General features: G+C 43.7%; 1 protein-coding gene across 1 annotated transcript; it reads left to right on the top strand.

The window, feature by feature from the left end:
* Window positions 1–35,920: 35,920 nt before the first annotated feature.
* On the top strand, window positions 35,921–138,327 carry LOC147663867 (embryonic protein UVS.2-like; the record flags this gene model as incomplete). Its single annotated transcript, XM_086950138.1, has 12 exons — window positions 35,921–36,004; window positions 66,123–66,147; window positions 66,955–67,014; window positions 68,711–68,851; window positions 68,955–69,072; window positions 103,579–103,754; window positions 106,360–106,441; window positions 110,311–110,438; window positions 125,699–125,820; window positions 135,543–135,768; window positions 137,393–137,511; window positions 138,105–138,327. Coding segments are annotated over exons 1-12 (1,489 nt in total), but the record flags the coding sequence as incomplete, so codon positions are not given.
* Window positions 138,328–144,179: the final 5,852 nt, after the last annotated feature.

Below are 144,179 nucleotides of genomic sequence, written 5' to 3'. Positions count from 1 at the left end.
TGGAACACCCTTTGAAAGGGTAGGGATGGACATTGTGGGGCCACTGGATCCCAAGACAGCCATAGGCAACAGGTACATCCTGGTCTTGGTAGACCATGCCACCCGGTACCCGGAGGCAATACCTCTCAGGACAACGACGGTGCAGTGGTGGGCGTGCGTTAATGGGGATCTTTTCCTGCATTTTATGTTATGTTATGTTATTGTAGATTTATAGAGCGCATTATCACCCAGAGGTCTCTAAGCGCTGTCAGTGGAAGCCCGGCACCAGGTGAGATGAAAGTGGCCTGCTCAGAGAGGCCTTCAACCCTCTAAGAAAAGCACAGTCTTCAGTTTCTTTCTGAATGGAAGGAGATTAGTTTCCTTGCATAGATTTCCTGGGAGGCTGTTCAATGCCTGAGGAACTGTGGTCGAGAAACCTCTTCCACCCATGGACGAGAGATTAAACCGGGGGCAAACCAAGCGACATGCATCAGCTGACCGTAGCATCCTGCTCGAAGTGTAGTGGGATTCTCCAGAGAGGTGCTTTCTGACAGAGGGACCAATTTCAAATCCAAGTATATGACATCCCTGAGGAAGGAGTGTGGTGTAACCTACAAGTTTACCACTCCTTACCACCCCAAGGAAACGGACTTGTGGAGAGATTCAACCAGACCTTGAATGGCATGATCTAGGGTCTAACAGAACCTATGAGGCGTAAGTGGGATGTCCTCTTGCGATGCCTTCTCTTTGCATACAGGGAGATGCCTCAGAAGTCTCTTGGGTTCAGTCCTTTTGAGCTCCTGTACGGCCACCTTATCAGAGGACCTCTGAGCTTGGTGAAGGAAGGCTGGGAGGCAGCTCCCAGGAAAACTCCCCAGGATGTATTTAGTTAAATGCTGGCCTTCAGAAACCAAACTGCCTGCTTCAGGAAACTCCCTCATGTGCACCTAGAAGCAAGTCAGGAAAAAATGAAGAAGTGGTATGACCAGAATGCCACTCTGGTTGAATTTAAAACTGGGCAAAAAGTGTGGGCAATTGCCCCAGTGGAACTTTGTGCCTTGCAGGACAAGTGGACTGGGCTATATGAGGTGGTGGAGACCAAAAGTGACGTCACCTATCTGGTGGATTTGCGGGCTCCAAGGAACCCTTTGAGGGTCCTCCACATGAACCGCCTCAAGCCACAGTACGAGAGGTCTGAAGTGAGTATGCTCTTGGCAACAGATGATGGGGTGGAAGAGGAGAGTGAGCCTCTCCCTGACCATCTGTCACCAAGGAGCATGATGGATCAGTCAAAGGTGTGATGCTCTCACCTACACTGACTCCAGAGCAGCAGGGGGACTGTTGCCAGTTGTTGGGTCAGTTCGCCCCACTGTTCTCTCCAACCCCAGGTGTTACTCACTGGTGTACCCATGGCATGGACATGGGTGACAGCCCTCCTGTAAAGCACAAGATTTACAGGTTGACTGACAGGGTCAGGCCCAGCATCAAGGAGGAGGTCTCTAAGATGTTGGCGTTAGGGTTTTGTGAGCCCAGGTATCACCCATGCAGTCTATCAATGAAACTGTCACTCTCCGTCCACTCCTCTAATCATCCAGCCAGTACCATGTCCTTATATAATCATTGCGCCAAAACCCAAGCACTTATAAATTAACCATGCTGTCAACTTGCAGCACACTAAGTATGTACTCACTATCCATGTACTTGTACAATACCTCAGGCATTAACAAATGCTGTGCCTCAATCAAAGGCAGTCCCCTAACCAGCTCCACTATATTGATTTACTCCACCAATTACCCAGGTTGTACCCCTGCAGTTCAGCTATCACACTGTCACTCTCCATGCACTCCTCTAATCATCCAGCCAGTACCATGCCGTTATCAAATTACTGCGCCAAAACCAAAGTACTTATAAATTCACCTTGCTGTGAAATTGCAGCACTCTAAGGGGCTTATTAGGATGGCAGGTGGATTGCCCCCGCTGGCCCGGCGGTAGCCACAGCCGGCCCAGCGGTGGCGATCCACCCGCCATCCATGCCCGAAAGACACCCCGCCATATTATGATGGATGGGGTGTCCACGGTGGACGGGAAGATCGTCTGCCGCTTTTCCGGCGGTCGACGAGTCGACCGGGCGGAAAAGGGGCATATAATGTTGGCGGTGTCTGCAAGGCACCACTATCCATATTATGATGCATGCAGAGGAGAACCTTTCCATGGCGGTGTTGATGCCATGGGAAGGCATGCTGTTTTTGCTGTTGGGGGCCCATAGTAGGCCCCCAGGATGTTGATGGATATGGGTATGCACATGGGGAGTACCTATGGTACCCCCCCTGCATTGCCATGGACATGGTGGCAGGCACCACGCGGAGCCTGTCACCTTGTGCATGCCAATGCGCAACGTGTATTCTCAGAATTGTGGTGGATGGTGCAGTGAGCACCGCCTGCCACAATACTGGGAATTAGGGATGCCACGGCCAAAGTGGCTGTGGCATCCTAATTGCAGGTGCGGGACCGCCGTACCCCTGGCGAACGGTCCTGCATTCCGTTACAGTGGCCGGCGGACTTTGTGGGCCCGCCATCATAATGGACCCCAAAGTATCCAGTCACTATCCCTGTACTTGTACAATGACTCAGGCATGAACAGATGTAGTGCTACAATCAAATGTGCACTATCCATGCAGTCCTCTAACCATCTCCACACTACTGATTCACTCCTCCAATTACCCAGGTAGTACCCATTCAGTCCGGCAATCACACTGTCACTCTCCGTGGACTCCTGCGATCATCCAGCCAGTACCATGTCGTTATCCAATCACTGCGCCAAAACCCAAGCACTTATAAATTCACCATGCTGTCAACTTGCAGCACTCTTAGTATCCAGTCACTGTCCATGTACTTGTATAATGACTCAGGCATTAACACATGCAGTGCTACAATCAAATGTGAACTATCCATGCAATCCTCTAACCACATCCACACTATTGATTAACTCTTCTAATTATCCAGGTACTAGCCATGCAGTCCAGCAATCATACAGTCACTCTCCGTCCACTCCTCTATTTATTTATTTATTTATTTAGCTTATAAGGCGCACAGCTACCCGCAGTGGGTTTCCCGGCACCAAGGGACAGATTACAAGAGGGGAAGAGAGAGCAACCTTAAATCATTGCTGAAAGAGCGACGTTTTGATTCCTTTGCTGAAACGAAGAAGATTGGTTTCAGTTTTTAAAACAGCGAGAAAAGCATTCCAGAACTTTGGACCCAGGTGGGAGAATGGAAAGGGGCGACCACTCGGTCCCCCCGAACGTATGGCAGAGTGCCTCGATCCCCCCGGGAAGACATTTTTGGGCGGGAGGCGCGTCTCGGCTGGTATGCCCAAAGCGGCGTAGCCGGGGCGCGCTTTTTCCCGCCCTTGAGTGGGCTGGCCTAGACACGGACGCCGCCGGCCACGCCCTCGGGGCAGGCAGGGGCGGGTTTACGCCCGCCCTGAAGATGGATAAAAAGAGACGCAAGACCAGAAGACATCCTATTGTTCCTGTGCTCTGAAGCTGCACCTCCCCGCTGCACGTGAGCTCGAGACGGAACGAAGAGCCAATTTTGAGCGTTTTAATCGTTCTTGTTTGTTTTTCAGTTATTTTGTTGGAGAATGCCGAAGAAGGTTGGAAAGCGCATGAATACCGACCAGATGCTGCGTGCTCTCATGAAGGAGATGTCCGAGCTAAGGAAGCGGGTGGACATGAATGAGGAAAGGGGTCCAAAACGTCCTTTGGCGGGAGCAGCCCCGGGAGGGAAAAACAAGAGGCCCAGGAGGGGGGCAGCGGGAGAGGAGATCCCCGGTCCCAGTGCCCCGCTCGAGGCTCCAACGCCCGTGCCAGAGGAGGGGAATCCGATCACCCCCGTGTCCGAGGATGATATGCCGCCCGAGTTGGCAGCACAATTGGCAGCGTGGTTGGGAAAAGGTAACGAGGGCGCCACGGCTGTCGAAGCGCAGGAGCTGGTTAAGCAATTGCGTGAGAAGCGGGAAGCAGCCAAGGTGCCCGTGCCGGCTGCAGTGGGGGACAAGACACCAGGGACGGTTGCGACCACAGAGGCAGCGTCAGGTGCAGGTAAGCGGCCATTGCCGATTGCGAGGGATGAGTCAACACCCTCTCGGAGAGAAAAGTTGGGGCAACATGTTCCTTTGGCAATTAAGGAAAAGATTTGGGCGGGGGAGTATGTGAACATTTTTTCGTTACTTGTTGATCACTATGAGGTGGAGCATGTAAAGAGTCAGAAGGACTTAATGCATCTGAGTGTTTGGCGCGCAAAAATGGCCGCCTTTAAAGTGAATGAGAATATCGCCAATTGGGGCAATGCCTGGGGAATCTTTACATCAATCCTGGGCGAACGTAGGCCTGAGTTGCTTTCCGAGTTCCCAATCTACCAATCACGAATCATGGGGTACTCGACATCGCATCAGGGGAATCATTGGTTTTGTTACGATAATATGTTCAGAAAAGAAAAGGAGCATAATAAAAGTTTAACCTGGGATTGTTATGATGCCTTGACCTGGGATAAAATGAAGGAGTCAGGGATGTTAAAAATGCCATTGGTGGGAAGTAATGTGGGTGAATCCTCCCGACAATATGCGGGGACGCCCTTTCGGTCAGGTTCGGGGGCCGACGATCACTCGAAACCTACCGGCAATACCGGAAGAAAGGGTTTCTGTTTTAATTACAACAGAGGAAAATGTACGAGACCGCAGGGATCGTGTAAATTCAAACATGAATGTAGTGGTTGTGGGTCGTCCCATCCTGAGGCCTCGTGCAGAGCCAGAACGGGTGATAACGGGGGGAGAGGAGGTGCCAAACAGGTCTAATATAGTCCGAGGGGCGCCTTTACCCACTCCCATTGATACCCTGGCAATGATCCCTTGGCTCAGTGATTACCCGGATCGTACTTCTGCTGGGGTGCTGCGAAACGGTTTTTCGTATGGTTTCCGCATCCCGGTAGGGGACTTTCAGGGTGTGGATAAGTGTAAAAACCAACTTTCCGTCCTGCAGCATACAACCGTAGTACAGGAAAAGATCCGAAAAGAGGTGACTCGAGGTCGGGTCGCTGGCCCGTTTAGTGTACCCCCAGTCCAGAATTTTGTTTGTTCTCCCTTAGGGGTAGTCCCCAAGAAAGACCCTGGAGAGTTCCGACTAATTCATAACTTATCAGCTCCACGAGGTCTTTCCGTAAATGAGGCAATCGATCCAGAAGTGTGTTCGGTGCGGTACGCATCCTTCGATGAGGCCGTAGCCATTTTGAATCGCCTGGGGCCCGGGGCGCTGATGGCGAAGTCAGATATCGAGTCAGCGTTCCGTTTGCTCCCGGTACACCCAGACGACCAGCGTCTCCTAGGTTTCATGTTTCAGGGTTGTTATTACATGGATAGGTGTATGCCAATGGGGTGTTCTATATCCTGTGCTTATTTCGAGAAATTCAGTTGTTTTCTACAATGGGTTTTCACAAAGAAAACGGGTTTCCAAGATGTAATGCACTACCTTGATGATTTCTTATTTCTTGGGGCAGCCGGGGGTCTTGAATGTGGCCGGGCCTTGGCCGACTTTTGTGTGTTGATGGAACAGTTAGGCGTGCCATTGGCGCCGGGTAAAACAGTGGGTCCTACGACTTGCCTCGAGTTTCTGGGGATCGAGTTGGACTCCATTGAGGGGTGTTTCCGTTTGCCAGCCGAGAAAGTGTTGAAGTTCAGGGCTACGCTGCAACTGTGTATAAATGCATCAAAAGTTACGCTGCAACAATTACAGCAAGTGGTGGGACAGTTGAATTTTGCCCTGAGGGTGATACCAATGGCCCGCCCCTTTTCCCGTTCAATTGCCCAAGCGATGGTCGGCCTTAAAGAAGGCCATCATCGCACGAGACTATCGGCCGAGATCCGCCAGGACATGCGTATTTGGTTAGCATTCTTGGCGGATTTCAATGGTAGAATCGTCTGGAACAAACCAGCCGTGTCTTCTGAGGAGCTGGGGCTATGGACAGATTCGGCGGGAAGCATAGGTTTTGGCGCCATTTTCGGCACAAAATGGTCGGCACAAAGATGGCCGACTTGGTGGCATGAGAAGGGTCTGACGAGTAATATTGCTTTCCTCGAACTGTTTCCCATCCTGGTGGCCTTGAGAACATGGCCCGATGGGTTCAAAAATCACTCGGTCATATTTTGGTCGGACAATATGACTGTGGTCGAGTGCATCAATAGTCAGGCAGCACGTTGTAAACTGATCTTAAGACTGCTTAAAGAAATTGTTTTACTATGTATGCAATTGAACGTGCTATTCAGAGCAAAACACGTGCCAGGGGTGATGAATCAGGCAGCTGACGCACTGTCTCGTTTTCAAATGCAGGCTTTTTCGGGTTTCCTTCCCTCAGCGGACCCGGAGCCGGCACCCTTTACCGAAGCTCTCTGGTCTCTCGGTGCCCCGAACTTCGTCACCTCGTGGGAGAGAGTCTAGCACCAAGGACGAGGAAGGCATATGAAGGGGCGTTTCGGGCCTATTTAGCCTTTTTTGGGGAGTGATAGAGAGCGACTTTGGGGTCATGAGGAATGGGTGGTGAATTTCCTGATGTCCTTACGTAGGGCTGGGAAATCGGTGGCTACGGCCCAGGGGCATCGTGCTGCCATTTCCTTTGTTGCCAGAGCACACGCTATCCAGGACCCAACAGCGTCCTTCGTTGTACAGAAAGCGCTGCGTGGGTGGCAACGCCTTGAGGGTCGCAGAATAGATGAAAGGCGCCCGATAGGTTTGGATAGATTGTCCCAGTTGTTGGCTACACTTCCTGCCACATGTTCATCTCAGTTTGAGGCAGTACTGTTCCGAGCCGCATTTACGCTAGCATTTCACGGAGCAATGCGGGTAGGCGAACTAGTTGCAAGGAACAAACTGGATGTGGCGGGGGGGTTGTGCCGGGAACACGTTCAGATCAGGGGAGAAACAATGACTGTCTCCTTTGTGAGGTCTAAGACTGACCAGGATGGGATGGGTGACTGCGTCATCATACGCAGGATTCCTGGGTCCTCCATATGTCCGGTAAAGTGTTTAGAGGATTACCTAGCACGAAGGGTGGCATCATGGGGGGGGACTTTGTTAAGACACGCGGACGCCACCCCACTGACGAAATTTCAGTTTCAGCGGGTGCTTGCGATGTCAGTTGCCGCTGCGGGCTTGAACCCGGGCGAATTTGGGACCCATTCCTTTCGGATAGGGGCTGCTACGGAAGCTACAGCCAGGGGTCTTAATGTTGAGCAAGTGAAACGAATGGGGCGTTGGTCCTCCAATTGTTATAAAAGATATGTGCGGTTGCACATGTTGTGAAGCTGTAATTATGTACTCTGTACTCACGCTTCTTGTTTTTGTTTGGTTTCAGTTACGCAAGCCTACGAGGCGGGGCGGACTATGCAGTCGACCTTACACCGGGCCAGCGGTCAGACATCACCGGCTGTGAAAAAGGAGGTGTGGGTCGTGGGCCACTCATACGTGAGGCGTGCCGCAGACGTATTCAAAGCAGGTGACATGATTCACGTAGCTGGGGAATACGGGTACAGGATGTCCTTCTACGGAAGGGGCGGTCTCTGTATTGACCAGTTTCAAACATTTTTTGAGGGTTTGTTAGGGCGGACAAGGTCACCGCCGTCTATAGTTATAGTGCATGTTGGGGGCAATGATTTGGTCACCATCGGTAGACGACTACTCCTGGAGGCAATGCTTTCCACTGTAAGTTGGTTGGCGAGGAGAGTTCCGGGGTGCACGATTGCATGGTCCCATTTGATTCCACGAAAGGTGTGGCGGGGGGCTATCTCTATACCTGCTTTGAATCACTCTGTTAGGAAGCTTAACAATAAAGTGAGTAGGTTGTTCCGTTCCAGGACATTGCATTCTATTTCTCATAGCTGTATTAATGATGACAGGATGTGTTCGGGGGATGGTGTGCATTTGTCTTGGGAGGGGAATGAGTTGTTCTTAGGAGACTTCTTAGCATGGTTGAAATCTTTGAAACATGACCTTTAGGTAGGAGTGTTGTGGGGGGTCCGGATAGCCGGTCAACTATCCGGCCTGTGGCGGTAAGGTCATGATCGGTGAGCACTAATTGGAAGATCCCTATGAGTGGGCGTCACCCAACACGGATGGGAGCGCTCGGGGGAGGTGGCCTTTGGCCCCTCAACGGGGAGGCGGTCCCTTCTAAGGATGGGTCGCCGGAAGAAGAGGAAAGGCGGTCAATGCCCCTTCCTGTGTAGGAGGGGTTACAGCCCCCTCCTGGGGAATTTCCCGGGGCCAGTGACATCTGCGACGGCAGATGCGGTAAGTTGTGTGGGGTTGGGGGGAGGTCTACGATACCTTCTAGATACCTCACACGAGTCTTCGAACGACCTTTAACTGGCGTCGAGTTGATAAGTGCCCCCGTCAAGACAAGGGAAATTGTAGTAGTTGCACGTGAGTACGCCTCAGTGCTGTCGCCCCTCCCAAGTGGGGGGGGTATGTCTGGTTAGGGATCTTGACACCGGTTACGACCTTGCCGTTGGCCCTTAAACGTTAGGATGTACAATTTCAATATTTCAAGTAAATGTTTTGTAGGATGTTAGATCGGCTAGGAGAACCTCTGTATTAGAGAATCTGTTAAGGTTAGCCAAACATCGCAGTATGGTATGAAATTGTACATTAATGTTTAAATGTTCTAATTTTTTGTTTTTAATAAATACGGCCGGGAGGGTCACTCCCTCCCACTTCCAAAAACTTCAAGAACCGTTTCCGGTTTCCCTCATTTGGGGATTGTGTTGAGAGGGGGTGGCAGGTATCTCAGCCATATGGAAAGGGGCGACCACTCGGTCCCCCCGAACGTATGGCAGAGTGCCTCGATCCCCCCGGGAAGACATTTTTGGGCGGGAGGCGCGTCTCGGCTGGTATGCCCAAAGCGGCGTAGCCGGGGCGCGCTTTTTCCCGCCCTTGAGTGGGCTGGCCTAGACACGGACGCCGCCGGCCACGCCCTCGGGGCAGGCAGGGGCGGGTTTACGCCCGCCCTGAAGATGGATAAAAAGAGACGCAAGACCAGAAGACATCCTATTGTTCCTGTGCTCTGAAGCTGCACCTCCCCGCTGCACGTGAGCTCGAGACGGAACGAAGAGCCAATTTTGACCCACCCACCAGCCCCTGAGGACAGCTAGTTGTTTTAATAAAGTTGATCAGTTATTCTATTTTCGTTTTCAGGTTGTTTTGGTGTTATGTTGATATTTAATGTGTAATAAAGATTGGTATAATGTACAAGTTGGTGATTGAAAAATGTCGGATTTAAGGTCCATTTAGACACAGGTTTTTTCGGTCATAGTGGCCAATGTAGTTTCGTTAGTTAGCACTTGTCGTATTTATTTCGGTCAGGCGGTAGGCGGTAAGGTCATGATCGGTGAGCACTAATTGGAAGATCCCTATGAGTGGGCGTCACCCAACACGGATGGGAGCGCTCGGGGGAGGTGGCCTTTGGCCCCTCAACGGGGAGGCGGTCCCTTCTAAGGATGGGTCGCCGGAAGAAGAGGAAAGGCGGTCAAGGCCCCTTCCTGTGTAGGAGGGGTTACAGCCCCCTCCTGGGGAATTTCCCGGGGCCAGTGACATCTGCGACGGCAGATGCGGTAAGTTGTGTGGGGTTGGGGGGAGGTCTACGATACCTTCTAGATACCTCACACGAGTCTTCGAACGACCTTTAACTGGCGTCGAGTTGATAAGTGCCCCCGTCAAGACAAGGGAAATTGTAGTAGTTGCACGTGAGTACGCCTCAGTGCTGTCGCCCCTCCCAAGTGGGGGGGGTATGTCTGGTTAGGGATCTTGACACCGGTTACGACCTTGCCGTTGGCCCTTAAACGTTAGGATGTACAATTTCAATATTTCAAGTAAATGTTTTGTAGGATGTTAGATCGGCTAGGAGAACCTCTGTATTAGAGAATCTGTTAAGGTTAGCCAAACATCGCAGTATGGTATGAAATTGTACATTAATGTTTAAATGTTCTAATTTTTTGTTTTTAATAAATACGGCCGGGAGGGTCACTCCCTCCCACTTCCAAAAACTTCAAGAACCGTTTCCGGTTTCCCTCATTTGGGGATTGTGTTGAGAGGGGTGGCAGGTATCTCAGCCATATGAGCGGCCGACCATCTTCACCAACCTGAATCTCGGAATCACAAAATCGCGTTTCCCGGAAGATCTCAAGGAACGACTAGGATGATAGGCTTGGATGAAGTCATGTAAATATGCAGGGGCCGTGCCTTGTTTAATCTTAACAATGTAGCAAAGAGTCTTGAACTTAGTTCGACTGGCCATCTTAAGCCAGTGAAGATCATAGAGTGCATGGGAGACAGAGGCTCTCCGTGGAACATGACATAGGAGTCGTGCAGCCTTATTCTGTACAACCTGAAGTTTGTTTAAAGTTGCTTTATCGGCTCCCAAATAAAGGACATTACCATAGTCCAGGCAGGAGACAACTAACGCCTAGACCACCGTCCTCTGTGTGGAGACAGGGAGCATCCAGAGGATTTTTTGGAGCCATCTTAAAATAAAAAGCAGATGGAAGCCACTTTTACTACCTGCTGGCGCATCGTGAGTTTCTCATCAATGAGAAATCTGAGGTTGCGAACCTGGGCGACAGGTTTGGGAGTAAAACCCATTTCATTGGGCCAATGTTGAGGGCCCCATAAGTCCCTCCCTTTGCCCAGGATGATAACCTCGGTCTTATCTCCATTAAGTTTTAGAAAGTTTCTGCGCATCCACTCAGAAACCTTGGTCAGTCCTTGTTTAAGAACAGAGATGTTGTCACCTTCCACATTGGAAAGGGAAAAAATAATTTGCGTATCGTCAGTGTACGAGAATAAAGTAAGGCCAGCTTCCTCCACTATGGTGGCCAGGAGTCTAACGTAGATATTAATCAATATGGGACTCAGGATAGACCCCTGTGGTACACCGTACGCCGACGAGCAAATTTTGAAAGCGGCCTTTGCAGAAAAGACCTGGAAAGTGTGGCCACTTAAAAAGGAAGCCACCCAAGCTAAAGCAGGACCCTCAACTCCAAGAGACCGAAGTGATGCGAGAAGGATGGAATGTGACACCGTATCGAAGACCGCACTCAAATCGAGTAGTATGAGTGCAGATGTTTCTCCGCGATCGATACAGTGATGCAATCTCTCGGCAACTCCTAAAAGCATTGTTTCAGTGGAGTGATTTTTCCTGAAGCCTGATTGGGATGGATGTAAGAAGCCTGAGCTTTCCGCAAAATGGGTAAGCTGTGTGTTAATATGCCTTTCTAAAATCTTGGAAAGGATAGGCAGCAGTGAGATAGGCCTATAGTTAGATAAATTGGAGGGGTCAGCTCCGGCCTTCTTTAGGAGAGGAATAATCATTGCATGTTTCCACTCCTGTGGAACAAGAGCCTCTCTCAGAGAAGAGTTCAGAAGCTCCTTCAGAACACAAAGAGAGTCAAGACCAAGTTGTTTCAGGAACTTAACCGGCAGAGGGTCGCGCGGGGAGCCTGATTTAATACTTTCCAAACAAAGAGCAAAGGAAGTATCATCAAACGGTAACCAAGCAGCAAGTTTGGTTACGGAGCTAGACATGCTATTATGAGTGGGTTCAGGAAGCAAAGAAGGTTCCCCAGGGGGAACAAGGGGGCCCAAGGAGTCATAGATAAGCTCGAACTTTGCTATTAAAAAATTCCGCAATAGAGTTGCATTGTTCCTCATCTAAAACCGGGGGAGTAGGGACGGTATCAGAACCTGTCAGCTTTTTTACCACTGAAAAAAGCGTCCGGGAACAGTTTTGGGCATTTGTCGCAGTGTAGGCGGTGTAGGTGGCTCTTGCCAGTTTACACTGTTTATGGTATTCTCTAAGGGCGCCTTTGTAGTCCACTTTACAGGCATGCGAATAAGAGCGCCTCCATTTCCTCTCAAGTGCCTTACATTGAGACTTCATAGCCTTTAGGTTTTCTGATAAACCACGGTGCAGGAGGACGATATGACAAAGAGTGTTTATGCACCAGAGAGGGAAGTTTATTGACAGCAACATTCAACCAGTTTGAAACAGCAGAGTCAAAGATGGGTAATGACAAACTGGTGTCCGGCAGATTCTTAGATAAGAGGGCGTTAAGCTCTTCCACGCCAAGTTTACCCCAACGCCGAAAGCTCTCATCCGTGTTTCCGCCGCCTTTATCGACAACCTCTGGAGATGTCAAAAGGAATGGGACTGCAAAGGGGTCAGACCACTCCAAGGGAAGAGCAGGAAGCTTACAATTAAATGGGAGGTTGGAAAGAATAGGATCATATAGGCGCCCTGCCATGTATGTAGGTCCTGAGTTACATAGAAGAATATTAAGGGCTTCTAAGTCAGATAGAAAAGATTTACTGATGTTACATTGCGGATCATCTAAATGCAGATTAAGGTCACCAAGAATGGTGAAGTTGGCAGCCTTTAGCAAAAGGGGGGCAATTGCATCAGAAAAGGAAGTTGTCCTTGAATTAGAATTTCCAAGGGGACGGTATATCAGGAGACCAGACAAAGTCAACTGAGGATTAACTGCGAGTTTAAACTGAGCGGCCATGCATCCCTGGAGGAGAAAAGCTTCAAATTTACAGCTGTAAATTGATTTACCAGTGTCTCTATCCTTTCTGACCATAGCATAGTCAGAGGGAAGGACCACAGCAACATCAGGCCCAGAACTGGCATGCAGCCAGGTTTCGGTAAGAAACACAGCATCAGGTTTTTCAGCATCAAGGAAATCAAAGATGTGATTGTTATGTTTAAGGAGAGACCTGCAATTTATGCTCCAAACCCGGAAGTCATGGCAGACAGGGGACGTTTTTTTAAGGCTAGTTTTTATATGACTACGAGATTTCCTCACTAACTTACTATTGGTCATCCTACCCATCGAAAAACCACAGTAAGGGCATTTAAAGCCATGCATAGGAAGAGCACAAGTTTTGCATTGGGAGGATGGCCGGTGCCTAAGTGAGTTTATGTTCATAGCAGTATAACTAAGACCAATACTTTTACTTGTGGGGTTTACCTGATTACGAACAGAGTTACTGGCCGCTGGACACGGCCAGTAACTAATTATCCAGCCAGTATAGTGTCCTTATATAATCACTGCGCCATAACCAAAGCACTTATAAATTCACCATGCTGTCAACTTGCAGCACTCTATTCAGTCACTATTCATGTACTTGTACAATGACTCAGTGTAGGAGAGTATGATCTTCTTACTATGGTTACCCACACTTTTTGCTGGTGTTTCACTGTTTTTCGACTGTAGTCTGGCTGGGCCCTGCTATCCAGGACCCCAGCCTAGCTGCTTCTTCTCTAAATTGATTGCATGTACTTTAGGTATATTCCAGTTTGGCTACTGGTGTACCCTTGTGAGTCCCTAGCATATGGTACACTAGGTACTAAGGGCATAGGTACCCCAGTGGCCTACCAGGGAATGAAGCATGTATTATGCCACCCCTGGGAAGCCTCCAAAATGGCACGACAGGACTGCTACTGTAGCCTTGGTAAGGTGGTACTGGCACCCCTTACTAAGATATAGGTTACCTATATCTACCTTTAATCACTGACACAAATAAGCCTATCAGTCACTCCTATGAGAGGCCTTATCAAACCTGAAGGCAGAGTGTTTGGTTTTGTGTAGAGGGTGCCCATGCATGAGCAGGACCCCTCTGCAGCTTTTGGAATATTTTCTCTGAGGGTGTTCTGTGCTGCAGCCTTCCCTGAGTGAGGTACTCTTCAGTACATTATAACCTCACTGTAAATGCTAACTTTGGATTGGCTGCATGGAAAAATGTTGTGTTTGCTGTAAAACACCTTGTAATCCTACCCCCCCCCCCCACCCCCTGCCAGTCCTGGCAGCGGGGGTAGAATTCTACCCTTCTAGAGGGAGAGACATGTTCACACTGGTCTAACCGGTAATAGTTTAAAAGAGCCCTGGCATCACAAAATGGATGCTGCAGCCACAGACACAGGTTTGGACTCCTGCTGCTGGACAAAACTCCAGCAGGGGCGGCCTGGAAAATAGGTTTCCTGTCACAGGGAGGGGTAACCACCTCCCAGACAGGCTTTAGTATATTGGGGCTAGGTGGAGGCACTACCTCACTGCTTCGAAAGTCTGCACTGGGGGCACACTTGGTGTCCCTGTTGTGAGAAGTTGGCCTGGCATATGCTGTCCACTATTCTAGTGGGCACCTTGCACCAGTCCAAACAACCCTTATTGATGGTAGGTTAAAGACAACCTTAATAGAAAGCTATCCTAGTGGTAGCTGTGGAGAGTTGCCTTCAGGCTAAGTCTTTAAGGAATGTAAAGCAGCTTGTTTTACCAGTCTATAATCTCGTGCATGATCAAATGAAAGGAGAACCACACCAGGTATATTTATAAAATATATGTATTTATTCTAAACACATCCCTCTAGTCCTTTTAGGAGGCTAGAGGCAAAAGTACAATCAGTAAACCTAATAACACACAGTAAATTAGCACAATATACATTGAGCCCTAGGGGCGTACCAAACCATATATTAAGAAAGTGGTATAAGAACCACGACTGGCATAGAGACAGGGCCTAAAGCTGTAGAACCGATGGGGCCACCAGGAACCACCCAAGGTAGTGACACAGGGAACCTACGGGGGACGCGTACAGTGTCAAAACACAGCCGCAAATCACCATTAACTTCTATGGGGAAAGTCGCAGTTGAAATTATAAAGATAATGGACACTTACAAGAGGACTTGGAGCAAACCCTTTTAGAACTAGGCAGTTCTAGAGAGAACACCCGTAGGAGCATCGGAGTACTCGAGTTACCTCACCCAGGGAATCCAGGTGCATTGGTGGCTTTTCGTGTCGGGTTTCGTCGTCGTTTTCAATGATGATCTGCTGCAAAGTGCTGCTGGCGTCCAAGTGGAAAGTGTCCGGTGTGATCCAAGCCTGGATCAAAGATGAGAAGAACCTGGGTCACTTGCCAGTGACCAGGAAGACAATAGGCAGATGCCAACCGATGTTGGGTGCTTGCAGGTGAAGAAGGTGAAGCTTGACTCTTCAGCCACGAGGACCAGGAGGTGTCGACGACAACCAGGTTCTGGTATCAGGCTGTCCCACAAAGGATGTTGAGTGCTGCGGTGTCGATTTCCGAATTGGACCCAACAAGCCTTGGCAACAGGTATCCATGCAGAAAGAAGAGATTGGCTTCAGTGCAGACCAGCAAAGACTGAGGGACTCACCACTTGGTAGAGAGTCAGGACACATCTGGAGCAACCAGGGAAGCCCAACGAAAAGTAGAGTTACCTTTAAGGGGACCCACCAGTCGATGGACCAGAGATCGCAAAGGAGCCATAAGGCGGAAATGCAAGAAGCGGGCTCATGGAACACTCGTAAAGTGAAGGCCCACAATCTTCGGTGCAGATGGTGCTCCGGGCTTGTGCTACCAGTAACCCAATGCACAGGTTTGGGAAAGCTCGGGAAGTCAACGCACTGACAAATGTGCAATATGTCCATGGGTTCCGGTTCCATGTCACTGGTGAGGGCTGCGGGTCTTAGCTTTACAGGAGACTCGTGTCGGCCTCTGAGAAGGCTGGAAATCCTTGTCCTGTGTTGCAGATACTTTGGAGTCCGTCAGAAGCTTCGGAAATGCAGACCAGGAAGATGCTTTGTTGGTGCCTGTTTGAACAGGGGAGTCACTCCTTGACCCCAAGGGAGATTCTGCCATCCTCTAGTCTTTAGTAGAGCATTGAAGTTCCAGAATTCAGTGTCAGAGTTTTGTCCAGGTGTAATTAAAGTCCTGTTGCCAGGGGTCCCTTATTTATACGAAGAAAAGGAGTTGGATATACTCTGGGGACCCACCTATGGGAGGGTCTGGAAAGAGGATCGGCTACACCCATTTCCTTTGTCCAGTTTTGCACCAGAGCAGGGGCTGGTAGCCCCTGCAACCGGTTTGAACTGGGCTATGCACATGGACATCAAATTTGACCCAAGTGCTGACTTCAAAACACTCTCAGAGTGCCCCCACCTAGCCACAATACACAAATGCCTTTCTGGGAGGTGGTTACACCTCCCTGTGACAGGTTACCTATTGTCCAGGCCTCCCCTTCTGGAGTATGGTCCAGCAGCAGGAGGCCAGACTCGTGTCTGTGGCTGCAGCATCTATTTTGTGATGCCAGGACTCTTTTAAACTATTACCGGTTACCCTAGTGTGTACATGTCTCTCCCTCCAGAAGAGTGAAAGTCTACCCCCGCCACCAGGACTGGCGAGGGGGGTAGGATTCCAAAGTGTTTGACACTGCGAGGTTATAATGCACTTAAGAGTATATAGTCTGGCTGTATCACAGAACAGCCTCAGAGAATAGGCTCCGGAAGCTGCAGAGCGGCCCAGCTCATGCATGGGCAACCTCTCACACAATACCAAGCACTCTGCCTTCAGGATTGATAAGGCCTGCCAGAGGAGTGACTGATAGGCTTATATGTGTCAGTGATTAAAGGTAGACATAGGCAACCTATATCTTAGTAAGGGGTGCATGCACCACCTTACCTGGGCTGCAGTAGCAGTCCTGTGGTGTCATTTTGGAAGGCTTCCCAGGGGTGGCATAATACATGCTGCAGCTCCTTGTAGGCCTCTGTGGTACCTATGCCCTTAGTACCTGGTGTACCATATACTAGGGACTCACAAGGGTACCCCAGTAACCAAACTGGGGTGTACCTAAAGTACATGCAATCATTTTAGAGAGGAAGCAGCTAGACTGAGGTCCTGTATAGCAGGGCCGTAGCCAGACTAAAGTTGAAAAAGATTGAAACTCCAGCAAAAAGGGGGCGGAACCATAGTAAGCAGATCCTACTCTCCTACAGAGCCTAAACAGGTATGTTGCTTTCCACAGATTTACAGAGAGGATTAAAAGGAAGAGTTGTGTCTTTACCCTTAGATTTAAAGAAAAATATTGAAACTCTTGGTGTAGAGAAAGAGGAAACTGAACCGTTAATTTTTCTAGTTAATGGTGTACCTACGAAGAGTCTGAAAATATGGCAAGAATTAGTAGATGTCAGTAAAGTGAAAAAGTCAACATTATATCTCATAAAAACAATGATTAGTACAAAAATGTGTATGTGGACGAAGAAGAAATACTTTTAGGAGATGATAGCGAAATTTCAAGTGGCCAAATTGAAAAAGTTGACATGTCCAAAAGTGAAGAAATTTATGAACATTATAGTGTACATCCTTAACATTAGGAAGTGATAGGAAATACTATTGACTTATTCCAAACGAAGAAAGCAAAGGAGAATCACATGAGTGTTTGGGAAAAAAGTTTTGAAGCTCATTGTTTTCCACAGCTCTTCCCCACTGGAAAAGGTGGATGACATGATGAGCGACCAGTACAGATTCCCACATCAGAATATCAGGCATCCAGATTGTACTCAAAAGATCAAAGATTTCGTCAATGTATCTCATATATATTTCATCTTTTGTTTGAAAATGACTTGTCTGGACTTTCATATGCAGTCAACCACATACTAAAAACAGGAGTTCATCTTCAAAATGTTTCTGCAAAGGAACTCATGGATAATGACATGAGAGAGATAATCAATTAGAATCTCAATTGATTAATTTGATGGTGTGTCAGAGTGGTACTAATGAATATTGGTATCATCGTCATGAAGAACTTAAATGCATATTAAGGAACTTAGGAACTCCTACATGGTATGTTACATTAAGGTGTGCTGAATACGCATGGGACGATTTACTTGAATTTCTGCGAGAAGTAAATTCAAATATTAAAAACATTGAATTTAAGACACCTGGAGGACTGTTTTCCTTGGATTCTGTAAATTAATGCAGATATTTTAATCATAGGTTTCAAGATATGATGTCTTTTATCTGCAATAAAAACAAACCTTCTCTTGGAGAAGTTATTGATTTCTTCTGAAGAAAGGAGTATCAACTAGAGCTCCTCCTCATATACATATGCTTGTATGGATCAAGGATGCAACCAAATTTGGAACTGTTTCAGATGAGACTGTTTTATCTTTTATTGAAAACTATGTTACATGTGCCTTACCAAAAACAAGAGAAGAAAACACCTTAAGGCAATAAGTGTTACGGTTTCAAAATCATCGATGTGTAACATACTGTCGACGCAAATACAAGTTGAAGGAAAAGTTTTATACCAAATGTAATTTTGGTTTTCCACGTCCAATAATATCCAAAGGAAGAGTAAACAGTTTTATGTCAGCAGTGAGACATACCATCACTAGAAAATCTCAGAAAAATACTTACAATTTAAAAAGAAGTGATCAATCAAAGTATATTAATGATTATAATCCAGTTATTTTGTCAATGTGGAATGCTAATAGGGATATCCAGTATGTTGTGGATAATTGAATTTCTGTTGCTCGGTATGTAACGTCATACATAACAAAATCAGAAAAGACGGAGTTGAAAGAAATGTGGGAAGAAATTTCCTATGAGAAGAGTCTTAGTAAGAAATTGTACAGCTGTAGTTTGAAGATGCTGTCGCATCGAGAGATTGGATTCTATGAATGCTCAGATCGGTTGTCCTCTGTAAATTTATTTTCAAAGTCAAGAGGAATATTTTGTGTTAGTCTAGTCTAGGTCTTGATGCAACACAAAATTAAGTACTTAAATCTATACAACAAATCAGATATTTAGCATTAAATGAACCTGAAAGCACAGATATTGTTAAAACAAACATGTTGGATACGTACAATATTTACAAATGGTAGTGGTGGTCCTATTGGTAGCACATCACTCTGTGCATTAGATATTGATTCACAGTATTGGTGCCCCTCGAGGTTATGGATTCACACCCCACTACCTAAGGTATTATCCGCTGTGGCTCAAAGGAGCCCAATTGTATTGTCAAAGACTATAGATGAACCTCGGCACTCAAGTCAGTTCAATTTTGATTCATACAAAAAGATTTTTTATTTAATATATCAACAAACAGTAAGTTTCATAGAGCAATTCAAAGTTTTATTGCTTGATGTTCAATAGAGTAAACATATCAATCAAACGCATTTAGACCATATGTTTGGAATCAGATAACATTATGTTTCAACAATGGAAAGCTTGATAAAGTGATCCTTCCACGTAGCGTTGGACCGGCAGCCGCCAAGTGTTTCGTTTCAAGAGAAACTTTTTCAAGGTTGCTATAAATGCTATGAAAAGAAATCCAATATTTAAAAACATTAAGACGGAAAGCAACAGAAGAAAACAAGAACTTTTATTGTTCTCAAATATAATGAGAACAACAATAATATAATTATATATAAGAAATATACTGTTTCTCACAACCATAATGATATGATAGTGCAGAGAGATAGTTATTTAGAAGGCCAGTCAGTAATCAACCAAAACCAACCAAAAGTGAGCTCACATGGTGTGCTTAGTGCTCATATATCAAGATAAAAGTGATTGATAGCAGAGACCCAAAGTAACCAAAAGTGAGTTAATAGTATAAATGCTATACTTGTGCAGGAAAAGTGAAAATTATTGAAAATTAGTCATAGAACCAATAGATTTAAGAAATTAAGAAGAAAGCTATAAAAAGCAGATCAATATATAGTACCTTCAGAAAATAGTAAATAACTTCTAAAAGTGTTCCATATGAAATTCAACTCTTCCAGCGAAGACATTTAGTCCTTAACAAGTGTTAAATAAGAAAAAAGTACATGGTAATATTATAAATTAGTCCATATTCAAGAGTAAGTAGTTGGTCTGTTATAATTGACCAAACGTAATTAGGAATGAAAGGAATAGTATTTGTGTACCTATTAGAAAAGGTATTTTCATCCACAACAAAAGTAGCACCCCTTTAAATAAATAAATTAAACATGCAGACAAGACTTGGCCTTTGCTATCAATCACTTTTATCTTGACATATGAGCAATAAGCACACCATGTGTGCTCACTTTTGGTTGGTTTTGGTTGATTACTGACTGGCTTTCTAAATAACTATCTCTCTGCACTATCATATCATTATGGTTGTGAAATACAGTATATTTCTCTTATATAATTATATTATTGTTGGTCTCATTATATTTGAGAACAATAACATTTCCTGTTTTCTTTTTATTGCTTTCCGTCTTAAAGTTTTTAAATATTGAATTTCTTTTCATAGCATTTATTGCAAACTTGAAAAAGTTTCTCTTGAAACGAAACACGTGTCGGCTGCGGGTCCAACGTTATGTGAAAGGATCACTGTATCAAGCTTTCCATCATTGAAACATAATGTTATCTCTTTCCAAACATATGGTCTAAATGTGTTTAATTGATATGTTTACTCTATTGAACAGCAAGCAACGAAACTTTGAATTGCTCTATGAAACTGTTTGTTGATACATTAAATAAACATTTTTTATGTATGAATCAAAATTGAACTGACTTGAGTGCCGAGGTTTATCTATAGTCTTTGATATGTTGGATCTATACTATCCAAATAGAAGTCCTCATCTTGAAAACATATGTCTCTATGAAGTGCTGCAATATTACAGTTTTAAGAGAAATATTACAGAGAACATATTTGAAGAAATATATGCAGTGATTGGTTCAGAAGGATGTTTGGTGAAACATAGTAAAGGTTATCTGATTAATCATAGGAAACTGAATTGTGATACTCCTGATAAAAGAAAATGTTACTATTTAGCACTTCTGCAACTCTTCAAGCTTTGGCGTACCTAACTAGAATTACTTGGAGATTGTCAGTGCTATGAATATTCTTTTAATGCATGTAAAGATAGCATTGAATGCACAGTTTGTCCAAATTATCTCAAAATGGTGAATGAATAAATTGATCAAGAAGCTACTATTGCAGCTGAGATAACTAGACACAGTTCTCAAGACAGTCAAAGTTCTGCACCACTGAGTCAAGATCCACTAGGACAACCAATTCTTGAAAATGAAGCAGCAATCACCATGAGTGAAATGGAAACAGCAATGCATCAAGCTCAAGAAGATATTATGGACCTAGGAAACTTGGAAGAACAACTAAATAGTGAACGGAAAGAAATATATCAGCAAGTGAGTGAACAGATCGGCCATGGTTTTCTTCATGGAAAGAAAGAATGCACATGCACATCATTTGAACCTATCCGAATGTATGTCAGTGGTCAAGCTGGTACAGGAAAACGTTTTTTAATTAAAGTTTAGCCCAGTTATTTACAGAAAACCACTGAATCACAATTATCTTGTGTTGTAGCTGCTCCAACTGGGTTGGCAGCACACACCATTAAAGGTATTACATTACAACGCTTACTAATGCTACCTGTAGAGCATGAAAACAAATTGGAATATCACAAGCTATCTTGAGAAGCTTGTTATGAAGTTTCAAGAATGCTAAAGAAAATGAATCTTCTGATTATTGATGAGGTGAGCATGGTCTCAAACTTAATGCTTGTCTTTGTGCATTGAAGAATGCAGCAAATTTTAAAAACAGAATACAATGTCTTATTTGGATAAAAACATGTGATCGTTTTTGGCGATCTACTGCAGCTTACTCCTGTAAAAGGGCAACCAGTATTTAAAACACTTGTGCATGAAAACACCAGAAAGTCTTTGGGAAGTATTGGAAATGTCAACATTTGGTCATATTTTGAATACAAAGAACGTATTAAAAATATGCGACAGGCAAGTGATGAAGACTATCAAAGTATTCTTCAAGATATAAGATTGGTGTATTGACAGAGCATGGTAAAGAAGCTTTGCAAAGTCGTCTACTTACAAACTTGTTTCCAAATGGAGATGTTGCTCCAGAAATAATGTACAAAAAAATGGAGAACATAAATCTATAATCTGCCTAATGCCAACACTGCAAGAGTGTTCTATATTCAATGAAGAACTTTTAAAGCTGTAAAAACAACAACTAATAAAAAATGGAAGATATTGATAAAATAGAGCACAAAGGTATTACTATTATTTTGACAGAAAAAAATAAAAACTAAATAGGATTCATTGGAAAAATCTATAACTAAAACTGGTGGTTTAGAAAAGAATTTATATGTATGTGAAAACTGTCAGGAATGTTACTGTGTAATTTGGATGTAGAAACAGTTTTAGTAAATGGAGCATTGGGAAAAGTTGTTGATTTTGTTAATTATCAAAATAGTGATGGAATTGAATTTTTAAAGATTAAATTTGATCAGATTGAAGAAGTAAAACAGATTGGACGTTGTTCTGTTTGTTTATTACTTGTTAAAGATTTGCATGTTCGTAGAAAACAATTACCTCTTTCTTTAGCCTATGCAGTGACCATTTATAAACCTCATGGTTTAAGTGTAGGCAGTGCTTTGGTAAACATTGTAAATATCATGTTTAAAGAGGGAATGGTGTATGTTGCATTGTCCCGAGTCATAACTTTATCTGGATTGTATTTGGTTGATTTTGATGAGAGAAAGATTAGTGCAGATGCAAATTGTGTAAGAGAGTATAATCGGTTAAGAAGACTGTATGCTCCCAATTTAGGTGAATATCCTATATATGAAAAGCGTTTAGTAGGTCAAAAACGAAGATATGTGAATCTCTGTCATGAAGTTGGAAAAAGAAAAAAAATCAAGACAATGTTGAGATTCCAAACACAAAGAAAAGGGACAGTGTTAAAGAGATTGTTGGATATCAGTCAGAAAATAGTTCAGGTATCAACCGCTATGCTAATGTAGTGGTGAACGTAGTATTTTTTCTAAAAAATCTCCAACAGCAAATTCTGGAGAATCGAGAAAAAAGCTTTTTTCCTTGGTGCATCCTATTTTTATAAAATTGAGAATAGATAAAACTGAAATCCAAAGTGTTTCTGGTATTCGGAATCGTCTGGATATATGTTCGGGTTCTTCACAATTTACACAGAATGTGCAACAAGATGCTCAGGAATTTCTTATATATATGCTTAAAGTATTGGAAGATGAAGGAATACAGATTCATAATCTGTTTGGACTTTGTTATGCACGAAAAATGAATGTGAAATTGTACATTTACTTCTACCACTAAGATAGACACTGAAAGATTCATTTATAAGACAATGCCAGATTGTAAAACAATGTCTTTTAACAAATTAGGTAAACCAGCTAATCAAAATATGGAGTGTAGCCAGTGCAAATCAGAAATGTTATCATCATTATTTATTCAAAGATTTGGACTATATCATTTTAATGATTCAACGTTGTAGAGCAGATGAAAGAAAATTGAAAACGTTAATTACAATTTTTGTACCAAGTCAACGATCAATATCAGGGAGAACTTTTGTAGCAGTACCAATTATTTTCCAGGATGGACCTTCCATGACATCTGGACACTACACTGTCTATTTCAAGTGCAATAAAGGATGGACATATTGTAATGATGCCAATTTGGTTTTCAAATATCGTTTGCCTAACGAATTACCAAATTCAAAACTAATATTCTTAATGCCAAAATTCTGAGAACATAATTCAGTATATTGGGAATATGTCAATATTAATTAATGAGATTATTTTTGATAATTTCAATATAAAGGATTTCAGGAATATCATTCGGCCTAGTTGGAAGATATCAATATGAATTAGAAGTTTATTTTGGATATTCTCACTGCAAAGGTTTTAAAGGACATCATTTAGACTATAGGGAAGTTATGGAGAATTGCTGATTCAATTATCGTTTCTGTTCTTTGATATTGTATTTCGAAATTTCTCTTAGAAAGAAGCATTTTATATACTTGATATTTGTATTATATGCAATGTTATTGAGGATGTTTATTTTAGCAAATGTGAACAGATAGTTGACTTTGTTGTAAATATTTGGGACACAGATTTGTATTTTTTAACAATCTTATTGATTGTTTTTTTTTGCCCGCTGTTATATGATGAGTAACATTAAAATCACTGTATATGGTGAAACCCAATAGATTCTGAGAATAGCAAAAAAGGCAAACTGAATATTTTATGTAATAGTAAAATTATGTTGTGTTGTTTATAATATTATATTTTATAACTGTATTTTTTTTTCTCTTTTACAGACCCTGATTCTAAAGTTTGAAAGTTTTTAAAATTTAAATTATAAAAAACAACTGCAAAAATGATTTTGAATACTTTGATATCTCCTATTGTAGTGGTAAGATTAAGTGACCCAAACACTATCCACACACTACTGCATTCACCTCTGCACTATCCATACAGTCCTCTAATCACCTAGACACTGCGCATTAACATATTAAATCCCCCAGGTAGTATCCATGCAGTCCAGCAATCACTCTGTCACTCCCAATGCACTTCTTGAGTCACCCAGCCAGTACCATGTACTAATCCATTCCCTCTGCCAATATCCAAGCACTTGTAAATTCACTCAGGCGCTCTCCATACAACACTCTAATCATTCAGTCACTACCCATGTAGTCATGCAATGATGCAGTTCCAAACACATGCACTGCTGCAATCCTTTGAGTGCTACCTATACAGTTTAGTAATCTTCCTGTTACTATGTATGCACTCCTCCAATCACCTAGCCAGTCCCATTTCCTTATCCAATCACTCTGCCAAAACCCAAGCACTTATAAATCCACCATGCTGTCAACTTGCAGCACTCTAAGTATCCAGTCACTATCTGTGTACTTGTATGGACTTGTACAGGCATTAACACATGCAGTGCTACATCAAATGTGCACAGTCCATGCAGTCCTCTAACCACCTCCACTCTACTGATTTACTCCAACAATTACCCATGTAGTATCCATGCAGTCCAGAAATCACACTGTCACTCTACGTGCACTCCTGCAATCAGCCAGCCAGTACCAAGTCCTTATCTAATCCCTGCGCCCAAACCCAAGGACTTATAAATTCACCTTGCTGTCAACTTGTAGCACTCTAAGTATCCAGTCAATGTCCATGTACGTGTACAATGACTCAGGCATTAACACATGGAGTGCTACAATCAAATCTGAACTATCCATGAAGTCCTCTAACCACCTCCACACTACTGATTCACTCTTCCAATTACCCAGCTACTACCCATGCAGTCCAGCATTCACACTGTCACTCTCTGTGCACTCCTCCAATCATCTAGCCAGTACCATGTTTTTATCTACTTACTGTGCCGAAACCCAGGCACCATGCTGTCAACTTGCAGCACACTAAATATCTAATCACTATCCATGCACTCACATTGTAGGACTCTAATCATCCAGTCAGTACCCATGTACTCATGCAAAGATTCAGGCACTAAGACATGCACTTCTACATTCGTTTGACTGCTACCTATATAGTTTACTAATCTCCCTGTTACTACCAATGCACTCCTCCAGTTACTCAGCCAGTCCCATGTCCTTATCCCATCCCTCTGCCAAGACCCAATCACGTATGATACTTATAACATGCCATGCACTCTCCTAGCAGTAGTGTAATCATCTAGTCAGGACCCATGTACTCCTATAATAAACATAACATAACATAACATAACATGTACACTTGTAAAGCGCACTTATCACCCAAAGGTCTTAAGGCGCTGAATAACAGATGTTCAATAACACAGACGCTAACACATGTAAACCTACAATTACCTGTAAATTACTCATGCAGTCCAACCATCTCCCTGTCACTAAGCATGCCCTCTTAGAATCAATCATGCTCTACACATGTACTCTACCAATCACCTAGATGTTATCATGCAGTTATTTCTCTTTTTTAACCAAATAAGGTAGTTCTGAGGAGAACTGTTTTTTTCTTCTTTTTTGTTTTACATTTCTTTTGTGTTGTTTAAACAATTTTGAGATTTTTTTTGAAAAACAAAAAAACAAACTTTCAACTTTTAGAATCAAAATGTCATTCCAACAGATTTTTTTTAGCAGCGATGATTTCTAGCTGCCGAGCATACAGCATCAACTGATTGCTCCCCACAGCATAAAATTGCGTGATGCAGAGGTTGAGCCTCCAGAAGAGCTGGGACCATCTCCCTGGTAAGTTTGTGTGGCCTCTTAAGCACATCGCAGTTGTTCTCGTGCAAGTTGTCGTCGCGGATGTATAGTCTGTAGATGCTTATACATACTGGAAGTGTCACACGAGTAGTTATTCTCGCTGCCTCTTGATAGAACTCTGGGACAGAGCGTGCAGCTCACCTTCCTTGCATTTAATTTTCTTTCTCCGGATTGGTAAAGAATTTCCAAACAATAGGCTCTGGTCTTGTGTTGGGAGGTGGTCCCAAATCTTCATCATCAGATGGATGGTCTATTGGTGGATTAGAAGATTAGAAGAAGCCATTGCAGACGTTTTTCAAGTAAACACCCAAAAAACTCTCACTATTGCTCCTAAAAACACAGAAGGTGTCTCTCCTTTGATACAGCAGAGAGAATGACTAAAATGTGTGGGGCCCTCCAAGTTCTATCATGGAAAACCTTCTCAAACAATCAAATAGTTTCTTTCAAAGTCACATGGGAGTCGCGCACCCAGCGCACAACTCGAGCACACCCAAAGCGATGTCGCGAAAGTATATTTAACAATAGTACAAGTTTATTACAAGTACAAAGATATTATTTTTATAAATAGCTTAGATAATCTCTTGTTCTAATCTGTACATTAAAGTTATATACATATTGTTTTAAAACATAATTTGTTTTTATGGGAGTCGCGCACCTAGCACGACCCAGCACGCATATGGCATCACGCGGGTCCCGGCACCATGCACACATCACATACGAAGCGTGCACATGGTGCAAACCCATATGTACATGACGTTAAGCCGGGCCATGCACCGCGCACCCGTCGCTTACTATTCGCGTACTTGACACAATCCCATAAGTATATGAAGTTACGCGGGGCCACGCACTGCACTGATTTCAGATACTGCTTTCAAATTTATTTTAGTTGCAGATGATTGTTGGTTGAGGCTCCTCTGGGTTTGGCCACAGAGCTTAGTTGATGCTCGAAGTGTTATTAAAGACATGCAAGTCTTTATCCCAACGCATACATGCTGTGCACTTCACTTGGACCAGGGCCCGGCCTTTGCTTCCAAAGCTTATCGGGATTCCATGGCTTCCATAGATGTACAGGTGCATTAGTCTTCTCTATACCGGCCTGAGGGCAATTCATTTGTGGAAAGGATGTACAGTGATTTAAAGCAATCCTCAACAGTAGTATTAGGCACAGGGCGTAATTGGATCCATCACCGTTAAGGGATTCAGAGGGGATCGAATAATCTCTCGAAAAGATCTGTGGGTGGCCAGACCTCACACAAAGTCCTCTTTGGTATCAAAATGTATATTCCAGACCTAGACGATCCAGACATTGTGGCGGCAGCCATGCTCATTGACATCGATAATCGTTGTGCCGTCTTACAGCATCTAGAAGCATCTACAAGACTTCTGTAACACCAATTCCAACAAGCAGTTGAAAATATCTGTCTCTGCAAGCATTGAGAAGAAACCAGCACCTTCTGAATGGATTCCAAAAATTGGTGATCTCATTCAAGTGAATGTGGCAGTGTAAAAGGAGTTTGGTTCTTCATACCGAGTGTTGGTGCCCATCCTTGGAATTCAAGACTGTTATCCTGCCTCCACTTCCTGGTTCTAAGGATGATCAATTTGTCTCCATTGATCAAGTCAAACTGCACCATGTGGCCGATCCTCAATAATAAGGAAATTCCTCTGCAACAAGTGACTCATACAAAGCTGTTTCTCTTCAGCTGGGGAGGGAGTGGGGTGCAGAATACACTATACTCAACTCTGCATCAGCATCCCGCAAAGCGACTGAAGTGACTACTGCCATTACCACTGCGTCTTCCATAGCAGAAGTTGTGTATACAGATACACATGCTTTGGATTTACCTCTTCTGGATTCCTCTAGTCTGGTTCCAGTACCTGAACCACCAGTTTTCGAATAACGATTCTGGGTATTGCATCGAGATGATTTTTATTCTGATAGTTCTTGTGCTGTTGACCCTCCTCCTTTAAGGATCTGTGGGCCTGATTCACAAAGGCAAACTGAGATGAAAGTCTAATCTTACGACTTTTGGTATCCACAAAAGGCATTTATGCTGAGTAAAGATAGACTTTTGTCTCAATTTAATTTGAGACAAAAACGTAAGTTATTCTAAACATATGATAGGTTGGTGCCCACTATCATGTAAGTGAGTTCCTAGGATACAAAATCCAAAAATACAATTTCATTTTCTATGTGTTATACTGTATTCACTATTTGCCAGAAATAATTTAGACAAACAGCTGACACGTGTTTCGCCCGTACTGCCAGCAGAGACTGTCCTTGCCCGAACACTACTTGTGTCTCCATTCAGAACCACTAACTTCTCTTACAAGACCTACTGAGTAAATCACTATGAGACTTTTTGCCTTGAGAAAGTCCTTGGCCTGCTGGCCATATGGCGAACTATGTGTCTAATTTATTTCTGGCAACAATAAATACAGTGTACTACATCGAAAATAACATTTTGGGATTTTGTATCCCAGGAATTCATGTAAATAATATTGGGTACCAACCTATCATACGTTTCAAATAATCCATTTCAGTTGGGTGGGCTCTGGGTGCAGCCACCTGATAGGCACATACCACATCCAGAATTGGGTCCTGATCCCATTGTGTGTGAACCTAGGCAGCACCCACTCCCATATCTAGTTAAAAATTAAAGTTAGAATGAGACAAAAGTCTAACTTTACTACTCATAAATGCCCTTTGTGAATAATGAAAGTTATAAAGTTAGACTTTCATTTCAGATTACCTCAGTGAATAGTGTTCTGTCCTTTTATTTCATGGCCGGAAAGCACTTATCTGGTCTCACCGTGGATAGATGTTTGGACTACACTTTACTCAGTTTTCTTATTTCTGTGGATTGGATTTGTGATTGTTTGGTTTAATTGATTAAGGGCCATTATCTACCAGAACGCTCTGATACGGAATTGGTCTATGGGATGTTGGTACCACATTCCTCTTCACATAAACTAAAAAGAGACTTGTCCCTCGTGAACATTTCAGCTATTCCAGTGACTAATGAAATTGTTTTAAGCAAAGTTCCTTTTGATATTTTTAGTCCTACGGAGATCCTGCAGATATTACCTCTGTTTCTAAGGGTGATGTGATAGTACTTTGTTCACTTTCAAATGATTGGGATGTTGTAACTGTAAACTCTATGCTCTTGGAGCTGGAATGATATACTGTTTTTGAGTCAGAGGATTTGTAGATGAATTCTGCAAATTATGGGGAAATATTCTGTGATAATTTCTGACAATTATTTTCTGCATCAAGCTACAGTCCAGCGCCACATTTTCAATTACACTCAATAGGAACATTACCCCACTCCCCCACAGGGGAGTTCTAAAGTCCATAAAAACAAATGTACCTATTTTACAGGATACCTCAGACGCGACATCGCATTACTTTGTTAGTTTCTACTCCTCCAAATAAATATATGCTTACACAAACCGAGCACATATATATTGATTCATTTGGCATACAATTAGCAGTTAAAGGTTATGATTATTATAACGACACAATTGAAATGAAATCAGGATTTAAAGCAAGCAAGTTTGATCCCGTTTACTCCCACTCCCAACTTTCAGGGGTTGTTCCCATCTATTCTGTGGGGAAATTTTGTCAACAATGATTGGAACATTACACACTGTCTGTGGTTAAACAACATCTTCCTCCCCTGCGCGAAGATATGGATTTGTCTGATTTTTCATTAGGCCCTAAGTCCCCATGTTCTAAAAGATTTATTTATATTACTTATAATGAAATTTGGCATTAGTCACAATTAGAAGATGCTGCATATTTGAGACAAATTGATCAAGACAATTTAGATAAAGTGCTTGCTGTTGTTGATAAAAGTATTAATAAAACGTCTTCTCATATTTACAATTTGACTAACACTGTGTCTTCTGTATTGATATTATGCAAAGTGGCATGTTGACATTGTATCATAGGCAAAGACTGCTCAGATCTCCTATGCAATTCAGCAGGACATTACCAACCCTCAAAAATGGGTGTGTACCCCGGTGTTATCTAAATTCCAGTCACCTGTTTCTGCCCTTCAATTTGACATGAAAACAACATTGGTGGGAAAAAGGAGGCCACTTATACAATGTTGCATCTAGAGAAGTTAGCTTTGCTACCATTTACAACAGCTGAAACACCTATTGCTGTCTGGTTAATACAGGGAGTAATATATTTGCTAAATTCAACATATATATAAACCCCTAGGAGGCAGCTTTATTCATGAATTAAAGTCACTCCCATTTACATATCGTGGTGAACGTGCCAATAAGTAAATCTTAGTCACTGGACAGGAATGCAACTCTTCTGTCAAACAATCAACTGTTTGCAAACATGTGACCACTCACGTTGTATGCAATGCATCATTCGCGAATTTGGCCAGCTACCTAAAAGGAATACCAGACCCGGCAATACTCCCACTTGATACCGCCCTGATGTTAGTGATCAGGACTGCTGTGGAATGCGAGCTGGAATCCCCTACATTTTGTCTATTTTCCAGCTCGCCACCTGTTGCAATAAAGTCCTGTTTCCCCCAACACAAGGAGTCATAGATAGCTTGTTTTGGTTTTCTTTTCCTTCTTTGAAGGCATATTTAAATAAGCTGAGCAGACTCAAAGCACTATTGTTTCAGTAATAAGTAGCTAACCCATCTGCTTGAGAAACTTTTGAATTAAAAGTTGCAAGGGCATCCAGTGAGATGCATTCCTTGTTAAACACAAACCTCCCATTACATTTTTGTGAATTGGTGCACCATATTTTGAATGCATCTAATACAGCTGGCCTTGCCTATTTTTTTAAGTTTGTGGTTCTGGCTGGGTCAGTGCATTCCAAACCATCTTTAGAATAATACCGGGTTTTAACCATTCATTTTTCTTCTGCGTGTTTGGAGGATTTCTGCTGCTATTATTCCTAATCTGCAGCATTGTGGTCCTATTTTTGCTCCTCTACGGTGCATGGTTTTTTTTGCATGCACACTGGGCCTACCACCACTCTATTTTTGCCATGAGTGCATTATACAATTGTTGGGAATTCACATGCTTCAGGAATTGGACCTTGATTGGTCATTCCAACCTGTTTGGTATTTGACTAGCTCTGCCAACGCCAGCTCCCATGGACATAGACATAGACCTGTTGATAAGTACATTAGTTACCCATTTTCAAAGTTGTCCCTTGGGCCTACAGCTTCTTCAGAATGCCAGCTATGAGCCACTTCTGCCTGAGTAGACCAGTGCAATCGCACATGGAATACTGAGGGATGGCTCAAAAAAATTGGATGCAGGTTGCCTGGCTACTTTCTCAGCATTGGCTGAGGCTGAGGATGATGTCTGTTTAATGCAAATTGAGAATTGGGCTGTGAACCTATGATCGTCTGTGGAGATGAATCCATTTTGGAATTACTCACCTATGATTGTGATTGTAACATCATGCATACCTCTCACACTTTTGCATAACTTGACATGATGAATCATTTCTTATTTTTATAGCATTTAAATTCAATACCCATTGAACAATGCTTCACGTCAGCTTATGTTATGGTTTTCATTTTTCATTATTTAGTTAGCTGTAGTATTATTTGGCTGACCAAAGGGATGGTGTCTTGAGTCCCCTATAGGGTCCACTGTAGTTTTGCCTTATGTTAGCCCAAGTATATACATAATAGGCGCTTTGCTATGCACTTGTTATGCAGTAACCGCTGGTTTTTGTGCCACGCTGTTATTTTCGTAATAAAATGCATATGTTTTATTATTCCGTTCTTCTGCTGGGATTTAGTTTGTACATCTTGCAAGGCCAAACAACATTCTACCCTGTATTTTTCAGCTGCTGCTTGTTTAACGGAGCAAGTCTTATTGTATAAGCCAACTCTTGCAATTCTAAAAACAGAGCACACAAGGCGTGCAGACAAAAGGTTCTGAGACCAATGTGTCCCGAGATGTAGACCAATTGATTCTGGCCCTCAGGTATGGGGCCCGGTAATAATCCCAGATATCCGTAGTATAATATACTATATACAAAGCAAGAGTAGGCGTAGGCTGATTTGTCATTCACTATGACAGGACTTTTCGTTGTGTGTAGTGTATTAGTTCGGCTGATCACATGATTGACTTGCTTATGTCCCCTAATTGTAGCATACTTTTTCCATGATAGAGCATGCTAGTTTGAATAAATATTGTAATCTTTCCACGTGTTTCTTTCCCTTTATTGTGGACATTTGTAAGTGAGATAAAAAAGTGAGGGCTTGTTTCTGCGACTTCTGAGGTAGTTCAGCGTGTTTGTGTTCTGGGGTGCTAGGTAACCTCTCTCTCTGGCAGATTAGGAGAGGAGGTAGAGCACTAAGAGTTAGTCTGGATTTGGGGCCGTAGGTACTGATGTGGTAAGGTGACTGTGTCCCTCCATGGTGATGTCCCGTGATCCCCGGCATAGTTCTGATTTTTAGTGAAATCCTTGCAACAGGGCACATAATTGCCAGAGTGATCTACTAACGTCCCAGTGACCAAAGCATATCCGCCCTGTTCTTCCATGATGGATTGTGTGTGGGGGAATAAATCGTTTTTATAAATTAGGATGCAAACCTCTGGAATAAATGCTGTAACAGGAAAAATAGTGTTGTGAGCCCCAGACAGGAGCTACCATTCTTGCAGAAAGGTAATCTGTGCACCATGACGTGCCAGGTACTGCAGAACTTTACTGCCTTTGTGTGGATTATTGAGGCTTCTGATGTTCCAAGACATACTGGACTTTTTATCGACCCTGGCTCAAGGGGACGGGTGCAAATCATGTACAAATACCTGTAAGTGAATTGAAGTGTTCAAGGCATATGACTTGTGGTAGCATTGGGATTTCGAGGAAAACTGAACATGAAAGAAAACGATTGAATTAACCCCCTCCATGCACCCACACCAGGCATTCATGGGCCCGGCGAATCCCAGAACAAGAAATATTAATAAGACATAGAAAGAAAACAGTGATCATAGGTGTTTATACCACTGGTTGGCTGGCAAAGCGACAGCAGGTACCCAGTCACAATCTATTCCCTGTGGATATGTAGAGGTATGAGTTCTGAAAAAAATGGAAGGCATGAAATCAAGAGTTTAAGCGGTCTTGCCCGTCTGATTGAAATGAACAGAAAGTGATGGCGCCATGTGCCACAAGACATAGGTAGGTAATAGCTTGCAAGCATCAGCCAGTATGAAGAAATCCCCACTGGCGCTGGTATGTAAGTCTAGAGGAGACCAATCAGGGGTGGAACACTGTGATGGTCGCACGGTCTCCAGAGTGTTGTTTTGCAGTTGGGGTATCGAAGAAGTGGGCTTTACCATCCACATCAACCCTGAGGCATGGAGGGTACAGCATTCCATAGCAGAATCCCAGCATTCCGCAGTGTTGACTTGACTTCTGCAAATGTTTTATGTACTTCTTGCACCACTATGTTGAAGTCAAAAAAGAGGGAAATTGTGGAGCCCTGCCATTGTAATGGACCAGTTTCTCATGACAGCCAAAGGGCCACGTCCTGATCACTGAAGTTAAGCAGTCTTGCAATAATCGCCTATAAATATCTTAGCTTTGGCTCCTCAAAGGCGATCCCCAGGATTCGGGCGGGGCATAATGAATGGTGTGCCCACTCCACCACAAACGTCTCTCAACAGACACATCTAATCGTACCGTGTTAGTGGACTCTGCAATACCTATGATGTGTAGGTCATTGTGCCTACCTTGTGCCTCCAAGTCTTCCTTTTTAATGGCCAAAGATTTCAGCAGTTTTTCCATTCTCTCCAAGCGATTTGTGGTCTGCACAGCCCCGTCCGCCTGATCCGAAACCTGCCCCTCCGCAGCAGCCAGTCTTTTCTCTTGGCGGTCAAGTCGTCCGCCCATGGTATCCAGTCATCGGGCCAGGGCAGAAAATCTATGATCAATAGCACAAAAGCTTAAGTTTGGCCTTTATGATGTTCGTGCCCACCAGCTGTTCTGTACCAGGACCTCCCATTGCCTCACCCTCCGACATGGGTGCATGTTTTGCATGTCAGTGCTGAGGTGCACTAGCAGAGCTATGTGTATGTCCAGTACTGGAGCAGCTGGAGGTTGTGCTTATCAGTGGTCAGTGGTGAGGTGCACTGGCAGAGGCCTGTATGACTCCCTATGCAGCAAAAGATTGGGGAATAAACTAGCCACAAACTAGCACACGATGCTTCTAAGGAAACAGAGAAAGGCCAGGAGTCAAAGCACCTGCAAAAAGAAGCAAAAAGACTCTATGCACCATTTAGGACAACACAAAATACAAAATCATGTATTATGAAAGAAAACAGAAGATATTTTACATTATGGGAGAAAATATAGTAGACCAGAAAAAAACTGAAAACAGAAACCGCAATTATCTATGAAAAGTAAAGAGAACATATCATACACCATGAAAAAACAAGGCCTGGGCAACATTTTTTTTAGCCTAGCGTAATTGGAGCAATTTAAATAATTACACATCACTATTGTGATGCAGAATTGCTGAAATTATGCAATTTCTCCACATTGACTAAGAATAATGTTGGGCAAAAGTCCTCCTGCAGGAGCAGAGGGAGAAGGATCTAGGAGAGAGTGAGGGGCTGCGGGGCGAGTCCTGTAGCATGTAGTGTTATTGTCGTTTTGGACACAATGGTGCATTTTGCATTAAGATAACAGCTTTTCATGTAATGATGCATAATTCCCAGTAATATTGCAGTGGTTACTAGTTATTACGCTAGTTATAATGACACCCGTTACACCTACCCGTAAAAAACACAAAAGACAGCATGCTCTATCCAGGAAAACAAATGACTGGAGGTTAAAGACGGTGCTTATTGGTGGACAGCTGGCAGGCAGTGGGTGGGCTCTCATGCACTGAGTGGGAATGTCTTTATTAGGGAGAGGTTGAGCTGAGATTGAGGTATGCAATTCAGGAAGGGGCACCGTATTCCCTTCGTGAGGGTGGAAGGTTGTATGTCCCTGGTGAAACCATCCTTACAACCTTGCTTACAAAATTTCCCTCTTTCTTCTACCCTTCCTTCCGTCTGTCCACAGCAGTGTACCTTTTTATGTCCATATATAGCCTTCAGACCTTTTTTTCCTCACTCCACCCATCCTATCTTTCAGCCTCCTCCTATGATTTTCAGCGACCTTTCCACCTTTCTTTGATCCTCCCACTCTGCCTTTCATCCTCCCACCCTGCATTTCATCCCACTACTCTGCCTTTCGTTCCCTCAGTCTTCCTATCATCCTCTCACTTTGCCTTTCATCCTCCTACTCCGCTTTCGTCCTAAAATTCAGCCTTGACAGTGCAGGAGTCAACTCTGCCTTTCGTGTCTACACTCTTCCTTTCATCCTCCTACTCTGCCTTTCATCCTCCTACTCTGCCTTTCATCCTCCTGCCCTGCCTTCAATTTACAACGGTTTACTTCTGATCCATGTACAAAGCTACTTAACTTTGCTTGAAAAATTAAATGTACTCTTCAGACGCAAGTCCAGCTCATCAGATGCACTTTTTGTGTCTCCAGTGATCTTCTCCAATCCTGGTCTTTCGGTGCCTCGAGGACTTTTGTTGTTGTTTGAGGAGCCAAACCCATGAAGGTGCGTCTGTGTCCAATCACAAATTCACCCTCTTACAGAAAAGAAAACAGAGTAAAAGATTTTTAAACAAGAATATATCACGGTGCAGGGTCTGTCACAAACCAAATTTACCACACTTAAAAGGTGCTTATTATCTTGGTTTTGACACCTCAAAGGCGATCCCAGGGCATCCTCTCCAGGACAGACACACCTTGTGACCTGTGCAGAAAGAGGTGTCATCCTTGAGGCTGAACGCTGATTGGAGGATGCTCAGCCTCTTATGGGTGTATAAAGGACTGGGTCTGGGGTCAAAAAAGCATCTCCCAGAAGGAAGAAACATTGTCTGCTGGTGACCTGAGCACTGCCCAGAACCCGAGGATGGACAGCAGAGGATGGGCCCTGGTCGCAGTGTGTCTGCTGAGCACCTGCTGGTGCTTACCTGTACAGGTGAGACCCCTTTTAACGATGGTATATAGAGCTGAGAGCAGATGCAGGTGAGAGCCGCAGTAACAGTGTTATATATGGTCCTGTGCAGGTGTAGACTCTCAGGTGTGTATCACTGTACGTATACCTGTGCAGGTGAGAGCTGCAGTAATTGGGTTAAATGTATGCTTCGGTTTAGGTGTGGACTCTCAGGTGTGTACACCTGTGTAGATGAGAGCCACATTATCAGGTTATTATGGTTCTGTGTAGGTGTAGGCCCTCAGGTGTGCATCACTTTAAGTGCACTTCACTTGTGTACATGAAAGCTGCATTATTAGTATTATATGGCTGGTGTAACAGTGCTATCTATGGTTATGTGCAGTTGTAGATTCTCAGATGGGCATCACTGTAAGTACACCTGGGATGGTGAGAGCCGTAGTAACAGTGTCATATGTGGTTCTGTGCAGGTGTAGACTCAGGTGTGTACAACTGTGCAGATAAGAGCTGCAGTAACAGTGTGAGATATGGTTCTGTGTAGATGCAGACTGTCAGGTGTGCATCACTATAAGTACACCTGCGCAAGTGAAAGCCACAGTAACAGTGTTATATATGGGTCTGTGAAAGTGCTGATGTAACAGTGTGGTTTTTTTTGGTTGAATATTTGTTATCTATTTTCTAAATGATAAAGCCTGTCTCTCAGATCAGGGGAATGTATACATTTACACCTTGAGTGTTCACAATACAATGGTTTCATGAAGCAAAAGATAGAGGGGTATAAATATAGTAACCAATCCTAGGTTGGGGAATGAATTGCAATCCACATCTTTAGAGACATTTACATTTACATTTATTTCACTTGTAAAGCGCGTAGTTCACCCGAAGGTCTCAGAGCGCTAGGAGCAGACAAGATCCTTGGATTCAGCAGATTCAGAGGAGTTTGAGGGTTGGGATACTAAGGGTTAAAAAGGTAAGTTTTGAGCAGTTTCCGAAATCTGACGTGATCTGGCTCTTTTCTCAAAAGTGTGGGGAGGGAGTTCCATGCTTCTGGGGCGGTTTTGCTGAAGGCTCGGTCCCCGTTCCTAACCGTTCGGACTCTGGGAACGGATAAGAGGGCTTTAGTAGAGGAGCGTAGTGTCCTAAGTGGGATGTGGGCCTTAAGTTTCCTTTCTAGGTAAACTGGTCCATGTCCATTTACTGCCTTATGAACCAGACAGCAGAGTTTGAATTTTATGCGTTTTTTAACGGGGAGCCAGTGCAACGTTCTGAGACAAGCTGCTGACGGGGTTCGCGGAGGAAGGTCTAGTACTAGCCTTGCAGCCATGTTTTGAAGAACCTGAAGTCGGTTTAGTAGTGACTGATTGATGGCTGAGAACAGTGCGTTTCCATAGTCCATCCTGTTTATAACCAGCCCTTGAACTAGGGGCATGCGTGCTGAGAGCGGGATCCATTTAAAGATCTTCCTCAGACTGCGTATCTGGCCATAGCTACTTCCAACTATTTTTTTTATATTCTATTTAGTGGGGGATACCAACCTATTGTGGGTGCACTACCATAACTTCAGGGTACAAAATTATAATTTTTAACAGTAATCAAAAGGTGCTTCTAGAGGAGTGATGCGTATCCTACATCAATGGCTTCTTATGAAGCGGCAATATGTACAATGACCTCTGAGCACACCCACAGTTCACTCATACAATTCGAACGTATATATGGCAAGCAACTCCAATCCTCAGGAGTCGGATCAATGAATATAGTTTCCAAGGTCAATGCACAAAAGAGTCCACTTTCTGTATATGAAGTCCTTGTCATTTATTTCGAATGTTGATTACACCAGCCAACACGTGTTTCGTCGTGCATTAAATAATACCTCGACTTCTTCAGGGCTGTAATCAAACAAAACATTTCCCATGATCAGTATAAATATTTTTCATATAGCTAGATATAGATGTGGGATAGTACCAACCACCATCTAGTAAAATATAAGCCTGCAGAGTGAAGAGTTTGAAATAAGAAAATAAATAGTCGAAAAACCATTCCAGTCCTAATATCCACCATGTATGTGATAAAAAGAAGAAGACCCTACCACCAAGATATATAAACAAGGTATGGGTAAATTATCACCTCTGTATCTTTCAGTATTCTCTCATTCTAATATGGTCCTCACAACGTAAACAACTAATCAATCTGAAAAAACAGAGGCATATCAGAATAATGTATACCTAGAGTACTGTCACTAATATCAAAAAGTAACTGAGTATTCCACAGTGGGATCTTAACAGAAATTATTTGCCAGCTAAAAGTTTAGCGTTCACCCCCTATGTTACTAATAAATTGGGTTTACCTTCGTATTCTCATCACAAATTCATCCAGCAATTTGCCAACAATGTTTATCTCTCCATTCACCTATAATTTCCACTGGAGTCAAAATAAATATATTACAATCAGAATTTACTGCTGGTTAGAATTAATACAAAAACGTGTATCCTATAACACTCACCCAGTAAGTATCGTCTGGTTTGTACTAATAAATAATCTCTTTGACTTCACTTGTCCTCTGTATTCTAAACAACAAAATTAGCACATGTTACTCCCCAATTTACGGTCCATGTACCATAAATAATATAGTTAACCATCGGGTGGGTATAAGAGTCTAACTCAGTACATACTCCTAATCAAAACTGTAAGTACAAATGCAAATATTTTACATAATTATATGCATAAGGTTCCCCTTATCTTCTACACTACTATTATAAAGATCGCCTCTATTAGTAAGCGGAAAATGTCCTCTTGTCTGTAAATAAGCAAAAAGTAGGAAGGCTAATCATATACACACTCCCGAAGTTAATCCTGTGAGACTACATATACTCACCAACGGTAAGTATTCAAATATATTGTACACAGGGTCGTTGTCTTCTCTTGGTTCTGTATACGGCTATCTGTGTCAAAATAATGGCTTTAATGAAATAGCCCATATAAATATTACTGCCACTTAAAGTAAACAAAGTATTTCAACACTCACCAAATATTGGTTTCTTCAAATATCACGACTACCTAGAATATATATATAAGGAAATGGCATTCAATATCTTGTACCGTTCCAATAATCAAAGTCTCAATATGACCCAAGCCAACGTTGCTACAAGTTTACCTGTGTTCAGCTAATTCGCAGCATATCTTCTATCGTCCGACGATTCCAGGCATTGGCGTCTAGCATGGGCGCCATCTTGGAATGTCCTTAAGTACGCTTGTATGCGCGTGCCATCTTGTAGTATGTTCGTACTGATCCTAGATGTATAAGCACGCTGCTACCCATGTGTGCGGGCAAAACAAATACCAGTAATCCGATATCAAGCATCTTTATATAAGTGATGCATATAGTATAAAGCACGTTAACTGTACTCAAATTCAATGAAGTTATTTATTATATCTACTCAATTACCCGATTTCGATCGGGTTTCCGTAATTATTCCTAGTTCCACATCTGACCCTGCGCTCCACCATAAATCCTGGGATAATGCACTAATCTGTTTATGTATACTTATATAAACAGATCACATAATAAAACCAATGTGTGTATGCATATTCTACCATAGGAATGGGTGAGTAGAGTTCATGAAGGGTAAATGTTAGTCAGTTAGCCAGAAGAAAGGCAACCGAGGGTGCAAAATTATCTTAACTGTTCAGTATCATTCCATCTTCAAACATATGATAATTAGATGGGAAGCGAAATCAAATCCTAGGGAACATGTGTCCCTGTACAGTCTAGTACCAGAAAGCCGCTAGATGTCAACAACAGGCATATGGTATGTATACAATCAAAATACAATAGTGAACCTGATATTGGTCAAAGATCAGCACGATTATTACTCATTGCCCAAGAAGTACTGATACTCATTGTCAATATTAAGTCCCTGTTGGACCGATTTCAATTTCATTATCCACAGTACTTCCCTACGTCTGAGTTTCAGAGTTCTGTTACCTCCCCTGGGATCCTGAGGTACATGTTCTATTGCATGATAACAAAATTGGTGATCTCCCTGATTATCAATGTTCTGTACAAAATGAGCAGCAATTGGGTATCTGGTGTCCCCATTTTTCCATGCCCTAATATGCTCCATCATCCTGTCCCTAAGTCTTCTTATCGTGCTGCCCACGTAAATCTGTCCGCATGTGCCGGATATGATATATACAACAAAGGAGGTTTCACAGTTAATGAAGGTATCTATTTCAAACATTGCTGAGTTATTGTAACTGAAACTCACAATCTTTTTACAAGCCCATCTACAGCAATTACATCGCCCACATTTGTGGAATCCTTTAGTTAAGTTCCTGGGCCAGATTTCTCTATTCCTGATAGGATAGCTCTGGCTCAAGTCACTCGCCAAGGTTCTCCCTTTCCTAAAGGTCACAGCCGGTCTCTGTCCAATATGTGCTGATAGATCCTTATCAGCAGACAACAGGTGCCAGTGTCGATTCAAAATGGAGTATAATTTATTAGACTCTGTATTATAATTGGTCACTAGGCGAACCTCTCGTTCTTTCTTCTCTTTAGTCTCCTTATCTTTTAATGTATGTGATCGTTCAAGTTTGTACACACGTCTTTCCGCCTTCTCAATAACTGCCCGTTGGTAACCCCTAGCTAGAAATCTGGAAGACATATCCTGTACTGTATCCTTAAATTCATCATTCTCCGAACAGTTTCTCCTAGCCCGGACCATCTCTCCATATGGGATGGATTTTATCTGAAAATTAGGGTGGCAACTCTTAGCATGTAATAGTGAGTTACAACTAGTATCCTTTCTGTACATCTTGGAACACAACTTATTTCCCTTAGTATAAAGCTCAACATCGAGAAAATAAATTTTCTCCTTATCATATTGCGTTGTGAACCTCAGGTTAACATCATTGCTGTTAAGGTATTAAAAAAAACACAGAAGGTCCTCAAGGCTGCCAGTCCAGATCATGAGACAGTCGTCTATGAAACGACCCCAATATTGAATATATTCAATCCACCTGACCCCACGACGACCCCAGATCCACTCCGCCTCGAACCATCCCATGAACAGGTTGGCAAAAGACGGAGCAAACCTGGAGCCCATCGCGGTCCCAAGGCGCTGTCTATACCAGTTGCGATTGAACACAAATACATTGTTATTGAGTACTATCTGTGTCATATCAAGTATCATCTTTGTGTGCTCAAAATATTCAGCCGGTCTCCTGCTGAAAAAGGTCTCTACTGCATGAATTCCCAATGTGTGGTCTATATTCGAATACAATGAAACCACATCTAGTGTTACAAGATACATATCACTTTGCCAGGTCACATCTGACATCATGTTTAAGACATGCTTAGTGTCCCGAATATAGGAGGGCAAGTTCTCGACAAACGGTCTCATAAATATGTCAATGTACTCAGATATCTTTTCAGTCGGACCACCAATACCAGAGATAATTGGCCGTCCGGGTGGGTTCTCTCTATTCTTATGTACCTTAGGTAAGGTGTATAAACAGGGAGCTTTAGGTGCTGAAATTGTCATATAATTATATTCATCCAAGTCCAATAGTGACAGGTCATACCAATTTTTAAGTTTCTCATTAATCAGTGTAGTTAGGGATGGTAGTGGATTGCTAGATAAGGACTCATAATATTTACGATCCTCTAACTGTGACATAATTTCTGCATTATATTTAGTGGTATCCATTACAACCACATTACCACCCTTATCAGCCATTCGAATTGTAATGTCATCATTGGATTTGAGGAGTTTAAGTGCTTTCCTTTCTCCCTGTGTAAGGTTGTCTGGTTCTTTATAGAAGCCACCTTTTGACCGTTTATCAATGAGTTTATCAATTTCAAATTCCACAGACTTGTGGAAAGCATCTATAGTGTTGCCTGTACCCAATTGCGGTGTCCACTTAGATTTTAATTTTAGACCGCTGCTTTGACTGAGATACCTGTTGATCTCTAAGTCTTCCAGAACTCTAGACAGTGTAATAGGGTCTTCCTCATTCTCTGTTAGAGAAAGTAGTAATTTTGTAGCATTAGCCCCTTCTATAGTCAAGTCACTCAATTGGTTGTGTAAAGTGGTGCTTTTGTCTTTCAAAGGTGCATGAACAAAAAAATTTTTAATTTTCAAAAGTCTCACAAATTTATATACATCAATCTTGGTCATGTACCAGTCCGAGATAACACTAGGACAAAATCCTAATCCCTTTTTCAACAGTTTAATCATATCATTAGTCAATACAAGTTCAGATATATTAATGATCTCAATCTCATTCCCAGTACTACTCTGTGTATTATTTAGTCCTTCCATGACCTCAGCCTCATTCCCCTTCTTGCTCCTTGTTGACCCCCTGCCCCTGGATCCTCTCCTTGTCTTGTATTTCCGCCACCTCTGCCCCTGATCGTAGAGTCCTGATTCCCAATTCTGTGACGCTTCACCTCTTCTAAAAAAGCATTCTCTCGTGTGCCTGGCTCGGCCACCGCCCCTCCATTCACCTCCTCATTCTCACTACTGACAATAGATGAGGCATCAGTTTCACTAGCTGCAACGCTAGGTGTGGCAGTTGTTTTCTGTTTGGAACCACGGGGTTGTCTAACCAAATAATCAAAGCGCTTAGCAAAGGTGAAAACGCGACCTGCTTTATAATCATTCTCATCTCTTTGCAGCTTCCTTGCCTTCCTACGCTTTATATCCGCCTGGAGGTCTGTTAGAAAATTATCTAAAATAGTGTAGTTTCTAATGGTCACTTCTGGTTGATTGAGTTCTTTAATCTCCTCTTCTAGTTTATGTATTTCGTCAAGCAATTTCTTAATCTTCCTCTCTGCATTCTCAATAAGAATGTTAATAAGATTCCTAGAGGAATTGGTGAGCTCCTGCTCCCAATTTGCTAACAGATCAGGTTCCAGGTCTTCGTATGTGGGCATGATCTGAGATCTCAAGCCCCTAGGTATTCTATTAAGAGAGAGATACTACTTCAATGTAGCTGCGTCCCACCACTTGTTAAGCTCTTGTCTTTTCAAATTCTCCAATCTTTTAAATTTCTCCTTCAAACCCTCCGTCTTAGCAGGTATAGGTGCATTGACTGTCTTGCCTTGTTTATTCCCTGTCTTGAGGTTATTAAATAACTCTTGTGCTTCCTGATCTCTATTCATCATAAAGTCAGGTCTAACGTACCCTCCAGGTGGCAGCTCCAAGTTGCAAAAAACTCTATTTAGTGGGGGATACCAACCTATTGTGGGCGCACTACCATAACTTCAGGGTACAAAATTATAATTTTTAACAGTAATCAAAAGGTGCTTCTAGAGGAGTGATGCGTATCCTACATCAATGGCTTCTTATGAGTAGATATAATAAGTAACTTCATTGAATTTGAGTACAGTTAACGTGCTTTATACTATATGCATCACTTATATAAAGATGCTTGATATCGGATTACTGGTATTTGTTTTGCCCGCACACATGGGTAGCAGCGTGCTTATACATCTAGGATCAGTACGAACATACTACAAGATGGCGCGCGCATACAAGCGTACTTAAGGACATTCCAAGATGGCGCCCATGCTAGACGCCAATGCTTGGAATCGTCGGACGATAGAAGATATGCTGCGAATTAGCTGAACACAGGTAAACTTGTAGCAACGTTGGCTTGGGTCATATTGAGACTTTGATTATTGGAACGGTACAAGATATTGAATGCCGTTTCCTTATATATATATTCTAGGTAGTCGTGATATTTGAAGAAACCAATATTTGGTGAGTGTTGAAATACTTTGTTTACTTTAAGTGGCAGTAATATTTATATGGGCTATTTCATTAAAGCCATTATTTTGACACAGATAGCCGTATACAGAACCAAGAGAAGACAACGACCCTGTGTACAATATATTTGAATACTTACCGTTGGTGAGTATATGTAGTCTCACAGGATTAACTTCGGGAGTGTGTATATGATTAGCCTTCCTACTTTTTGCTTATTTACAGACAAGAGGACATTTTCCGCTTACTAATAGAGGCGATCTTTATAATAGTAGTGTAGAAGATAAGGGGAACCTTATGCATATAATTATGTAAAATATTTGCATTTGTACTTACAGTTTTGATTAGGAGTATGTACTAAGTTAGACTCTTATACCCACCCGATGGTTAACTATATTATTTATGGTACATGGACCGTAAATTGGGGAGTAACATGTGCTAATTTTGTTGTTTAGAATTCAGAGGACAAGTGAAGTCAAAGAGATTATTTATTAGTACAAACCAGACGATACTTACTGGGTGAGTGTTATAGGATACACGTTTTTGTATTAATTCTAACCAGCAGTAAATTCTGATTGTAATATATTTATTTTGACTCCAGTGGAAATTATAGGTGAATGGAGAGATAAACATTGTTGGCAAATTGCTGGATGAATTTGTGATGAGAATACGAAGGTAAACCCAATTTATTAGTAACATAGGGGGTGAACGCTAAACTTTTAGCTGGCAAATAATTTCTGTTAAGATCCCACTGTGGAATACTCAGTTACTTTTTGATATTAGTGACAGTACTCTAGGTATACATTATTCTGATATGCCTCTGTTTTTTCAGATTGATTAGTTGTTTACGTTGTGAGGACCATATTAGAATGAGAGAATACTGAAAGATACAGAGGTGATAATTTACCCATACCTTGTTTATATATCTTGGTGGTAGGGTCTTCTTCTTTTTATCACATACATGGTGGATATTAGGACTGGAATGGTTTTTCGACTATTTATTTTCTTATTTCAAACTCTTCACTCTGCAGGCTTATATTTTACTAGATGGTGGTTGGTACTATCCCACATCTATATCTAGCTATATGAAAAATATTTATACTGATCATGGGAAATGTTTTGTTTGATTACAGCCCTGAAGAAGTCGAGGTATTATTTAATGCACGACGAAACACGTGTTGGCTGGTGTAATCAACATTCGAAATAAATTACAAGGACTTCATATACAGAAAGTGGACTCTTTTGTGCATTGACCTTGGAAACTATATTCATTGATCCGACTCCTGAGGATTGGAGTTGCTTGCCATATATACGTTCGAATTGTATGAGTGAACTGTGGGTGTGCTCAGAGGTCATTGTACATATTGCCGCTTCATCAGAAGCCATTGATGTAGGATACGCATCACTCCTCTAGAAGCACCTTTTGATTACTGTTAAAAATTATAATTTTGTACCCTGAAGTTATGGTAGTGCGCCCACAATAGGTTGGTATCCCCCACTAAATAGAGTTTTTTGCAACTTGGAGCTGCCACCTGGAGGGTACGTTAGACCTGTCTTTATGATGAATAGAGATCAGGAAGCACAAGAGTTATTTAATAACCTCAAGACAGGGAATAAACAAGGCAAGACAGTCAATGCACCTATACCTGCTAAGACGGAGGGTTTGAAGGAGAAATTTAAAAGATTGGAGAATTTGAAAAGACAAGAGCTTAACAAGTGGTGGGACGCAGCTACATTGAAGCAGTATCTCTCTCTTAATAGAATACCTAGGGGCTTGAGATCTCAGATCATGCCCACATACGAAGACCTGGAACCTGATCTGTTAGCAAATTGGGAGCAGGAGCTCACCAATTCCTCTAGGAATCTTATTAACATTCTTATTGAGAATGCAGAGAGGAAGATTAAGAAATTGCTTGAAGAAATACATAAACTAGAAGAGGAGATTAAAGAACTCAATCAACCAGAAGTGACCATTAGAAACTACACTATTTTAGATAATTTTCTAACAGACCTCCAGGCGGATATAAAGCGTAGGAAGGCAAGGAAGCTGCAAAGAGATGAGAATGATTATAAAGCAGGTCGCGTTTTCACCTTTGCTAAGCGCTTTGATTATTTGGTTAGACAACCCCGTGGTTCCAAACAGAAAACAACTGCCACACCTAGCGTTGCAGCTAGTGAAACTGATGCCTCATCTATTGTCAGTAGTGAGAATGAGGAGGTGAATGGAGGGGCGGTGGCCGAGCCAGGCACACGAGAGAATGCTTTTTTAGAAGAGGTGAAGTGTCACAGAATTGGGAATCGGGACTCTACGATCAGGGGCAGAGGTGGCGGAAATACAAGACAAGGAGAGGATCCAGGGGCAGGGGGTCAACAAGGAGCAAGAAGGGGAATGAGGCTGAGGTCATGGAAGGACTAAATAATACACAGAGTAGTACTGGGAATGAGATTGAGATCATTAATATATCTGAACTTGTATTGACTAATGATATGATTAAACTGTTGAAAAAGGGATTAGGATTTTGTCCTAGTGTTATCTCGGACTGGTACATGACCAAGATTGATGTATATAAATTTGTGAGACTTTTGAAAATTAAAATTTTTTTTGTTCATGCACCTTTGAAAGACAAAAGCACCACTTTACACAACCAATTGAGTGACTTGACTATAGAAGGGGCTAATGCTACAAAATTACTACTTTCTCTAACAGAGAATGAGGAAGACCCTATTACACTGTCTAGAGTTCTGGAAGACTTAGAGATCAACAGGTATCTCAGTCAAAGCAGCGGTCTAAAATTAAAATCTAAGTGGACACCGCAATTGGGTACAGGCAACACTATAGATGCTTTCCACAAGTCTGTGGAATTTGAAATTGATAAACTCATTGATAAACGGTCAAAAGGTGGCTTCTATAAAGAACCAGACAACCTTACACAGGGAGAAAGGAAAGCACTTAAACTCCTCAAATCCAATGATGACATTACAATTCGAATGGCTGATAAGGGTGGTAATGTGGTTGTAATGGATACCACTAAATATAATGCAGAAATTATGTCACAGTTAGAGGATCGTAAATATTATGAGTCCTTATCTAGCAATCCACTACCATCCCTAACTACACTGATTAATGAGAAACTTAAAAATTGGTATGACCTGTCACTATTGGACTTGGATGAATATAATTATATGACAATTTCAGCACCTAAAGCTCCCTGTTTATACACCTTACCTAAGGTACATAAGAATAGAGAGAACCCACCCGGACGGCCAATTATCTCTGGTATTGGTGGTCCGACTGAAAAGATATCTGAGTACATTGACATATTTATGAGACCGTTTGTCGAGAACTTGCCCTCCTATATTCGGGACACTAAGCATGTCTTAAACATGATGTCAGATGTGACCTGGCAAAGTGATATGTATCTTGTAACACTAGATGTGGTTTCATTGTATTCGAATATAGACCACACATTGGGAATTCATGCAGTAGAGACCTTTTTCAGCAGGAGACCGGCTGAATATTTTGAGCACACAAAGATGATACTTGATATGACACAGATAGTACTCAATAACAATGTATTTGTGTTCAATCGCAACTGGTATAGACAGCGCCTTGGGACCGCGATGGGCTCCAGGTTTGCTCCGTCTTTTGCCAACCTGTTCATGGGATGGTTCGAGGCGGAGTGGATCTGGGGTCGTCGTGGGGTCAGGTGGATTGAATATATTCAATATTGGGGTCGTTTCATAGACGACTGTCTCATGATCTGGACTGGCAGCCTTGAGGACCTTCTGTGTTTTTTTGAATACCTTAACAGCAATGATGTTAACCTGAGGTTCACAACGCAATATGATAAGGAGAAAATTTATTTTCTCGATGTTGAGCTTTATACTAAGGGAAATAAGTTGTGTTCCAAGATGTACAGAAAGGAGACTAGTTGTAACTCACTATTACATGCTAAGAGTTGCCACCCTAATTTTCAGATAAAATCCATCCCATATGGAGAGATGGTCCGGGCTAGGAGAAACTGTTCGGAGAATGATGAATTTAAGGATACAGTACAGGATATGTCTTCCAGATTTCTAGCTAGGGGTTACCAACGGGCAGTTATTGAGAATGCGAAAAGACGTGTGTACAAACTTGAACGATCACATACATTAAAAGATAAGGAGACTAAAGAGAAGAAAGAACGAGAGGTTCGCCTAGTGACCAATTATAATACAGAGTCTAATAAATTATACTCCATTTTGAATCGACACTGGCACCTGTTGTCTGCTGATAAGGATCTATCAGCACATATTGGACAGAGACCGGCTGTGACCTTTAGGAAAGGGAGAACCTTGGCGAGTGACTTGAGCCCAAGCTATCCTATCAGGAATAGAGAAATCTGGCCCAGGAACTTAACTAAAGGATTCCACAAATGTGGGCGATGTAATTGCTGTAGATGGGCTTGTAAAAAGATTGTGAGTTTCAGTTACAATAACTCAGCAATGTTTGAAATAGATACCTTCATTAACTGTGAAACCTCCTTTGTTGTATATATCATAGCCTGCACATGCGGACAGATTTACGTGGGCAGCACGATAAGAAGACTTAGGGACAGGATGATGGAGCATATTAGGGCATGGAAAATTGGGGACACCAGATACCCAATTGCTGCTCATTTTGTACAGAACATTGATAATCAGGGAGATCACCAATTTTGTTATCATGCAATAGAACATGTACCTCAGGATCCCAGGGGAGGTAACAGAACTCTGAAACTCAGACGTAGGGAAGTACTGTGGATAATGAAATTGAAATCGGTCCAACAGGGACTTAATATTGACAATGAGTATCAGTACTTCTTGGGCAATGAGTAATAATCGTGCTGATCTTTGACCAATATCAGGTTCACTATTGTATTTTGATTGTATACATACCATATGCCTGTTGTTGACATCTAGCGGCTTTCTGGTACTAGACTGTACAGGGACACATGTTCCCTAGGATTTGATTTCGCTTCCCATCTAATTATCATATGTTTGAAGATGGAATGATACTGAACAGTTAAGATAATTTTGCACCCTCGGTTGCCTTTCTTCTGGCTAACTGACTAACATTTACCCTTCATGAACTCTACTCACCCATTCCTATGGTAGAATATGCATACACACATTGGTTTTATTATGTGATCTGTTTATATAAGTATACATAAACAGATTAGTGCATTATCCCAGGATTTATGGTGGAGCGCAGGGTCAGATGTGGAACTAGGAATAATTACGGAAACCCGATCGAAATCGGGTAATTGAGTAGATATAATAAGTAACTTCATTGAATTTGAGTACAGTTAACGTGCTTTATACTATATGCATCACTTATATAAAGATGCTTGATATCGGATTACTGGTATTTGTTTTGCCCGCACACATGGGTAGCAGCGTGCTTATACATCTAGGATCAGTACGAACATACTACAAGATGGCGCGCGCATACAAGCGTACTTAAGGACATTCCAAGATGGCGCCCATGCTAGACGCCGATGCTTGGAATCGTCGGACGATAGAAAATATGCTGCGAATTAGCTGAACACAGGTAAACTTGTAGCAACGTTGGCTTGGGTCATATTGAGACTTTGATTATTGGAACGGTACAAGATATTGAATGCCGTTTCCTTATATATATATTCTAGGTAGTCGTGATATTTGAAGAAACCAATATTTGGTGAGTGTTGAAATACTTTGTTTACTTTAAGTGGCAGTAATATTTATATGGGCTATTTCATTAAAGCCATTATTTTGACACAGATAGCCGTATACAGAACCAAGAGAAGACAACGACCCTGTGTACAATATATTTGAATACTTACCGTTGGTGAGTATATGTAGTCTCACAGGATTAACTTCGGGAGTGTGTATATGATTAGCCTTCCTACTTTTTGCTTATTTACAGACAAGAGGACATTTTCCGCTTACTAATAGAGGCGATCTTTATAATAGTAGTGTAGAAGATAAGGGGAACCTTATGCATATAATTATGTAAAATATTTGCATTTGTACTTACAGTTTTGATTAGGAGTATGTACTGAGTTAGACTCTTATACCCACCCGATGGTTAACTATATTATTTATGGTACATGGACCGTAAATTGGGGAGTAACATGTGCTAATTTTGTTGTTTAGAATACAGAGGACAAGTGAAGTCAAAGAGATTATTTATTAGTACAAACCAGACGATACTTACTGGGTGAGTGTTATAGGATACACGTTTTTGTATTAATTCTAACCAGCAGTAAATTCTGATTGTAATATATTTATTTTGACTCCAGTGGAAATTATAGGTGAATGGAGAGATAAACATTGTTGGCAAATTGCTGGATGAATTTGTGATGAGAATACGAAGGTAAACCCAATTTATTAGTAACATAGGGGGTGAACGCTAAACTTTTAGCTGGCAAATAATTTCTGTTAAGATCCCACTGTGGAATACTCAGTTACTTTTTGATATTAGTGACAGTACTCTAGGTATACATTATTCTGATATGCCTCTGTTTTTTCAGATTGATTAGTTGTTTACGTTGTGAGGACCATATTAGAATGAGAGAATACTGAAAGATACAGAGGTGATAATTTACCCATACCTTGTTTATATATCTTGGTGGTAGGGTCTTCTTCTTTTTATCACATACATGGTGGATATTAGGACTGGAATGGTTTTTCGACTATTTATTTTCTTATTTCAAACTCTTCACTCTGCAGGCTTATATTTTACTAGATGGTGGTTGGTACTATCCCACATCTATATCTAGCTATATGAAAAATATTTATACTGATCATGGGAAATGTTTTGTTTGATTACAGCCCTGAAGAAGTCGAGGTATTATTTAATGCACGACGAAACACGTGTTGGCTGGTGTAATCAACATTCGAAATAAATTACAAGGACTTCATATACAGAAAGTGGACTCTTTTGTGCATTGACCTTGGAAACTATATTCATTGATCCGACTCCTGAGGATTGGAGTTGCTTGCCATATATACGTTCGAATTGTATGAGTGAACTGTGGGTGTGCTCAGAGGTCATTGTACATATTTTTTTTATATGTTCGGACATAGTGAGCTTGTTATCTAGGATTACACCCAGGTTCCTGACGTAAGGTTTGGGGGCAGGGCACATGCCCAGGGCGTCAGGCCACCAGTCCGGTGACCAGATTTGGTCAGCTTTGCCAAAGAGCATGACTTCGGTCTTCCCTGCGTTCATCATGAGGTAGTTTCTAGTCATCCACTCTTGTATATTAATCATACAGTTTTTGAACCTAAATTTAGCATTGTCATTGTTTTGGCTAATGGTGACGAGAATTTGGGTATCGTCAGCATAAGATATTGTCCCAAAACCGCATTCTCTGATGATCTTGGCCAAAGGGGAAACATAAATATTGAAAAGGGTCGGGCTTAAAATAGATCCCTGTGGGACTCCTTTGTCATTTTTATAGGAGATAGAGGTGTGGTCACCGATTTGGACCCTTGATCGTCTATTTTCAAGATAGCTTGATATCCATTTAAGAGCGTTTCCTTCGACACCAATCTCGACAAGGCGCTCCAACAGTATGCGATGCGAGATGGTGTCGAAGGCCGCAGATAAATCCAGTAATATCAGGATGGCTGATTTTTTTGAGTCTAGGGATAGCCTGATATTATCTACTACCTCCAGCAGGGCTGTTTCGGTGCTGTGGAATGCCCTGAAACCGGATTGGGATGGATCAAGGAGTTTATTTGATTCCAGGTGGGCAACAAGTTGTTTATTTATTAGGGTCTCCATGACTTTCCCAAAGAGTGGCAGAAGGGAGATAGGCCTATAGTTTGTAAATTGATCAGGATCAGCGTTTGGTTTCTTCAGAATGGGCCTGATTATAGCTTTTTTCCAATGGTCAGGGACAGCACAATGTTGTATTGACTGATTAAAAATATTTGTCAAGGTAGGGATCAAAACTGGGGAGATTTTATGTAAGACTTGTGGCGAAGCAGGGTCGCCCGGTGCTCCAGATTTCATTTTCAGCAGTGCGTGATTTACGTCCTGCTCAGTCAAGGGCAAGAACAGTTTCAACGTGTTATTGTGGCTGTCATGGGAGGTTTGCCTTTCAATGGGAGGAGTGCTGGCCTCAACCTCAGTTGTTTGCTTAGGAAATCGTTCATGAATTTCGGTTATTTTATCATGAAAGTAGGAGGCCACAGAATCGACCCATGTTTTGGAGTCAGGAAGCGCCTGTTGAGCACCTGGGGGTGTGGTAAACTCCTTCACAATATTGAATAGTTCTCGTTGCGAATTTGCTGCTAGGGCGATCCTGTTACCCAAATAGACTTTTTTAGCCTCAGCAATGTCCTGCATATACTGTCTATGAGCCGCTTTGTATAAGTGTCTATCTTGAGCGCTTTTTGTCTGTCTCCATTTTCGCTCTGCCAGCCTAGTAGCGCATTTTCTTTGTTTGAGTTCCGGTGTAAACCATAGAGAGTTATTTCTTGGAGGTTTAGAAGTGCGCATAGGCGCTATCTCATCAAGTGCAGTGGTAATGGCTGATTCAAATTCCACGGCGGTTTGGCTAAGATTGGTACATTGGGCAGTAGAGGGCGGGGAAAAGGATTCGCTAAAGGCAGGTATGGTGATTTTATTCCATGGCCTGGTTTTTTTCATTTTTGTTGGGCGGGTCATCGGAATCTGAGATCCGCTTATAGCGAAATTTATGATGTAATGATCTGTCCAAAAGACTAAGTCACTTTGAGTAATCGTGACTTTAGGGGAATTTGTACAAATGAGATCAAGAGTGTGTCCAGCTATGTGAGTTGGACCTGTGGGGAGTTGACAGAGTTGTAGGGCTTCTAAATTGGTGGTTAGATCTATAGTGCAAGGATCAGTGGTAAATTCAAGGTGGTAATTTACGTCTCCCAGAAGGATGAAATTCTTTGTAGTTAGAGCATAAGGTGCTATGGCTTCTACTAACTTCTCAGAGAAGTTAGTTTTAGAGCCGGGAGGTCTGTAAATGAGAGCCACCTTCCATGCTTCTTTGTTGTTCACTGTTATCGTGGCTATAAGCAGCTCTCCCCAGCATTCGAGATGAGAGTCGTTCATATGAATTTTTATGGCTGAATCATAGATTATTGCTGTTCCTCCTCCTTTTTTGTTACCAGGGCGGTCGAGTCTGTGTATTTTATAGGCCGGGGGTAGGGCAATGGCAATGTCTGGTGTGGACGACTCCTGGAGCCAAGTTTCAGTGACAAACAATATGTCAGGTTTCACAGAGTCTAAGAGTGCCCAAATTTGTAATGCGTGTTTGGCCATTGACCTAGCGTTGCAGTAGAGGCATACTAGTTTAGGTGGGGGCTTTAAAGTGCAGATGGTTTTCCCAGGTTTAGGAGCAGAGTTAGATAGGGAGTTAAAAGAGCGGGGGTCTAGGACCAAAGGTTTGGCTGGGTTGAGATTGCGAAGTTCCGTAGCAGTATACCTGATAATGCCCATTTCTTCAGTACAGCGTGCGCAGGGGGTCGTGAAAGTTTTGGGCAGGGTCCCTGGCGTCTGGAGTCGGCCGGGAGCGGACGGGCGCAGACGGGCTTGCCTTTGGCGCGCCTTCGGCGCGCCGCCGGCGCGCCGCTGCGCGCGTCCGCTCTGCGCGCTGTGATTAGTAAGGCCAGTGGGCGGGGCCGTTAACAGGCTTGGAGCGCTGACCCTGCTGGTTCCAGGGAGGAATGCCGCTTCCAAGATGGTGTAGACCCCTCCGCTCAAACGGCACAAGCCGCGGCGGACCAGGGGGCACCTCAAGTCAACAGGTGAGAGCAAACTGTGAAGAGCGACAGTTTAAAAGGCTAGTGCACGTTTAAAAAACAGTCCGTAATTCATCTACGTTTTAAAAAGTGCCAGTGCAAATATAGCAAGAGTAGCAGCAGGCGCTGCGATTTCTACACAGCGTTATTTCAATTTATAAAAAGTTCAACACAGTTCAACACATTTTCAAGCAGTAGCGGGAGCAGCCTGTGACCTGAAGAGATCGTCAGGGTTCTTGTCTGCCAGACAGACAGAGATTCAACTTTTCAAGTGTTACAATACATTCTTTGAAATATTTTGGTTGCCTAACAAATAAAAAGAAGAAAAACTAGAGGCACAATTTGTAAAATGAATTTATCCCTTTGTGGTTTTTTTTGCCAGGTTCCTGTTTATTGTGTGAGTACTGTGCTTCGTCTTTAGCAGTGGGTGAGTTGGGGTTCCAGTTGCAGGGAGCAGTGTATGAATTATAGTACGTCTATAAGATGTGGATTGTGGTCTACATCATATCATAGGCTTCTTTATCTGTTGTTTGATCCTGAAGTGTCGCATACTCCTGCGGGTCCCCTAGACAATTTTGCTTCACTACTGTTAGCTAAGCTTGCCAGTCGGGAGTATATTGTCTCGTGATATCTCGAGCTCAGAAACCAGGGCTTTGCGCGGCCATACTCGAATGGATGGGGCCATGGACATAGCTGGTCTACTTTTGCCTAATCCTGAAGAGAGGTCCAGGAATTTGTTTAAGGTTTGGCATTTGGATGATCATCTAGTGATACCTAGGAGAAAATGTCTGGCATCTAAAGCTATCCCTTTTCCCCTGCCTCTGTGAGTGTATCCGCTACCAACTTCCAGTATCCTACCAATTCTGGACAGTCCCATACCATGTGTATGTAGGTGGCTCCTTCACTGGGACACAGATCTGTGGATGTCAGGTACATCCGTGCTAGTCAGTGGGGGGTGAGATACGTGTAATTTAGGTAATTAAATTGAGTGCACTTTAGTCTTGCATTTGTTGAGATTATTTTAGGTACTGCCAGGCATTGTTACCATTGTTTGTCTGTCAATGGTGTTGAAAGTGCTGTGTCTTAGTAGATATGGAGTGAGGTTAACGGGATTGCAGTGCCTTGTTTTATAAAAATGTATAACATTGTGATGGCCCGGCTACCAGAGCCATGGGTGGGTAATGGTTGGAGCAATTTAGATGTCTCTGATTCCTCATGTTTTCTGTCCCATGTCTTAATTAGTTGTCGTATGAGGGAAGCTTATCATAGAAAGGAACCAGGAGGTACCCCATAATCATCTACCAGTTCCGCAAAAGAACTAAGAACTGTGTAAGTGAGCAGGTAGACCCATGTGGTTATACCTGCTCCTTCCCAGTCCACCCTCTCTGCTCGGCATGCCATTCTCATTTGTCCAGGTAGTACCCAGAGGTTTGGGCATCTGGTGGAAAATTCTGTCTCTTCTGCACGTAGTGAGCCCAACAATAGCAAGCTGTGTTCATGAAAGTATTCCCAGTTCCTTTTTTTGGGATGGGGTCTCTGAGCCGATCAACCAGTCTAATACTGTGTGTTTGTGTAATCCTGCTGCTGCGTGTCCTAGTTCTGTCTGATTGTAGCCCACCAACAAGCCGCAACATATTGTAAGGGAAACTCAGGCCCTATTTTTGCCCCATACCAGTAATGTCAACATTGAGGTAGTATCGCGAAAACAATTTACTGGCAGAATGAAGGGGAGAGATGCAAAATAATATAACAATATGGGCAGAGGTAGAATTGGGGATACTGCTATGCGCCCCAAGGGAGAGAGCAAAAGTTCTGTTCAGAACGTCTCGGAGGACCGAGTGTTAGTAAGTACTCTGCCTATGTTGCCTTCCAGCAGATCCGATGGCTCGTGATATATTTGAACTCCTAGGTATTTAAAAGTGTTGCAGGACATGGGGAGTGGAGTCTGAGATAGCTGCCTTTGTTGCTCCAGACTTAGAGGTGTCATAGGAAATAGTAGTGATTTGTCCCAGTTAACCCTCAGACCTGATACCTGCCAAAACCTTTCCAGCAGCTGCATGAACTCGTTGGTCACTGCTGGATCACTACACAAATATATTAGTGCATCATCCAAATATAGGTACATCACATGCCATTGGTTGTATGCCCTAATACCCCAGTCCGCAGCATGTGTATGTTGTATTCTTAGTATTGTACAAAAAGTTCAATATCCGCGAATGATTCGGACAACCATCACGAAGCAATAGCTACACACAGAATCGAAGATCAAACGCAGCGCACGGTGTGCATCGTGTTTTCTACTTTTCCAAATTGTCCCATTTTCCTGATGAAGGGTTCAAAACCCGAAATGCATTGGAATAATGAAATGGGCCAAACAAACAAAAGATGAAGAAATTAATGATTATGGATAAGTGAAGTAAACTTGTTAACAATAAAATCAACTAAACGTTTATGAAGTCTATTCATTGAACACCCATATGCCTTAAATTTAAGTAGCAAACTTGGACATAAACTGTAAAATTGGAACTTTGGTCTAACGACCCAGATTGTGCCCAGGGAGACACACTCACGGGAGTGAGGTGCAGCCTTCACATTATACGGAACGTACCGGACCGGTACACGTTACCTTAGGAGGACATCTTACACAGTTTTCACCTTTTCGAACATCAACAGAATATGGCGTGTACTACCACAAATTTGTTTTTAGACATACATTTTACACCCAACCTCAGAGAAGTGACAACACTATAGACCAGTTTGTAACAAGGTTATGTGAATTATCACTTAAATGCCAATTTGGTGGGATGAGAGATGAAATGATCAGGGATCATCTTATTGTACAATGTCGTAATAAGAAAATGCAGGAAAGATTATGGGCTGCGAAAAACCCAACGTTAGGAGTGCTATTGATATAGCTAAGGAGTTGAAGAGTTAGATGCATGCATGAAGAAAATGGAGAAGACAGAGGGTACAACAGGTGTAACGTGTGTAGCACAAGATGCTGTTGCGGACGTAAATTCGAACAGGAATGTTGAGATGAGTGGAAAAAATTGAGTATATTTTAAGAGGTACAACAATTCTGTGGTAAACTCAGAACAGAACAAGACGCATGAGAAAATGTGCACCAGATGTGGCAGCACATATCACACTGCTGAATACAAGAGATGTTATGCTATAGATAAGGAGTGTAAGAAATGTGGACGTAAAGGACATTTCTGCAAGATGTGCAAAACGTACATTAGACCTAAAGTAGCTGTAGTGCAAAGTGACATAGGGAATGTCACGTCAATATGTGATGTGGAAGGTGCAAACAAAATTTTATGCGTAGATGAAGAGGATATAACTACTGCACCAGGAAGAAGAACAGGACCTAAAGCTATATTTTGACACTAGGAAAGAAAACTGAATTAATAGTGGATTCAGGTTAATTTTGGACAATCATTCCACAAAGGATGTTTGAATAAAATTGGCCTAATGTTAATTTGTTACCCAAAGAAATTAATCCAGGTTGTTACCTTAGAATACATTTTAATGGATATTGTTTTTCACAATAGATGTGTGCAAGGAAAAGTTTATGTGACTCATAGTGGACCACCGATATTAGGGTGGGCACATCAATATGATTTACATATAATCATAAATCCTAGGGCAACCGACCAAGTAATGGATGTTGATGAAGTTACAACAGAAGCGATTGTTGAAGGAATGAGTAGTTTATTCTCAGAAGAAATTGGTGAACTCAAAGGGTATGTACACAAAATAATGCTAAAGTCTGATGCAGTTCCTATGCAACATAAAGTCCGTAAGGTCCCTATCATTGCTATCTTAAACAACAAAGGAGTGTGTGAGTGTAACTTAAAGAGCCATAAACCCTGTAGGACATAGTCATCCCTAGCCTCAGGGTGGACGCCTCCTGACTAGTAGGACCAGGCATGCTTAATATATAAAAAATAAAGGACTACCTGAGCAAGGTTGGGGTCCAGGAATAAACTGTCACTGACACTGTCACACTTTTTGCATTTTATTTTGGGGTTTATGGCTTTTTAAGTTACACTCACACACTCCTTTGTTGTTTAAGATATAATCTCAGGGGCACAGGAGTGTTGACTCGAGACCTATCTCTCCCCTTGATACATTGACCCTATCATTGCTAGGCAGGAAGTAAATTGTATGTTGTGTGAGATGGTTGAACAGGGTATCATTAAACAAATTGAAACTTCTAGTTGGATTTAACCAGTGGTTATCACGGTTAAACCTGATGGAAGTTATAGGTTCTGTGTGGACTTGCGCACCCTTAATCAAAATATTGTTGTTAATAATTTCCCATTACCAAACATAAATTAATTAATTTTGTCTCTGAAAGGGGAGAAATTCTTTTCAAAATTGGATTTGCACATTGTATATCATCAGATTAAATTACATAATGAGTACAAACCATTAACGGCATTTATCACAACCGAAGGGATATTTCAATTCACTAGGATGCCATTTGGTTTGGCGTCTGCTGCAGAAGTATTTCAACTAATGATGGGTTCAGTTTTGAAGGGGACAAAGAATGTTGTGTATTTTTAAGATGATGTATTGTTATTTGGTGACACTAAGGAACATCACAATATGGTTTTGAAAGAGGTGTTAAGCACATTGGAAAATGCAGGTTTGACCCTCAAAAAAGAAAAATGCAAATTTGCTGTGGAAGAAGTAGAATATTTAGGTTACACTCTGTCTGCTGGTGGGATTAAACCTAAATGTGACCTTCTAGAAGCAATAAGGAAATCTCCTGCACCGTTGGATAAAGACCAACTCAGATCGTTCTTAGGTCTTATAGAATATTATGCTAAATTTGTGCATAATTTTGCAGAGAAAACAGAAAAAATAAAAATACTTCTCAGGAAGGGGTACACATTTGTATGGTCTGATGAGCAACAAAATGCTTTTGAGAAAATCAAAAGTGAAATTTGTGAGTCAAAAATGTTAACTCCATTTGATACCAAGTTGAGATCAATTCTTACAGTGGATGCAAGTACGGTGGGGATAGGAGCTGTCTTGGCACAGGTGCATTCCTCTGGAGTAATAACTGTTACCTTTGCTTCAAGGTCTCCCACAAATTCTGAAAGGAATTATTCTGTAATAGAGAGGGAGGCCTAAACAGCAGCATGGGGAATTGAGTATTTTTGAATGTACTTATTTATTTTTATTATTTATTTATTTTAAGGTTTTGTAGAGCGCGTAGTAACCCTAGAGCATCCCAGCGCTAGAACCTGAACTCAAGAGGGGTCAGCAACGGAGGGAGTTAGGAGTCAGGGGAAAAGAAGGGTCTTCAGTGCCTTCCTGAACTGAAGGAGATTGGGTTCGGTTCTCAGTCTCCGGGGGAGGTTGTTCCAGTGTTTGGCCGTGTGGACCGAGAAGCGGCGGCCTCCGGACCGGGCTTTTTTAACTCTGGGGACAGTGATGAGATTCTCTTCGCTAGAGCGTAGGACCCTGTTTGATTTGTAGGGGATGATAAATTCCTTGAGGAGGGGAGGGCCATTATTATGAAGAGTTTTGTGGTCCAGACAGAGGGCCTTGAAAGCAACCCTTTCTCTGACTGGGAGCCAATGGAGAAGTTTCTGAGCTGGCTTTGCCGAGGATCTGGCGGGGGTGTCGGTGAGTAGGCGGGCCGCGGCGTTTTGAATTTTCTGCAAGGTGTTGAGTGTAGCTTCAGGGGCACCCAGGTAGATTGCGTTGCTGTAGTCAAGCCTTGCCAGGATGAGGCCCTGAATCAGAAGTTTCTTGGAGGTCGCGGGGAGCAGGGGGAAGACCTTTCTGCAGGCCCGGAGAAGTCCGAAGCAGATTCCTGCCGTCTTTTTGGCCTGTGTTCTGAAGCTCAGGTCTTTTTCGAGCCATACACCCAGGCTCTTGACCTCATCCTTGGGTGCAGGGGGGTCACCTAGGCAGTCGGGCCAGATGTGTGGCGGCAGCGAGGGCCCTTTGTGTCCGAGCAGCAGAATTTCGGTCTTGGAACCGTTCAATTTTAGTGCTGAGGAGTTCATCCAGCTGTGGATTTCCGTGAGACAGCTGTGAAGATCCGAGGGAGATAGGTGCGGGTGTGAGAGGGTTACCACCAGCTGGGTATCGTCGGCATAATTGATGATCGAGACGCCGCACGGATTGACCAGTTTCTCCAGCGGGTACATGTACACGTTAAATAACGTCGGGCTCAGCGATGAGCCCTGCGGTACTCCACAACGGAGGGGGATTGCGGGGGAGTGGCTGTCGTTCTCCCAGACTTGAAAGGAGCGACCGTCTAGGAAAGATGTTAACCATTTCAAGGCTGTGCCCCTTACTCCGATGTCTCCCAGTCGTTGGATAAGGGTTTGGTGGTTTACAGTGTCGAAGGCCGCACTGAGGTCCAGGAGGATCACTGCCACTGATCCTCCTGAGTCCAGAATGCTTCTGGCCTTCTCCACTGCTGCCAGGAGGGCGGTGTCGGTGCCCTGGCCTGGACGGAACCCTGTCTGGGAGACCCCGAGTAAGTTGTTGCTCTCCAGGAATAGTGATAGTTGTTTATTCACTAGCTTCTCCGTGATCTTACTGTTTCCTGGGAGAAGGGAGATAGGTCTCTAATTGGTTAGGTCCTGGGGGTCTAAAGAGGGTTTCTTTAGAAGGCCTTTAACCACTGCCGCTTTCCAGCTAGGGGGGACTAGGCCCTGCGAGAGGGAGGGGTTGATGAGCGACGTAAGAGGGGGGATGATGGTGCTCGACACTTTTTTCAGGAAACGGAGAGGAGCGGGATCGCGGGGGGAGCCACTTTTAATTGAGGCCAACGTTGCGGCTACCTCATCCGTAGACACTGGGCCGAAGGTGTCAAGGGAGGGTGAGGGGCCATTAGGGGAGTGAGAGAGGTGGAGCGGAAAGTTAGAGGGATCCCCGGCCATGTAGCTGGTTACGATGGGGAGTATGGCCGAGAGGATTTTTTGAATTTTCTCGTCAAAGAAGGTGGCAAGTTTAATGCATTTGCTTCCCGCTGCTTCAGGATCCACAGGTTTAGCGGGGGATAAGGGGCATGGAGGAGTTCTTTAAGGATGGCAAAGGTTTCATGGGCCGAGCAGGAGGCGTTTTTGATTCTGTCTTCATAGAAGGTGCTTTTGGTATTGACTAGTTCCTTTTTGTAAGATTTTATGGAGGCCCGAAATATATCTTTCTTGTCTGCCGTTTTGTCTTTCCTCCAAAGGCGTTTGTTTCTCTTGCACTCCTTTCGTAATAGGTTTAATTCGGGTGTGTACCAAGGGGACGGGTTGACTCTTTTGGTACGTTTCAGGGTGCTAGATTTCGGGAGGATGTCATCCAAGGATTGGGTGATCCAAGTACTGAATTCGTTGTCCGCGGTGATGGTGTCTTGAGAGGGGAGAGGGGTGTCTTCACTTAGTTTAGTTGCCCATTTGTCTGGGACCAGTTTATGCCAACGTCTAATAAGTGTTCTGACTTTGGGGGGTTGAGGTGGGGGAATGTTGATGGACCATTCGAAGGGGACCAAAAAGTGGTCAGTCCAGGGGAGGGCGGACATGAGAGCGAGTTATTCAGATCTTGAATGTTTGTGAATACGGGGTCAAGTAGCTGTCCTTTATCGTGAGTGGCCTGAGGGTTTTTTAGACCGAGGCCAGTGGAGGTAATATCTTGTAGAAGTTCTGTCGCCTGCTTGTCGACCGGGTCCAGGAAATGGATATTGAGGTCCCCCAGTAAGAGATAATTGGAGGAGGTCGTGCACTCAATGGTGATATGGTCTATGAGTTTGCTGGGAAATTCGGCGAGTTGGCCGGGGGGGGCGATATACAAGCAGTCCCGACAATGATGTCACTGGAGAGATTTGGATGGCGAAGTGGCAGCTTTCGCATCCTTTGATGTTACCTTCAGAGGTTCTACAGGTGAAGACATCCTTGAATATTATGGCTAGGCCGCCTCCTCTACCCTCTGGTCTATTCAGCGAGCAGATTTGGTAGCCAGGAGGGAGTGCGAGGACTATGTCAGGGCCATTGTGGGGAGTGAGCCATGTTTCAGTGAGAAACAGGATATCCATGGCGTGGTTTAGGATCAGGAGGTTGATTTCATGCGCGTGTTTAACGAGCGACCTGCAGTTAAGTAGGCCTAGTTGGAGTCCACCAGGTGCCGAGTCAGAGCCAGGTGGGTTGCAGACGCTGCAGCTGGTGAATGGGTTGTCGCCCAAATGGGTATAATTGCAGGAGGGGTGTTTCTGTGTCTTTAAGGCCATAAGTCTATCCCGGGAGTAAGTCGGGTGTTTCCTGACAGAATGGCCTTTCAATTTACATTACAAACAGACCATAAGCCTCTTATCAAGATTTTATCTCCTGGTAGTGCGGGTAAAGGATCAGCAAGATTGGCCAGGTTGGCTGCCTGTTTGCAAAAATATTTTTTATATAAAATTGAGTATATTGCAGGATGGAAAAATGGTCAAGCAGATGGATTGTCTAGGCTACTCTTACCTTTGTTTGAAGTCGATAAGTTAAAGGTTGAGTCGTTCCAATGTGAAGGTTCGATGGCTGCAATTGATGATCTGGTAGAATTGTGCTCTGGAGCTATTGATAAAAGTTTGTGGAATGAAAGTATGTCTAAGGATGAAACTTTATGTATGGTTAAAATTTTAACTGTCAAAGGGGGCAGACGTGAAAGTACCCTTCCTATTGCTTTAAGGCCTTTTGTAAAGGTTTTAGAAGATTTATCTATATTTGATAAAGACAGGAACGTTATAATGAAAGAGGATACATTTGTTCCACCACAAGATTTAAGATTAGTGTTGTTCAAACTGGCTCATGAAGGCCATATGGGCCAATCTCTCATGAAGAAAAGATTAAAAGAACACTTTTGGTGGCCTGCTATGGATCAACAAATATCGGATTGGGTTGAAAGGTGTGTTGAATGTATGGAGAGTAAAAAGAGATTGAAGGTGGGAACCAGTTGGAATTAGGAAAAATTGAGAATCCGGGTTTACTTTGGCACACAGTTTGTTTGAATTTTATAGGTTAATTTGCTGGTCTGAGCATGGATTTGAAATGTGAAATGATGATTGTAGATGTTATGTCAAAATGTTTAATTGTGAAGTTTGTAAAGGAGATCACTACGAAGAACACTATTAATGTTTTGTCTGAAATTTTCGGGGAAGAGGGTTATCCTGTCAAGTTGGTCACTGACAATGGTACTCAGCTGATTTTCACTGAAATGACAACGTTTTTCCACCAGGGAAATGGTGTTTTGGAAAGGGCTAACCGCATGGTGAAGGGAGCAATTCAAATGGCAGTTGCAAGCAGAGGTGATGTCAAAAGCATGGTCAATGATTTGGTATGGGCCTACCGTAAAACTGAAAATACAGTTTCTGGGATAGTTCCTTTTGTTGTTCTGAGGGGGCGTCCTGCAAGCACGAAACTTATTCCTGTATGGATGAAAGATTGTATTGGTTTGGCAATTCTAAAGGGTGATAATGCGAGAAACAATGAAGTTTCAATTTATAATAGGAACATAAAACCTAATGACTTAGTAAAAGTTAAGCCTGGGCATGTCAGTGCTGGGTTTACCAAATGTCTTGGTCCGTACAAAGTTAAAACAGTTCATGATAACCATGTGACTTTGTACAATGGGGAAAATTGGAATTTGAGAAGAGTGGCTCTTTACAAAAAAGGGCAAAGGGCATGAAATGAGTACTGGAAATGAAAATCTTAATCCTTATTTTCTCATAAGTGATGATGAAGTAAGTAGAAGACCACCGGGAGGGATGAAGCTGGTAGAAAAGCATCCATTGTGGTACCAATGAGTAGTGGTGATAACACTGCTAATAGAATTCTGTCTCAAAGACATTGATGTCTTCCTAGATACTTACAAGACTATGTATGTGGAGATGTATGAATTACCTTTTCTTTACAGGAAGTGTACATATGAAATGTTTGTATTTTCTTGTATTGCGTTTAGTTATTTTAAAATATGCAACTTATGTTTACATTATATATATGCTTAGTCAAAAGAGATAAAAGGAAGAGGATGTGTTTTAGTCTTAGTATTTTACAATATGTTCAATATAATGTTCTGGTGCTTTAAATATATTGTTCCATTATAGTTCTAGTGTTGTTAGGTTCTATGACAGAGCTGCGTTCACCCACTGTCAGTTGTTTGCTGGCTGTAGTGGGACCACTAACGTTATCTCTGGTGCTTCCAATAAAGAGTATAACTAAAGAGCCTAAACCATTGACGAAGGAGTGATCTTATTTACAACAGTGTACATAGTGTGCATGCCAGCCGCTCCAATGCCAACGCAAAGAGGATTGATGTTAGCCTTGCCGGGTGCTGTGCCCTATATCAAATAGCTCCGAGATTACTGTGCCTGTTTTTGACTCATGCTGTAGGCGAGTTATAATGCAATGTGATCCAGTTCAGGAAGTGCGATCCTATTCCATATCCAGTGAGCACTGCATGCAAGTAATGCCAGACTAAGCTATCAAATGCCTTCTCAATGTCTAGTGAGGCTATCCAGGATGGGACATCTGCAGTGCACGCTGAGTTAAGGAGCAAGAAAAGTCTGCGTAGGTCGAGAAAAGTATTTCTGCAAGGAATGACACCTTTCTGGTAACCATATACCAGCAATTGGCTTGCTGCTATTAGACAATTGGCTGGAATTGTGCCCAATATCTTATAATCAGAATACAAAAGGCACATTGGGCGGTAGGAGCTAAGCAACAGTGGGTCTCTACCTGGCTTAGGTAGCACCACTAGATGGCTTCACGGGGTGAGGAGGGTAGTACGCCCGTCTCATAGGAGTCAGTATATATTCTGAGCAATCAGGGAGGTAATTGTGTGTGGAAGGCTATGTAGTACTCTATCGGAAAACCATCTGCTCCTGGGGTCTTGCTGTTCGCTATCTGCAGAGTGGCATCTACAATTTCAGTTCTATAAGGAAAAACTGTGTTTCTGTTGGGTCGTTCGCAGGGGGGGCTTTGTATAGCAAGGCATAATGACATCTTGAGTGTTGACTAAATTTCCCTCCTTATTATGTATGGCTGTGATTGGAGTCCAAGGTGATTCGGTTTTGAGTAGTCATGCCAATAGGTGGCCTGCTTTATCCCCCTCCATATGCTTCCTAGCTTGGTATTCTCTGTAGTCTAGAGCTCCTAGTTGTTGTGTTTCAATCTAGTCTGTTCTAAGGTGGTCACAGATGCTCAGTCACTAGGCAATGCTCGCTTGCATTCTTGAGTCTCCAGTTCCAAGGTGGTTAATTCTTTATGGAGGGTCTTTCAGGTTCCAAAAACTGCATTTATCATATGTCCTCCTAATACTACTTTAAATACATACCATTCTATTTTGGCCCCACATGCAATTTCCTTGTTGTTGTGGAAATAAGTTTAAAGTGTTCTTACATGGAAGAGCAATGTGGGGTGTCTCGAAGCGCCTCCAGTGCCATGCGTCATGTAGGCATACAAGGTTTACTTCTTCCCCATGTCAGTTGTAGTTGTAGGGGGCTGTGGTCTGATAGAGTGTGGCCAAGGTATTCTGCTCGGGATACTTTGGCAATAGCTTCCTGCGTGCAGCATATGAGATCTATTCTGGTGTGGCAGTCATGCTGACCAGAGCAGTATGGAATTCCCAGAGGGTAGGATGAAGGCTTTGTCATGATTCTTGTACAATAAGGTTATCTGCCCATGCCCGTAGATGTTGGGTAAGTTTAATCAAGTGGGAGCCCTACAGTGGCGGAGATGAGCCATTGTTTGACAAGTCAGGAGAACATTTAAAGTCTCCCAATATGTCAGGGCTAATGGATTGTGTAGTAAGGCTGGTGTCAGAGATTGTAGGTAGGTCAATTGGCCCGAGTTAGGTGCATATAGGGAAGTCACTGACAACGGGAGCCCATAGAGTCACCCCTCTAGCGTAGCATATAGGCCGTCTTGGCCATCGCAAGTGTGTGAAATTTCTCGCAGTGTGCCAGTTGCTACCCATATCAATGCTCAATGCATAGCCAGAGTAAGTAGTTTATAATAGAGTTCCTCTCCAGTGTTTAGGCGTGGATTCTAGTGTCTGTGATGTGAGATGTGTTTCTTGTAGCAATGCTATAGTAATTTTTCAACTCCACAGATATTGATAGCCTCAATAACGTTTAGTGTAGCCTGCTAAACCTTGGCTATTCCAAGTCAACAGTATTAAATTGGAGGTTTGTGTCTTATTCATTAAGGTTATATTGGCAAATACGGATTTGTCCTAGTGTATATTGCTCCCGCAATTTCCGCCCACCCGTCAAACCCAACATATTCGGATGCCATTGAAGAAACCCCATATTGACAGCAAGATATCAGCTAACCAGTATCAACAAGGAAAGTCCACATGGAGGTATTGGAACAGTAAGTCTCCACTCCCCAATATACTCTTACCTTGATGATACTGTGCAAGATGTCCTGCAGCCCTTGCCATTGCAGATCAAGATTTGTTGTTTTGAGATTATTGACATAAAGCCCAACCTATATTTTAGGTCATCTTTTAAAACATGGCTTTAGGTTTAGCTAAAGTTCTAAAATCCTCATACTTACATTAGGTGATTAAAATGCAACTTTTCTCTTTTGCAGAATGTCTATGGACTGGAGAAAAACAGTAAGTATATTTACAGTCGGGATATGTTTGAACTTGAGCATAGATCCTGTACGTAACAAAGCGCTATATTCCGGGCATGGCTGGCGGCTGCAACATGTTCTATCTACTAAAGCTGTTTAATTTGCTTTTTGTGTATTTGCAAAGGGATAGAGAGTAGGATGTGCACCTGTGCCTTGTGCATGAACATAATGCTGCTATGAGTCACAAGGTGTGAAGCTGAAAGGGGGAGCATTTACACCACTGACTCCATAAGCAAAAAGAAGTCGCCAAGAAAGGAAAGTGAGAATGAGCGAAATATCCATTGAGAAGCAAAACCCTAAGCACCATTGGCTGGGTGACAGAAATGGAGTGGTTCATTGATCGAACCTCTCCATTGTGTATTTACAACCGGTATTTGGGAACGGATTTAATAAGTCACGCATTAACCTTTGGGCACGGCTGGAATTCCCCCGCCGTGGGTGCAAATTCCACGCATGTGCAAACCGGACGGCCTCGAGCCATCTGACGCACAGGCCCATCGTGACGTCGTTAAGATCTTCCATAAGACATAAGACAGATGGGCCTGCACATTTTCCTTGTTTGGCACATATATCCTAGCACGTACAAGGCTCTGCGCATTTCCCCTCTTCCCACACAATATCTATCAACATATTTAAGAGTTGGCAGAAATACACAGTTTGTGCAAAGAAAACTCAGATGCACTTTTGGTTCCAGTGAATACTTCATCTTTTATAATTGATTTCTCAATCCACCTATTCCTGTGCACGAGCAGCTGATGTGAAGCTGGGACTGTGCCTTCTCTTTCAGATACCCGGGATTCAGAGGAGCTACCAGGCATCTTCGAGATCATCACCAAAGAGAACAAAGGTAAGAGAAAACCTTGGGCTTCTGGGTGCTAGACTTTGTTACAAGACAGTCAGCTGTGACATTGATCCCAAGCGCCTTTGAGATCAAGATAGAACCAAGAAAAGAGCAAACCTCAGGGTGTCTGGGCACTAGACTCCGTTAAAGAATAGTCAGCTGTGACCCTGTCCCAGACGTCTTCGAGATCGTCACCAAACAGAACCAAGTAAGAGAAAACTTCAGGCCTATTACGAGATAGTCAACAGTGAGCCTGAGCCAAGGTGTCTTCACAATCATCATCAAAGACAACCAAGGTCTAGGATGTGGCCCTTTCTGCAGGGTCACTCCAGATTTGTGTCTTTCTCTACCGTCCTTTTCTGAACTCATTTTTGTTGGCTTTTAGGACATTTTCCCTGCTGACCAGTGGTAAGGTGCTTCTACTTTCTCCGTAAAACATGGTAACATTGGCCTACAGCTAATTGTCACATTTAATTTACTTGTAAGTCCCTAGTATCTGGTGCTAGGTGTACCCAGAGCGTGTACATTAAACTCTACTACGGGGCAACAGCACTCCTTGTGGTACCCACTAAAGTACCCTTTTAAACATGTCTCAGGCCTGCCACTGCAGCCTGTAGTGCAGATTGAAGCAGTCATTTACACCTGGTCTCAATACATAGTATAGGCTCATATTTTACAAATGTGGTATATCTGGGAACAGATGCCACCCTTTTACAAACATGCAGCGTGGAGTATCACACTTAAAAAGAAATGCATTCTGGGAAATAAAGTCCTCACACATTTCATATTCATACCTTAAAAACATCTGGTTACACATACAGATCTGTATCATGTCAACTCCACAGAACTACTATTACTAATCAAGCATATGATTGGACCACACTAGTATATATTTTGAAGGATTGTGGTAATACAATCATATCAATGAAAATCAAACTAACCTTTTTGTGCTACAAATTGTGTGAATCGATCCTGCTCATTGATCTGGTTCAATAAGTAAACATTCAAAGAATTCTATACATTGGTTCATTCTTGTATGTAACACAGATAATGACGTACAATCCCACTTTAGATTTCAATATTTATTACAAATGTGTGGACGAAGAATTACGCAAAATCTAGGGTGGTGACAGTGTGGAATGGCTGCCTCTGACAACACGTGTAATGTCACTGCTGGTGTTTGCTGAAAGACGACTTAAGGCACTTAGAAGGCACTTAGCCGTTCCAGTTGTTAACCAATATTTTCTGTCTTAATATGTTCAAATTTATTATGCTCCATGTTATTGTAGCAAGTCAGTAAAATGATTTTTTGTAGTGCCTTAATTAACTCCTGATATGACATGATAACAAAACGATAGGAATGTAAGACACAGGAAACCACCCCCAGTGAACATTAACAGCTGCAATCGCTACCTCAATCAAAGATTTATAGAGAGCAGCAAATCCCCCCTGAGGGTTTTAAGGATGCCTGCGTGCTCAGACCTTTTTAGTCCCTGGGGTCATTTATTTATTAGGTGCTTATGTCATAGTTTGATGTTATACCTGAAATCTTCCTCCACCACAAGTGATTGTTGTATTTTATTATGTGTTTCTTGAAATCACACTTTAGGCCTAAAATCAACTTCCTTCTCTTCTGTCTACTCTTGTTCCTTCTAGTGTTATGACAAACACTGACTACTATTACTGTCTTTCACTGTTGTAGGCAGCTCACAGCAGGTCCATGAGGGAGACATTGCCGTCCAACCAGGCCGTAATGCCAGGATATGCAGAAACAACAGCTGCTTCTGGTCTAAATCCAGCGATGGGACCGTCCCAGTGCCCTACACCCTCAGTCCCACTTACAGTGAGTTCACCTTTACACCAGTGCTCAAGATTATCTTTCATAGATACCTTTCCAGGTTGATTCAACTTATGTCATCCTGCCCGTTTCCTCTTTTTTCTGTCAGGTGCCAGAGATGTGGATAACATCAAAGATGCAATGAGTGAGTTTGCAAAAGTTACCTGCATCCGCTTTGTGCCCCGTGTGTTGGAACCAGATTACCTCCAGATCATGCCTTCGGATGGGTAAGAGCATAGGAAACCTTAAGGACTGTCCCCAGATTCAGCATTTCACCATGTACGGCTCCATCAGATACACTCATTACTTCTAGACCCTGCCTGTGGATGGTTAAGAGCACAAGACACCCTACGGACTGATCCTACATTCATCATCACATCAGATAGGGCTCCATCAGATAGACTCATTACCTCCAGACCCTGCCTGTGGATGGATAAGAGCACATGGCACCCTAAGGCCTGATCCTATATTCAGCGTTACACCAGACACAACTTCATCACATAGACTCATTAACTCCAGATCCTGCCTGTGGATGGGTAAGAACAAGGGGCACCCTGAGGACTGATCCTACATTACAAATTACACCTGATAGCGCTCCATCAGATAGACTGATTAATTCTAGACACTGCCTGCGGATCGGTAAGAGCACAGGAAATCCTAAGGACTGATCCTACATTCAGCATCACATGGGGTGGGGATCAAGCTAGACTCATTACCGACAGACCCCGCCTGTGGATAATAAGAGCACAGGACAGCGGTAACCTTGTAGAGACCGCCATACCATGGTTTATTTAAGTCCTTTATTGAAGTATCCAGTTGTACAGAGACCCCATCTGCAGACAGGGCTGTTGTCAGTATCCAACCGCTTCCTTAGCCTCTCACCGACAATCTAATCTCGAGCAGTGATGCCTTGGACACCAGCTTGTGCTTCACTATTTGGTTACAGAACCCTGCATACTACAGTTTCTGTAACCTTTGATACCACATCACCTCCCTCATTTACCCAAATGAAAAAAGAAAATAATTACAATTCACCCCCTCCAAACTAAACCAAAGAAAATGAAAAGTGAAAAACACTAATAAGGATATAAATTCATAACTAGAACAAAATTAAACATAGTCACATAACCAAGTATGTTTATGTTTGTATGCTTATATAGCGATTAGCGCTCAATTGCCTTGGCGTCTTGGCGCTGGGGTGTGTGGAGTGTGGACAGGAGAGGTGCATTATGATTGAAAAGCCTATGTGGCTGTAAACAGCCAAGTTTTCAGACTCTTCCTGAAAAGCTGCTGATTGGGTTGAAGCTTCATAGGAAGTGGCAGTTTATTCCAAAGCTTAGCCGCGCATTGTGATATTCCTCTGCCCCCCCATCTCGCCCGTCTTATCTTTGTGGTTTTAATGAGGCCTAGACTAGCAGATCTCAGAGCGTGCGAGGGAATATAAGGTGGAAACAGTTTTTGAATGTCCTCAGCACCGCCGCCATAAATTGCCTTGTGCACAAGGCTTAGGGATTTAAATTCTATGCGGTGTTTAATGGGGGGCCAATGAAGTGATTTAATTCCAGCAGAAGTTGGCTGTCCTCTGGGTATGCTCATGAGTAGTCTCACTGCAGCATTTTGTAAGGATTGCAGTTTTTTCAGTTGGAATTTGTCGATTCCCAAAAATAGGGCATTACAGTAATCCAACTTGGATAAAAAAAAGGCTACCATCACCATCTTTTGTAGCTCTTGAGAGATGTATGGAAAGATTTACTCAAGGTTTTTCAGAGGAAAAAACAAGATGAGGTGAGGCTATTTACCTTTGAACCAAAATTCAATTTATCATCAAAGATGATCCCTAGGTTCCTGACCTTCTCTACTGGGCAAGGACATTTTCCGTCTTCAATTGGCCACCAGGACCGGTTCCACAGAGGCTGGCCCACCTCAAACTCCATCACCTCTGTCTTATCTGTATTTATTTTCAGAAAGCTCTGACTCATCTAGGCCATGATCTCAGTGAGACAAACATGGAACCTGGCTGCTGTGGTCTCTGGCTGGTTGGTAACAGAGATGGCAAATTGAGAATCATCAGCATAAGAGATCAGACAAAGCCATGCCTCCTGGTGAGGTTGGCCAGAGGGGTGACATAAAGGTTGAACGTGGTCGGAGAAAGGGCGGAGCCTTGTGGGACACTGCATGGAAGGTGGAAACTGTCCGACTTCAGGCCATCCCAGAACAGCCTCTGCTCTCTTGCCTCCAGGAAGGAGGACATGGGGGCCAGGGCGGCCCCCCTACCCCTATGTCCCTCAGCCACTGCACCAGCACAGTATGGTTCACGGTGTCAAACGCGGCAGACAGATCAAGGAGCACGAGGACCGCCCCCCCCCTCTCATCCACCACCCTGAGGATCTCTTTGGTGGCAAGGATTAAGGCAGATTCGGTGGAATGACGTGAGGGGAAACCATGCTGAGAGGTGTCCAACAGGTTGTTTACATCCAGGTATTTGGTCAACACTGTGTTCAGTTGTTTCTCTAGAACTTTAGCCACAATTGGTAGGCCAGTAATGGGGGTGGTCATTTTTAGGATCATTGGGGTCTAGGTTTGGTTTCTTTAAAAGGGGTGTAATAGATGCCAATTTCCAGGTTTCTGGATAACAGCCAGAAACTAGGACTTAGTTCAAGATTGGGGTGAGATTTTCGCAGATCTTATGGGCAGCCTGATGCATGATAGAAGGGGGACAGGGATCAGTAGGCGCACCAGATATTATAGAAAGTAGAAGTTTTTGTGCTTCCACACTGTTTATTGGCTGGAAACAGGTTAGCCTGCAATGGGGGCGTGCCACAGGTGTCGTTGTATCCTGAGGTCCTGGGGCACTTAGAAAGTCGTTATAAATTCCTTGTACTTTATCTTGAAAATACCCGCCCAGTCTATTGCATAGGATTTGATCAGGTTCAAAAGCATTATCCTGTTGAGGTTTGGCTAGCACATTAACAGATTTAAACAGTTCCTTTGTGGAGTTGCCCGCCTCCTTTATTTTAGTTGTAAAAAACTGTTTTTTGAGCAGTAATTCCCTCCTTATATTTTGAAATAGTAAGGTTGTATATCGATTTCTTTTGATTATCATAATCTTGTCTCTGCTCCTCTGCAACTAATCTTTAAGCATTTGAGCTCCGGGATATACCAAGGTGACGATGTCTTGACTCTTTTGACCGTCACTAATTTCTTGGGTGCAACCCGATCGGCTGCTGACAATAACCAGTCATTGAACTGCAGGGCTGCCACGTTGATATCTATTTCTGGGATAGCGGGGAAGTGGTTGAGGGAAGACTCATGTCGCCGCCCTTGAGTTTGTTCTAACACCTGAATAATACCTTGGATGATTTAGCCTGTGCGCAAAGATGTAACTGAGTGATTTTAAGGTTAAAATAGATAGCCTTATGGTCTGTCCATGGCAGGGCTAGCAGGCTGGTCAGGGTGAAGTCAAGGCTGCTTGTAAAAATCCCATCTAATGTATGTCCTGCCTGATGAGTAGGTTCAGTTATAAAGTGATTTAGGCTGAAAGTCTCGAGATTGTCTAGCAGTCTAGTAGTATCTATGTTGTTTTTAGATTCTAGATGGTAATTGAAGTCCCCAAGAATTGTGAGGGAGTGAGGGTCAGTGTATGACTCCAGAAGCATCAGGAGGGCGGGGGAAAAAGCTGCTTTAGTGCCAGGTGGACGATAAATTAGTATCCCCTGAAATGTCTGGAGATTATTTAACTTTATGCAGAAGTGTAGTGCCTCTGCAGGCAGAGCAGAGATTGTCTCCACACGTACTTTAAAGTGATTGCGATAAATAATCGCTATGCCCCCGCTTTGCCTTCACTCTATCCTGTGAGAAGAAGGCATAGCCTGCTGGTAGAGCAATATTCCTTTAAGTACAATTAAACACAGTCACATAACTGAGCTGGTCTCTTCCTTACCTGTTGGGGGTCGACTCTTGAGCTCCTCAGACAACTCCGTGCTTGAAGAAGCTACTTCTCTTCCTAGAACAGAGCTGCATTTGGCAACTCTATTAGGATTCCAAATTTTGTGGGGGGCGTGGCCATGGAGGCGACCAAGATGGCCGCCTTTGCTTGAAGCTCCGCTGTCCGGGCGGCCTACACACGACATCCTGAGGGCCTGAGGCGTCGTTGACACCGCTCCCCTCATCCATCCTGCAGCGGCGGCGATTTGCTGCCGATTGATACCAGACTTGGACTCAGGGGTGCCCGGGAGGAGACGTTACGGTGGAGGAGCGGGTCGCCACCCCACAGGTGACCGTTCTCCCTGCGCCTGGATCGCGGGTAAGTCCTGTGCTAGGGCGCTGCGCCTTCGGACCGGGGCCCGCTTGGGTGCCGGGTGCCTGTGCTCGTCTTCCCCGGTTGTCTGCCTGGGGGTTAGCCCGCGCTGGTTCTGGGGTTCTGGGCCGTGCGCAGCCTTGAGGCCTAGTGCGCGGGCCCGGACCGGGGGCTGGAGTAGCGGCTGCCCCGGACGGGGATCGGGGGGCGAGTCGGGCGCTGGCGCCTACAGTCGGGCCCCTGGGCTGGGGTGGGCGTCCTCCGGTTCTGGGCTGCCACGAGACTGGGCGGCCCCGCCTCCCTCCTCCTGTGGTGTCCTCCGGTGCCCGGCAGTAGCGCGGAGCGGTGAGAATCCTGAACTTTTGGCGGTTTCCCCGCCACTGGCCGCCATTTTATCTGGTGTTTCCACAGCGGTTACGGTATTCGCACTGACGACCAGCTACTACTCGTCGACCTTGCTGAAAGCACCACTACTGGAGAGCAGTGCCCGGCCACATGGCTGTTTGCTGTACGCGGCCTGACTGACCTCCTGTTGGTTGCCGGCCTTGTCTGCTGCCAGAACCTGCACTACACAGCCCTTCCTGCCCTGCCTGCACGACCTTCGTATCACGGAAGCTCTCACCGCCGTAGGTCTTAGCTACCGGCTGCCGCATTGCCGTTCTCCTCTGCGCTCCCGCGCCAGGCCTCTACTCGGGCCTACCACCTCCCCACTTGGCTGCTACAGAAAGCGGGCTGACCCTCGGCGATCATGGGGAAAAGAGATCCTAACCAGCGTAAACTAAGTTTCGAGAAAACCCCACTGCTCAACAGTGATGCTGCCATGGGCGCCACTTCGGAAGCGGTGCCGCCCACCCAACTGGACAACGCAACTACAATGGTCGCTACCATGATGTCCAAGATGAGGGCTGGGTTTAAAGCGCTGGACAATAGATTTGACACGCTGGAGCAAAAACTTGCGGACATGGGCTCCAAAGTACAGGTCCATGATCGCCGATTAGACGTGGCTAAAGCCCGCATTTCAGACATGGAAGACTCGGGCACTAAAACGCTGAAACGTCTTGAGAGAGTTGAGAAGATCTTGAAGGAGGTGGCCATAAAAAATGAGGACTTAGAGGTGCGCGGAAGGCGAAACAACATACGCATTTTGGGTGTTGCGGAATCGATCCAAACAGCCCGGATGGACGTTTTTGTGGAAAAGCTTCTTATTGACTTGTTCGGGAGGGACCTGTTTACCCAAGGGTTTGTGGTAGAAAGGGCACACCGTTCATTAGGTCCGCGACCACAACCGGGCCTTCCACCATGCCCAATCATCGCCCGGATCATGAACTTCAGGGACCGCGATGCAGCCCTGCGGGCCGCTCGGGAGAAGGGTGAACTCCGATGGCAGGGCGACTCCCTATCATTCTACCCAGACTTCAACGCCATGGTTCAGGAGGCGAGAAGGAAATACACTGGGGTAAAGGCCACACTACGTAATCTGGGCCTGAAATACGGCATGCTTTACCCCGCACGTCTAAGGGTGGAGGTGGCTGGCAGGGCCCGCATTTTTGACTCCCCGTAGGAGGTGCAGGAGTTTTGTCGAACCTACAAGGCTAACGGTTCCCAGAATTCGACCAATTCCAGAGCCCCGTCACCAACGCAGGGAGACACTCAACAGAGCGTGGACCTGTTCACTGACGCTGGGCAGGGCTGACATTTATATTCTCCTGGTTTTGCTTTCACACTTGCATTGGGCCCAGTGCATGTCGCTGGCTGTGATTCACTGGATTGTCTACTCCATAACAGTGTTTTGATTGCCCGGATGTCGTGGCGTCGCGGCCCCCCCTGGCGATAGCCACGTTCACTGGGGGCTTTCTTGGTTCTTTTATTTTTTTCGGATCTCCTGAGGTTTCACCTGCGTTTGTACTTTCGCTGTTCATGATGTTATGTTTTTCCTCTTCATCGGGTGGGATGGTCCTCTTTGGGTTTCACGAGTGGCTGGGAGGAGGGTGGGATTGTTTTTTTTGGGGGTTTTGTTTTGATTACAGGTGTCCCAAAGTCTAAGCTGTCACTGTTGCGATACTTACCGGCTCATGCTACAGGACATTTAACCCCACTTCGCCCCTTTGGCCACGTTAGGACTACAGCTGGGCCCCTCGGAACTATCGCTCATGACCTGGAATGTTAGGGGTCTGAACAATGACAGAAAATGCAAACAGGTGCTCAACTATATCGCTAGGCACAAAATCGATATTATCTTCTTGCAGGAAACCCACCTGACCGCTGATTCCGCTACTAGGGTGGCCAGGAGTTGGGGCACACATCGATTCTTCGCTAACTACAACAGATACTCCCGGGGGGTGGCGATCTGTATCCACAAACGGCTCCCATTTCAACGTTATCACACCATCCTTGACAAGGAAGGCAGATATGTAATACTTGCGGGAACCCTGATGGGACATGGGGTCACTCTTGTTGGGATCTATGGCCCAAACACTGACACCCCCGCTTTCTTCAATGACATACTGGTACACTTGTTACACTTGGATACTGGCCTGCTACTGGTGGGTGGGGATTTCAATCTTCTCCTCGACCCACAGAGGGACAGCACGGCGACTACCCCGGATGCACGGCCCCATTCACGCCCAGTCCTTCGTGACATCTGCACGCGCTTTTCCCTGGTGGACATTGAAACACTACTACACACTGCTACCCCCGCCTATTCCCACTACTCTGGATTTCACGACACCTGGACCAGGATCAATTACTGGCTGTTATCCCCAGGGGTGGTTGGGTGGGTGACGGACCTCACTACACTCCCACGCACACTTTCCGATCATTCCCCCGTAGTGCTTCGGTTGGGGATCCCCCGGGAGGGGGGTTATGAGAAGAGATGGCGCTTCCCTGGGAGGGCTTTACAGGATCCGGTTTTCGCAGAGGAGCTCCGAGGGGTCATAGTTGACTACTTTGATTTGAACACAGGCTCGGTGGACACCCAGGCTGTTCTATGGGAGGGATTTAAGGCGACCATCAGGGGAGTTTGCATTACTAAACACACTGGAATGCTCCGTGAAGTCAGGTCTGTCCTCTCACGCATAGAGCGTGATATAGCGGCGCTAGACACGGCGCAACTGCTGCATCACACTGAGGACAGGGAGCGCAGGTGCTTACAATTAATGGTGGACTTTCGAGAGGAGGCTGAGCGGGAGCTCCGCTTCCTATCCAGATCATATACGGCCAGACAATATGGGGAAGGAGATAGACCTGGCAAACTGCTAGCACACCTACTTAGTCCCTCCTGCTCCTCCTCCTACATCACTGAGCTTAAGGGACTGACGGGGGACATGGTACACACCACGCCTGAGATCTGTGCCGCATTCCTGTCCTACTACACCAACCTCTACACCTCCACCCTGACTGACGATGCTGCTGAGAGAGGGGACTATCTGAATGAGATTGCTATGGTGTTTTTAGAGAGATGGATGATTGATTTCCTGGCAGACCCCATAACAGCAGAGAGTGCTGAAGAAGCTATAGACTCTATGAAAAGCTCATCGGCCCCAGGGCTGGATGGGTTTTCAGCTTACTTCTACAAGGCCTACAAAGACCTCCTAGTTCCCCAATTGGTGGATATGTACACGGAAGCGCTCGAAACTGGTTGCCTACCCCCAACTCTGAGGGAGGCAGTCATTGTGTTGTTACCTAAGCCAGGCAAAGACGCTACACTCTGTGAATCTTGATTATAAAATCCTAGCGAAAGTTCTTGCCATGCGCCTCTCCCTCTTGATGGAAGCCATTATCTCACCCGCCCAGTCGGGATTTATCCCTCACCGCTCCACTTCCCTCAACCTCCGCACCCTGTTTTCTGTCCTGCACCGGGTGGACCCCGACACGCCAGCTGCGGCGATATTATTGGATGCTGAGAAGGCGTTTGACTCCTTAGATTGGCCTTTTCTGATGTCTGTAATGCGCCGCATGGGCATCCTGGAATGCTTGGTCAACACGGTTGAATTGTTGTATACCCTGCCCGTCGCCCGCCTCCGCATCAATGGTACCCTCACCGCCCAGTTCCGGCTGGCGCGCGGCACCATGCAGGGCTGCCCACTGTCTCCCCTATTATACATACTAGCAATGGACCCACTGGTCCGTCATTTCCAAGAAAGGCACTTACATCGTGGCCTCCAATTCCGCACGGGCCCACTGCTGGTCTCGCTATATGCGGACCACACTATCCTGTACGTCAGACACCCGCACACCAATCTGGAGCCCTTACTCCTAGAAATTACCAGATTTGGTAAGTACTCTGGCCTCCGTATTAACTGGCACAAATCGGTCATATTCCCGCTCACGCCCAGCACTGTCGAGTGGTCCAGCTCTTTCCCCCTTACATGGTGCCGCGACTCCGTGAAATACTTAGGTATTCATATACATTTGGAGACGGACTCCAATATTAGACTAAGTTACGGCACTGCGCTGACGGCCTTAGAGGGGCAAATTGAACGATGGAATACGCTCCCACTGGGCGTGGGGAAGGCTGCGCCAACTAGTCGACCTCCCACAACTATATTCCCAGGCCCTTCCACTGCCAAACGCCACTTGGCTCCCGATTACCGGGGAATCGGTAGTGCACCGAACGTTGTCCAAGTTCCATATAGAAATGATAGGAGATCTGTTCCCACAAGGGCACGCTTTCACGCTGACAGAGGATCACAGATTTGCTGAGATGACGTTCATGGACTCTTTCGTCCTTACCAGACTTCGATCCCTACTTCGCGCTTCCTTCTCAGCGTTTCCCCTCCCCCCGGAGGAGATGACACCTCTCACTTTCATCATTCAGCACCCTTCTGGCGCACACCTGGTTTCCAAACTTTACCGAATATGCTGCGATCTCCTCCCCTCCCGGGATCAGGTTGTCCGTGCTGCTTGGGAGGCCGATTTGGGATACTCTATTTCTGATGACCAGTGGCTGTGGTGCTGCAAAGCGACCAAAAACGTATCTATTAATAGCAAACACAAACTCTTACACTTCAAATTCCTGCGTAGGTTGTACTTCACACCAGCACGACTCCACAGAATAGACCCCTTGCGCTCTCATAACTGTCCCAAATGCGGTGGCCAATTCGCTGATTTTGCACACCTTTCTTGGACCTGTCCTAAGCTGCATGACTACTGGTCCCGAGTGCATACTCCCCTTGGTACCATGCTAAACTTAACCCTGACCCCAATACCTGAGATCGCCCTGTTGGGTTATGTGGCAGATTTCCCAAGGGAGGGCGGTGCGCAGACTGCCGGCGCTAGGCTTTCTTCTGGCCAAACGAGAAGTTGCGCTGAGATGGTGCGACCGCCGTCCCCCTCTCCACAACTCCTGGCTCAGGAGCATGGCACATTGCAACCTCAACAGCACTGAATACTCAGAAATGGTCCCCTCGACGTCCAGACCGATTGACATTTGGGGCCTATACCGTGCGTACATTGCGAGCACCATCGAGAACACTCAAAATACACCTGCTCCCGAGAAGGCCCCGGAGGGTATTGGCTGAAGGGTATCGATGGCCGCTGTTGCTGCCCGCTTGTAATCTGCACAGTTGGTGGCTGCGCCCCCGTCCCCCTTTTTTCGATTGATTGCCTTGCTGATTGGGTTACTGCATTGCGTGCGCACACGATTGATGGCGATGGGTGAGTCTGCCGCCCTGGATGCCCACAGTAGATGTTGTTCCCTGACATGGTCGCTCCTTCTATGTTGACTATACAATTGGAGCATGACTGGTTAATGCTACAATCGAATGCTAAGATTGTAATGACACCTTTTGAATCATCATTTCATGTTACATTGATCTGTTTTTCTTTCTTTGTTTTTTATTTCTGGAAAAATGTGACTATTCTACCAACATGTTCCTCCATTACGCTCCTGAAAAAGAAAAAGTTCATCTGTAATGATGCACCACATCTGTATTGCACACGGTACACACTGCGGGGCATACACTACTATCAAACGCCACCGGGCCTCCGGGCTGTCGGTAACAAGGCTGTCATACCATTGCACACCTGCTTGGTGCCCGCACTATTATGCCGCCGGCCTCCGGGTTGTAGTAGGCGCAATCGGCAGTGTACTGTATGCAGCATGCAATAAACAGTTGAACGCAAAAACAAAAAAAAAAGATTCCAGATTTTGTTATCATCAGTCTTATCTGCATTCCTAAACACACCGTCTGACTTCTCCATCAAAATAGCTCCCAACCCCTTTGAGCTGGCATACGTCATTATGATGATGTCATCCCTGGTATCAAAACTTCCTAATTCTGAGGCCTTCTCTAAACCAGATTTCATGTCCTTATACTCCCTCTCACAACCATCACTTCAAATATATGTTCTTTGCTCTTCTTTACAGAGACTTGAGAAGAACTGTTCTTTCAGCGAATTTTGGCAGAAACTTGTTGTAGAATTCTGCCATAACCAAGAACTTCACAGGTTCTTTCTTGCACTTAGGCAAGGCCACATTTTTTATTGTGTCCAGCAATCCGTTCTTTGGCCGAGTCCCTGATCCAATGATTAGATGCCCTAAATACTCTATCTCAGGTATATTAAACTTACACGTTTTCCATTTCAATGTCAACCCTGCCTACTATAATATTCTAGGCACCTCACACAACCTTCCATTGGGCTCCACTATGTTTGATCGTAATAACAAAATATCAATGATAAACCTTCATCCCTGCCACACCCCTCAATAACTTACCTTGCCCTCGAAAGACAGAAGCCGCCGATATAAGTACCATAGGGAGTGGCAAACAAGGTAAAATCTTGCGAAGGGTCAGTCAGCATAATTTGATGATATGCCGAACTAAACTCTGAAGAAGAAAAATGTTTAGCCCCACTCAACAAACAGAGTTTCACTGATGCTGGGGATGGGAAAGTGGTCAACAATCACAGCCTTGTTAAGTTAGCTCAAATTAACATATAACCTAGCATCACTATTGGTCTTGCATGCTATAGCCACAGTTGCAAGCCATTCAGAAGCTACTAATTCCTTAATTATTCCACCAGCAGTCATTCTGTCCAACTCCTCTTTCGTTCTATTCTTGTCTGCCAAAGTCATACTCCTAAATTTTGCCACTTTTGGAAGTGCATTAGATCAAAGCTTAATCTCATATACATAGCTCCTCAGACACCCCAACTCTTCTCTGAAAACATCAGAAAACTCATTCAGCAAGTTATCACATCTATCCAATACACTGCAAACTACTGGAATATCTTTTACACAAACAGAAGGATAAGCATTGGGGTCCATATACACTTAGAGATCACGTTGATGAATCCAACATATTAAGGAGTCACCTTTCACAGACACATTTATCTTCCCTGGCATTATATGATCTTTGAATTCTATAGACCCACAAAAATACCCAGTCAACCTTATTGGTTCCCCAGCATACCCACAGGTTTAATGTCTAGCTTTGAGAGCCTCACTTTGTTTTTCAGCCTATTCTCATTAAACATGAGTGGCATCAACGTGATTTTGGCTCCTGAGTCAAATAACATTTTGACCGCTCCTCCATTGACTTGTACCACTTCAAAAAGCCCTTCCAAACCGTCAACCTTGTTTTGCAACACAACCACCTCTTCTACAATTTCAACTTCACAATTCACCTCCCTCACTTTTTTTGATAGTGGATTTACAACATTTAGTCGCATGACCTTTCCTTCCGCAAGTCTTATAAATAGCCTTCCATCCCGGGCACATCTTACTATTAGCCAAGTGGCCTATCTCACCACACCAACAGCATTTGCCTAAAAATGTGTGACCTGGCTTGCCCCCTTTGTCACTTTTACCTTGAACAGATTTATTTTCATTCTCTTTCTCTGCCACCACCTTAACTGAAGCTACTTCCTTCTTGCTTGCATTCACTACATCCTTGCGAATCACTTCAACCCATGCCTTCGAATGTTCTTGTGTTTTGGCTACAGTCAAAGCCTCATACAAAAAAGGATTGTCTTTCTGCCACATTGCCTCCTTAGCCTTTTCCAAAGAGCAACACAGCATAAACTGATCCCTCAATTGTTCCTCAATGGTACTCCAAAAACCGCAAGTTGAAGCTAACCCGCGTAACTCTGTTATGTACTGCTCTGCGCTCTCGCTTTGACGCTGCATCCTCTTCCCAAAATAATAGCGTTCAAGCAAGGTACTCAATTTAGGAAGGTAGTGCAGGACAAGTTCTTCATGGAAATCTCATACTCATTTAAATCATAAACCTTATCCCCCGACAGTTCAGGCAGATGTTCAAACACTTCCTGCACTGCAGACCTTAGGCAGTGTAATACTAAAGAGGTCTTCTTTTCAGCACTTAGAGAACCGCAGCATACTCTAGCATAATGTGCAAAGAACTTCTGTTATTTGATCTATTGAATAGGTGGATCACCAGGAGAGGAGAGAAAAAATGGTGGTCCAGTTACATTCTGCGTGGTGAAAAGTATTTACAATTCAAGACCTTCCCTTTTCCCTCCAAACAATTTGATCAAAAAGTCACAATGGAGTGGAAAAGAATAATAAAAAAACTGTAGATAAAATTGGTCAACAAACTTAACTGGAAGACCCTCTTTAGAGACACAGTAAAAACAGAGTGTGTTTTATCGAAGCATACATGTGTACCTCCTGTCAAACCAGATTCAGGGATGTTATCAGAGGGAGCAGGAGCCGAGGTGTCCATGTCACAAGGATGCGGGTGGGGGCGGTGCGCACTTCACTGTGATACATACAATGGAGTTCCTGCCAAGGTGTATGTGTGTGGCGAGGTGTGGCCAAGGTGAACTTATCAGCATTGTGCTTCTAGTGAGATGAGTCTGTCATTCGCAAAGATGACAGAATCTGCTCCTCTCACCACTGCCTCTCAACCGATAGCTCAAACCAATATGGCCGAAGCTTGCCCGTATGCTGTGACGCTCTAAGGTCTGCTTCTTTTCTCACTGCGAAGCAAGATCTCACGTGAGCAGCACTTAAGTTTTGTGCCTGACAGTCACAAACCAATATGCCCACCACACGTCTGTACGCTGCAACATATACCGTGACACTTGATGTTCTCCTCCTGTTCCCACAGCGAACGAGACCCTGCACGAGCAGCACTCGATTATTGTGCTCAACTAACACATGTCAGGAAAGCATGCTCCCCTTCCGGTAAATGCCGGTTCACAAGGGCGTTCGAGCCTTCAACCGCCGCAGGCCTGCCCCTGCTGCAAACTTACATCAAGAAGGTAAGCACACCAGATACGATTCCATCAGATAGACTCATTACCTGCAGATACTGGCTGTGGATGGGTAAGAGCACAGGCTACCCTAAGGGCTGATCCTACATTCAGCATAACAACAAATACCACTCCATCAGATAGGATTATTACCTCCAGACACTTCCTGTGGATGGTTAGGAGCACAAGACACTCACACGACTGATCATACATTCAGTATCACACCAGATATGGCTCCATCAGATAGACTCATTACCACCAGATATACCCTGTGGATGGGTAAGAGCAATAGGCCCCCTGAGGATTGATGCTACAGTCAGCATCACACCAGACAGGAGTCAATCGCATATAATTTGTGTAATCTTCCCTGATTTTAACAGGACAAGGCAAATTAACATGCATAATATCTAGTTCACATTGGACCCAAGGTAAAAAACTTTGGGCATATTTATGAAAATAGTAATGCAGGCCAGCACAGCAATTCACTTTGGCTGCACTGACCTGCATCACTGGGTAAAGGCAAGAATGTGCCGTATTTAAGCAATATGGCGCACTCATGTCCTTACCCCCAGCACTGGTGCGGTTTCAGCAACCGTGTGCCAATACAGGCACCCATGCACCATGGTACAAGGGTGCATATGTTGTAAGGAGGATTGTTTTTGTGCAGAAAGGGGGACCTTCCTGCACAAAAACAATCCATAGAGGTGTGTTCCTCTTTTTATGTGTACTGCAGAATGCAGCACAGATAGAAAGAGTAAAATACAAGGAGAGATAAAGATTTTTCTTCTTGTTACACCTCACTTGGGCAAACATATCTTTCTTGTCCATTCTTAGTTTTACCAAGGTTGTTAAATTTGGGACCAGGTCAAAAACCATGGAATTTGCATGGGAACACCCACCACAACACCCATGGAATACCTTCCTTGCGCAGATTAGGCAACGCAGCGATTTGCGCTTTGTTACCTTCCTTCAGATTTATTAAGCCATCCAAAGCCACCCAATGTGGCTTTGCGTGGCTACATAAATCTGGCTTAGAGGCTTGCGTCACACATGTACTACTTTAGGGCAGCAAACGTTATTCAAGCCTCTCATGAATATGCCCCTTTATCTCTAAACAGCACGGTTATGATGCCTAGAATAGGGTAAAAGTTAGTGATGTGAAAATATTTGCATTCACCACTATAGTTTAGCGGCATTGGGAAAAAGTCTGCTTCAGAGATAAAAGGTGTTTGTTGTTCAGCTTCCCAGCCCATCATGTTTTCACTATAGCTAAACTTCCAGTGGGGCAGGTAGCTTCAGGGAATCCCTTTCTTCCTCAGTTACTTAGGGTTACTGTTCCAGAAGGAGTGACACTAATACAACTGAGACCTTTAGATATGTGACCCTCTCACTGGTGTGGTAGCTCCTTTGATACCCCATCAAATCCAGCAGAATCAGTTCACAATCTGGGAGTAATTTTCAGTTCTAAATTATCTTTTAGTTTTCAGATTTCAACATTCATATTCACCTGGTATTTTATGTTAAAAGGATGCCAGAAATTTCCCTTTGGTATTCCTTTTGACACACAGACGATCTTGGTCCAGTCCTTGGCATTAAGTAGATTGAATATTTGTAACTCGGTCTAAACTGGTCTTTCTGCACTCCTGATCCACATATTACAACTTGTACAAAACCCACCAAAATAAATAGATTTACAGTGCAGCCCCATGGGACTATATTTTTGTATGTGAATCTTCAAGTTGTATAGAAGTTTAGTTTAGAATAATATTTCTATAGTAGACACCTGAGCACCTAGCATGCCACTTGCCTGTAGCCTCCAGGCTCTGCTTGTTCCAGACTGATCGAGTGACACAGCAGCTGTCCTGGTTTTCCCACTGGTGCTTTCCCGACGGGTATTCCCACTCACCATTCTTCTTGTCAACAGATACCCCACTAACCTCAGGACTTATTTGATGCAGGCCGCAGTGCGCCCTTCTGTGCTTGCAGCCTTGGATAGACCCAGATCCTCTACAACCCTAGACACAATACAGGACACACACTGGACCCAATTTTCACCTCCTGCAACTGCATCAAATATAGTCATGTTACAGAACCCAGATGGACTCATTACTCTATTGTCCCCTTCAGCATCTCCAGCGCCCACACCGCCAACCCAAGAAGACCAATGCCTCTCACCGGAGGTGGTGCAAATATCAGAGACCAGCTGGGTGAATGCCCTCAACAACTCCAACCCTGCTACCAAACTCAAACAAGAAGTAAAAAGCGTAAATGCCTAGATCACAAATTGCTCAGACAGAATCATCCACATCAAGAGCACCATGCAAAGAAAATCCTCCAAAAAGGCACGCTGGTCTCTGCGACAGCCCTTGGGTGCACGTATCAAAACGAGCGCCAATAGCACCAAGGTAGTTTTCAACCTTGTTAAGGATTTCTCCGACCTAACTGCCAGAAAAAACAGCACCACACGGGTGCAGAGCTTGCCTGGCCTAAAGATGGCTGCTCCGTGATAGTGCTCTGCCGATCGGTGTTACAAGCCGGTATAATTAACAGCTTTACTGATCTAGTTTCCCGGCTGGAGTGCGCGGTGAGTGCTGCCCATGGTCTGGCCACCCGAACCCTGTGTCGGCTGCAGGGATTGACACGGCAGCGGCTTTAATCTGCCGTGTGGTGCCCTTCGCAGGAGTGCGACCTGGTGACATGGCCGGCGGTCTGGCTTCTTCGCTGAAGACGAGTGTCGGCTACCGAGAACGGGGCTCCCTGCTTTTGAATACCCTGAGGCCTGCAGCAGGGGAGCACGCATGGGCTGCTACCAGAGGGGGGTAGGCGACCCCCCCTTGTGCCTGGGTGACGAGGGCTGCCTGGGCAGCTGGGAACACAGCGCGACTGAGAGGTGAGGGGCTGCCAGTCGTCCTGGTGCATTGACGCTCAGCCCTGGTGAGCAATACCCGGAGTGCTCTGTTCCTGCAAGTCCCGGGCTCATCCGCCCTGTCTGTTAACTAGCAGTCGCTTTACTAACACCTCTCCTGTGGCCTGCTTGGTCCTCCATATCAGAGTGCTTGGATATGGCCAAGCGGCGCATCACGGAGACTGAGGTGGCCCAGGCTGAATCCTGCAAGGCCCAGAAACGTTTGGAGAAAGCCCTAGTGGCCTTGCAGGACAAGGCCGAGGACTTGGAGACCAGGTCGCGGCGCAGTAACCTGAGAATCGCTGGCCTGGCAGAGTCTACTGCGACAGGCAACATGGAGACTTTTGTCGAAAAGCTCATCACAACATTGTTGGGTGCTAAAATTTTCTCCCCTATGTTTGTCGTGGAGAGGGCGCACCGCTCTTTGGGTCCTCTGCATCCGCCCGGCGCTCCCCGCAGCCTATAATTGCCAAACTCTTGAACTACCACAACAGGGATTCTGTGCTGAGGAGGGCGAAAGAGCTGGGACACTTGCAGTATGAGGGATCAACGATTTCCTTATTCCCGGACTTTAGCCTGAAGGTTCAGGAGGCTAGAAAGCAGTTTGCACCCCTAAAAGGTAAACTTCGGGACCAAAGCATTGATTATGCTATGCTTTACCCTGCCGCGACTTTGAGTAAATCTGGATGGGAAAGCCAAGATTTTCTCCGACCTGAAAACCTCTTCAGACTGCACTTAACAGCTGGCAAAAGGCTAGCAGGGGTGGGAAGGGTCAGCTGGACAGTTCTTCCGCTGATGGTGCTACTAGCAGTCTGGATGACAATGATTGATGGGCGGTTGAAAAGGTTACTCCTGGCTGGGTTCCTCCTGTTTGGTAAGCTTTGCTTGCGCTTGTGCAATATTGATATCGCAATATACTTGTTGGGGGGATTGCTGTTGCACCGGGCTGTTCTATTAGTGATTTGTCCTCCACATATGCTAGTCAAGGGGGGTACTCTTTATGCTGGATGGGCTATCTGGACTGTGGTGGGGCATTTGGTGCTCTGGTGGGGAAATGCTTTTTGATTCCGGAATTGTTTATGTTGCTACTAGCTGCTCCACTTCGGTTGTTGAAGTGGTACTATTGTTACTAGGCAGTTTGACGAAGTGGTGGTACACTGTGGTACTGCTGGTTAACATCCGCCCCAATGCGTTACACACTGTTTTTCCTAGTGCTTCTGGGGGTTTATTGGTGTGTTTGTGTGGGTAGTTTTGCTAAACCCACTTTTGTTTCATTGATGACGGAGAGGGATACTGGTTGCCTTAGCTGTGTTGGGAATAGCGAGGCGTAGGTGAGGGGTGGGACTAGGGGAGTTTTGTTGTTTTATGTTTGTGATGATCACATGCTTGCTTGTTATTATGATGTGGGGGGCCTTACACTGGGCTTCACAGGGTGGCTACACCGATTGCAAGACTTCTATACATGTCACAGCAAGACACAAGATGAGGTACTATTAAGAAGTTGAGCCTCATGACATGGAATGTCAGGGGCCTCAATGATCACCAAAGGTGCGTAAGATCTTGGCGTCCTTGAGGCAGAGGGAGGTAGACATAGCGTTGCTCCAGAAAACACACCTGATCCCTGGTAGCATGCTGCTCCCTGGTACTGGGTCAGTGGGTCTTTCACATGCTGCGGGATTTACCTCACACTCTAGGGGCGTGCTGACATCGGTCAACCCTAAATCAGGCCTCCAACTTGAGCACTGGGTGACCAAACAGGCTGGTAGATATGTCATATCCTGATGTTATGGTAAAGGGCAGAATTTCTCATTGTCAACTCATATGGCCCCAAATTATGATGACCCACAATTTTATAAGTCCATATTTGCAATCCTAAAAGACTGTGCAACGCTACCGATGTTTTGGTGTGGTGACTTTAATTGTGTCTTGGATCCAGAGCTTGACCACTCAAAGGGCCCTCCTAGGCCTCCATCTGCTTCCGCCAGGGTCATTGCAAATATAGCCTTGCAATTAAACATGGTGGATGTTTGGAGAGCTAGATCTGGCGGCAGGGGTGGGTTCACACATTACTTGGCACCTCATGATATTCACACTCGCATTGATTACCGGCTCATCTCTCAGACATTGCTGTCTAGTATTCAGGACTGTGCTATCTTGGTTCGGACCTTTTCGGATCACTCACCCGTATTACTATTGCTCACTGTTGCCTCGCTGGCTCCTCCCCCTATCATGTGGCATTTTCCCCCATATGCTTTGCTAGACGCTGTATTTAAGTCTGATCTCACGGATGCAATAACAGAATTTATCGCCCACAACGTGGACTCTGTGGATTTCTTCGCCACGGTCTGGGAGACATTTTAGGTTTTTATACGTGGGGTAACTATTAGTAAACACGCCGAAGTATTATGTTCCATCAGAGATAGGCTGGCTTTGTTGGAATCCTGAATAGCTCACTTAGAGACGGAAGTGGCAGCTAATGATAACCCGCAATCTAGAGAATTGTTGAAGTCCACACTTGACGAGTATCATAAGGAGACTGATAGCGAGGTCAAATATATGGGTAAATACGCCACGGCTAAAAATATATGGGGAGGCGGGCATACCGGGTTCAGTGCTGGCGGCATTGGCCCGTTGCAGAACAAAGTATGGTGTTATCCCAGAGTTGACGGACGAGAAGGGTACTCTCCTGACGGAGCAGGTGGAAATCAATGATTGGTTCCGTAGATACTATCAAGAGCTATATAGCTCCAAAGTGGACCCTAGCGATGATGATATATTGAATTATCTTGAATATATCAAGCTCCCATGGTTGACGAACTGGCACCGGGAATTTCTGATGCGCCCCCTCGAGGCCCGGGAGATACGATTGGCACTGAGTTCTTTGCGGGAGGGGAGTGGAACCTTTAGTGACATATTGGTTCCACACCTGAGCTCCTTGTTTCAGGAAATGGGTGCTGCTGGGGTTATACTACCCTCTATGCATGAGGCTTTGATTAATAAGTTGGTAAAACCTGATAAAGATCCCCAGAAATGCTCCTCTTATCGTCGCCTATCATTGCTCAATGTGTATACAATTATTTGCAAAATATTGGCTAACCGTCTCTCTCCACTCTTGCCCTCTTTGATCGGCCAGGAGCAGGCCAAGTCCATTCCGGGACGTACGTAGTCCTCTAATTTCAGAACAGTGTTTGGGGCCCTTCAACATGTCTGGCAGGAGGTGAAGGTGGCCGCGGTCTTTTTAGACGCGGAAAAGTCCTTCGATTCCCTTTGATGGAAGTTTATGCTTGCTGTGTTGCGCCGCATGGGAGTGGGAGAGGTATTTTTACAACTAGTAATGGTGCTATTTAACTCGCCATTGGCACACATCCGCATGGGAGACACGGTATCCTCCCTAGTTCATATATATCGCGGGGCACTCAACAAGGTTGTCCCTTGTTCCCCTTGTATGCAGTGGCTGCCGAGCCCCTTCTGAGGGTACTGCGGGAATATCACGGACACAGAGGCCTCCGATTCCCCAATTATAGTTTAATTGTCTCAGCCTACGCTGATGATATGCTTTTGTATATCCGCGATCCAGGTGTTCACCTTGCCACAATAATACGCGAGGTGCTGCGCTTTGGCGGACTTTCGGGCCTTCTGATTAATTGGGACAAATCCATAGTTTTCCCGCTTAGTCCATCCACTGCGCCGATTCCTCTCGACTTCCCTCTACAGTGGACATCTGAACCTGTCCGTTATTTAGGTATTCTAGTTCACACATATGCGGATCAAATCATTAAGGCAAACTATGGTAGAGCAATTGCCAGATTAGGCAATGGCATAGACAGATGAATTAGACTCCACTTTCCCTGGTGGGGAGGGTCTCTCTGATGAAGATGGTGGTGCTCCCTCGCATTTTCTTCCTCTTCGCCAATATACCCATGGTTGTGCCTCGACATTTGTTCAGAGAGCTGTGTATACTGATGAATAAGCTGGCTTGGGCAGGCAAATCTCTGCGCATAGCGTTTGACATACTTACTTTTCCCTACAATGCGGGGGCCTGAGCGCACCAGATTTGGAACTCTATTATAGGGTGGGGGAAGCCGCGCATGCATATTGCTGGGTACATGGGCCGATGGAGCAGCCACACCTCCAGATTGAAAAGGTGGCTGCTGCCCCAGACCCCTTGCTGCGGATGTTAACTAAGCCTCCCCTCCGGCGCTGCAGAGCCCTAGATTCAGTCAACTCTGTAGTCCATGCCTGGCGCGTACTGCTTTGTATGCATGATGGAGCTCAGCTGTACTTGCCTCATATAAGGGTGGAGTGGTGTCAGTGGTTTACTCTCAGCTCTGAGCGGGGTGCTATTCGCTCGACGAACAGTCTCAATGTCCATAAGATGGGTGACCTATTCGCTGATGAGGTAGTGCGCTCGTGGGAGGGGGTGGTCACTGGAGTTATGGAGCCCTCGGCATTAACAAAATTACTTTTTTTTGTTAGCTCGGCATGCGCTGCGCTCTGTCCTGGGTGACCAGCCCTTGGAACCATTAGAGAACCCGGCTGCTACTGCGCTCCACACCACCAGTTAAGTTGGTCTCTAGCCTGTATGCTTTGGCACAACTTACAAAGACTACTTCATACATGGCAGTCGGATCTTGGGGTCCCAATCACAGATGCTATTTGTTACTGAAGCTGTGAGTCCACTCGCACAGTTTCACTATATGGCCGACATCAGTTGGCCTATTTTAAATTCTTACACAGGGTACATTACACACCGCAACGACTGGAAAGGTACGGATTGCGGGACCCTGATTGTTGTGAGAGATGTGATATGCTTGGAGCTGTTTTTTTTAACCTTTCCTGGCAGTGTAAACTTGTGGAGGCTTTTTGGAGCAGCATCTTTCACGTGTTAATAGATATATTGGGGCTATCTCTTTTACCTGACCCCCTGATGGAGCTATTGGGTTACACAAAGCATCTACGAAAGACTGTTCGTAAATTGGTTGCTGTGGGTCTGCTTTTGGCGAAACATAGGCTGGCGATGCGCTGGATGCATGCCCCGTCCCAACGATTGCAGAGTGGGAAAAAGATATGTTGTATTGTAATACTCAATTGGAGGTCTATAAAGAACTGATGCCACAATGCAGTTGGCCGAAAAGTTTTTGGGGTTTGTTTGTACAATATTAAGCAATGCAACATGATAGTGATGTAAATCAAGAGTAAGAACTGACTGTTTGGGTCAAGAGATGGGTTGACCAGGAAGAGGGGTGTGCAGATGGACCTAATGAGAGCACTACTTTTCTCATTGATAATGACTATGATGTCCTAGCACTGTGAAATGTTGTTCTGACTCCCAGTCTGCGTAGTCAAGTTTTGTGGTGATACATGTCCAATGTTGTCTAGTATGTTGATTAATTGTAGCAGGCCAGCTGTAACGACCGGGTTCTCGAACCAGATGGGATCAGCTCCTTGGAGCACCTCCAACCCAGCCGGAACGTAACCACCTCCCTCCTCAGGACCCATCTATCCAGGCACCTGGGTACCTACCTGAGGATGGGGAACTCGCAATATACAAGCTCATATCATTAGAAACACCACTAAATCTATAGGGATTACTAGGAATACTCACTGATTACTAAGGACATCCATGCCCTACACCACACTCATACCTCATAGTCTCGTGACCACATGGGTCCAGACTAATCTACCCTGGGGCAGTTCTGATTATGTACCGTTACACACTGATCACCATCAGTGCTCACTCGACACGCAATCCGGCATGCCATACACACTGATCACCCTCAGTGCTCACTCGACATGCAATCCGGCATGCCATACACACTGATCACCCTCAGTGCTCACTCGACACGCAATCCGGCGTGCCATACACACTGATCACCCTCAGTACTCACTCGACACGCAATCCGGCATGCCATACACACTGGGCTGCAGTCCCAGTGCTCTCTTTTTATCCGGTCCACAATCCGGCGGACCTACACACTGGTTTCCCTCCCAGTGCTCGCTTACTTACAACCTGATCCACAATCCGGCGGATCTAAGCACCAGTCTCCCACCTGGTGTTCTCATTAACGCCACTTACCAATGACGACCACTTTCCTATGAATACCTTCAGCTCTCTCTCTATGTTGGGAAGTCTCTCTCACTATTCACTAAGGGTTCGCTACTACAATAATATTATGGGATGGCCGAATTACTTAGTGTCTGAATACTTCCCTAGCTCAAGGGCTCCTCTCTCTCCCTAATTATTCAGTGGCTACTTACCGGATCAGGGGCAGCATCTGTTCTGGCTGTAACACCTGACTAGAAGGAAAGGTTACCTGTGCTTTAAGAACAATAGACACACACTGTATGCAAGAGTTAAAACGCTCTCTATCATAAGAACAACACATGCACACTAGTTCACTAAGAACTGGGGTATCTTTATTACAATAACAATAGAAAAGGATTCATATACAGATCTGCGGGGTCTCTATGACTAACAGGAACTTTAACACACCGCTGAAAGAAAAGGATTAGACATACAATATAAGGACAAGGTTAATATTTATAAAGTAAGGAACAATGTCACCTTGGGAGTATGAAGTCTTGCTCTAGCTGTCATCTGGGCTTCTCTCTCGTCTGTGCCTTAGCTCGTCTTAGATTCTCTCCTGCACTCTCGGACACACATCTGCGCTGATCACTTTGCACTGGACTCCTCTCCCCCACGGACTCTCTCCACCTTCCAACTTCAGTCTAATGGTTTCTGCCGCTCTGATAATCGTTCGTTCCACTAGCTTTTTCACTCTATCTGATTAGTTCCATGCCAATGTCCAATTAACTCCAGCTGCTCCCACAGATTAATCCACGATATAACTTCAGTCTCTTCTAAAAGGCATTACTTCAGACTCCAGCTATTCACAACTCCTCCTGATAAGTAACTGCTTCTGTCTCTTCTCCTCCTGCAACTCCACTCCTCTCCTCTGCTCCAATTCAACATAAACTCTTTCTGATTCTCCACTCCTTCTGCAACTCCACTCCTCTCCTCTGCTTCAATTCAACTCCACTGCTTTCAACTCAAACTCTTTCCGTTCCTCCAACTCAACTGCTTCTACCACTCCAGCTCAACTCAACTAACTAACTCCGCCTCTGCACTTCACTAATATAGAATTCTCTTCCCTCATGGAAATTTCCAACAGAGGGCTGCCTCCCACCGAATTCCTGTGCTAGCTCCAGGGCCCCTCGCGCAACCGCAGTGCGCATCCGCATGTTACGTCTGAGCCGAAGAGACAAACACATTCCTCGGATAAGAACCAGTCCTGGCTGGTTTTCCTCTAGCAGACAACAGGCTTAACTATAAACATCACCTTTACTCTGCAAGCATCTCAGCTCTGCAGGGATAGAAAGCAAAATGGAGTCTCTCTAGTTCTGGGCCTTGTAGGCCTGAGAAGGATGAAATAACCCTTAGCTCTGTCAGAGTACCTACACAAACCATACCAATGTGTAATATAAAGTCAGGACCACAGGATCCACCCTCTACTATAGGCAGGATAATGAAAGAACACATAACTATGTCAAAGCCAATAGGCAATAGATGGATTAGAGTCAAGAATAAGGGATCTATCATCATATAAAGCAACTATCCTCTTCTAGGTCTGGAAAAAAGGGCTTAAAAGGGCCAACACAAGGTAAGAATACAGTCTATAGGTGTGAGCAAGCTTAAAGTCTTTATCACTCCGAAATAGAGCCAAAAAGCCGGTCAAGACATTCCACCCTAGACTTTATCTTGCGAACATCTATAAACAACAACAAACTAATAAACAAACATCAACATAATCTATCAACAAAACCAAAAACCAAAAAACTCTCTAAAATAAATGACAACTTAAGGAAATTCCACCTAAAACTTGATGTAGGGAATACAAATCTAACAACCAACTGAAAACAAATCAAAGCACCCTTGACCTGAATGCTGAAACGTATCTAAGATTGATCTGATAACAACAGAAACTAACCAAAGCACCCTCGAATTAAATGTGCCTCAACTTCTAATGATAACTGATGAAATCTATTGATGTAGGGACATGTTTGTAGAATGAAAACAGCAAGGGGCCTAAATGGGGCCTACCTACTTCGGTCAACTTAAGAACTAAATGTACCTCAGCTTCTAATGATAAAACAACAAAGGTCCTAAATGAGGCCTACCTACTTTGGTCAACTTAAGAACTAAATGTGCTTCAACTTCTAATGGTAACTCATGAAATCTATTGGTGAAGGGCCATGTGTGTGGAATAAAAATAACAATGGGCTTAAATGAGGCCTACCTACTTTGGTCAACTTAAGAAAGAATTTGGTGAAATCTGACAAATAAACATGACAAAGGGTCCTCAAGGTCTGGGCAAACATTACTAATAGATGTAGGACATAACCTAACTAAAAGACACACCTCCCAGGACAACTTAAAGTTTAGGGTAACCACCCTTGGAACTAATCCCACTGTTCTAATTAAGAGTTGATGAATCAAAGTGAAAGTGTAATAACAGGAAAATAAGGATAACCCCATTCCTACAAAATAGCTGGTGTAGCACTATGCATATCAAGCATGAAATCAGAAAAAAGTTATCTAAGTGTGGTGTATATATTCTTCTAAAAGATAATTCAGACATACATAGTCTGTCCATAAATCCCTATAGCTAAAATAGCTAAATCAGAAACTTAAACTTGGGAAATTCAATAATAGTAGACCATGCCAAAGTCAATAGGCAAAGGTCATAAGTTATCTAACTCAGGAAACAGTTTGTATCTAATCCTTCTGTATCGATCTGTGGAACACATGTGTGCACCATCATTTCTATCTCTTTCATTGGCAAGACTGTTTTGCAGAAAACAGGAAAACTATGAAATAGGTGAAAGATAAACAAGTGTATCAATAATGAAATGGCATAGCATACTAAAGGCAATATATATATATATATATGAATTATTTTATTCATGTTGCACTGCATAAACATCAAAACCACTAACAGGACTGTAAAACTCTTTTGTAAGTGGGGCCTGTATATGGTAATTGCAAAAGTGGCATAATGTCCATCTGAAATAAAAACATGGGAAAAATGCAATGCTCAATTATAACCAAATAGAAATGGGTTCAGCATTTCATCATTAGGGATCATAGCACATGACTCGTGCAATTCTGAATTTTAGGGTTCAAGGCAGTCAATTGTGGAAAGACAGTCTGTTGATTCATCAGTGTAGGTCACCACCCTCATCTTCATCTGTATCCGGTGCCAAGGAAGCACTTCCTCCGATCTGGTCATTAGTCACCAGCTTCCGCCGTTCATCCGCCACCAATCCGGTCTGGTCTGGTTCCATATTCCAAAAACAACAAACTAACATAAAAAAATGAAAACAATAAAGTAAAATAACAAAGGGAGTGGGAGGGGGGTGGGCCGACGCACACACTAAACACCACAACCCAACAACCTGAAACGAAAAAACAAGTATCATTAATCTAGCAAAAATAAATTTTCCATTTAAAAAGCACCCCAAGTGCTTTTTATTGTCGAAAGAAACCTCCTAATCCATAAAAGTAATTCTTCTAAATTCAAGGAATGATTTAAATCATATTCTTTTAAATTTGTTTGGGCAAAATCCAATCTTGTCATACACAGCCAGAAGGGCTGGGGCCTAGCTACTCCTAACTCATCTGAGAAACAGCCCCTCCCTTCAGAAAGATGTTCGCGCTCGGAGTTTTGAATCCGCTCCAATCAAAATAAGCAGAAGCCGGGCTACAGTGCGATGTAATTTTGAATCACTGCCAAATGCTGATCTCATTGCAGGAGAAAGGCTACTGCCAACCATTCTGTCCAAGCATCTCTAATCTCTAGTCAGGGAAGCTCACTTAGGCCTATTGTATTTATCTAACTCCAAGGGCCAAGCGTCTGCCAATTATTCTGCATGTGCAAGGATCCCTTATCTGAAGGCAATGAAGCTGTCTGCGCCGACAGCAAGGAAGAGCGACTTGACCCCCCCTTACATAAGCATTTCTCCGCGGAAAGAAATTGGAATATAGCCAAGAATAACAAGCTGGCTCTCTCTGCTCTCAGAAGTTACCCATCTTCCACCCTTTCAAAAGTCAGAGCGTGAACAGATGCAGGGCTCATATCAGTGAAGGTCAAAGCAGATGCCTTGAAACTGAAAACATTACAGCTTTTCCCAGGCCAGAAGCACTGAATATTATTTTCTAACTAAGTGAAGCGGATAGAAACGTGGTAAAAAGCAAATTAATACAGACATATTTGTTGCAACTAAGTCACATGCTAGCATTTTAAAATAAATCTATCATAAAAACAGCTACTGGCTGAAAGGGAAAAATATTAGAACAACATTGCATGCAAACACATTACATTTTTTCTTTTTTAAACAAGGGGCAACATGTAATTTTGCATTGCAGAACCAAGAATTCATAATTTAGAGTGCAAGCTTTTCTACTCTACATATTAAAATGGGCCAGATTCATCATCATTTTTTTTTAAATAGCCATGTTTTCTAACTGAGTGGGTTAACTTTCACACGCTATTCTAAGGGGCAGCTTGCATTGGAAAAAATAATACTCATGTATATTTTCTAGAACACATTTTTTATAAAAGGCACACGGTTGCATTTCACTAATTAAAAGCACATTCTATGATGGGTCTGTTATTATATTTTCGTTCTTCACAACCGCGAAAGCATCAATTAAAGCACCCTCCGTGCAAACCCTTATCTCAATCCGACTGGTTGATTTATAACTTACCGACCTCCGAGAGTCAGACACATTAAATCATGTGTTCCATGGCAAACCCACACAAATTCGTGGACGCATTTCAAATAGAATGTTAAATGAACACTGCTTTTTTTTCTCCATGCAAGATGTAACCATTCTGTCAGCAAGCTGACAAGGCACATAGGCAGAACCCAGCAACCAATGAAAGTGAAATCAAACCACCATTCATCTAAACACTCACTGACGTTTAGTGTCAGCTCACATACCCATGCATGTTAAACAGCATGTTAAAATAAATACTGCCGTCTCAATCCAAGATATTAACCCTTTGGCAGCTCAAACACAATCATTCCCTAATGACTGCAGTACATGGGAAATTCAAGAACTTATCACTCCACGTTTTCAAATAACACCTGCGCACATCTACAAAACAATTTCCCCAAGCATTTGAAAGAGATCCAGCTCTCTCCTGCCTAACGCAACAATAACATGCACTGTACAAGCCATATCCACATGGCGCTATTCACAAGCCATATTTACAAGAAAGTCAACAAGTACAAAAAATGACATGCTCTTCACAAGGAATATATTCAAGGCGCAATTCACAAGGAACACAGCAAGTCAAAATGAGAACATGCTCCTCACAAGCCACATGTACATGGCGCTATTTACAAGGAACTCCACAAGTCATATTACATAGAACACATTTCACATTGCACAGCATAAGCAGACGCAGCAAGCAATTTAATGGGCAATTTAAAAGCATTTTTCACACACATTTGTACAATTGGATCATCACAAAGATGTAATTGGCTCCCTCATGTAATGTCACCCTTCAAGCCTGACAGTTCAAACACCAAGATGAAAAGCATTTCATCCACCCTGCATAAGTCAAATGCCATGATGTACTGCAATCTCCTTACACTGCAACTTTACAAGCCCATAGGCCAATTTTCGTGCCAAGTGCAAACCATCAAGATAAAAACCAATACAGCGCACACAGGCTTCGTAAACGGTTCGTTGATGCCAGATGTAACGACTGGGTTCTCGAACCAGATGGGATCAGCTCCTTGAAGCACCTCCAACCCAGCCGGAACGTAACCACCTCCCTCCTCAGGACCCATCTGTCCAGGCACCTGGGTACCTACCTGAGGATGGGGAACTCGCAATATACAAGCTCATATCATTAGAAACACCACTAAATCTATAGGGATTACTAGGAATACTCACTGATTACTAAGGACATCCATGCCCTACACCACACTCATACCTCATAGTCTCGCGACCACATGGGTCCAGACTAATCTACCCTGGGGCAGTTCTGATTATGTACCATTACACACTGATCACCATCAGTGCTCACTCGACACGCAATGCGGCATGCCATACACACTGATCACCCTCAGTGCTCACTCGACATCAATCCGGCATGCCATACACACTGATCACCCTCAGTGCTCACTCGACACGCAATCCGGCGTGCCATACACACTGATCACCCTCAGTGCTCACTCGACACGCAATCCGGCGTGCCATACACACTGGGCTGCAGTCCCAGTGCTCTCTTTTTATCCGGTCCACAATCCGGCGGACCTACACACTGGTTTCCCTCTCAGTGCTCGCTTACTTACAACCTGATCCACAATCCGGCGGATCTAAGCACCAGTCTCCCACCTGGTGTTCTCATTAACGCCACTTACCAATGACGACCACTTTCCTATGAATACCTTCAGCTCTCTCTCTATGTTGGGAAGTTTCTCTCACTATTCACTAAGGGTTCGCTACTACAATAATATTATGGGATGGCCGAATTACTTAGTGTCTGAATATTTCCCTAGCTCAAGGGCTCCTCTCTCTCCCTAATTATTCAGTGGCTACTTACCGGATCAGGGGCAGCATCTGTTCTGGCTGTAACACCTGACTAGAAGGAAAGGTTACCTGTGCTTTAAGAACAATAGACACACACTGTATGCAAGAGTTAAAACGCTCTCTATCATAAGAACAACACATGCACACTAGTTCACTAGGAACTGGGGTATCTTTATTACAATAACAATAGAAAAGGATTCATATACAGATCTGCGGGGTCTCTATGACTAACAGGAACTTAAACACACCGCTGAAAGAAAAGGATTAGACATACAATATAAGGACAAGGTTAATATTTATAAAGTAAGGAACAATGTCACCTTGGGAGTATGAAGTCTTGCTCTAGCTGTCATCTGGGCTTCTCTCTCGTCTGTGCCTTAGCTCGTCTTAGATTCTCTCCTGCACTCTCGGACACACATCTGCGCTGATCACTTTGCACTGGACTCCTCTCCCCCGCGGACTCTCTCCACCTTCCAACTTCAGTCTAATGGTTTCGGCCGCTCTGATAATCGTTCGTTCCACTAGCTTTTTCACTCTATCTGATTAGTTCCATGCCAATGTCCAATTAACTCCAGCTGCTCCCACAGAAAAATCCACGATATAACTTCAGTCTCTTCTAAAAGGCATTACTTCAGACTCCAGCTATTCACAACTCCTCCTGATAAGTAACTGCTTCTGCCTCTTCTCCTCCTGCAACTCCACTCCTCTCCTCTGCTCCAATTCAACATAAACTCTTTCTGATTCTCCACTCCTTCTGCAACTCCACTCCTCTCCTCTGCTTCAATTCAACTCCACTGCTTTCAGCTCAAACTCTTTCCGCTCCTCCAACTCAACTGCTTCTACCACTCCAGCTCAACTCAACTAACTAACTCCACCTCTGCACTTCACTAATATAGAATTTCCTTCCCTCATGGAAATTTCCAACAGAGGGCTGCCTCCCACCGAATTCCTGTGCCAGCTCCAGGGCCCCTCGCGCAACCGCAGTGCGCATCCGCATGTTACATCTGAGCCGAAGAGACAAACACATTCCTCGGATAAGAACCAGTCCTGGCTGGTTTTCCTCTAGCAGACAACAGGCTTAACTATAAACATTACCTTTACTCTGCAAGCATCTCAGCTCTGCTGGGATAGAAAGCAAAATGGAGTCTCTCTAGTTCTGGGCCTTGTAGGCCTGAGAAGGATGAAATAACCCTTAGCTCTGTCAGAGTACCTACACAAACCATACCAATGTGTAATATAAAGTCAGGACCACAGGATCCACCCTCTACTATAGGCAGGATAATGAAAGAACACATAACTATGTCAAAGCCAATAGGCAAAAGATGGATTAGAGTCAAGAATAAGGGATCTATCATCATATAAAGCAACTATCCTCTTCTAGGTCTGGAAAAAAGGCCTTAAAAGGGCCAACACAAGGTAAGAATACAGTCTATAGGTGTGAGCAAGCTTAAAGTCTTTATCACTCCGAAATAGAGCCAAAAAACCGGTCAAGACACCAGCCCAATCCTCGTTAAACTGCGCATTTCCTTCCTCCTGTGTAAGCAAACACATGATACCTGAAAATGGATCTGTTTTATTTTCATTTTATGTATGTGCTTATTCTTTTAAAACACAAAGAAAATACTTTAAAAATAAAAAAAACACCACACCCTTACAGGAGCTGGGAGAAAACCTCACCCACTTCTTCCATGGCAAGATCACAGCCATATACAGAAACTCCGAAACCCCACCTACGAACTTCCTTGACAGATATGCCACCACTGTATCCGACACGAACGACACACTGAGCACCTGGAAAATGCTCTCCACCCAGGACACCACCTCCATGATGAAATCCATCTACTCTGGAGCTCGAACAGACCCATGCCTGTCCCACATCTTCAACCTCGGAAAACAAAGGATTGGGCAGGAACTCACCACCCTACTCAACACCTCTATAATCCACTGCAACATTTCCCAAAGCATGAAAACATGCTGAAGTCAGACCACTAATCAAAAAAGTCTCTGCCAACCCCAGCTAACTCAATAATGACTGGCATATCTTCCTGCTCCCTTTCCCAGCACATTTATTGGAAAAGATCATCAAGAAACAACTTATGAGATACCTGGAGCAGAACTAGCTACTCAACACCTCCTTTTTTCCCAAACATTCCCGCCTCAGTAACCCTCTCGCTCCCCTCAGTGCTATTCGTCTACAGCGCCAAGAAACCGCGTGGTGATCGAGCGCTCTACAAAACCCTTCAACTTCATTTAAACCTCTCAATGTTGAACCACCGCTGGAGTATAAATAGCTTAGAGGTTCTGATTTCTGGATTCTGTATGCTTTGTTAATTCCCTATAGGTTCTGATGGCTGGATCCTACATACTTTATTCATTCCCTAGTGTTGTGATGGGCTCCCACCATTGAGATCTCCATGTGTCTGTCTATGTGACCCTCTCATTGTTTCAGCATGAGGTGTATTTCTGTTAGTGAACCATGTGACACTCAAAAATAATCAGCACCAGATGTGTTCACTCCCTGAAACTGTAATTCCCTAGCAGTAAGACGTAATCCTTCACAGTTCTGTGCATGGCAATTGAGGTCTGGATGTGATACTTTTCATACAGTTGTTTTCATTTTCATAAGGTTTATGGCGCAGTCAGTGCTTACTGTGCCACATCAATGGTGTGTACTATTATGTACCACTGGTTCTATTGCACCACAACTGAATAACTCAGTGTTAGAAATTGGGTTTCTGGTTGAATAGGGTGTGTGTCCTGGTCAAGCAGTAACCACAATCCTAGGCAGGGTAAGGCACCTGCAATCCCCAAATTACAACTGTTTTCACCTTCTGGTAGCTTGGCACAGAGCAGTCAGGCTTAACTTATAGGTGATGTGTAAAGTATTTGTACAACTCATCAAACAGTGAAAAGACAACACTAAAAGATCCCACACAATGTTTAGAACAATAGAGAATATTGAATTTGAAAGATTTAGGAAAAAATAGCCCCAAAAAGCACAAAATCCAGCAAGCGATATCTTGTCATGCTTAACCAAGACAAAATCACAAGTTCAGGCTAACCGTGATGGAGCGCGGGCTGGCTCCAGGCACCAAGTTAGATACGCTGATTAAAGTACCTTAAATCCTAGTTGCAGAGCTTTATTTGGATCTGAGACGAGAAGAGCTGCACAGTCAAAGCGATGTGTCAACTCCAAGATGATGTTCAAGGTCCTTGCATCGTTGTCAAGGGTCCCATTGATAGGGGCTTGTAATGCATAGTCTGGGTGTTGAAGATGTGGTGTTCAGCTGGAGCAATGTGTCAGTTCTGATGATGGGTTCCGATGCTGCAGTGCAGAGGCTGTTGTCGCTATCGAGCTGCTGTCAATGAAGGATCTGAATACCTGGGCGGAGTTGCATTGTGCCACCAGCGATGCGTCGGTTCCAAAAATCTACAGGGCACTGCCGACCTTCTGCGTTGGGCTCCATCTATGCAACAGCAGCAATGCTTTGGTTATGCTCGAGGATGTGCTGTTCAGCCAAGGAGAACAGTCGGTTCGACAGAGGATATGCAGCTCAGCAGAGAAGATGCATAGGTTCTGCTGGTAATCACATTAGGCCAATGTCTAAAGGTCCAGGACTGGAGTGGCACCACCCCCAAGAGTCCAATTGGCAAGGTAGACTCACAGGTGCAGATGCAGGGGTATTAGAAGTCTGTGGATACTGATCAGGAGGCCAGGCACCTAGGTTTTAGAGTCCCCCTAAGTTCATAGAAGCAGGTCCAGTCCTTCTCACCTTAGCAAGAAGGCATTAGGCAGCAGGTCAGCACAGAAAAGCAGGAGTCCAGCAGAGTAGCAGTCGAGCAAAGTGGCGGTTCTTTCAGCAGTGCAGCAGTTCTTCTTCCTGGAAGAGTGTCCATAGGTCCAGAAGTAGTGCCATTGAAAAGGGGAGACTTCAAAGAGATGTGTTTGAGGTGTTCAGGTGCCCTTCCTTCCTGCCCTGGCTCCAGACTCACAACAGGGGGTGTATGCAGACCTTAGTGTGCATACAAGACACAGCCTATTCTAGTGTAAGTGAGATTGTGCCCAGCTCCTCCATCCCAACTTGTCAGACAGGCCCATCAGGTCACACCTAAACTCCCATTGTGTGTTCCAGCCTGGGTGGAATATACAAAGAGCAGCTGTCGCCCACCCCAAACATGTGATCAGAGACAGACTACAGGCCCTAAAGCACATGTCCTGCTTTAAAATACATTGCAGCCTGCCCTCTGGGGTTGTCAGGGCTATCCTAGTGGTGACATAGGTATTAAAAAAAGATGCGGGCCTAGCAAGAGGTTTAACTTGCCAGATCGACTTGGCATTTTATACCTGCACACACAGGCTCTGCAATGGCAGGCTTTAGACATAGGGCTACTTAAGTGAGTGGTGCAATCATTCCTGCAGGCCCACTAGTAGCATTCCATTTACAGGCCATGAGAACATTTAGTGCACATTACTGGAGATGTGTAAGTAAATTAAATATGCCAACAGTCGATAGGCCAATGTTACACCAACTTAGGTAAAGACCACAAACACGTTAGCACTGGTAAAGAGTGCAGAATGCTTTGGGCAGCAAAAACGAAGTCAGTAAAAACAGGAGGTTGGAAGCCAAACAGTGTCTAATACTAAGTTACTCCTGTTGTACTTGTGTCTGCTTAAGAGCAGCAAGGGTGAGTAGCTGAGGCTTGCTCCAGGAGGTTGTTGAGAGTTGGGAGATCCCAGTACGATAAAAGTTATTGCACATGATTGTCTAAAAGTCCAGTAAAGGCGATTTGTTAATTTTGATTGTGCATTGTGCATTGTATTACACAAAGGAAAGCGAGTGAGTTAACATAGAGAACACCTAAAACATAGAGGATGGCCAAAATACAACCTCAAGCAATATCCAAGCATTTTTTTAGTACTTCAGTATTGTTGTAGCCCATGCATAGTGTTATCCTTCAGGGGATGTTGTGCTGTTCTCTGCTCCAGCCAGGAACTCTTTTATTATGGTGGTGTCTATAATTCTCCAGATCATTGGAGCAAAGTGCTACAGGATATGAGCATGGCTGTGATATGCCTGGTGTTTGACTGGACAGGTCTCTCTAGGCGATACCCATCACAACACAGGGCAGGAGTGGGTCTTGGGTCCTTCTGCTGGACAGGAATGTAGAGTCTAATCACCTATAGATCCATGAGGTCTCCATGCCAAGATTCCAGAGGCAGAAAAAAGTCTACAAAGGATAAAGACATCCTGAAGGGACCCATCATTTTAGGACACCACTCTCAATGTGTATGCTTTCTTAGCTGCACAACACACTGGTAACATGCTACACACAACCGGAATACTGACTGCGTTGGAGTAAGGATCCTATTTTTGGGGGACTGAACAGATTTACCCATCAATAGCTGGTAGATAGGGCCTCCCAGGCACAAAATAGTCCCAGATATGGAGTCCACTGGGACAAACACTGTGACAGGAAAGGCCAGAAAATAGGCAAATTAGTGCAGGATGACACAGCTTTCCTTTGCATGTAAGGCCTTTTATCACAACCTAGACTGCAAATTGTCACTGTCCTAGAATCCCTCCTCTCTTGCGTATACCAACAGTCAGAGAGGAGACACACAGGGCAGGGGTAAGATTGTTATATTCTTTCTCTGAAGGTGCTATTGCAGTGATTTATGGGTCTACCTGGTCCTTCTTCTCCCCTAGGTGCTGGTCGTACACCGGGAAGACAGGGGAAGGTCAGCTGCTATCTCTCTCCGGGGAATGTTTGCAGAAAGGAGTCATCCAGCATGAGCTGAACCATGCCCTGGGCTTCTACCACGAGCATACCCGCAGCGACCGCGACAACTATTTGACCATCATGACAGAGAACATCGCGCCTGGTGAGTGTCACCCCTTGGGCACCACTTACTACTGAGAAGTAAAACTGAGTACAGCTCAGATTCCTGATGGACTCACCTTGGCAATGATTTGAATCCCGGATTTGTTCAGCTTAGGTTTTATCACAAATACCCACCAAGACACCCTTTCTACCAATCCGACCCTTGGTTAGAGCGATCAATATTTGTTACTGTCACAGGCTGGTGTCCTTTTCACAAAAGTAACCACTGCTGAGGGCATTAACTGGAGCAATCCTTCATTTGAAACCATTGTTGTCTGCCTACATAAAAACTCCTGGCACAGGATACATTGTGACCCGTATTTAAAATGCCCATGACCTGATGTTGATATTGTGGATCAGTGACTGCCAACTCCAGTGCCCTGCTTCAGAGTGACGGGCCCAGATTTACACAGACGTCACACAATGTAGTGCAGCAAGTTAATTTGCTGTGCTGCATTGTAGGAATGCAATACTAAGATGTGGTGCTGTTCTGCTCTCCCCCAGTGCTGGTGGCAGACTTTAGGCAGACATGCACCAACGCAGAGAGCCTTATGCCGTAGGGCTAGAGTGTCTGCGTTGTCTGAAGAATACTATTTGAGCTGAAAACAGTTCCTTTATATATAAACTGTACGCTTTGAGACTTTTCTCACTTTGCTTTTGTGCTATACAATGCAGCACAGACGCAAAGTAGGAAAAATAAGGAGAAATGAAAAATTTCACTTCATACACTTCTCTTGAGGAAGCACAGGATTTTGGCTCAAATCCCAGTTTACAATTTTTTATAGCTAGGGATTTACATCTACACCTGTGGGTGGTTTCATAGGAATGCCCATGCACAACCCATCGAATTCCCCTTTGATACAAAGCAGTAGTTGCTGATATTGGACTCGGGTGGTGGGGGGCAGGCAAAGACAGGGGGGGAGGGCACCCCCCTGCTCTGTCCTGCAGCAGGAAGCACCCAGCTCCCAGGCTCCCCATAGCCAATCACAACACTGCAATGTAGCATTGTTATTGATCTGAGTGCAGTTTATCGGCGCTCAGTCGGAGGCTGGAGGGGGGCATGTTTCCCATGCAGGGTGTAATGCAGACTGCATGGAGAATATGGGAAAAGCGCATTACCGTTTTGGGTGGCCTGAGGGGGCCGACCAAACAGTCATTGCGCATTTAGGAGTGGGCAAACCACTCCTCCCCTGCTCCTCTGTCCTCAGAACAGACCGGACTCTCCCAGAAAGCTGCTGCAGCAGAGGAAACGTAAAAAGATATATAACATGAGTTATTATCATTTTAAGTTTCCTACTGCGGAGCAGTAGGGCTACGCTCCTCTGCCTTAACGGAGGAGCCACATCTGATACAAAGTAATGCAAGGCAGTGCATAGAGCAACTGTGCATTACTTTGAGCAACTTTGATTTACAAGCCAATTGCATTGGATTATAAATCCCACCTTAATACTTGAGCTTGCATTAGAAAAGCATCATAAACCTGACACAAAGCATGTGTTTTTCATCTAGGCACTGATGAGATGTATAGCAGCTTGAGCATCACTCTTTCTCACTCCACTATCACACATACAAATAATGGTGTTTCTTTCTACAGTTTGTTCATCCCCTGATTGTACGCATCTCAAAAAAACTCATTAGCCCCAAACCTCTGCATGAAAAACTCCCTCTCACTTTCATTCGAATGCCTGTCTCCTTATTTTTCATACTCTGCATGTCTCCTCTCTCTGAGCACAGCCTATTTTAAGTCAAAGGCAAGTTTGCCTTAATTTTTATTATTATATTACTGCTAATGTCCTAATTTTATTCCAAATTATCAAATAAATCATCACTGCTATGAACGTCAATCCTGCAAACTAATACCTAATCTTCTCTTTCATGTATTAATCCCACAAATCATCTATTAGAACCCAAATACTCGATCCACTTCCCAAATAATCACCACTAACTCCTAATAATTCACCCTTCCTCTAAGAAACTGGAGTAAGTGCATTGAAGGGTTTTATTGAGAGCACAAGACTAATCTTAAACCTTGAGTGTCCGGAGCAGTGTGCTCTTCGGCATCAAATACGCCTTGTCAGGAGTAGTAAGCGCTATAGACCTATATCTACAATACAATCTGATGGGTGAAGGACACACCCTGATGATCATCAAGAGGGTTGGATCACTTTATGAGGCAAAAAAGTTTTCATAAGGAAAAAACATGATGATTTTCCCATCAAAAAGACAACAGTGAGTTATATTTAAAATTGGCCGAAACTCTATGGCATCACTCCAGATGTATGTAAACATTGGTGTTTATTTAGTGCTAGGGAGCAAGTTGGGGCTCTTCATCAGTTAGGATTTAAATTTAGAATTACACAATTTAATTTCACATGCTGGTGCGATTAAGTGATTTACCTACAATCACATGCTTTTCGATCTAGTGACAAAATTGAGATTTGAAATTCTGTTCCAAATTTGACAACCTAACCAGTAAACTATTTTAAGCCCAGATATGGCAGAAGCAGACTTGTCCCCCAGTGAACTGTGATCTTCTCTTTTTTGGAAAGATCCCTATCAGGCGTAGTCGTCACTAACTCATCTTTACCGTCTGTTCGTCTTAACAGAAGACCTCCTCAACTTTTACCAAGAGAACACCAACAACCTAGGCATGCCATACGACTACGGCTCGGTGATGCATTATGGGAGGTAAGTATCTGATGCTCAGCTAAGAAGAGATTTTCTGTTTAAAACTCTCATTTAAGGTTTTAATATATAGACAGTGACCCTAATTTAGATTTTGTCAGACAGTACTCTGTTGCAAACATGATATACTACTGTGTTCGCCAAACTCTAGGATGACCCGCTTCATTTTGAGATGGGTGGACTGTAAGTGTTTTGTCAACTTAGTCTCTGTTGCCTCTACTGATGGAATACTTCCTCTGATAGTGTATGGAGGAGTGGCCATCTGAGGAATGACATTACAATGCCAACCCTATTTAGGGAGAAGGGGGTAATCAATACATTTTTTTCAGGTCCATCACCACCAGGAAACACCTAGAAGTGTGTGACTGGAATAAAATAATAACTATTCCCACAACCTGGGTGAAAACATCTAGTAATTGAAAGGAACTGCAGTGATGATGGTTCATTTAATTGTGTAGAGATGACTGCTGAGCGGAGGTCAATTCTAAATTTGGCAGATGGAGTACCGTCGGGATGGCATTCCTAATGTCCTCCTCCACCCCCTTAATCCTTTGTCCATCAAACCCTAAATCACACCTAGTGACTCTGATCACATTCTGATGTGATCTCTATAATCAGCAATACGATTGCTGGAAATGGGAAGTAGAGGGTGATTTTATTTCACCTTTGGTGTTGGAGTGGATACAGGGATCAGAGCTTGGTACATATTGGAATCTCTACGTGTGAAGAAAAGCACCAGAATGGTGGCTGTGTTTGTTAGGGGGAAGAGAAATTAATTCAAGAATTTGGAAGGGCCATAAGTGATAAATGTGAGAAAGGCCTGTAGACTCATGGCTGTGTTAATGAACATGTTCCCACAGAGTGGAAGGTCCATGGATGAGGAAGAGTAGTGCCATCAAGGCTGTGTTGGTGAAATTGATTTGTCAAGACTGATGCTCTGTATGTGAAGCGGAGGGATTAAATGATGGCTGTGTTGGTGAATATGATTGGTTAGGGTTGAATCTCTGTATGTGAAGTGGGATATGGAATGATGGCTGTGTTGGTGAACATGAATGGTTTAGGATTGATGCTCTGTATGTGAACATGTTACCATAGAGTGGAAAGTCCATGGGTGCGGAAAGCAGGTACATGCTGTCTGAGTGGGTAACATACTCAGTTTAGAGTAGAAGTGCCATTGTAGATTAATCGCATGAGGATGATACCTCAGTGCTGACATCTCTGTCATAAGCAGAAATGTTGTGAGACTCAACAAGAGGACATTTTTAAATCAGTGCTGGCTGTCAAGGGGTCTCCACGCCGGCGGAGCTCTTCAGCTCCGCTGAGGCGCACTCATCTGTCTCCTGTCTCCTGTTCAGCGTTGCGGCCGGGCTTTGCTCCGCTGAGTAACCTGCACTGGACTTCCTGACTGGCCGGGCTTGGCTCCGCCGGTCAGGACTACACTTCCCAGCAGCCTCGTGTGCAGGACGCCGCCCCCCTCATCACACAGCGCCAGGAGGCGCATAAAGCACTGCCCACTGCCGAGGACCTTGTGTTGGCTGTCAAGGGGTCTCCACGCCGGCCAAGCTCTTCAGCTCCGCTGAGGCGCTCTCATCTGTCTACTGTCTCCTGTTCAGCGTTGCGGCCTCTCATCGGTCTCCTGTCTCCTGTTCAGCGTTGCGGCCGGGCTTTGCTCCGCCGAGTAACCTGCACTGGACTTCCTGACTGGCCGGGCTTGGCTCCGCCGGTCAGGACTACACTTCCCAACAGCCTCGTGTGCAGGACGCCGCCCCCCTCAGCACACAGCACCAGGAGGCGCATAAAGCACTGCCCACTTCCTCGTTCCGCGTGGACGTGCGCGGGACGCGCCGGGCTAAGCCCGGGCAAAGGGTGGGCCCTCTGTGGCCCTCAGAGGACCGAGGAGGACGGGACGGGCCACCCCCCTTGAATTCCGTACCAGAGGAGGTAAAGGGAGTTGAACTACCATATGTTTGCTGACATTTAATGGACACGTAGCTGTAAACACCAAACTTTTTGCCTTTGTGTTAATGTCACGCTTTACCCCTACCCAGTTGAACGTAACCATGACCCAGAAAGGGATCCTCAAAAAATCGGTCAACCAGAGGGGTTCACGTAATGGTACACAAGACCATCACTTAATCAGTATATCACGGCCTATACCCAGTGATTCAGTTGGGCACGATTCTTGCCAGGCCATAGCTAGCACCCCCTGTGAACAATCTCCCTCAGAAACACCCGGTATTCTGCAAAGCTACTCACTATTAGAAGAACTAAACAAATTGTGTAAAACCAAGTATGTCCCAGCAGATTTGAGAGCTAAACTAGATGGTGCTGCTCCCTGTACGGCTAAAAGCTTTAGTACTTTGCCCTACAATGAATTTGTGCAGGAATCCTCCCTATTACATACAAAGGTTAACACTCTAAGCGCAGCGCTCACGCAGACCTCACCCGTTAAACGCAAACGTGACTAGGTTCAACATAATGGGAATGACCTAAAGGTACAAAAATTGCACTTAAGCCCTCCATTGACCGTCACTAACTACCTCTCAATTCCAGAGGCTGCTGAAGAATTAGATAGTCTAGCACCCCCTCTTCTACTGGCCCTAACATCTCTGATTGAACCATTGCTCAAATCTCTTATATTGCCACTGTTGGAGTAAATAAATATCCTGGAGAATAAGCTGTTGGAAATAGAGGAATCGATTAAGATTGATTTAATTCCCGCTAAAATCACCGAAATAACTAATCGTCATCAATCCCCTGCTGCCTCCATAGTGCCATTGCAACCTACAATATGCAACAATTCCAAAACTCTACAACTACCCCCCAAGAAAACAACCCCTAAGATTGCTTCTAAACCAGTACAACCACAGCATAACATTGCTAGAGTAGAGAATAATAAATTACCTTCTATACACCTTCCACCTGAGGCCGTCCCATACCTGTGTGTTCTTTCAGGAGTACCACCACTAGCACATGGGAAATCCGAAAGGCAACACGACTTACCTTACCAAGGTAACCTTTTGGCTATCAAAAAATAGACCTCTGCCACCCGATCTGGACGGAACAATAATGTGTGTTAGAAGGGTGGGCTGGTTAGGCTCCCTCCCAGAAGACATCCCTGGCGATCTAGTGTTGGTAAAATTTAGGTTTAGACATATTGTCCCGTACCTACGAACCTGGCAGCCCCAAGAAGATGACGGCCCAATATCGATCTGGGATTTACATGATTTTTACCCCAGAGCGCCACACATACCCTCCTTAAGACCAGAGGTAGGGTACAATTATAACTACGTGATGGGTAGAAGATCCTATGCTTCGAATAATTGTAGCTCCTCCGCCCTTAACCGCTTTGCACCAGTGTACAACATATACAAAAATGGAATTCTTTATTAACTTGCTCCTACTAAGGGTGAACATGATGTAAGGGTAGTACTGTGAATGGCCATTGTATGAAAACATGTAATTCTAAAGGATAGTATCATCACTGGAGGGCAAATGCTTTTTAAGCCAATATTTTTTAAATTTGTAGACACTTTGTTTTATTCTATGTATGATTTACGTATGTTTTTAACTGTATGCTTTTATGATTTTTTAACCAAAATCGAATAAAGCAAAAAAAAAAAAAAAATCAGTGTTAGAGGCTCATGAAATGGAGAACTGTTAAGGATTAGACTGAGCTAGGCAGAATCTACGGGGGTCTAGTTCAGTAAAAGCATTAGACATGCAATGCTTTAAGCAAACACCAAATATTTCACCCTCACTTGTTCCCGTTTTAGTCGAACCTGGACTCGCTGTATAGTTATTTGGGTGAATAATGAATTGTAATGGCACATACATGGTGGCCTTTACCTGTGATGTTTTTGTTTCCACAGGTATGCTTACAGTAACAAACCTGGACAGCCAAGCATGGTCCCCAAGCCAGATCCTTACGTACCCATCGGACAGAGGATTGGGCTTAGCACACTAGATGTTTCCAAAATCAACACCCTGTACCAGTGCAGTAAGGAGTTCTTAATGATTCCAGATCAATTTCCAACAATATAATCAATCATGGGACATTTGTTTTGTCGGTTTATTTGTGGAGCACATCCTATGAGATCAATTATTGTGTTAAGGTGCTAGGGTTGTTAAATAATTGATATAAAATATCATATGCAAGTAAGGGCTGCAAAAAAGAATACCAGTAAATTATTTTTAGGCTTTCTTAAAGGTAAGCAGAGTATGTCTATTGTTAATATAAAGTGGCAGTACATTAAAAATCTTTGGGCCCATTAGCGAGGATTCGCATTTTCCCTTTCCCTGCATGTCAGACTGACTGATGCACTTAAAAATAAGGAATGCTTTGTTGATGATAACGACCTTTTGGAGAGGGCTTTTGGATAGATACCAAGGAAGTCTAGTCTACTGATAAGATAATGACCTCTAACTGCATTTATCCCTTGATTGGGTTCCAGCATTGATCACCTGACTCATTCCAGCATTTATCCTTGGTGCGTTATCAATATTCAGTTCTTGAGATTATCCCCAAAATGTATTCCCTTATGAGATCCCAGCATTCATCTCCCGGCAAAGATTCAGTCGATCCTGGAATTTGCTAATAATTGGATCTCAGCCTTTGTATGTAAATAGGATCCTACTATTTATTTTTGACTACGGTTTCAGTATTAGTCTACTGACAGGATCCTTCCTGATCTTCTGATAAGATACCAGGGCATATTTCCAAATAGGATCCTATTACTGATGCCTTAGTTTGACTGACACACAATGGAATCCAACTAAGTACACAGATTGCCAGCCACACACTTACTTAAATCCTCTATTTTTGAGGGAACAAACCATAAGAGACTTCCTGGTTCGTACGGGTATATCACTTTAACCCTTTTATTATTTATTTATTTTTTGTCTTTTTTAGTATCGATGTATGAAAGGGACACCTTATCGTTTTGTACACCTTATATACAATTATTTACAATTCACGATTATTTACAACACAAACACATACACATAACTAGTTGTATTATACAAAGTGAATTGCTCTGATATATATACACTCAAATATTCATACTACGAAGAAAAAATCATCCGTATTTCCATAAAGACCAGAGTCAAAAGTATAAACTTGATGACAAACATAAATCAATGAACTACAGTTAAATGTAGGCAGTTCAAAAAAGGAAAAATAGACTTCAAATTAATTCATTCAGTCCATTCGACCAATAAATGGCTAATCTTTTTACATCTACTGATTAAGGGGCATATCAACAAGGCCCGCAATAAAATTATTGCCACTTGAGTGTCCGTTTTTGGGTGAAAAGCGGCAACTATTTTATAACCCTATGAGCATAGACACTCTATTGTGTGTTTTCATGCTTCTTTGCCAGTTTCCTCAACGCCCAGCTTTGCATCGCAAATGAGATGCAAAGTGGGTGTAACACACAGAAATTACCATGAAAATGTCGCTAGGCGACATTTCTCCTATTATTAATCTGCACGCTAACCTGCACAGCGATAAGAAAAGTAGCGCTAACGGCGCTTATCGCTACTTTCCTTAAGCCTGCTTTCAATCTGATTTAGCCATTATGTCCAATGGAAGGTGCGGAAAACGGTGAGGGTTTAAAGACAGCACAGACAATAACTAAATTTACGAACAATATATAGAAGAAGAATTAATATTCAAAAGTCCGCTCAACACCTCATCTGGATCCACCGATAAAATCCAGCAATGTCCTTAATATGTGCACAAAGAATTGAGGGAGCGGCGATTCACCATAAAGTCAAAAAGGTTCACTGATGTGATTTCCAAAAATTGTCCTTTTATTAGTTGATTTTCAACAGAGATGATGAAATTCAGATTGATAGAAAATCTTCATACGAATCAAAGTGCAACATAAACAGCCAACGCGTTTCGTCCACAGACGGACATCATCAGGGCTCCTGTAAGAGCGAGTTTTTCAAAGAAGAAATCTTGAATAGGGGAGTCTCGGTAGATGGCGTCCGACGTTGTCGCCGAAGACGTCGGACGCCACCTACCGAGACTCCCCTATTCGATATTGGATTCACGTATTTACAAGGACTATCGCCTTTGAATTTCTATTACCATTAGTGAAATGAGAATAAGGACTTACCTACAAGAAGGGAAATAAAATTCAAGGGGAGCTCAGGCAATATACTAATTTAGTATTAAATGCAGGTTGCACTATACTGGAATATTGTGAATAGAAAGTCAAGATTTCTATCAATCTGAATTTCATCATCTCTGTTGAAAATCAACTAATAAAAGGACAATTTTTGGAAATCACATCAGTGAACCTTTTTGACTTTATGGTGAATTGCCGCTCCCTCAATTCTTTGTGTGCATGTCCAATGGAAGGTAGATATTATGGCTATGTCTGCTCTGCCCTATCATCAAGCTATCGCCTATATCTGTGCGATTATCGCTGGATTTCCAGCGATAATCGCACATTTAGCAGCTATCACTTGGATTTTTATCGCTTTGGAGATATGCGTCGCTGATAGCGCACAATCCCAGCGATAAAATCCAGCGATAATTATCCTCGCGCTAAGCGATAATTATCGCCGACTGTTGCTGATATGCCCCTCAGTCTTTGCATTCTTGCCCTTCTTCTAGCTGGTTATATTATGTTTTTAATGATTTCAGTTCAATCTCAACTAAAATGATCCTGTATGGGACATTATTTGTAGAGCCCACACTATGAAATAAGTTAATGAGTTTAGGCACCAGACTCCCTAAATAAATAGCATTAAATACTATATGCATGTAAGTGCTGCAAAAAAGAACACACATAAATGTTTTAAGACTTTCCTAAAGGTAAGTAGTGTGTGTCTATTCTTAGTATCCAGTGGCTCTACATCCAAAATCTTTGGGCCAACTAGCAAGAATCTGCAGTCTCCCTTCCACTGAATATCAGTACTTGCAATGTGAAGAAGATATAAGCCACATGATCCTAAGGTGCAGGCGGTAAGATGTCCAGTGGTTTTACTCCACAGTCGGATGCTGTTTCCTTGATGTACTTAAAAACCAGGAATGCTGTATTGACGATAATGAGCTTTTGGATATTGCTTTTGGATAGCTACCAATGAAGTCTAGCCTCCTGATAAGATGATGACCTTCTGGATAGCTTTTGGATGGGTACCAATGAATATGTCTGCTGATAAATGACAATGTATCCCTAGTTTCAAAACAAGTCATGTCACTATGTCTTGTACATGTTGCATCTTAGCAATTTGATTTTTGGAAGCCCACTCATGAAGGAATTGGTTTAATCCAGGATTGAATTAGTCAGCAGACCAGACATGATTTTGTGATATTTTGTTTTGGATGTAGGACAATGCCTGTTGCAGTTGCCTTATGCTGAATAAACCAAAAGCACTACAGAACTGCTGTGAGCCTTAAAGTCCAATTCTGTTTACCACAAGACCTCCAGCCTTTTAGATGTCTTAGTGAAGGTGTATGGGATCCCAAATGAGGTCAGGGGGCTAAGTGAGGTTTTTCAGGAGTCTGTGGCATGAGCCTATTCAGAGCATCTCAGGCTTTGCTCTACTCAACGTGGGCCCACTTTTTTTCATCTACATGGCCACATTATTTAGGCCTTTTTTTAAGGGCAAAGTACCCTTCCTTCGGGCCCCAGACGTGCAGATAGATCTGCATGTAATCAGCAAATAAACAATATTTCAGGTCTCTGGCCCTAATGATAGAAAATACCATCTTGAAAAACAAGAGTGAGGGGGTGAAAGTGTGGACCCTTGGCTCTCCACATTCAGCTTTCCTCCCTGATGGCTTGAAGGTCCTGACCTGACACTTTGTGTCTGTCCTGTCAGGAAATTCTCAGAACCATTCTAGCACTGCATCCAACACAGTGCCCTTCTGTGCTGGTCATGCAGTAGGTGATAGTCCAATGTGTGGAATGTGGCTGATAAATATAACAGTATCAACCCTGTTAAAGATGTTTCACCATCTTCAGCTAAGGCAGTCAAGTAGAACTGTGTTATTGCTTTGTTCCCCAATGGGATTCCAGAATGTATTCCAAGATTGGACCCCAGCATTTATCACATGACTTGATGATAGCATGTATTTACTGAAGGGATCCCATAGGTTATCCCCTGATAAGATTGCACCATTTATCCCCTGATTGGATTCCAGCACGTATTTTCTGATTGGATCCTAGCATTCATACCTAGTGCAATGTGAGCATTCAATCCATGATGGTATCTGTAGAACAGTGGATACCTGACTATGGTTACCCCAGATTGTTTGCCTAGTGTTTAGCTGGTTTTCGACTTAGTTGGACTTGGATCCTGCTAATCAGGGTCCCAGGCTATCTGCTCTCTTTGTAAAATGGACTCCATGCCCCCTAGGTACATCTCCAATTGGATATTGGGTCACCTTATCAGCCCCTGTACAGTGTACTATAGGTACCCAGGGCATAGGTGCATCAAAGGCCTACAGGGGCTGCAGCATATCTTTTGCCACCCCTGGCTGGCCATCCAAAATGACACAACTGGCTGATCACTCAGCTGGGGCAAGGTGGTGTAATCACCCCTTGCTTAGATATAGCATACCTATATCTAAACCTATATCTGGACACATATACACCTATAAGTCACTCCTATGCCAGGCCTTAACAATCCTGGAGACAGAGTGCTTAGTTTTATGTGAGATGGTGCTCTAGCATGAGCTAAGCCTGTCCGCAGCTTTCGGGACCAACTCCCTTAGCTGTTCTGGGATATTGCCATACCATATACTCTCAAGTGCATTATAATCCTCGCGGTTATTTGCTAACTTTGGTCTGGCTTTATCAAAACATGTCGTGTAAGGTGTCATACGCTTTGGAATACTACCCCCTCGCCAGTTCTGGCAACGGGGGTGGCATTCCACCCTTCTAGAGGGAGAAGACATGTTACTTTGCTTAAACGCGGTTAAATCTAACCAGAGCCCCAGCATCACAAAATGGATGCTGCTGCCACAGACACAAGTCTGGCCTCCTGCTGCTGACCGAAACTCCGGCAGGGGACAAATGGTATCCTGTCACAGGGAGCTGTTACACCACCCCAGACAGGAGATAGTAGATTGTAGAAGGGAGGGTTGAATGAAACTAGACACTGCCTGGGGCGCACAAGGCACCCCATGCATAGTCCAGTTCAAACCTGTGCTGGGGCACTCCAGCCCCAGCTCTGGCGCGAAACTGGACAAAGGGAAAGGGGTGTAACCACCCCCTTCGTGGGTCCCACCCATAGGAGGGACCAAGCAGGTGATCTAGCCCCTTGATTTGGCATAAAGGTAGGAGCTGTGCCAATGCAATTTAGATCATCCTGACTGAAACTTTGAAACATACATCTGGACCCTTCGACATACTACTCAACGTAGAAGACTGAAGAATCTCCCTTGTGGTCAAGGAGTGGCCACCCTGTGCAAGCAGGCACCATGAGCGCAACGAGACTTTCTTTGCTGTTTCTCCCGCCAGAGCTCGAACGACAGAGACCAACAAGACCTGGACTCCCAGACTTCCAACGGCCCGATCCACAGTCCTAGCAAAGCTTAGACCCGTGGAGGCGACGAGAGACGTGGGACCGGCCATCTTGAAAAGTCAACAAAGTGCTTCCTGTGCAGCTCCCGAGGTTTCCTTGATGCTGTGCTTTGGGGTTTAAGAAGCCCCAAACCCGAGCAGCCTGAACTCTAAAGATCACCTCTCCACACTCTCCGAGTGCTGCGTTGGGCCCTATTGCACTTTTCCTGCTCGACGTGTTGTCCGATCGCTTGCCCATTGGCTAGTGGCCTCTGTGACGACGAAACATCAAAACTACACTGCTGGTCTGGTTGCTCCAGACTGGCCCCAGCTCCCCTGAAAAGGAGCCATCGATCTGACCTTCCCGGTCCGATCAAGAAGACATCTTTGCATCCTGCGTGGGTTGCCTTTGCCAAGGCTTGGTGTCTCCGAATCGAGTACCAACACCGCCGACAGCAAGAGCCTTTGTGGGACAGCTAGTGTTCACCAGCTGGTCATCCTCGATCCTTCCTGGTCCACGTGGCAGCGGAGACAAACACCTCAACATCACCTGATAGCAACCTGACATCGCCTGGTTCCTTCCTGGTTCCTCGCTGGTCACTTGCTAGTGACCTGAACTCTGTCCCCTCCGCTTTCAGGTACTCTACATCTTCGATCCACCCTTGGATCCAACCGGACTCCTCTCTCCTGGCCGCCTGCAGCATCTTCATCTCCAGGCTCTATAGAACTTCACGACGAAACCCGACACACTTTGGCACCTATGCACCCGCTTCCTGTGGGTGTGGTAACGCTCTAACTCGGGTGCTCCTATAGTGGATTACACCTCTAGTGTCCTAGTTTTAAGTGGCTAAGTTCTAGTCCAGTCGGAAGTCTCCGAAACCTATAACTTTCTGATTTTTACGCACCATTGACTTGTATGGTAAACGTGGTTGCCTATAGACTCTGCACCCGTATCCTGTGGGCCTCTCCCGATCAAACCTTCGTAAGTCCAGTGTAGGCCCAGCAATTCCCAAGTCCCTATGCCTGTTCATTGTTCGTGACGTGGTACTTATAAAACTTTCTTAATGTATGGTTTGAGTGGCCACCCGGCCTATCCATAATTGTGCAGCTTATTGTATGTTATACTGTGTTCTTTGTTTGACGCTTGTGCTCCTGTGCTCATAAAGAGTTAAGGGGATTATTCTAGAAATAAATACATATATTTTATAATATATAACTTGTGTGGTGTCCTTTCATTTGGTATTAAAAGGGATTGCATATGGTAAAACAGCTGGCTTCACATGCCCTCTTGAGTTTAGCCTAAGACTGCTTTGTCCACGCTACCATTAGGATAGCTGGTCTATAAGGTTGACTTACAACCAATCACCATAAGGGTCGTTTGGATTGGTGCAAGGTGCTCACTAGAATAGTGAACACCATATACCAGGCCAACTTCTCACAGTATCCCAGCGTAAATTTACTTATGGATCCCAGTATTCCACTACCAGCATAGATTTGGTGCATCCTATATCCATGATCAGAGCATTCATATGTAAAGAGGATCCAACTATTTATTTCTGGCTACAATGTCAGCTTTGGTCTACTGACAGGATCCTTACTAATCTCCTGATAAGATACTAGGACATATTTCGTATTAGGATCTCAGTACTGGTGCCTTAGTTTGATTGAACTGACATACAATGGAATCCCAGCATTCATATACTCACAGCATCCTGGCTACATTCACCCATGAGACCCCATCATTGACCTTTTTTGAATCCGAGCATTTATCTACTTATTTTATCCTGCCTGTTTGCTGCTGAAGACGGCTGCTAAGCCTCAGAAAAACGTGAAACTTTGCTGCGTGGCCTGAATTCGCCAAGCTACTGTGTTCTTTGTAGCGCTATTTGGAAGCGCCAGTGCTTCTTCAACATTTGTAGCGCTATCTGTCAGCGCTTGTGAATCACTGCTCGCGTTTCCCGCTTCGCGGGAAACACTCGCTGTCAAGGGCTTGCTGGCCGGCTTGGAGGACACGGAACATCAACGCCCACAAGCCAGTTGGGCTCAGAGAACCTCCCTGCCACTCCCCCCTCAGCTGGAACAAATTGCGCTGAGGCAGCGCTGAAGTGTGGAATTATCCTGCCTGTTTGCTGCTGAAGACGGCTGCTAAGCCTCAGAAAAACGTGAAACTTTGCTGCGTGGCCTGAACTCGCCAGCTACTGTGTTCTTTGTAGCGCTATTTGGAAGCGCCAGTGCTTCTTCAACATTTGTAGCGCTATCTGTCAGCGCTTGTGAATCACTGCTCGCGTTTCCCGCTTCGCGGGAAACACTCGCTGTCAAGGGCTTGCTGGCCGGCTTGGAGGACACGGAACATCAACGCCCACAAGCCAGTTGGGCTCAGAGAACCTCCCTGCCACGCCCCCCTCAGCTGGAACAAATTGCGCTGAGGCAGCGCTGAAGTGTGGAATTATCCTGCCTGTTTGCTGCTGAAGACGGCTGCTAAGCCTCAGAAAAACGTGAAACTTTGCTGCGTGGCCTGAACTCGCCAAGCTACTGTGTTCTTTGTAGCGCTATTTGGAAGCGCCAGTGCTTCTTCAACATTTGTAGCGCTATCTGTCAGCGCTTGTGAATCACTGCTCGCGTTTCCCGCTTCGCGGGAAACACTCGCTGTCAAGGGCTTGCTGGCCGGCTTGGAGGACACGGAACATCAACGCCCACAAGCCAGTTGGGCTCAGAGAACCTCCCTGCCACGCCCCCCTCAGCTGGAACAAATTGCGCTGAGGTAACGCGCATCGCGGGACGCGCGCGGGCGTCGCCGGGCTAAGCCCGGGCAAAGGGCGGGCCCTCTGTGGCCGAGGTAGGCTGGGCTGGGCCCTGGTATCTTGACTGTTCAGTCGTAAGCTTATAGATACTAGTCCGAGTTATCATATTCCAAGGTAATGCTAATACGCCGATAGAAATATAGCCACGAAGTATTTGAACTGTTAGTTTCTCTCCCATTTCACTTCTTGTATATTTATATTATTTTTAAACAGTGTTTTTATAAGACTGGGAGTTTTATTGTAGGCTCTGTTATTATTTACGGTACTATGGAAGCTAAGACATTACGGTCCGGGAAGGTTGTAATGGAAAATCACGGTACAATAGCCGGTCCGAGTCATTTGAGGAAAAAACAATCTAACAGTGTCATCATGAAAGGTCAGATGCAATTAAAACAAATTTGGGAGAAAAGCTTGAATAAATCCCTTGAAGTTTCCAGGAAATCTGATAGTGATCAATTACAGCAATTAAATCCCTGCGCTAATAAGGAAGAAGGTAATGAGGTGGCCCCTATGGTGGAAATGAAAAGGTCACTAAGTCAGTCTAGTGTGGCAGACCTGCCAACATGTCTTGAACATGTGGCTGTTGTTGATACACTGTTAATATCGCAATCTTTGAGACATGATACTCTTAAGGGGAATGATACTCTGGAAGAAGATAAGGGTGATGTCTCTATAGCTACCAGTATTGACTTTGAACTCTGCGGAAGATATGTGGATAAGATATCTTTACCTCCCCTAGTAGTTAATAAAACGACCAGTGGAGAAATACCATCTGGTCTGCTATTATATAGCAGTACCCCCTCCATTAAATCCACAGATAATTCTTCTCCGCTGATTGATGTACAATCCCCTCATTTTAATCTATCGGGGATTTGTCCCCTCACATCTTCAAGTTATCCAAAAAATGATAAACCCATCTCTGAGTCTCTCATAGCCCTTGAGCAAATTCTGTCTTCCATACTACTTTTAATGGGTAAATTTGCTGTAAATTCTGATTGTATTTTATCTTCAGTTACTGAAATACTGCAGGCATTGTTGGCACAAAATGTGAAAAATGTTGAAAATGAATCTAAGCCTCTTGTTTCTCCTGCTAATCCTGCGCTTGCTGTGCATCAAGAGGTTGATTGCTCTACTGAAGTGAAGGGAATTGCCCCTTTGGGATTACCTATAGAGGCGGAGATTCATAAGTCCCCTAATCTATGCATCTCATCTGTCCTGCCCCAGAGAACGGAACCATCGCTAGTTGAGCAGGAAGAGAATGTGAGTGAAGTACGTCAAACGGGGGGCCATGATCTTTTTCCCATTTTTGTACATGATAAAAAGGAGCTAGAAGTTTTCTTGGGGTCTCCTCGAGCTGCCAAAATGAAAACAAGAGGAAAAAAGGGGAAGCCCATACGTAAACATAAAAAGAAAAGACCTAGACAAATTATTTTTCCAAAACATATAATAACTGAAACGCCTGCTCCTATAGAAAGAGGGTATTGCCCACCTTCCGATATTCCGGATAAGGTAGATGTGGAAGGTATCTTAAATGATTCCAATGATACCCCAGTTGAAGTAACTACGAATAGGGTGGTTTCTGGATCAGTAATTGAGGCCCCAGTTGAAGGAACTTCGAATAGGATGGTTTCTGGATCTGTAATTGATGCCCCTGTTCCCCACCCTATAAGTGTGGATGTCAAACATTCTCCGATAGTAACAAGAGTATTTAATCCAATAGCTCCTATTTTTCTGCCTCAGACAGATGTAGCTAGGAACGTAATACATCAGTCAGCAAAAAGTACTATTTCATATGTGGATACTTTGTCATTAGATTTTCTTCCATTACTTGATTCTGATTTAAGAATGAACATATCTTGGCTACTTAGCTGCTTTAAGGAAATTGAAAGCTTAAAGTTGGTCTTAACAAACGATATTGATTTAGTTCTCCCAATAAGATCCATAAATGGCCAACGAATAAGGGTAAAGTTTTACTCTAAAATAATTGCTAATCTAGTCCTTCAACAAGCAGAAGCCTTTCAGCGTAGAGGAATTGACGTGCTACCTTTTGTTAATAAAAACTTGTGTCTTTCTCTTACTGAAAGAAATACAAAGTTGACCTCTGGACAGGATGATTTTCCGATATGTAATAATGACCTAAAAATTTGGCTCTCCAGAGGCAAACGTATGGTTTCTCAGGTCTTTCCCCTATCTGGTAGCACCGATAACCCTCTAGCTGAAGACGCTTCGATGTGGAACTGGTTACCGGGAGTTCTCTCAAACACCACCTCGAGAAACCCACGACCATCTTCACATCTTTAACCAGTGTTTAAAAATTGTTTCTTGGAATGCTGCTGGCTTGTCTAATTGCCCGGAGAAATTTGATTATCTTCTTTCTCTGAATGCGGATGTGTATTGTATCCAAGAAACATGGTGTGATACTCTCCCTTATGGAGGGAATGACTACTTCATCCTAGAAGCCGCTGCAACGCCATCTAAAAGGGGCCATGCTAAAGGTGGAATTGCTTGTCTGTTATCCAATACAATACAATGGCAATTCTCACATCACAAGGATGAGAGTAATCTATTCCAATCCATAACCATCTCTAACCTGGATCCCGTTGTTCAACGGTCTTCGTTTATAATATTAAATGCCTACATTCCTCCCGAAGATAATTTTACGTCAGTTTTAAAACGTATGTTTTCCCACATAAAGCAGTTATTAGAGGTGGATGACCCCCCGCACTTATTACTGGTGGGGGACTTAAATTGTAAAGTGTCCAATACTTCCTTAGACATGTTTAGAAACAAAGTAAAAGAAGAAGTATTTAATATTCCCCAAGCTCTCTTGCCTAATAAAATAAAAACGAACAAAAGGGGCAAGATTCTTCTCGGGGAGCTCAGTGCCGTGGAGGGAATTATCCTAAATGGCAGAATGCCTTCTGATTCCCCGGCAAATTATACACATGGTTCTACTAGGGGAGAATCTATTTTGGACTACGCAATAACAGACTTTGACACGTTCTCTTGTTTTAAAGACTTGGTAATCACTCATACTCCTTTGAGTGACCACAAAATTATTAAATTAACTGTCTCATTATTACCCCCTGAAGCTGACCGCTGGTCCCTAAAGAACAAAGGCTTTTCTATTAATCGCCACTCTGGTAGATGTTACTGGGGATCCAGTCATAATAAGGATGTACAAAACATCCTCATTCAATTCATAAATGAACTCGATTCTTGGCAAGGTAGGGAATTCATGTTCCTGGAAACGCTCATCCAGAAAGTAACTGAAATGGCCAGGAGTAAAGGAAAGTATAAAAAGAAATATTTTTCTCCTAGTCTTTTATTAAGGTTAAATAAAGAGATCAATAAACTTGTTAGGATGCAATACCTTAATAGATCAGGGGAGATTGGGTTACAGTTAGCTCTGTTAAAGAGAAGGAGGGTGAGATTGAGAGCCAAGTTAAAAAGAGACAAAGAAGATACTTTATGGATCAATCTAAGAGAGGCATCCACTTGTAAAAACTCTAGACATTTTTGGTCCATAATAAGACAAGGATGTGGATCTGTAAAAACGTCCACTCCTACTGTTATTACTGAAGATGTCTGGACCCAATTTGTGATCACCTTATATGCGTCCAATGATGCAGGGGGTGACGCATGGGTTCCAGACCGTAATATCGATTCTAAAATGGAACTCCCCACTGAGTATTCCATAGCTACCGCAATCAAGAGCATGCGCTCTTCCGGGGCTATGGGACCGGACGAATTGCCAATGTCTATAATCAAGCAAGACGTAACCACTTGGAGCAGGATTCTTCTTCCAGTGTTTCAGGCGTGTTTCAAAACTCGAACAGTTCCCGACTCTTGGCGGGGAAGTATCCTGATTCCAATTTTTAAAAAAGGAGACCGTGATAATCCCTCTAATTATCGCCTAATTGCTCTATTAGATGCAATAGGGAAAATTTTTGCTAAACTTTTACTAGTATTAATAACAGAGTGGGCATTTTTAAATAATATTATACCTAGGGAACAGACAGGCTTTCGAAAAGAGAATGGAACTCTAGATAACCTAACTATGCTACAGGTAATCGTAGACAAATATGTTCGTGTTCGTGGTGGGGGCATATATGCAGCATTTATAGATTTCTCTGCAGCGTTCGACAGGGTCGACCGACCGACGCTGTGGAGAAAACTGGCGGCATTGGGTATGCCGGGATACTTATTGGACTTAGTTAAGTCCCTACATTTGAATACATGGTGTAGGGTGTTACAAGGCGGAGAAAGGGGTCTCTCTCAAGCGATCCCCTCCCGAAATGGTTTAAAACAAGGATGTATATTGGCACCAACACTGTTTTCCCTGTATATGGCCGATTTGCCAACTGCTGTTGCAGATTGTGAGGGACTAGCCCCAGTAATTGGAGGGACTGCTATATCTATTCTAATGTATGCAGATGACATACTAGTTTTAGATCTGACCCCGAAAGGTCTAGCTAATCGTCTTCATACATTGAATGAATTCGCGGATACACACTATATGAAAATTAATAGCTCAAAAAGCAAGATCATGTGCATCTCTGGCAAGAAGAAGTGCAGATCTAGGAGCTTTAATTGGACATTAAGCGGAGAAAAACTTGAGGTAGTTAACTCCTATACGTTTCTGGGCAAAATAATATCTTCTAACCTTAGTGAGAAGCCCCATATCGAAAATAACTCTAGAAAAGCAATGGCCCATGGTAGGGGACTATGTTCCTTGTATAATGCGACGGGGAAGAGGCACTTCTCCTTATGTTTGGAGGTATTTCGAGCGAAGATTCCTGCTACCCTCCTTTATGGAATGGAATTGGTGGATATAAATCAATGGGATTTTATGCAAAAAACGGAGGGAAAGGTATTAAGGAAAATCTCCTCATTTAATTCAGCCTGCTCCACATCATCTTGCAGGCTGGAATTCGGACTGCGAAGCTGCTGGGCTCAAGGGCTGGCTGCTCTTGTAAGGTGGGTAGCATGCCTGGCCAGAGGTAAACCAGGAACCCTACGTGAAATCTTAAAAAAGGAACTTTTAGGTAACTTTAATGAGTTCTCGCAGCTGGTAAAAAATTTCAGAAAAGCTGTTTTACTACTGGAACTGGATGAAAGTATGTTATTTTCTCTTTCTCCATCAGAGTTAAAGTTAAAGTTAAAAAGTAGGTCCTGGGAACTATGTTATAAGCGGGATATACTTGCCCAACAGAAGTATAAAGAAAGGGAAGCCCTGGTCTTAACCTATACACCTAAACAAGCACAACAATACTTAACGTGGAATATTCCGCATGGTGTCCGTAGGATATGGTACCTTTTATGTCATAATTTGCTTCCACTTAATACACTCCTCGCAAAATGGTATGGAGTGTCTCCCTTATGCAATTTATGTAATAATGCTGCTCAAGACCTTAACCATGTATTGTTTATTTGCCCGATATTACGCCAATTGCGCAAAAAATGGATAAAACCAATTTGTCTACAATTGGGAATTATGAATATAAAAATGTTTTTCCATGCTCTGTATTGCCCCCCTAACGAAATGTTCTGTTCCAGAATATTTAAATATTTTAAAGAATTTTTAGACATATATTAATGTGATTTTGGGAGATGTTGATGAGTGCATTATTTGTTTACAACAAGTGGTTATTTCTGTTGCTGTATGTAATTTGTGTTTATTTCGTTATGATAATATGTATGTTATTTTATGTGGCCCTCAATGAGAGCCAAATCATAATAAACTTTAAACTTTGAAACTTTGAACTACTTATTTTATCCCGGCATTCATACCCTGTTGGAAAGTCAACATTCATTTCCCTTTCAGAAAATCCTGGAATTCATCTCATGCAGCGATCCCAGTATCAATTCACTGATGGGATCCTACCATCTATCCACTAGTGGGATCGCATTTTTTTTTATTTCTGACGAAATGCCATCATTTATCCTCTGACTAAATCTCCCCATTCTTAACCTGATGAGATCTGAGCACTATGTCCTTATTTATGATAACTAGTTCCTCATGTTTGTGCTTCAGATAGTTTTAATGTTAGAGTACTGCTATGCCCCTGTTTGTTCCCTTTATGTAAATGTAAATGTAAATGTAAATGTATAGGCATTTATATAGCGCACTACTTACCCGGAGGGTCCCAAGGCGCTTCGACCGCTGCAAAACCCTTCCTGGCTTTCCTGAGAGATGGTCCCTTAATGGGTATCTCCAGGGTGAGACCAGGCATCCCCGGCGGTCTGGTGGGGCCGTTAGTGAAGATGAGGGAAGCTAATGCCCAGAGTTGCCGAGTGTGATCGCTGATCAGAGTGGGCACCGAGGCGAGAGAATTATCGAGTCCGCTGACCCTGGTCCATAAACCTGCCGCGCCGGGAATCGAACCCTGGTTCCGGGCGGTCCTCTGCTCTCGGGTCTGCCGCCTCTAACCAGTGAGCCACACTACTTCAGAAGTTCAATTTAGGGTTTAATTGGCTTTTTAGCCATATACACCATGTATATTCCTTTGATCTGAATGCATAACTCACTACAGACCAGTACAGAGAAAGTGGAGTGATAAAAAGATTTTGTTCTTGGTGCAAAATAATTTGTTTTTGCAGAGTTGCTTTTTTATCTATGTCTCTGAAACCACATCCTCCTCCTACTGCTGTTTTATTTGCACCAGGGCAGTTTTTGTTGAATCTCATTGTGCCCTGGGTAGTTGTTGGTACCTTCTTATATTCTTTTGCATGCTTTCATATCATTGCGAAGACATGCAACAGCCACAGAGATCATTGTCTAGATCAAGGGGCTTCTTCTTGGTGGAGATATAAGATGCTTGTTTAAACACTAGTGAACATAACTGAGAAATTCTGGGTAGGAGTGGTTGAAGTTCTACGTGTCAGGGTCAATGTGCAGTTTCAAGACATTTAATTTTCATATTTGGTTTCAGATCTGTGCAACACTCTGCTCACTGGCCCAACCGGCACCCTGATGTCACCCAATAACCATTCCTCGCACCCTAACAACGTCAACTGTGTCTACCTGATCCGAGTGCCTTCTGATAGTGATAAGGTAATGAAGTCAGAACAGTTTTCTTCCTGCAAGAGACCTAGCTGTCGGGGGGGTGCTTAGAGTAGTTCACTGGGTCAGTACCTGCAGGATTAACAGGTGGCAGAGGCAGCTGCTGTGGCAGGTCACTATGGTTACAGTAGTCCATTAGCTGGGAGGAGAAGAATCTGTCCTTGGAATGTTCTCTCCAATGATGTTAGTACTATAACCACAGAGCTTCAGAGAACCAATCAGAAGACATTCTTGAAACCTACAATAGTGCTGCCACTGCAGAGTAGATGGAATTAAGTTTAAAGAGTGGGTTTACAAGGCGCAACTAAATTAGACTTTAATCAAGTTTAAATTGGGCTTCAAAGAAATGTCACATGGGAGCAGTAAACCAAGGTGAGAGGGAATCCCAGAGGAGTTCCCTCAAGTATATGGACATTTGTGGATTCTTGCCGCTTTTGATATGGTACCAAGAGCAAAACTGTGGGAAGTCCTAGAAAACATGGGAGTGCCAGCCCCTCTTCTTAACATTCTAATCAGACTTCATGCTAATACTCCAGCATAAGTAAGGTGGGGTGAAATGGGGCCCTAACAGAAGTGATCCACATTGATAAAGGAGTTAGGCAGGGGTGCGTATTAGCACCCACCCTGTTCACCCTGTTCATTACCGACGTCATTGGACATCATTAGACGTTTTAGCAGGGATGGTTGTGATGCTCCAAAAATAGGAGGGCAATGGCCACTGCTCTCCTATTTGCGGATGATACTCTACTCATATCTAAGACACCGCAGAGGCTCCAGCTGCTGCTGGAGGATTTTCCGGAATTCTCTTCGGAACGGGGCTTGGAGCTAAAACAGCTCCAAAACAAAATGCATGCTTTTTTCATCTAACTTGAAGACGAAATGTAAGAAACATCTGTATGTGGCAGTAAATCGCTAGAATCAGTGACAGAGTTTGATTATCTGGGTATTTATCTCACCCAGATCATGATTTGGGTCCCACAATTGGTCAAAGCTCAGTTAACCCAGACATATCAAACGGCAAGCATTGTGAAAATTCATAAGAGAACCACATCTAGAAAGCTGGCCCAAGCATTATAAATCTACAACACTAAAACCCTAGGCGCGACCTTATATAGTGCAGAGCTCTGGGGTTGTTCTAACTGTAATCATTTCCTAATCATTGAACAGAATTTTTTTAGATTTCTAGCGATCCTTCAGGTGTCTACTCCGATGAGTCCTCTTTATTTACATCTTGGCCAAAAGAGGGCCTCACATAAAATTGGCCTGCGGATACTCATGTTCTGGCACCGGTTGTGGACCACTGCAGCTCTCGCCTCTTACAGGGTGGGTCTCTATGAGCTAATGGCAGTAACTTGTGTGAAAAAAAATAGAATTATATATATATATATATATATTGAAAAAAGGTCCTGAACCGCTGATTCTAAAGCGGCACTAAGCAGGTACCGACCTCTTCCCCAGAAATAGAACGTTCAATAACGGGCCATTAAACACGATGAGGTGCAAGCAGTCATAAATTATTTATTTGTGCAAATTGCGGGCAGCTGCCCTCCCTGACGCGTTTCGCTCCGTCAAGCGGAGCTTGATCACATGACGCGCCACTGTAGGTTGTGCCATTTTATGTGAAATAAAAGCCAATCAGCTTCAGAAAAAAGACTGAGAGGTTAAAAATCAAGTGCAAATAAAACATAAACCATGTACAGACTATGAGTGGTTAAAGAAAACTACAATAACACAAAGGCAAAAGTAGAGCTGTTCACATGAGGCTCAAATAGAAGTTCAAGCAATACGAAAACTCAGTCAATCGTATTGTTTTGGAAAATTATTGCCAGTACTAGAAATCACAACTTGATCAATTAGTTCAATTAATAGATTACAATTCTTTTGCTACTAGATAGAGAACAGCAACAACAGTTCATATGCTGATGCTGTCCAAATACGGCAAATACCTCTAAAAAAAAAAGCTTCAAATGTTAAAAGAGTTACTCCAAGTGGATGTACTATGCCGCAAATTTGTTCAACAAATCATAGTCTCAACCACCTCAATGACATTCAATATCGATATAAATATTAAATATGATTCATGAAATTCATCTGTACATGGCAGCATATAGTGAAAAGTAAACAAAAACAGAAAAATAAATAGTTGTTAAACAGGGCACTAAAACAGTTTAGCAGAGGCCCCCTGTAGATAACCTGGCAAAAATGTCCGACCAAATAAAGCTTGATATCTCTCCTTGTATCTTCTTAAGGGCTGCTTTATTAAACTCCAACGGAATCATATTAAAAAGATATGTGAATTTGGGGATGATGGTCATTTTGACTGCGTTTGATTTGCCCAAAAAGTTTAGTGGTAGACCGGACCATATTTTAAGAAGTCTTCTCATTTCTTTTACTACTATGTTTAAGTTTAGTTGTGGAATTTTATTCAAATCTTTAGTTAGGGTGATCCCTAAGTATCTTATTTTTTCCTTTGAGAAAGCTGGTTTTGTGGTACTATTCCAGCTCATTGCCTCTGTCTTGCTGACATTTATCAAGTAGCCTGAAACCTTGCCAAAGTTATTCATTGTTTCTTTAATTGCTAATTCTGAGTTATTGTAATTGTCCGTGAACACCATAAGGTCATCTGCATATAATGCCACTTTCTTTGTCCATTTTTGATATTTGAAAGGTGTTATTTGGGTATGATTTCTGATCGAGCAAGCCAAAGGTTCAATATATAAATTGAAAAGAAATGGAGACAAGGGGCAACCTTGCCTCGTGCCCCTCTGAATAGTGATATTACTTGTCAAACTCCCATTCACTATTATTTTTGCTCTAGGGTTTGTGTAAATTTCCTTCACCATATGACCAAAATTACTTCCCAGGTTATTTTTCTCTATGATGTTATTTAAAAAAGACCAATTCACGCGATCAAAGGCTTTCGCCGCGTCATAAGTGATAATCGTGGGGGGTAACTGTTCTGATATGGCTACATCAATTGTCGCCAATAATTAATGCGTTATTTCTTGAATTTGTCTGCCGTTTATGAATCCCTTCTGATCCTGATCGACCAAATTCAGCATTAGCTTTGATAATCTTTTTGCTATTATGTTCATAAACAATTTGTAGTCGCAATTAAGTAATGATATTGGTCTGTAGGACTCACAAGACTTTGGATTTTTCCCTGGTTTTATTATAAGACTTATTGTGGCGTCGTTCCACGAATCAGGGATCTTTTCATGCTCCACATAAATCTTGTTCATAACCTTTGTCAAATGACCGATTAATGTCTCTTTTAAGGCTATGTAAAATTCATTGGGTAGGGCGTCAGGTCCTGCCGCTTTCCCCTTCTTTAAGCTACCTACGGCAGCTCTAACCTCCTCAGATGGTATATCACTATTTAAGAAAACAACTTCCTCTTCCATCAATTTTGGCATAGTTATTCCCTCTAGATATTTCTTAATGTTCTCAGTCGTTGAATTTGTATCTTCTTTGTATATTGTTGAGAAGAAGTCTGAAAATTCTTGTCTTATTGAGGCGTCGTCTTCACATAAGGCTGATTGATCTTTGGTATATACAGATAGTATAGTATTCCTAGTCTGGTCTGTTTTCAACTTCCAAGCTAGCATTTTCCCACAGCCTTCCCCATATTCGTGTTTAGCCAATTTACTGTTCTCCCATTTCTCTTGAACTATATTCTCCAAGTAATCTGTTAAAGCCTCTTTTAACTTACAAACCCTCTCAGTTAGTCTTTCTTTAGAAACCGATGATGGGCTGGCTCCCAGTTGTGTTTCTGCTTCCTTAATTTCTGCTTCCAGTTTTTTAATATCAGTTTTCCTTCGCTTATTTTTATGTGCTCCCAAACTGAGTAAATGTCCTCTTATTACTGCTTTATATGTGTCCCATATAATTGTTTTGGAGGATTCTTCGTCATTGTCTGCAAAATAATTAGTTGTGGTTTTTAGCAGTTGATCCACACTTTCTTCCGTTGTTAGGATTGATCGATCCATTGTCCATCTAGTTGGTGTTAGGCATTGTGTTAATGACAGTTTTAATTGGACTGCCGAGTGGTCCGATAGGTGTGCTGGTTGATGCTCAATACTTTTAACCCTATCTCGAAGTGAATTACTTATTAAAAAGAAATCTATTCTAGATTTATGTCCTAGTTTTTTATTATGGAAAGTAAACGGATATATTTTTTCACCTTTTTGCATCCACATATCAACCAAGTTCAGATCTTTTTTGTATATCCCCAGCCATTCCCTCATCTTTGGTGAATTCCTTTGTTTAGAAGGAGGTTGCCTGTCTACGGTCGGGTCCAATATAATGTTATAGTCTCCTCCTACAATTATTGGGGCAGTGGATGTCAGTAGTTCTGAATATAATTTCTTGAGTGCAGCCGGGTCATCAATGTTTGGGCCATAATACCCTGCAATCATAAATGTGGAACCCTCTATCCTCATTTTAGCCATTGCCCATCTTCCCTTTCTATCTACCTCTTACGATTCCAATTTAGCATTCAGAATTGCATGGAATAAACTCAGGAGAAGGAAGGAACAAGGGGGCATTGCAAGCACTGATATTTTTGAATATTGTAGAGCTTTTCAGTTCAAAAACTTTAGAACGCTGCTAATGAAGCATGGTAAATTCCCAAATTTTCTGCAGCATCTTACAAATGGGGAAGACTATTTCCTTTTCAAATTTGGCCATCCCAAATTTTTTAAGAAAGTAAAATTGAAGCTGCTAAATAATGCGGTCAAACTATGGGCCCAGATTAGAAACATCTTGAAGATCCCATATCATAGTAATATGGCCCCAATTTGGGATTCACCTGGAACACCAGAATGCCTCAAAGATGCATTATCTAGTGTACTTAGACAATTAGGTTTTGAAAAGTGGGGACAACTTCTATGTGAAAATGATTTAATATCATGGGAACATCTACACACAATAACGGAAGGGAAAGTATTGAAGTTCAAATATTATCAATTAAAGAGCTGGGCTAATACCATACCAAAAGGAATGACAGATACAGGAAATTTTGAAGAAGAAATGACAAAGGAATCTATAATAAAAAAAGAGATATCAAAATGGTATTGGGCGTTAATTGAAGCTGGAGAAGAAGACCAATCAATACCTGAAAAAATTTGGAGAAGAGAGCTTACTAACGAAGATATTGATTTAAATATGATTTGGAAAAAATCATCGGAAGTATGTTGGGCGTGTGTAAAACCTGCAGCCCTAAAAAGAAATCATCTGTTCTCAATACATAGAGCGTATTGGACTCCAAAGAGGCTATCAAGCTTTAAAGGCGCATCGATAAAAACTTGCAGTAAATGCGGCGAAGAAAAGGTAGATGACATCCATATGTTTCATCATTGCCAGGCACTTGCGCATTTTTGGCAAGAGATTGGTAAGACACTATCGGCACTAATGGGAATCCCAATAATTGTAAGTACACCTTTAATTATTTTTGGGATTAGTACAGATACCATCAGATTAAGTAAACTTCAGGAAAACTTAATGCTTGTGCTGATATTATTAGCACGAAGAGAGATCTGTATAAATTGGATAAAACCGGTACCTCCATTATATGAGGACTGGTTAAATTCTGTTATTAAAGTGTGTAGGTTGGATAGGAAAGGGAATAGTATAAAAAGAATGCAGTATTGGGAGATATGGGTAAACTTCTTTACTCCTGAGTGACAACTTGGTTTGTGCCTGACCTTTTTCTTCTTTTCCGTTTATTTTTGTCTTTCTTTTTTTTTCTTTTTTCCTTTTTTTTTTTTTTTTGTTTACCAATGATTAAAGCGGAGACAATAATTTTCTGGCAGGATTGGATTTCTGCCGAGTAGCTCTAGGGCTAGCTCATCCTAGAACGTTGGAATTATTGTGTTGGATAAAGGTAAAGAGGAGAATATTGACAGGTTCTAAGTAACAGCTGGGAAACTCCCCCTGGGATTTTCAACAGAAATCCGGGGCAGTGAAGGTATACAATACGGAAAGACCGTCAATTCCCCCGAATACCTTCTTATCCACTTTCTTTTCGCAATATGAGGTTAAAAAAAAAAAAAAATGTCATACATTGTCCACACAATTTGTGCATCAAAGTTAATTTACAATGCAGTAGCCGCTAATTTACAAAAATTCAGAAGGAAAAACCAGCAAATCCACTTACAAGGATATTATAGTTTGAAGTATCCAATATTTATAAAAAGTTATTAAGCCCTTCATTGATGTTTAATCCATTAGGGACTTGAGTATCTAATAATAAGATAAACTGTGTCTTCTTTTGCCTCAGTATTTTTTCCCGATCCCCACCTTGACTAGGGCTAGGGACAGAGCCTAAGACTGTGTACTCCAGATCTTTAAGCTGGTTGTTATGCATGGCTTTGAAGTGGCGTGCCACAGGATAATTGTTGTTTGAATTGACAATAGCACTATGTGCTGAAGAATACGCTTATTAACTGGGAGCTTCGTGCTTCCGATGTATTCTAGGTTGCACGTGCATCTGAGTTTATAGATCACGAATTCTGAGCGACAAGTTAAATACTCGCGAATTGGAATTCTTTTCTCGCTAAAAGCAGACTGATAGTAAGTTCCATTTTTAGCGAAGGTGCACGCACGGCACGAAGTACACTTAAGAAAGCCTAACTTCAACAACCATGGAGGTTTCAAATTATTTTCTGGCATAGATCTATCCAATGCGTCTTTCATGGATGGAGCACGTCTAAAAGTGATATTTGGCAATCTCTGTAGGATAGGTCTTAAGATGTTATCTGTGAGAATAATTGGCCATTCAGAATACAGGATGCGTCTAATCTTTCTTTCTTGGTTGCAGAAAGTTGTTATCAAATGGATAGGGTCTATTGTTGTAGGTTATGTTGTTATGGGCAACTTAGGCTGCAATAGTTCTTCTCTAGATTTAGTATTGACTTTTATTAAGGCCTGATCTAAACTATTAGAACCATAGCCACGTGCCAAGAATCTTAAATAAGACTCATTGAGACAGCTGGCTAAAATGTCGGTGTCACTACATATTTGTTTTATGCGGATGAATTCACCATAGGGAATGCTCTTAATGGTGTGAGCAGGGTGGGAGCTCCGAGCATGTAATATGGAGTTACCCGCTGTCACCTTCCGATGTAACTTGGGATGTAGTTTCCCTTCTTTAATAAAAAGAAAAACATCCAGGAACTCGGCCGAGTCCGTGGTAACAGTAGATGTGGATTTTAAATTGCGATCATTTTGATTCACATCCCCAACAAAAGCTTGAGCCTGTTCTTGCGAGCCACCCCAGACAATAAATACGTCATCGATAAACCTCCAGTAGTGTATTAAATACTGGCCCCACTGTGCGTGTGTGGTTCTGATCCCGTGTTCCTCCCACCAGCCAACATGTAAACATGAATAGCTGGGGGAGAAACACAAACCCATTACCACACCACGCTGTGATGATAAATGACGTTTTGAAACTGAAAGTAATTATTATACAAACATATTTCAATCATCTGGAGGAGCATGGTATTATGGCCTCTAAAAACTGCTTCCCTTTGATCAAGAAATTATTTAGTGGCTTCCATCCCTTGTTGGTGATGGATACTAGTATATAGTGACTCTATGTCCATAACCACAAAGCAATAGTTTGAGCACCACTTGATTTGTTCAACTTTCAGCAAGAAATCCGTGGTGTCAAGACAAGGTTTTTCTAGTATTAATCAAGATGTATGTTGTTCGACTTATATTGCTGTGATTGTAATTAGGCTGGAATGTCTACTTATAATGTTTTGGCCTATTTTTCTCTTAAAAGAATGTCGTTTTAAAAAATATCTAATTGTTTTTTATCTAGGTAAAAAGTAATTAAGTTCGTAATTGTAAATAATGATGTAATTTTTACAATCATGCTGCTATTATAGTGAACTCTTCTCTTTTGCACAAAAACTGACGCACTTTGACTGATCTATCTTGCTGTGACTGTAAATAGGATGTGACCGTATATATATAATGAAATGTCTTATTTGTATTGTGTGTTTGTAATTGTCTTGCCTTATGGTGTACTTTTTTGATCCTCAGAGATCGAAATAAAGTATTTTTGATTGATTGATTGATTGGTAAGGGTTAAATTATTAATGAAAAGTGTAGCAGGACAGAATACTGGGATGATCAGAGACAGGTATTATCCCCTGAGTGTATTGGACAAGAGTATCGAATTTTAAATATTGTGCCACAAAAAAATCATAGTCAATATAGCAGCTACCAAAATATGGTTATGGTCAATATATGTACAGGTAAGTATCGACTTACTATACTTAATTTCACATTTATCTTGATAAGATATAGATATATGGCTTCAGGTAGGATGATGCGGAGAGTAGTAAATCTATACTTAGCTATACATACTCAGGATGTTGCAATAGTTAATATTCTGGCTAAAATGTTTTTGTACGTGATATTTCTCTGCTCTATATTCTAATGTTGAACCCTTGCACAAAGCATGAGGTTCCCTTCCCAGTGTGGGACTCGTTTGTGAGATTTACTCTGAAGGGCGGCAGCCTTCTTCTTTTCATTAGTCTGCTGTTGGGCATCACCCACATTCAAAGGTAGGACACAGGTTATTGATAATCCAGAGGCAGTGCATGAGAGGTCTAGGGCCTACACTAATGAGGAGCCAACTTTACCATGTGTCTCCAAGCTTACACAAGCTTAACTTCCCGGTAACTCCTTTAAGTACGTGGTCTTGGTGGAAAACCGCAGCTTAGCATAGGCAATCAAGAATCCATATTTACGAGTGGTTTGCACCATCTTTGCACCACGCAACATGGCACATGCACAACGCAATCCTCTATGACAGATTCATGAAGCCACGCTCAGCCACTTTGTGTGGCTCTGAGTGTCTTCATGAATCTGGAGTAACACAGTGCAGCGCACATTGCTGTGATGCCTCACTCTTCCCTGAGTAGACATTCCATGGACCTTGCGGTGGGTGTTCCCGTGCAACTCCCATTGATGTTGACGCATTCCCAGATTTACAAGGACTTTTAGACCTCAGAATGCACCAAAATGGAACACCTCCCCAGGGAAGGCATAACGTGGAGAAATATCTCTACTCCTCCTCGGTTATTCCTCGTTCTATGTCGGCTGTATTCCATAGCACACATTAAAAGTGGAAAAAGCCTCTCAGGATTGTTTTTGTGCAGGAAGGCACCCCTGCCTGTGCTGACACTAGGCTGCCAAAATGGTTCCATCACAGGGGAAGAGGGCAGGAATTTGCCGAATTGGATGAATACGGCTCATTGCTGCCCTCTCCCTGTGATGCAGGGCAGTGCAACAACATGACTTGAGGCGCTGCCCAGTGCACAATTTTCATAGACATGCCCCTAGGTTGTAAATTCTTCATAAGATGTACCTGAGCTTTAGCAAAGGTTTTGTTACAAGCAGAGTCACCATGAGAGTCAGGAGGTGCAGGGACAACATAAGGGTGTCATGTCTCTGAACACACAACTGAAGTGGTGGAAGGTGCTGAAAGAGGCCGTAAAGAGAAGCTGTCACTGAATGTAAGAGTCGAGGTGAAGTGGTGCAGGTATTGTCCAAGAAGGAATGCAAAGTCACCGACTGAGTCTAACATGCGGATAACTTAAAAAAACTGAAAATAAGGTCGTTTTAAAAGAAATGATGGATTGAGAGCTCTAGACACTCCGAAGGTCGCTTGTCTAATTTACTGCTCTTTCTTCTAGATTCTTCTGCAGTTTGACGCCTTTGATCTCCAATCATCTCCAAACTGCGCCTCTGACTACCTCACAATTTATGATGGCAACAATAAGACAGCCCCAGTCTTACTCAGCAAAGCATGTGGGACCGGAGAGCTCCAGCCATTCACCTCTTCTGGAAATGAGATGTTGCTGGAGTTTGTGATGGACAGCTCTATCACAGCCAATGGGTTCAAGGCTTCCTACAGCAGTGGTACGGTCCTTGGTGTCAGGCTGCTCTCATACAGGGAGGAGGAATGTAGAGGTCTCTTACAGCAATGGTATGGTCCTTAGTGTCGGAACACTCTGCTTCAGTGTAGGGTAGTCGCAAAGGCCTCTTATAGCAATGGTATGGTACTTGGTGTCGGGTGCTATCAGTCAGTGGAGGGAGGTCGCAAAGGCCTCCTACAACAATGGTACAGTCCTTGATGGTGGGGCGGTCTCTGTAATGAGAGGGAGGTAGCATTGAGTTCTATAGCAATATGAAGGTCCTTTGTGTCAGAGCACTCTCAGTCAAGGGAGTGTATTTTAAGGCCTTCTCCCATACCAGCAATGGTATGGCCCTTGGTGTTGGGTCCTCTCAGACCGAGGAGGTGGGATGGCAAGGTCTCCATCAGCTATGGTGAGGCTTTTGGTGTCAGGCCACTCTCAGTTAAGGAAGTGGGTTGTAAAGGCCTCTAAAGGCAATGGTACGGTCCTTGGTATCAGGCCGCTCTGAGACAGAGGAGGTGGGACGTCAAGGCTTCCTACTGCAATGGTATGGTCCTTGGTGATGGGGCTCTTTAAGTCAGGGGAGGAAGGTCGCAAAGTCCATCTATAGCAATAGTACGGTGCTTCCTGTCCGCACGCTCTCAGAAAGGGAGTGGGTTGTAAAGGCCTCCTCAACATTGGTATGGCCCTTGGTGTCGGGTGCACTCAGACAGAGGAGGTGGGAGGGATATAGCTCTTACAGCAATGGTACAGTCCTCAGTGTTGGTCGCTGTCAGTCGGGGAGGGAGGTCGCAAAGGCATCCTATGGCAATGGGATGGTCCTTGGTGTTGGGGCACTCTCGGTCAGGAGAGGGAGATCGCAAAGACCTCCTACATCAATGCTACGGTCCTAGATGTCAGGCCACTCTCAGACGGGAGAGAGAGGACGCAAAGGCCTCTTGTTGGGACCCAGTGACCTGTGCTCCCAGGATCTCTTGGCATGTTGGCTTAAGGTTTACTGCAGAAAGTGCTTGTCTCTCAGAATCAATCGAGGTCTAACCACGGAATACAAGGAGATGTTGTGGGCCCACTAGACTGACAAAATCCCATTGAGTCTGGGTAAGGGGTGGAGTGGTACAAGAATTAGTGGTGCTTTGTTTCTGATCTCGCGGCCTGTGGAATCTTACCCACTGATGATCGGGGTTGGCAAAGCTCACACTGTGCACAAAATATATGGGCACACAAACAGTAAGTGACGTGGGAGAATACCAACAAGGATCTCTGATCGAAGGGGTCCTCTAGATGCAGAACAGCTCCCTTGACATGAGCTCTATTATTCCCTATCCTGACAGAAAATGCTTACTCTCTGACTGGGACCCCAAGACTTTATGCAGCTGGTTCCCAGATGTGCACTAATATCTTCAATTACTTGCCATGGACCACTACTTTGGGGACACGTGAGCTGAGGTACAAACAGCATGCAGGGGGCCTCAGGCGGAACCTTACTCTTGGCTCTAATTTGGCACACAGTTGTTGTTGAAGGGCTGAAGCAGAGCTGTTCTTTTGTGTGTGCGTGGGGACATTGCAAACTTGTGTCCAGAACTCTATGCTGCAGAGTACTTAAGATTATGTTTTCCTTTATTTGACAGTAAATTGTGGTGGCACGTTCACCAGCTCTGCTGGCACCGTCTCATCCCCCTACTACCCCAATGATTACTATCCCAATATGGACTGTGGTTTCTACCTCGTGGCTCCAGCTGGATACAAGGTAAGTGCCACAGCTACCCAATGTACTGACAATAAGAACGTAATAAGAGCACACGCAAGGTAGGCCCTGGAATTAGGAAGTTCCTCTTAGGTTTCGGCCTTTGACGGCGGTATGGCATCATGATTTTCCAGAACAGGGAATCAAAGACTTGTTTAAAAAAAATTCCTAGCTTGCCATTCCACTCAGGTGATTATATGTCACTTCTGGGTGATTAAGGTGTTTAGGCACTGAACTGTGTATATATAAGAGCTCTAGAACCCCCTGCTGGTGTAACAGTGATGGTAAATAAGGGCCAACGCATACTTCTCCTTCCTTATGTCGCACTGCGCCCTACTGGTAAGGTAGTAATGGTAAATAGGGGCCAACACATACTTCTGCTTCCTTATGTCACACTGCCTCCTGGTGGCAGGACAGTAATAGTAAATAGGAGCCACTGCATACATCTTCCATTGTCTCACATTGCCCCCTACTGGAATGATAGAGATGGCCAGAAACGACTGTCACATAGTTTTCTTCCTTATGGCACACTGTCTACTGCTGGCTTGACAGAGGTATCATTTAAGGGCTAACACATACTTCTTTATGCCTTGCAGGTCTCATTGACATTCACATCTTTTGCCGTTGAATCTTATCTTGAATGCGCCTATGACTCCTTGTCTATTTTCGATGGAGCCAAGACCACCTCCCCGCTTATTGGCAAATACTGCGGATCCAGCCTAGTCCCACCAGTGACCTCCACCGGGAGCTCCCTTCTGCTCCAGTTCCACAGTGATGAGTCAATGAATATGAAGGGATTCCAGGCCACCTACACCTTTGGTAAGTTTATCTACGGTAAAGTTATCCATTGGCTCTTCATCACTAAGGTTCATTAAGGAGGTGTTTGTTCTTATCTGAGAAGAAGTGTCAGAAGGCCTGTGTTGCACCCAGGCATTTGCTCTGTGCTTGGGGTTAGCCTGTACCCTCTGGATGCTGAGCCTGCTTGGATATACCAAGTTCTCTGTCAAGAATAAAACGTATACAAAGACCACTAAATGTCCCTGTAGTCCACCCTTTAACCACAGGGATCAATGGAAGATATTTATACAAACTGTACATGGAATGGATGCAAGTGTGTGACCCTAGTGCATTGGAAGGCCAAACCACTCACATGTCCACCAATACTCAAACAAAGTTCTAACACCTGATAACTTACATTGCATAAGTCCTCCTTGACTATCGCATGTGATGTCATTTAGTGCAGGATTGCGCAATTTAGATCAGGGAACAAGACTCTATAAATATGGGAGTTGGGGCAGAGAAACTATGATATGCAAGTGTAAATTGACGTTAAATATTCAGCATTCAAGGTCAGCATGTGGAGAATTGCTCGTGTCGGACCAATAAGCACCACTCGGTAAGTGAATGAGATTGGAGTGGTAGCACCAGAAAAGGATCAACAAACACATACATGTTTACTTTATAAAAAAATAACCTTCTTGAATTCCTGAGAGCTCTGAAATTGTTTCCACTTACTCCCTCCCGAAGTCAGTGTGTGGGGTTCATATACACTTTCAAACACAGCTTGGGCCACTGTTGGACCCTTTCACATCTCCAGATGATATCCATAACAAAGGTCTCTAGTGCCCATTAATAAATAGCCTCATCTCCCACCATCTAACCATGCTAGTAGTGACATATGTCAAGGGCACTAGTGACAATTAATCAGTAGCCTCTTCTCCCACCATCTAACTCTAGTGGTAGTGACATGCATCAAATGCACTAGTGGCAATTAATAACGAGCCTCATCTCCCATAGTACAATTTGATAGTAGATATGTGTTGAAGGACACAAGTGCCAATTAATAAATAGACTCATCCCACCATTGTAATATGGAATACAAAGGGGACCTGCATTTTACAGAGGGGGAGTCATGTTGTAAATTAGTGGGGTACTGCCTTAGGGAACTCTTAGTTCCCCATCTTAATGGAGGTGAACAGCTGCTGATTGACTGCTGGTGCAGCCTCTACTGACAGGAAGCCACCGGTCACTGGTCTCTGCCTTTGATGCATCAATAAACCCACTGGGCCTTATCCAAAGGAAAACAGCTCAGCATGGCACTGCAAGCAGTTTTGCTGCGCTACACTGAGTCACTTTCAAAGCACAGGGATGCGTCATATTTACAATATTATGTAACATCCCTGTGCTTTCCACTACACTGGCGCGTAATAGGCTGCCATGCACTAGCAGGGGAGTTAGGGGAGAAATTTTGTGTGGAAATGAACATCTTACTATACAAAATAATCACAAGAGGTGTTTTCCTATTTTCATGTGTGCTGCTGAAAGGAGCACACATAGAAAGAGGAAAAAACTAGAAGAAAATAAAATATTTCTCCTGGTTGCGCATCCCTATGCTAAGTTTACGATAGGTTGTAAATCTGGGAATGTGGTAGGAGCCGTGGGAACACCCACAGCAACACTCATGGCACTCCCCTTTCACACGAAGTGCGGCGTGAATAGGGGGCATATTTACAAGGACACGAAAAGCCACACAGGGTTGCTTTATGTATCCTTGTAAATATGGGTCAGCAAAATGCGCCGCGGGTGCGTCACTAAATTTTACGCACTGGTGGCGCAAGTGGCTTATAAATCTACTTCACTCTATTTAGGGTCGGCCTCTCGCAGCAGATCTGCCCTGCCTGTGTCTACCATGGGGAACATTGCGAAACCAGGCAGGGAAAGACAACAGTGGTCTCCATGGATGGGGGGAACACCCTGCATGTCAGGGACATTGGCTTTGTCTATTTTTATTAAAATTAAATCTCTGCTTTGGGGGCTTGTTTGCGAGAAGCAAACAAGAATTCTGTTACATCTAAATAGGATGGGTGGTCTGACATGGCATGGGTGGAGACAGTATCTCTGCAGACTCGGAGCACTGACTGCGGGGGTCCGATGGACCCCAAAAGTGCTGCTGACCAACTCTACAATGGGACGGCTCAATTAATCATGAAAATAGTGAAATTCATTGATATTTAGAATGATCAAATAATATGCAAATAATCATCACAGTAAATTTTCATTGTACATACTCATTAAGTATCATGACCGCCTGAGTGAATTTTGCTGTTCAGTCAATGAACAAGTCACACTTCAACAATGTATTTGTGTTTTCCAACGATTACTTGCAGAAAAAGCCTAACAGAAGAGAAGATGATAAGCCACAGCTCCCCAGAGGTTCATGATTCCATGAGTACATCTGTTCCACATGAAGAATGGGTGGATGATTTAAGTACTGCATTGAACTCTCTATGAGTCTCAGTTTTGGTCGCCCAGTTTCTCTCTCTTGTTGAACTTGAATGAATGAATGAAACGAGATTTATATCGCGCAACTTAGCCCCAGAGGGCATCAAGGCGCCTAACCAGATAAAATGATACGGTCAGAGAGCATGATTAATGATAGGCCTTGATGAAACACCACGTCTTTAAAGCCTTCTTAAAGAGAACCATGGTGGGTTGAGATTTGATCTCAGAGGGGAGGGCATTCCATAAATTAGGGGCCACAAATGAAAAAGCTCTTCCGCCCCATCTAACCTTGTTTGTCCGAGGGACGGTGAGAAGGTTCTTATTGGAAGAACGAAGGTTTCTGCTGGGGGTTGCTTGTGTCATTTGTTCTGTTTCTTGTTGTAGCCAGAAAATGTAATGGCCACATATATTAAGAGGCAGGTCAAAAACAGTGCTTGCCAATGGTAATTTGAGAGTTTGCAACCTGCCCAACATCTGACCCCTAGTTCGACACCGATAAATACCAAATACCAATAACACTAAGTGTGAAATATTGTGCTGATATGAAGTGAAATAAATACATAAACTAAAGTCTTGACTCTTTTTGCAGATGATGTATCATAGAACCTGTATTATATGAGTACAGTGGCGGTCCTGCCAAGTATCACGCATCTGGTGTTAGAATAACACATTACTGCAAATGTTGCCACATCACTGCAAGCCTCAAATAAATCACACATATGAAATGAGCAATGGCGACCACTTATTAATTAGTCATTTAAAGTCTCCTGGCATCAGGGACTGTGCCCTGCCTCTTTGTTCTACTCATCCAATCAGGAGGATCAGAACAGCAAACCAATCCTCAAGCTGACCTTTGTGCGTGCTGTGCCCTCTGATTGGAGCACACCTTTGAGGACTGCTGTTGTGCCTGAACTCTGGGTTTTTAATGGACTGTGGAATGGGATAGGTATTTGAGGATGTGGTGGCCTTTGGGGTGGTTGTGCTGAGGTGCTGGTGGTCACTGCATCTCTTCTCCTACTGAATGAACAAAAGGAAAACTCACCTTAACTTGTGGTTGAATTTTCATTTCACTGTTGAAGAGTGGGAGTCAAGACCTGGAGTGTTCTCATTCTGTTGCAACCGCTAGCCTGCCACTGCATTCTGCTGGGCCTCTGCGCTCCTGTGTACTTCATCTACAGCGCCTTCATTAACAGGTTGAAAGGTTGTGACTTTGCCTGCAGCCTTAGTTGACCACCACATTAGCAGAAGTCAGCCATTTTGGAACCAGGCGACTCTTTTGGACATTGGATGTTTGGTACTCTGACACCATATTTAACTCAGTTGTTTTTTATTTCAGTGCTATTCCACATTTTTCTTAGTGACAGTTTACTCTACCTTTTTCTCTTGTTGATCATTAACCATCTTCCAGTGATTGTCTTCACAAGTGCATCCTTACAACATTGGATTAGAAAGTGTATTTTCTCCTTAAGTATCAAAAAATTAAGGGGGTACTGGGAGCGGATGAAGGTCTAGTGCCGGTATTCCAAATCTAGACTCAAATTAAGGTCAGGGGTCACTGGTCCTAAGAAAAGGGTGTAGGTCTTAGACAAATCAGAAGGGGGACAGTCAACAAGACTGTTTCTTGTTGCCCTCGCACATCCTTAGGGATGTCATACTTTATCATCATGCAGGTGCTACTCATCGTGCTGCCCTGCACTACGGGTCCTCCGAAGGGTCACTTTCACTAAGATTTTTTGGTTGGTGGTCGTCTGATGAGTGCAAAGGGTGTCCGAAGTAGGGTGACCAGTGAAGTGAGATAAAACTGACTAGGGGATGTCAGATTTACCTTTGTGTTGACTCCCCTGTCAGGTTAAAAAACCATAATGGTTTGTGCTACTTATGAGGGTCAGTAATGTGCCCAAATAGCTAGAGAGATAAAGTGCAGGTCAACATGTTTCTCACCTCTTTGGTTTATAAGAGATCTGCTGCGCTGCTTCAGGTTCAATAAAGGGTGAATAAACTACCGCACATTTTGACCATATTAGGTCACCCCTATGCGGTTGGTACCTACTTGTTTTGTAGTAAAACAATTGGCCATCCTACAAAAAGAATATGAGAAACATGATAGCAACTAAATAAAATTACGAAGTATTTTTTTTCTGGCACTACAATCCTTATTTACCAGATAAGTCCCCAGGGGTGGATTCATACATCTGCCAGGGGTTGGGATCGGTCCTTGACATAGATACATCCAACAAACGAGGTGCGTTTCAATCATGAACCAGATTTTTGGCAAAAATGCCACACACAACAAAGTGTGTCATGCATCTTTTATCAATTCGTAATAACAGAGATGACCTTTGTGATTTTTGCCCAATGCCTCATGTGCTCCATACATTTGTAACATGATGCATACAAAACGTGACAAATAAGACATGCGATTGTGCATGTCTGTGTGCTTCCCCTGGCCCAAACGCATAGCCTTACCTAGTGGACTGTCAGCTATGCCTTATTGGTAGAGGCAGAGGAGCGCACTGTTGAGGGCTAAAAGAGGGAGAGTAGCAAGACTTGGAAGAGAGGAGACATATGCCTACTGTGTGTTAGGAGCAGAGGAGGGTCGAGTATTGTTCATGATCTCGGGTATCCTGATGGAGTTTGTGTGATGCGGTATTTACGGTATTGGAGCGCTCCCTCTTCGGTGCACCTACTCAGCTCCTCTGCTCACCTGGGTCAAGGATGAGCTAGGTGCCAGTTTGCTTTATTAGCAGGGACGTTGCCCGTGGAGTTACTTGTAGAGCGGTCCCTGCGGATGTCTGGCAGCCACATTGTACCGGTGGGGAAACTGATTGTGCTACATCTGGCTCTCATAGAGTGATGCCAGAATTGTCTATTATTGATTGGAAGTGGGGCCTTCCCAAGGTTGGTCAAGTTGTTTATAGGATGTTATAATTAGGCTGTTATCACTTCATTATGACCTGTGACGGATTTAACGGTCAGATCGTATTTTTCACCAACCTTGAATTAAGATGAAAACTGTGGAGTTGAGAATTTGATCAACCTCGCATCAAGAAGGAGGTTCTGTATTTTTTAAAGCAATGGACAATAGGCGTTTTTAGGTCTCGGCTAGCATAGGCTGCGCATGCGCAGTCTCGCTAGCGAGATCTTATGTTTTCTAGTAGGGAGGTAAAAATGCTAGCTCTTCTCCATTGGCTGGCTTCCTAAACGGCGGCCAGCCATTGGAGAAAAGCTGTGTCCATCACTTCAAGCCCTGTCCGTTTCGGATTGAGGGGCGAGTTTTTGGCTGTCCTTTGTATCCGTGACATCATCCGTCCAAAACACGCCCCCCTGTCTGAAAAGGACGGGGCTTGTTATGTTCATCTGTTGTATGCTCGTCGCTTTCGTGTGGCCAT

The sequence above is a fragment of the Lissotriton vulgaris genome, unplaced genomic scaffold, assembly GCF_964263255.1.
Source record: "Lissotriton vulgaris unplaced genomic scaffold, aLisVul1.2 SCAFFOLD_613, whole genome shotgun sequence".
Taxonomy (NCBI): Eukaryota; Metazoa; Chordata; class Amphibia; order Caudata; family Salamandridae; genus Lissotriton; species Lissotriton vulgaris.
The sequence above is the reverse complement of the archived record's forward strand: the minus strand, read 5'-3'. Positions and strand labels throughout refer to the sequence as shown.